The 111,567-nt window shown below is 41.6% G+C and overlaps 1 protein-coding gene across 1 annotated transcript; it reads right to left on the reverse strand.

Annotated features, from left to right (window-relative positions):
- Positions 1-408: 408 nt before the first annotated feature.
- On the reverse strand, positions 409-78,644 carry arhgap31 (Rho GTPase activating protein 31). Its single transcript, XM_036522970.1, has 13 exons — positions 78,412-78,644; positions 64,441-64,543; positions 44,771-44,915; positions 37,590-37,672; positions 35,443-35,550; positions 20,477-20,619; positions 19,726-19,933; positions 19,209-19,333; positions 7,067-7,126; positions 6,197-6,823; positions 2,718-3,004; positions 2,220-2,622; positions 409-2,042 (listed from the first exon to the last, which is right to left on the reverse strand). The coding sequence occupies exons 1-13, from the start codon at positions 78,509-78,511 to the stop codon at positions 451-453; spliced, it is 3,984 nt and encodes a 1,327-aa protein (XP_036378863.1). The 5' UTR covers positions 78,512-78,644; the 3' UTR covers positions 409-450.
- Positions 78,645-111,567: the final 32,923 nt, after the last annotated feature.

Here is a 111,567-nt window from a genome sequence, read left to right on the forward strand (position 1 = left end):
CAAAATATAATCTGAATGTAAAATAAAGAGCAATTTTGAAGCAAAAAACAGCTTTAGCACAGATGCTTTAGTCAGCTTTAGTCACATTAGACAATGGGGTTGATTCTCCAGTTTTTCCTAACACAGGACCTCATAACCAAAAGCAGAGGTTTCCAAACATTTCCAGAACTCAAGACCCCCACAAGAAAAGGAAATGGGAGCCCCCATACATCTGTGCATGCATATGCTATTGTAAATATATTACATAAATTACAATTTACACTGTAGGTTGACATTTTGACATTAGAGTCACCACTATGTAATTCATAGTTCAGTTTTAAACCTTCCTGTTTTACAGTGTTTCATTTCTATATCACTGTTTTTTGGACTAGACTAGACTACAATGAATTTGTGTTTAAGGATCCAGCTTGATACACCGGGGAATGCAGATGGACAGTGAGACACTGTAGTTCAGTCAATCTGCCTGTTACTCCTGCCCTCAAATATCATTGACTCCCTCTGTGGCTGATAGAAGCAACTTGTTGAAGTCTCTAACCTCTGTCCACTCTTAGGCATTGTCATTTTGTTTTGCAGCATCTCTGCCTCTGAGCTCCTGAGTTTGCCATCCACTTCCTTGTTAAAAGAATAAAGTTTTGAGGTCTCATTAGGGTTTCTAGTAGGTGATAGGATTAATCTACCTTCATCTCCCAATGGAGGGTAATCCATAATGGGAAAGGGTGGGCTGAATAGAATGAGACTTTGTGGTCTATTTGGCCGATTCCTGAATGACTGCCTGTGTATTATTGTGGATCTATCAAATCTAAAGGAGTCTCCAGAGGCATCCCCTTTGGAGCTGCGCTTCCTTCTCAACACTGGTTGATCTGAAGGGGGCGTAACTTTACACACCTCAGCAGAGTCACACATACTTGTCTGCTTGGTTATTTTGGTCACTGGCTTGTTGTTTTCAGTCTCTTCTTTTGTACACCTGATATTGGACAAGGCTGGTAGTGTGTCTACATCTACCTTTTGGCTGTTTTCAAGCACCTTTTCTACTTCTTTTTCCAGATATGACTGAGAATTCTTCACTTGTAGCGGCTGAGGTATACGGCTGTACTGAATCTTTGGCGGTATGACTGGCACAGCTTTAGCTTGGCATGTCTTGATCATGTAAGATGTTCTGATGGAGGACACACTGACAGGAGCAGAGTTCCGACGCATAGCAGCTCGATGGTCAGTCAGGAACATTTCCAGCTCAAAAGATGAAGAGCAGTCTTTGGTCTCAGATGGTGTCACTGAGTCTACTTGAGTGAAAGAAATGTCTGGAAGGAAGAAATCCAGGTTTCGCTGAACTGAGGTTTCTTTGATGAACTGTGTGCCTAGATCCAAGGTGAGGGAATATGGCCTGGAGTGCTTCGCAATAGTGTTTTCTTTTATCTTTTCAAAATTGAGTGAGTCTTGAGTTTTGTGTTTGTGAAACTTTTGAGAAGAAAGATTTTTTTTTTGTTCTGAATTATCTTTTACTATACCTGGAATTTTTTTGGTTTCTTCATAGATTTCAGACCTATTGCTTGGCTGGGGCTCTAGACTTGCAGCATTTGCTTGTTTTATTTGATCATGTGGGAGAAAATTATTTCCATGGGATGGTACAGTGCTCACATCTGTGTGCATTTCATCACTAACAATCTCATTGCCTTTCACTGGAAGCGTTATGTTTGGTTTGTTGAAGAAGTAGTTCTCCCCCACTGAAAATGAAGACAATTTTTCTGATTTTAGTAAAAAATCAAGTGTTTTAGGAGAATGGAGAGGGCTAGTCACCCACTGTTTCATGGTGCTGTAGTCTTCCCAGGGCTCTACCAGATCTAAACCCCCTGGGCTGTCCCCCCAAGTGTCCTCCTCATCCTTCTCTGGTATCTCCAGTGATTTTGGTCTCTCATCCTTGGGCTTTGGAGAGTTGCTAATGCCTCCCCCGAATTCAACAGATTGGTCTGTCTTTTTACCAGTGTGACAGGCTCCTGTGTTCTCTTCTTGTTTATTGCGTTTTCCAAATGCTTCTTTATGTCCCTCTGGAATGACAGCATACAGTGATCTTACTACAGTTGACATATCTGTTACATTATCAGAATTTTTCTTTGTAACTTGATCTTGGTGAAAAAAGCCTAGAATTTCTTCTCTGTATTTACAAGGTACAGACTGTGCCTGCTGCACATGGAGAGGTTCTTTGTCTGTCTCTTTACACTCACCTAAAGGAGATAGCTTTAGTTTAATCTCCAAAATACTTGTTGCCTGCGTTAAATCTTGGTTTTCAGAGCCTTGTTTTAGATTTTTCTGGGGACTGACATTCAAGTTTCCATCAAATGAAAACAGCCTTTCTGGAATGTCCCTCAGAGATGAACAATGTGGATTTCCAGTTTGGGGGCCATCCTGGAGATTTTTTGATGTTAGGTTAGAGTGCTCTACACTTAACACTGGGTAAGTGGGGAAACTACTTCTTCTCTTAGCATGTGAGTCTTGCTTAAGTAGAACATTATTAGTGTTCTTGGAAGCAAGATTATCGGCCTCAGACTTGTCCTTTACAATGTCAATATCAGGCTCAATGATTTTCAGCTCAAGGTGAGTAAAGGGCCACAGCTCTTCTGTCTTGTCCTGAGGAAAAAACAATGGTTCTTACTGGAGTTACTCATTTAATAAATACAATGTATATTTCATAGCACATGTGAAAAAATCAACTGGGGACTTACTGGTTGAATCAGTTCTTCAAGCTCAAACTGTTGTTTCAGCAGGTTCTCCAGTCTTGGAGGCTTTGTAAACTCTGCTGCATGCAGAGAGCTGGGCTGTATTGATGTGAGGGTCTCTCTAGTTTCAGTGTTTCTGGATGTTGTTGAGGAGAAGGGCTGCATTGAAGCCTGGGCTGAGGGATTCAGAGGTCCAGAAGGTTCATTCATTTTCTCCTTTGTGTTGACCAGCAAATGCTGAGGTTCAGAAGTAACCACTGTGCCACGGCAGCCTCTCAGCTCTGTGTTATGTCCTATATATAAAAAAGACAGCAAACCAGACATGCATGTCAGTTTTTTAGTATGAGTGTAAATATACTCATTTGGAATAACACTTTCAAATTCCTCTTTTGGAATTGTTGAATGTACATTTGGATCGTTTTACCACAACAACCTCTTCACTTGTGTTAGCATACTGATGACAATACTGCAATTCTGTGTGTCAGTCCGCCTCCTTAGCTGTTGTGTTTTTGTTTTCCTTGCCCATGTGCTTTTGTTTTCCCTTGTATCTTAGTCCTGCCCCGCTCCCCGCCCGGTCTCCGCCCGCCTGATTGCCTGCACACCTGCTTCCCATCCCCTCGTCAGCCCTGCCCTATATCTTCCCTGCTTTTCCCTGTCCTGTTGCTAGTTCGTCACAGTGTGTTTCTCCTGTTTCGTCCCCGCCGTTTGCTTTTTGCTTCTGTCTGTGTGTTCTTTGTTTTTTGACCCTGCTCGTACCCTGACCTCGTTTTTGCCTGCCGCCTTGCCACATTCGCCTGATTGCCTGCCTGTCCGGTTCCCGAACCTGCCTGCTCCGGTTTCCGATCCTCGTTCTGTCCACGGACTGCCTTCCGGTTTTCGACCCTGCCCGTTTCTGTTTAGCGATCTGCCTGACGATTTCATTTAAGACGCTTGGAACCCGAAACTCCCAGGGTCCACGCCTGAGTCCTTGCCTGAGCCCTGACACTGTGATACGCTTGCTTTACCAAGCAGCTGTTTTCTTCACAGCACACCACAGTGAAGTGGGTGCTCACTGGAGGACAGGCATGTGAGACAAGGAAATCCTGTCTGACCTACACCCACACCCATCACTGAGAGAACAAAGTCAGTCTGTTCCACTGCTGTGGGTTCCCAGTCATGTTGTCAGATGACAGAGCTGGTTTTACACCCGGGCTGCAGAACTCAACCTCAGATGAGTCTTGGAATTTGTAATTTTGAAGTAATCACTGACCTAACCCGAGAATTTTACATTTGTATCTTTATTTTTCAGATATGTTCAAAAATTCTGTTGGCACAGCATATATCAGAATATCATTTACTATCCTTTTTAAGATATATTTTATGAGTAATTGGGAGCCATTCAAAGCAATGTATCATAAATACCCATTAAAATCTGTTTTGGTATTACAAGAATAGAAAAGACAGCATTGTATTAACAGCACACATTTGAGTGGGATCTCTTTTTACTTTAGAAATATGACCCATAGTGTGGTGTCATACAAGAAAATACAATCAATATAATATTTGTTAGAGCACCAAAGATTTCTTAAATTCCTGCAAATACAAAAACACACTTTTTGTAATTCCTAACCCATTGGTGAGGAGTCTGCTTGCATCATATCATGTTTATTGTTATTTGTCTATTGCATGGCTGAGATTACATTGTATTTTCCTAACTTATATGTTGTTTACACATGATGAAACCTGGCAAGATCAAATAAATACATATTAAATATATGAAGTTTAAATTTAAAGTTACTAATAAATTAGGCTTAGTCCAGTATTACCGTGTATTGCAATATTTGTTTGATCTCACAATATTTGCAGCCATATTTGTATTCATTCATTTTTGACAAGAAGCTTAATTAGCAGGTCACATGGTCAGCGCAACCAATGCTATTCTATTTTCATTGTTGAAAATACATTGTTATTTCTGTCTTTACATTTCAAAAAACTCCAATTTCATAAGGGTGTGTAGACTTTTTATATCCACTGTATTTCATTGCAATTCTGGTCATTATGACAGGTGGAGTAAATACAGAAAATGGAATACCATTGGTTTTGCTGACCATGTGACCCGCTAATTAAGCTTCTTGTCAAAAATGAACATGGACAGTCTTGCTAACCCTTGTGTGCCTTGTAACTTCATTGTTCCCAGTGAACCACTAATACACACCCATATTTTCTGCATCTATGTAGATAAAAGATCTTATGAAGCTTACAAAGAAAAAAAAATTGCAAATAATAGACACAAAGTAATTGTAAGGATAATATAATGAAATTTTGTCTTAACAATTTTCTTCAAAATCTTTAACTTCAACATTCACAAAGTGTCATGTAAAAGTTGATAATGATCCAAAATTAGTAATAGTAAATACACTATATGACCATAAGTATGTGGACACCCCTCCTAATTATTGAGCTCAGGCATTTCAGCCACACCAATTGTTAACAGGTGCATAAAATCAAGCACACAGCCATGCAATCTCCATAGACAAATCTTGGAAGTGAAATGGGTCATACTGGAGAGCTCAGTGACTTTAAACGTGACACTGTCATAGGATGCCATCTTTGCCACAAGTCAGTTTGCAAAATTTCTGCCCTGCTAGATCTGCCCCGGTCAACTGTGCTATTAAGTGCTATTATTGTCAAGTGGAAGCATCTAGGATCAACAACAGCTCAGCCACGAAGCGGTAGACCACGCAAACTTACAGAGTGGGGCCGCCGAGTGCTGAAGCACGTAGCACATAAAAACCGCTTGTTCTCTGTTGAATCACTCACTACAGAGTTACAAACTGTCTCTGGCTGCAATATCAGCACAAGAACTGTGTGTCTGGAGCTTCATGAAATGGGTTTCCATGGTCGAGCGGCTGCACACAAGCTCAACATCACTATGCACAATGCCAAGCAACGGCTGAAGTGGTGCAAAGCACACCACCACTGGACTCTGGAGCAGTGGAAACGTGTTCTCTGGAGTGATGAATCACGCGTCACTATCTGGCAGTCCAATGGACGAATCTGAGTTTGGTGGATGCCAGGAGAGCGCTACCTACTGGAATGCACAGTGCCTACTATAAAGTTTGGTGGAAGTTTGATGGTCTGGGGCTGTTTTTCAGGGTTTGGGCTAGGCCCCTTAGTTCCAGTGAAGGGTAACATGCTACAGCATACAAAGACATTTTAGACAATTGTATGCTTCCAACTTTGTGGCAACAGTTTGGGGAGGGCCCTCTCCTGTTCCGGCATGACTGTGCCCCTGTGCACAAAGCAAAGTCTTCCCAGAAGAGTTGAGGCTGTTATAGCTGCAAAGGGGGGGGGGCACCTCCATATTAATGCCCATGGTTTGGAATGGGATGTCCAATAAGCTCATATAGGTGTGATGTTCAGGTGTCCACATACTTTTGGCTATATAGTGTAATTTATGTATTTAAAATATTCAGTATCAGTATATTTGCATACATCTACTTTACCTTCTGCTGCCTCTGTGGTAGTGCAGACTGCTTTCCCCTCACTCTCTGTTGCTGCATTCCGGTCCTCCTTTCCCATTGGGACATAACTGTTGCTACTGTCATTGCTGCATTTCATGGCTTGGAGAGGAGGGAAGACTGCCTTGTCCTTGCCTGGTGCTCTGCATGGAGTACTGTTGGAGCTGATGACAGCTGACACACGCAGGGGCACAGACACAGCAAAGGGTTCGGAGATGTTGAGGGCTTTGTGTTGGTGTCGAGGGGAGGACTCTAGTGGAAAAAGGCTGCCTGGAAAAGATGGCTTAGAGGAGCCGTTGCTGGTGCTGCAAGAGTAGAGCATCCTCCTGTTCTTGGGAGAGGTAGGCTGGCAATTGCTGAGGTCATCACCTTTGAAAACTTTAAGTTGTTCTGGTAGGGCTTTCTGCAAGGGGGTTGAGCCACTCTTCTTCCCTGTTCTGCTCACACAGGGGCTTACCCCTGTTGCCCCAAGCAGTATCTCAGGCTCAGATTCATGGCCCTCCTTTGTTAGATCATAGACGCTGCCAGAGCCCAATGTATGGGATTTGAAGGCTGGTGTAAAGAAGCCATTTCCTTCACTTGGCCGCCTGAATTTGCTCTCTCTGTCATTATCTAATGAAAGAGCACGGGAGAGTGTAAGACTGTGAAATCCTATCACAAAGGCATTTCATAACTTCAAACTATTAAGAAGTCCTCTGTCCAGATTAAGTGCCATTCTAATATTCGTTGTGGAGAAAACATCTCCATCTGCATTGTAATGGACAGTAGAAGCGATTATTTCAGCAAATATAAATTTGCACAGATCTATTTGTCTGTGAGATAAATTCAAACCATGAAAATTTTGTTGAGGCTTACCTTCTGTAGACAAAGAGCAGAGGGAGTCCATGCTTTTGGTTGGCCGAATAGGAGCTTTCTCTATAAATGAAATAAGGACTTCATTATGTCTCACAAAATAATGTCCTAAGTAGGTTTATATTAAAGTACTGTCATGTTATCAGAAAAGACATTTTGCAGCATTCAAGACATTTTCTGTAAAGATATGTACAGATGATGTTTACAAATGTAACACAGGGATAAGCTCTGTCTAAAGCATTCCTGCATTCCAGCATTTCATAGTAGCGATGTCTTTGTGAACTTTTTTGACAGCAAAATCATAAAGATACGAGACACAATTCAAAAACTGTCCTCTACTTCTGCCTCCAGCCTGGCCTGTGCAGCCTTAGATAACTTACAGATGTCTACTAGGCCAGCAATATGCCTAGACTCTTTCACACCCATTGAATTTAGTGACTTCTCCTCTGTAATTAATTAATCTAAAAACGCCACCTGCCTGTTAGACCCCATTCCAACAAGATTCTTAAAACAGCGGCTACCTGAAATTGTCACACCGTTACTAAATCTTATCAATACCTCCCTTATGTCTGGACATGTACTTCAGTCCTTCAAATTAGCAGTCATCAAGCCTATTCTGAAGAAGCCCAATCTAGACACGAATGACCTGTCAAACTACAGGCCCATCTCAAATCTCCCATTCCTTTCAAAAAAGTGGTAACAAAGCAACTTTACTCCTTTTTACAGTCCAACAATATTCTGGAAGTCTTTCAGTCTGGGTTTAGACGGCATCAAAGCACAGAAACTGCTCTCCTAAAAGTGCTTAATGACCTACTTCTCATGCGAAAACCTGATTGGCATAATTGGAAAGGCTCTATCTTGGTTCAGGTCTTATCTGTCAGAGCAACATCACTTTGTCTTTATTAACAATGAGTCTTCCAACCGCTCCAGAGCAAGACATGGAATACCACAAGGATCCATGCTTGGACCTTTGTTCTTTTCTATATACATGTTGCCTCTTGGAAATATCATCCATAAACATGGCATTAATTTCCACTGCTATGCAGATGATATCCAGTTATACATATCAACCAAACCTGATGTCTCCTGATGTCAAACATGGAAGTCTGCCTCAAAGATATAAAGACATGGATGGCCCATAATTTCCTCCTAAATTCTGACAAAACAGAAATATTGCTTATTGGCCCAAAGTCTATCAGAAGAAACTCACCAGTATTACAATAAATCTTGATGGTGTCTCACTGGCCTCAAATGCAACCATCAAAGACCTTGGTGCCACTAATAATCCTGAGCTCTCTTTTGAAACATATTTAAAAAAACACTTCCATGACTGCATTATTTCATTTGAGGAATATAGCCAAAACCAGGGAAATTCTATCAATACACAATGCTGAAAAGTTAATCCACACTTTTGTTACATCCAGATTGGACTATTGCAGGGGTGTCCAAACCTCTCCTGGAGGGCCACTTGTCCTACATGTTTTAGATCTCTCCCTGCTCCAACACAGCTGATTCAAACGATCAACTCGTTATGAACTCCTGAAGCTCCTTAATAACAAACTGATCATTTGAATCAGCTGTGTTGGAGCAGGGAGAGATCTAAAACATGCAGGACAAGTGGCCCTCCAGGAGAGGTTTGGACACCCCTGGACTATTGCAATGCCCTCTTGTCAGAATGTGCATATGCCTCCTTAAAGATAAGATAAGATAACACTTTATTGATCCCCAGGTGAGGAAATTTGGGTGCTAACAGCAGCAGAAAGACAGGCAAAGAAGTATAGATAAAAACACAATACAATAAATATACTATACCATAATGTATAATATAGTGTTAAGCAATAAAACACAACACATGAGCAAACGTTCAAAAAGAAAGCAACAGACAAATGAGCGGAACAGGTTCAGATATTTACATTGTCCAAATGTACATGTAGTGCAAAAATGTGATCATGGGGGGGAGGGGGGGTGACAGCTAGGGAAAAGGTATTGGCTGGCGGCACAAAGAAGTGCCTAAATTGCTCCGTCTTGCACTTGGGGAAGGTGAGCCTATGGCTGAAGGTGCTCCCCATCTGCTACAGCTCATCATAGAGGGGACGGGAGGGGTTTCCCAGGATGGTCCTGATTTTATTCCTCATCCTCCTCTTGACCTCTGCCCCCAGACTGTCCAGTTTTAGTCCACCAACAGAGCTGGCCTTCCTCACCAGCTTGTTAAGGATGTTGGTCTCCCTAGTCTTGATGCCGCCTCCCCAGCACACCACAGCAAAGAATAGTGTGCTGGTTACCACAGACTGGTAGAACATCTGCAGCAGTCTGCTGCACATGTCGAAGGACCTGAGCCTCCTAAGACATAACAGTCTGCTCTGTCCTTTCCTATAGAGGGCCTCCGTCCAGTCCAGTTTATTGTTTATGCGCACCCCCAGGAACCTATACAAGTCCACCATCTGTATTTCCTCCCCCTGGATGGAAATCATCCTCCTCGTCCTCCCTGATGCAGCTCACAATGGTGGAATCATCAGAGAACTTCTGGAGGTGGCATGTTCCAGAGTTGAAGCCGAAGTCAGAGGTGTAGATGGTGAAAAGAAATGGTGAAAGTACGGTTCCTTGGGGTGCACCGGTGTTGTCCATCACCACATCTGACAGGCTGCCCTGCAGCTGGACAAACTGTGGCATGTTGGTGAGGTAGTCTGTAATCCAGGCCACCATGTTGTGGTCTACCTGCATGGCTGAGAACTTCTCCGCAAGCAAGAGGGGCTGGATGATGTTGTATGCACTGGAGAAGTCAAAGAACATGACTCTCACTGCGCTTCCCGGACTCTCCAGGTGTGAGTAAGCCCTGTGCAGCAGGTAGATGATGGCGTCGTCCACGTTCAATAGAATGGTTCATAGAATCAATAGAAGAGGAGGAGGCGTAGCTCTCTATGTAAAGGATAATCTTAATACTCAGGAAATACCAGGAATGGAGTCCCTTGGTGTTAGTGAAGACTTATGGATTAAGATATTGGGGGAAAATCAAAAAGGCCTGAATGTTGGAGTATGCTATAGGCCACCAGCCTCAGATAGCAATGTCAGTAGTACTCTCTTTGATAACATTAAACTTGCATGTCAGGAGGGTGAGACAATAGTAATGGGGGACTTCAATTACCCTTCAATTAATTGGGAAGCTGTGTCAGGTCAAGGTAAATGTGAGGAAGAGTTTTTGGATGTTATAAATGACTGTTTTTTGATACAGTCTGTTACTCAACCCACGAGAGAGAACACAATCCTAGATCTGGTTCTGTGTAATAATCCTGATAGAATCGGCAGTATTGAGGTAGGGGAACCACTCAGTACAAGTGACCATAGTTCAATTACATCTGCAGTTTTTCGGAATACATGGAATAGGTTGCCAGGTGCTGTAGTTGAGGCAGGGACCCTTGCTGTGATCAAGTCTAGACTTGATGCAGTTTTGGATACTCTTTAATTAAGAAATGGCAAGCTTAGTTTGGCCGAATGGCCTGTTCTTGTCATAATGTGTTCTTATGTTCTTGTTCGACACGACTCACAAAATGTCTGGACCTTTGTTATGGATCCGTCAAGGGAGCTTATAAATCCCTTCATAGAGCTCCACTCGGTATGTCTGACCACAATGTTGTGTATTTGGTTCTGTCCTACAAACCGGTCCTGAAGAGAAACAAGCCGGAACGACGTTTTGTTCCTGTCTGGAAGGAGGAGTCTATTCAATGTCACCAAGATTGTTATAATTGCACAGACTGGGACTTATTTAAAAATGTCTGTGCTGACCTTGATGAACTCACTGAGACTGTGTCAGCATATATCACCTTCTGTGAGGATTTAGTCATCCCCTGGAAATTTATTTTCTTTTATTTAAATAATAAACCACGGGTCTTCAAGTCTGTCAAAAACATAATTATCCAGCGAAATATCAGTTTTTATCAAGGGGATGTGACTCGGTACAGGGAACTACATGGACAAAGTTGAGAGCATGCTCAGTACTGGTAATTCATGCCCTGCATGGGAGGGTGTGAAATCTATGATGGGGATGCAATCTAAGAAATGTCCAATTTCCCTTAATGGAAAACTTGATCTTGACCTTTCTAATGAACTGAACACTTTCTATAATCTTTTTAATGTCTATGATTTTAGAGAGGAGTGGTCAGTCTTCAAAAATGCTGCTCCAGGGCAGAACAGTGTACAAGTTGATAAGGGCAAGGTCCTGAAATTATTCTGGGGTGTAAAGGTAAGGAAAAGTCCTGGCCCCGATGGTATTGGAGGTCGCATTCTTAAAAATTGTGCCGAACAGTTAGCAGACATGTTCTGTTTTATCTTTAAGTTGTCACTCCACCTCCATAGGGTTCCTTGTGTTTGGAAGGATTCCATTATTGTACCTGTGCCAAAAAATAATGCTCCAAAGTCACCCAAAGACTACAGGCCTGTAGCGCTTACCTCTCTTGTAATGAAATCACTTGAGAAGATTGTGAAGGATGCGCTTCTGAACACAGTGCAGGCAAATTTGGACCCGTTCCAATTTGCATATAGGTCAGGCAGGGGTGTGGTTGATGCGACGGGCACCCTATTAAATCTGATTTTGGCACACTTAGAGAGTGCAAACACTTTTTGTGCGACTGATCTTTATTGATTTCTCCTCAGCTTTTAATTGCACCCAGCCTCATATTTTAGCAGGAAGGTTAGCAAGCATCCACAACATTGATCCTGGTTTGATATGTTGGTTGATGGATTTCTTAATTGGAAGGTCGCAATGTGTGAAGGTTAATGGTGTTTTATCAGACGTTCTTCTCTCCTCCACCGGATCTCCCCAGGGGTGCTTCCTCCCACCTCTTTTATTTGTGCTGTACACAAATGAGTGCCAAAGCCAATATGTGAGGCGCCATATCATTAAGTTCACCGATGATTCAGTGATCGTGTCTCTTCTCGGCAGTAACGACCCTGATCACGGCCCTGTAGTGGCAGATTTCACAGATTGGTGCAAGTCATCCGTCTTAGACATTAATGTGTCTAAAACGAAGGATATGACAATAGATTTTAGGAGAAATCCTACGGTCACCTCCCCAGTAGTGATCAATGACCAGGCTGTTGAGTTTGTGCAGCATTACAAATATCTTGGTACTGTAATTGATAACAAACAGACCTTTGATGCTGTATGTAGGAAAGCCCATCAGCGTATGTATTTTTATTGCAAGCTTTGAAGTTGTAATGTTGACAATACTTTTATGAAAATGTTTTATTCTTGTTTTATTGAATATGTTTTTACATTCTCCTTTGTCAGCTGGTATGGGTCACCTAATCTATAAAATAGAAACAGATTGCAGGGTATCGTCAAAGTGTGCAGCAAAATTGCAGGTACGACCCTCTATGAGTTAACTGAACTGTACAAGGTCAGGACTTTGAAGAAGGCCCAGTCAATTCTGGCTGACCCTAGCCACCCCTTGTTCAAGGAGTTCTGCTTGCTTCCATCTGGCCGCAGATACAAATTGCCAATATGCAGGACAAACAGATTTAGGAATTCATTTGCCCCAGCCACCATTGGCCTTATAAATAACTTGAAAAATGTGATTTTTCATGTTGTAGTAACCGTCCTTACCCAGTGGGATTTTTAATGTTTTTATGTTGTTTTTATTTTGTGTTTTGTTTATTTATTTATTATTGTTTGTCTGATGTTGTGTGGATACTGCTGGCTGCACAACAAATTGCCCCTCGGGGATAATAAAGATATCCTTGATCCTTGATCCTTAACTTCCACTGTTATGCGGATGACACTCAGTTATACATATCAGTCAAACCTGATGTCCCTATGAATATCTCAAACATGGAGGCCTGCCTAACAGATGTAAAGAATTGGATGGCCCAAAATTTTCTTCTCCTTAATTCAGACAAAACCGAAATATTAGTTGTTGGCCAAAATTCAATCAGGAGCAAATTCACTCACTTTACACTGGACCTTGATGGTTTTTCCCTCTCCTTCTTAACTTAAGAACTAAACATTTTGAGCACATTATCCCAATTATAGCTTCTCTCCATTGGTTACCCATTAAATACAGGATCGATTTTAAAATACTCTTACTGACATTTAAGGCTTTAAATGGGCTTGCCCCTCCCTATCTTAAGGACCTTCTTCACCCATACCTTCCACAAAGAGAGCTTCGTTCCCAAAATACCAGGCTTCTCATCATTCCAAGAGTGGGCAAAACTACTGTAAGCGGTAGAGCCTTTTCCTATCAAGCCCTTCTCCTGTGGAACAGTTTAACTACCGAGGTTCGGGGAGCAGACTCTCTCTCCACCTTTAAATCTAGGTTCAAAACATATCTATACAGTAAATCCTTTAGCTGAGGGACATGGCCTGGTGCTGGCATGGATCATAGAGTCTCTGGTGGACTAAGTGGTCATTGCTGTCATGACATGGACTCTGTGCCGTGAACTGGTGTTGACTGCCTTAGGGTCGCCCTCATGACTATGCCGGTTCCTTGCCTCCTGTCCCCTAGTTATGCTATCATAATGTTAGCCCGCTGGGGTTTTTCCTTCTTGCACACTGGCACCTTTTTCCCTGCCCCTCCTCTCCTGCCTCTGTGCTGTACATTCATGTCATTCTTACCATCCACTAATCATTGTTCTCTATTTGTTTCCTATCCCTGCTCCGGGCTCCTGCCTGGAGCTGTAGTCCAAGCATCACACCCCAATCTCCAGTCCTGCTACCTCGCTGCCCTGCCTATCAAGCCAACTGCGTGCCAAGAACCGGACATTCTCTAGGATACATTTTATAATTACTCTGTTATTTACTACTGTCTATCAAAACTCAAATGTCTAAAAGTACATTGTACAATTTTAATTATTCTATGTAATTCTATCTGCCCAGTACCGACCAGAAGCAGATGGGCTCCCCCTTTGAGCCGAGTTCTGCTCAAGGTTTCTTCTTGTAAATTAGGGAGTTTTTCCTTGCCACTGTTGCCTTAGGCTTGCTCTCAGGGGGTCTCTGGCCTGGGAACAATGTAAAGCTGCTTTGTGACAACTTGTGTTGTAAAAAGTGCTATACAAATAAAACTGAATTTAATTGAATTAAATTAACAACAGCTGTGTCCAGCACCAGGCTTTGTTTACAAAGATGCATACACCCCCACCCTTGTTTTTGCCAGAGTCCACATGTCAGTGCTCCGCCTCCTTAGCTGTCGTGCTTTTGTTTTCCTTGTGTTTTTCCTGCCCCGCTCCCCGCCCGGTCTCCGCCCGCCTGATTGCCTGCACACCTGCTTTCCATCCCCTCGTCAGCCTTGCCCTATATGTTCCCTGCTTTTCCCTGTCCTGTTGCTAGTTCGTCACAGTGTTTTTCTCCTGTTTCGTCCCCGGCGTTCGCTTTATGCTTCTGTCTGCCTGTTTCCCGTTTTTCGACCCTGCTTGTACCCTGACCTCGTTTTTGCCTGCCTCCTTGCCTCGTTCGCTTGATTGCCTGCCTGTCCGGTTCCCCGACCTTGCCTGCTCCGATTTCCCGATCCTCGCTCTGTCCACTGTCTCCCGGTTTTCGACCCTGCTTGTTTTCGGATTAGCGATCTGCCTGACGATTCCGTTAAAGACGCTTGGAACCCGAAGCTCCCGTGGTCCGCGCCTGAGTCCCTGCCTGAGCCCCGACACCACAGCTGATCTGTCCATCCTGTTGATATTGTGTACCTCGATTTCAATCACACTGTTTGGAATGTTATTGTTGAGCCAAGTTTCCGTGAAAATCAAACCGTTGCAGTCTGTAAACATTTTCTGTGTTACCTGAGTCTAAGTTCTTCAATCTTGTTCACCAGAGATCATACATTGGTCAGGAAGATACTAGGTAGCGCTGGTCGGTGAGGGTTGAGCTTTAGCCTAGCCTGCAATCCTCCTCGCTTACCTCGTCTTTGTTTACTGTCTCGACGCCAGCACTGGGCACTTCCTGTTGGACTGGTATGTTCACTCGGTTGAGGTATCCTGGCTATCTCAGGTGGTAGCTGATGAGAGTTGAATACCATGTCCAGTGCAATGCCTGTGCATCGAAGTTTTATGTCCAGGAATGATTGTCGTCTGTGTGAGGTGTTTGCAAGGTTGTTTTGAATAACCAAGCTGAAAAATACTAGATATATAATAGCTAATTTGCAAAACCTGGAGAGACACTGAGCCTCATGTTGTACACACTCCACCACCATCTTGTGCCGATTTGTGTGCATTTTCTGAAGAAAGTGCGAAATGTGGATGTCTGTGTGCATTACTGACAATACGCGTGTGTGTGTGTTTGTTCACATGTGTGTATCTGTCTCTGTATGTCTGTTCATGTGTGTGTCTGTGTGTGTGTGTTTGTGTGTCTGTTCATGTGTGTGTATCTGTTCGCATGTGTGTGTATGTGTCTGTTCGCATGTGTGTCTTTCTGTTTCTGTGTGTGTGTTTCTGATTGTGTGTGCCTGTGTGTGTTTGCTTGTGTGTGTGTCTGGTCGTGTGTGTGTGTTTCTGATTGTGTTTGAGTGTGTCTGTGTGCGTGTGTCTGTTCCTGTATATGTGTGTCTGTTCACGTGTGTCTGTTTGTGTGTATGTGTGTGTCTTTTGGTGTGCGTGCGTCTGTCTGTTTCTGTGTGTGTGTCTGTTGGTGTGTGTGTGTGTCTGTTTGTGTATATGTGTGTTTTTGGGTGTCTGTTGGTGTGTGTATCTGTTCACGTGTGTGTATGTGTGTATTTGTCTGTTTGTATGCGTATGTTTGCGTATTTTGTGTTTGTGTGTGTCTGTTGTTGTGCATGCGTCTGTCTGTTCCTGTGTGTTTGTGTGTATTTATGTGTGTCTGTTCGTGTGTGTGTCTGTGTGTATCTGTATGTGTTTGTGTGTGTCTGTTCGTGTGTTTCTTTTGTGTGTGTGTTTATGTCTGTGTGTGTGTGTCTGCTTGTGTATGTGTATCTGTTCGTGTGTGTGTTTTTGTTCACGTGTGTGTGTGTGTTTGTGTCTGGGTGTGTGTATGCTGGTGTGAGTGTGTGACTGTTCGTATGTTTGTGTGTGTATGTGTGTGTTTGCGGGTGTCTGTTCGTGTGTGTGTTTGTCAAAGTTTGTGAAAGAGGAGTTGCTGTCTGTCTCATAATACTACTCCACACAAGAAGTCTAGTTAAGACTAGTTGGAATGTTGCCGAGCAACCAAAATTCAAACCTATTTGACTGTCATTTGACACCAGCTGTCTCTGATTGGCTCCATTGCAGCAATTTAAATGTCAAATGTTAATCTGATTATAGTGAGGGGATACCACACACCGAACAAAGGTTCATAATTAAAAAACCATACTTCACAGCTCTTATATAACATTGTGAGAAGCGTAGCTCTATTTTGATGTATAATTTACGTGTGTAGAGCCAGTATTCACGGAGATACAGCAGTTTAAATAGTTTGTAAGAAAAGAGTGTGGGCCTTCAACTCGCACTCTATCTTTTTTAATGGGGGTAAAATTTGAGCAGTCTTTTAAAAATATCGTTAAAACTATTAGTTTGTAAAAGCAGAAGCACACCAATCGTGAACAAAACGATCAAGCTGGCGTTGGTTGGGTGTCTGTAGAGCGAACGCGTTAGGCGCAGTTAGAGCTAGAAGAAGAATAAATAATAATAATAACTAGATTTGTGGGGATTTTCTGAAGAAAATGCAAAGTGTACTTGTCTGTGTGCATTATAGAGCAGACGCGCTATTCGAGTTGCCGTTGGCCTTCCCTCTCTGTGTGTGTGTGACGTTTTGAGCTCCCTTTGACAAAGGAATGACTTAGAGCGAAGATTGAACTGGGCACATATCTCCGCTCATAATTCAAACAACCGTTCATCACAGCACTAAACCGTAAAAAACGTATCTGGAAGCGAGTTTCGAACCCTAGCCTCCCTGCTCAACTAAAGTGTTACGGCCAGCATCGTTACCAGTTGAACTAAAAGCGTCTTGTTGCTATAGTGTGGAAACAATGATATTTAATGAAGTCTCAGGGTGCGAAATACTGCTGAAAGTGCACAGAGGAGTAAGTTTATGAAGGTAGAATCGTGCGTTACATACGAAGAAGCGCAGAGTATGATTTGCAATTGTAACTTCCGATCTGCAAAACTGCAAAAAAACAAATTGCAGTCGTAAATTCACACTCGCAAAACTGCACCACAGGCTTTGCGTTTTGTAACTTCCGGTCTGAGCGGTCAAGAGCGTAATCTTATCACGTGATTTTTGGCCGCTTTCTCTCGCCAGTCTGAGTGCCAAAAATGAAAGACTCACGATTTGCAACTTACAACTTGCTTTCAAGAAACCGTAAGCTCTGGCTGTTCTAACACAAGCATCCAATAGGTGGCAGTGTACGCGATTGATTGGCCAGGAACCTTGCAAGCGTCGTATACCCACAGAATTTAAATGGAAATCTATTTGCAGTGTTTCTCAGAATGCAGATAACAGAGTAATCTGAAAGGCAATTGCTACATTATATTATTTGAATGCTATTCAGCGATCACTAAAAGGTAAACTGAAAAAAAAAACGACGACATTGGTAGAATCTGTACAACTGTAGCTATATTTTGATGTATTTTTATGTGTGTAGCCAGTATTTGTGGAGAATACTGGCTCTACACAGTTGCCTTTGGGCAACCACGCTAATAATAATAAGGGACACAAGAACAGTAGTGTTCTTGCCCTTCGTGCAAAATATTGTAATATTCGTACTGCCCGAATTGTCTGCGCCTGGGTCCTTTCTCCGCAAACCCTGACACATGTTGTAACAGCCAGAGTCTGGTAAATGTGGTATTACCGCAATGCCAAATAGTGCCACAAGGTGGTGCCTCCCTTTTGCTGTGAGTTGAGAGTTATGCACACAGTGCTGTCATACAAAGGTGACCGACGCCCCCAAGAGAGAACTCTCCTCGGTAACAGGTAGGTGTAGGTTGTGCTGTCTGCATGTTCCACTGTTCATGTATAATTAGTGAACATAGCGCCATGGAGACCTGGCATTGTATGGTCCATGTTATGCACTGTAGAATAAAGTATCACCGTGGAAATCTCAGTTCATTGTCCGTTGACTCTTTGAGCTAGTCGGCTATCCCGGCTACTGCTGACTAGCCACATGCTGTTGGTTCTCTCTCTACCTACACCACCACGTTACAATGTGTGACTACTTTTATCGTACCCATAATACTGTATAATATGTATAACCATAGCACAGATGGACCACAAATGATAATCTTGCTGCAAGGACAATAACATTGTTCTCCAGGGTACATGTATGGTAGGCTATGTAGTCGTTTAGGCATCTTACACTTTGAAGTGACCTTATTCATGACCACAGGAAAAAGTAGAAAGGCTTTTAGGAAAGTTCCAAAACATTATTTTGGAATGGTGCGAATTTAGTTGGTGCCTACAGTGGTTGTTGTAATTTGGCCTCATTTTGTTGAGTAATTTTAATGGCAGAACTAGTTTTTGTATGTCCGAATAACTCAGAGATTGGCTTACATTTAGTTACTTGGCAGAAACTCTTATCCAGAGCAACTTACATGTTGTTACTTATATGTTATCCATTCATATAGCTCGATATTTACTAAGGCAATTTGGTGTTAAGTACCTTGCCCAAGGGTACAACAGCAGTGTCCTAGCTAGCGACCAGCAACTTTTGAGTTACGAGCCCTGCTCCTTAAGACTAAAGCATACTGATGCCCTTATGGGTGTGTAGGCTGAAAGTGCTGTTGTGGAGACTGGAAGTAGTTACAGCAAGGCTCTTTAAGGTCTAATTCAATAAATAATCGAAATTACTTTACAAATGAGTCAAATTTCTATATATTTGTTGTGTAACTCACTGAGCATATTGTCATAATCCAGCAGCAGTATATCTTTATATTACCACCTATTGAACAAAGTGGGGTATAGATTAACTATAACGTCAGAGGGGCATTTAGATTAACATGGGAAATGCTTAAGTTGAATAAAATTATTACCCTATCCATACTGACCTTCAAGTATATCATGTTAAGACACATTTATGCATTTGACAGATGCAGCAAGAACACAGCACATAACACAACGAACAAGTGATGCTGTCACTGAAGATATGATATGTCTATTCTTTGAACATTTAAAAGCCAAAAAGTATTGATTAGGAGAGGGCAATCTAATAATAAAACAAGAGGAGAATTTAATTACCTGATAGTTTCTGTGCCCTCACAAACACGCTGTCATTTCGACTTAGTTTCCCCTTTGAGTCGGTCACAGATCTGCCCAGGTTAAAGATAGATTTCCACTTTTTTGACTTTCCTGAAAACTTCCTTCTGGCAGAGAGAAAGAAAATTGTGTTTAGCTTCTGTGTGGTGTAGTAAGTGTAGAAATATCCTGTACTGGTTTTGTACCTTTTGAAATAGTTTAAATTGTATGTGTAAAAAACATTACCAGAATACATTACAACAATGGCGTGTAATATATTATACTTCCTCGTTTAGTTTCAATGTGTCTTTGTGTGATTACTTCAAGCATAAAGGACATTTAACAATCTTTTTGATTCAATAGATGACTGCATGCTGTATTTCCCAGTTGTATTAACACAAAAAATTGGGCCCCAACTGTGTCTCTGTGACTTATCTATGTCACAGATAAAACTGTTGTATAATACTAATTTACTTACAGATTAATGCAAAGTGTATTATGTGTGCTTAAAAGATCTTACTTGCAATCAGGTAGGTCAATGATTTTATAATCCAGGGCAGCAGCGCTTTTGTCAGGTAAACTGTTCATCCACCGGTGGTCCTTGCGGGCTGGGTGGTTCTGGTCCAGAGACCGGGCCTGGGCCTCTTCCAGACTCATCAGCTTCATGGGGAGACATTGGCTGCTGGCAGGGAGGCTGGCACATTTTGTCTCACACCCCAAACTGTTCCCTGGTAGCCAGTTACATTATAATGGACTGATTAACACTTCTTATTCAGAAAATAAACATATTTTTGTCTTGGGTTGTAGGTCTAGTGTAAGAATTCTCACATTGAATAAATATTTCCATTTCAATCTCATGGAAGAGTCATTTTAGCTACTGTAATCTTTATTCAATTGTGATAATTCACATGATAATTCACTTGATAGCTGCACATGATTAGACATTGAAATATATTGCATTAGGTTAGTTAATACAATTTATTGTCTTTACTGCAATACAGCAAAATGCTGTTACCATGTTTCTTCAAAAACAGTTTTCTGGTTCATCAACACACCTGTCTGTGCACAACTAAGTATGTCTACTAACCTTGGCTTTAACCCATAATAAAAAGAAATGTGTAATACTAATTTATTTAACATGCTGCATGGCTTTTTGTGATGAAAAAATGATTTGGATAATGACTGTGTTTATCAGTACAGCACTATTATTCTGGTCATTGTTTTTTTTTTTAATGAACAAATTTAATTTTTTTAAAAAACATTCAGTTTACCCTCTTCAGATAAGGATGGCCCAGCTCTGTGGTTGAAGATCTGCTCTGTATGGTTCAAGATGAATTCCACCACTGACTGCTGTACTCTCACCTCCAGGAAAGCAATGTCCCCATTGCAAGTGGGCACCTCAATTTCTTTAGATCTGTAAAAAAAGGATGCAGACATTAGCTATTAAACCATGTTTATATTGAGTCTCTGTCTCTGCAATACTATGTAATACTTTGTTGCCAGGTCTCTCTTGAAAAAGAGGTTACTAATCTCAAGAGACTTCCTTGTCAAATACAGGTTGATGATAACAATAATAATTATTACTATAGTAGTAATAATAATAATTATTATAATTATTATAGCTCTAACTGCGTCTAAACTGTGCGTGCGTGGAGTCAAGTGAAAGTTTGTTTTGAAATGTTGCCAAGCAATCAGTCAGGCACAGCTGTGCATAGCTGTTGCTGCAAAATGTAGTGTGGGTGCTTTAAGAGCAATGCATTATGGGTCATGTCATACTGGAGCAGGGATGCGTGTAGAAAAAAGAAAGGACGGCAGAAAGCGAGTTAACAGGGCAGGTGTTTAATGTATGAATGGCGAGCGGGAAAACAGTGCTGGGAGGCAAATACACTATATGGACAAAAGTATTTGGCCACACCTGTTTTTCAGGGTTTGGGCTAGGCCCCTTATCTCCAGTGAAGGGCAATCTTAATGCTTCAGCATACCAAGACATTTTAGACAATGCTATGCTTCCAACTTTGTGGCAACAGTTTGGGGAAGGCCTTTTTCTATTCCAATTTGTGCCCCAGCGCACAAAGCAAGGACTATAAAGACATGGTTTGATGAGTTCGGTGTGGAAGAACTTGACTGGCCCACACAGAGCCCTGACCTCAACCCCATCAAGCACCTTTGGGATGAACTGGAACGGAGATTATGAGCCAGGCCTTCTCGTCCGACATCAGTGCCTGACCTCATAAATGCTCTACAGAATGAATGGACACAAATTCCCACAGAAACACTTCAAAATCTTGTGGAAAGCCTTCCAAGAAGAGTGGAAGCTGTTATAGCTGCAAAAGGGGGTATTTGAATACAATGTCATTACAATGTAATGGTCAGGCGTCCAAATACTTTTGTCCATATAGTGTATTTTGTTTTGAACTACGTTCGTTTCACAGCAATCAAGCCACTTGACCTCAAGGCGATCCATGGAGTCCTGGAATCATTTCTGCTTGCTGGTTGTAGGGAATTAAAGTACAGTTTTGGGAAGTTACCCCGAGTTGGCTACCCGAGCCTGCACACGGAGGCTTCCCTGTATCTCCTGACCACCATCAGGGGGAAGAAGGTGGGAAAGATAACACTGGGGGCTCAGGTCCAGGATATATTCTGCTGCAGTTGGTGAGTGCAAACCCGAATGAAGGAAGTGAATATAAGCTGGCTAACCCGTGAAAATGGTACACAAGAGTACGTTCACCATTAGCATATTTGAGTGGCCCAGTAGCATTTTTGTTTTTAAAAGTAATTGGAACATGAAATGGCATCCACCCCAAAAGAGTAACATTGCTGAAAACCCTCACAGCCCGTTCGGAAAAATGACCAGTTACTCTGTTGACGCTAACTCCAACAAATGCGAACGTGACAGATATTGTTATAAGAGTGGAGGAACAAAATGATATAGAGGCGAGTTTTGGACGTTTTAATCCTTTTGTATCAAACAAAGCACAGTCAGCCGATGCAAGCATAACCATGGCTCCAACAAAGCAAGAGAAGCCCACTAGTTATTATTCATCCAGTCAGCGACCATTAAAAATTACAAATCCTTTTGCTGCATATGTGGAGAATGAAAGCATTCAGGACGGTGGAATTGAAATACAGGATAGACATTCAAACAGCCATGTTTGGCTAATCACAGGGGAGGTGTGTTTACCCCACAGACTGCAACCAATATTGTAACTCCCCACATTAACCCTTTTTCCTCTGTCCAACTTGAGAGTTATTCTGAGGGCACACCAGTTCCAAGCTATCCAGCCAGCTCCCTGTGTCCAGGGCTAACCACTCTATCATTCACTCCGGGAATATCCAGCACAGCTCAATGCTGCACACGGCCATGGAATAAAACCAGCCAAGAGCAGAGAGGCTATGAAGGTAATCAGATTGGAAATTGTGAGCAGTCTTTCCCCAGACATGACAGGCCCAGGTTACACAGCCGTCAGTCTCAGCGTGTGCGCCACCAACCCTCGTTCGAGAGTGAGGATAACTATGATCACCGGGAGAGGGTCCCCACTACAACCGGGTCAGTACGATTGCACTACTTCATAGAAAGAATTTCTTTTTTTTTTTTTTACATGTATTTTTATTATTCTATAAAAGGTTCTTTCACAATGTGTACTACAACATGTATACATTTTACAATTCAAGTAGTTACCTATTAACTCCCATCCCACCCACAACAAACATTTATGCCAAGAAAGAAAACAGAGAAAATGAAATAAATAAATAATTAAAGTAAAATTAAAGTAACAAAAATAAATAAAATAAATAAATAATTACATATAAAATAAAATAAAAAAAAACGGTTGCTCATGGTGAATGACTGTGTAGTTTTACAGTTTCGCTTTACTATGCCCTATCTGCTACTATGAAGGAAGCATTGTTAGTTTGTCAAAGTAGGTCAGTAGAGGATCCCAGGTTTTATAGAATTTTTTGGTGGATCCTTTGAGAAAATATTTGATCTTTTCCAGCTTTAAAAACATCATTAGGTCAGAAAGCCATACAGATGCTTTTGGGGTTACTGATTTCCATTCCATGAGTATTCTGCGACGTGCTATGAGGGTTGCAAAAGCAATAACATTTTCTTTTCTACTGGGCATTACAAAATCTCCTTATACCCCAAATATAGCTGTTGCAAGCCAAAAGCCTCATTCAAAATCTCAAATATTGATGTCCAGAACTCGCTTATCTTAGAACATGTCCAGAACATGTGTGTTAAATCTCCTTTGGTCATTCTACAGCGTCATCTTCGTTAGTGCATATTTTGGCCAGTTTTGCCTTACTGTAATGCATACAATGGAGAATTTTAAACTGAATTAAGTTTAAACGTGCACAAGAGGAGGATCCATTCACCCAGGTCAGAGCTCTGTCCCACACTGCCCCAGAGAGTTCAGTCCCTATTTCTTCTTCCCACTTAGCTTTGATGCTATCCATAGATGTTTTTTTTGCTGAGATTAAGTTGTATATAACAGATATCTGGCCTCTCAGGGTTAGAGGAGTTTGAAGTATCTCATCCATAACTGACTGTTCAGGTAGCTGAGGAAAGGATGGGATGTGTGTTTGAAGAAAATGGCGAATCTGCAGGAATCGGAAGAAACTGGATTTGGAAATATTGAACATGTTGGAAAAGTCAGTGAAGTTGGGAAAGACCTTGGTTATGAAAAAATGTTTGCAGGTAGTGAGGCCCTTATGGTTCCACTGTCTAAAAGTGTTATCCAACTTAGCAGCCGGAAAATGGTAATTATTACAGATAGGACTAAGTATGGAAAGATCAGACAAGGTAAATGTTTGCCTAAACATTCATCCATGTCCTCAGTGTAGAACTTACTACTGGACTGGAGGAAAACCGTGATGGACAGAGGGGGAGTTTTGATGTAATCAGAAAAGCAAGCGATGCTTGTTTACAACATTTTGCTTCTGCATTGCACCAGTCTGTTTCAGGGGCCTGGAAACTATTTTTTGTAAGTTTGCTGCCCAATAATAACTCATCAGATTAGTAAGGGCAAGCCCACCTTCTTTTCTTGGTCTTTCAAGATATGTCCTTCGTAGCCTTGAGGCTTTGCCTCCCCATAAAAAGTTTGAAAGTAGCTCATCTGTCGAGCGAAAAAAAGACTTTGGTAGAAAAACGGGAAGACTTTGAAATAAGTACAAAAATCTAGGTAGCACATTCATTTTTATGCAGTTAATTCTCCCAGCTAAAGATAAATAAAGAGTACTCCAGCGCTGAAGTTCAGACTTCAGTTTTTCAAGCATAGGAGAAGTTTGCTTCAAATAGACCAGAGAAGGAAGGGGTCACATAAATTCCTAAATATTTAAACCCTAACTTTGATATATTGAAGGGCAGGTCTGCATCCTTGATCTTGTGTGCCTTGTTGTTTATAGGAAAGCATGTACTTTTTCAGTAATTTATTTTATAACAAGAAAAACTAGTGAAATCATTTAAAATGTTCAAACTCACATGTGTGCAAGAAAGCAGATCAGTAATGTAAATTAAAAGATCATCTGCGTACAGTGACATTTTATATTCCATATCCATCCTATTAATTCCTAGTATAGATTGTGTAGTCCTAAGCCTTATTGCCAGGGGTTCTATTGCTAGAATAAACAGCAGTGGGCTTAGAGGACAGCCTTGACGCGTTCCTCTGGACAATGGAAAATATTGAGAACATAACTTGTTGGTGACTACCGCAGCTTTTGGAGAGGAGTACAATAAACGGATCCAGGATACAAATTTTGGACCAAACCCAAGCCTATCCAATACAGAAAACAAGTATCCCCACTCGACTCGGTCAAATGCCTTCTCTGCGTTCAGGGACACCACCACCTCTGGTACGTCCCCGGACGAAGGAGAATGCACCACAAAAGCCTATGAATGTTAATGAATGAGTGGCGTCCTCTGACAAAACTTGTTTGGTCGGTTGAGATTATATCAGAAATTACAGTGTTAATTCTAGCTGCTAAAACTTTGGAAAGTATCTTGACGTCTACATTCAATAATGATATGGGCCTATAAGAGGCACATTCCACTGCATCTTTGCCTGGCTTCAGTAGAACTGTTATAAGAGCCTCTGTGAGGCTCTGTGGGAGGGATGACTGGTCAAAAGAGTAATTAAACATTTTTAGAAGTAAAGGTGCCAGTTGTGAAGCAAACTTTTTATAAAACTCTACTGGGAAGCCGTCCGGCCCAGGAGTTTTCCCACTCTGCATGTCTTTGACTGCGCTCTCTATTTCCTGTGTGTCTAGATGTTCTTCCAGGTTTTCACTTTGTTCTTTTGTGATATTTGGGAAACTCTGTCATAAGAGTAGTATCTTGAGGGAATTCTGATGTGTATAATTTTGAGTAATAATCTTTGAAGGTATTGTTAATTTCTTGCGGGTCTACTGTCAGGTCTTGAGTTGTTTTCCTAATAGTTGGAATTAGCCTGGGTGCAGACCTGACCTTTAACTGATGGGCAAGGAGGCGTCCTGCCTTCTCCCCATGCTCATAGATAAATGCTTGTGAACGCAACAGGCTTTGTTCAGTCTTTTCTGTAGATAATAGCTCATATTGTGCTTTTAAATTCAATTTTTCTTTGTATAGTTCAGGGGTTGGAGTATTTGAATATTGTTGATCAGTTATCAGGATAGAGTCTATTAGTTTTTCCTGTGCTTGTTTCCTTTCTTTATTGCGTGAAGCTGAGAATGAAATTATATGTCCTCTGAGTACAACTTTTAAGGTTTCCCAGAGTGTGGATGGAGATACAAAGTCTGTCTGATTAGTTAAAAGAAAATCGTCTATTGCTTTTGCTATGTACTGACAAAAACCTGCATCTGAGAGCAGTGTTGTATTCAGTCTCTAATTTGGTTTTCCAGGGCACTTAAGTGTGATGTTGATGTCAAGGATGAGGGGTGCATGATCACATTCTACAATAGCAGTGTATTCTGTAGCTTTCACTGCAGGGATAAGACGTTTATCAATGAAAAAGTAGTCTAATCTTGAATAAGACTGATGCACATGTGAGTAACAAGAAAATTCTTTTTTACTGGGGTATAGAAATCTCCATGGGTCAATACAACCCATATGATTCATGAGACGGGAGAGTGCTCTAGACATCTTTGATGTAGGTATTATTTTGGGGTTAGAACGGTACATAGTTGTATCCATCATACAGTTCATGTCCCCACCAAATATTAAAAATTAAAATCAGTGTTTAAATCAGGTAACAGTGCCATTATCTTCTTGAAAAAGAATGCATCATCCCAGTTCGGGGCATACACACTAACCAATACCACAGGAGTGTGGAAAAGATGGCCTGATACTATAATGTAACGCCCTTGGGGATCTGAAACTATTTCTGAAGCAGTGAATAAAACTTTTTTGTGGATTATTATTGCTGCTCCCCTAGCTCTACTACTAAAGTTTGAGTGGAACACCTGTCCCACCCAAGTTTTTCTTAGTAGTATTTGATCATGAACCCGCAGGTGTGTTTCCTGTAAAAAGGCAATTTCAGTATGCAATCTTTTTAGATGTGTAAATATTCTAGCTCTCTTCACTGGTCCATTCATACTTCTAATATTCCAACTAATAAAGCGTGCCGCAGACCATCCTGACAAACTTCTACTTTCTATGTTTGTTCTAATAGTTTAATATCAACCTGCGCAGGTAGTAAAGCTTGTGAAGTTGTTTTATAACCATGATAAAAATTGTAAAAGAAAAGAAAAAAATAAGGAAAATGAAAAGAAACCCTTGGAAGGAAACCCCTATCCACTTCAAACAGGAAAAAAACTCTAGGTACGTCCTCTGAATACTGACGAACCGCAGCCCCACTGTGCTTAAACTTCCCGTAGTCCATTGTCACGTTATAACACACATGTATGTCACTGTTCTGACTTAGCATAGGTAAATTAGCCTGCCCATCCAATCCACTTAAAAGCTAGTAACACAATGAAGCTAGGCCAAAAACAAAAATAAAATGGTTGAGTAATTGTCCATTTAACTGAGTTTACTACAAATACACTACAAATAGCCTATGCATCCCACAAGAAGAGAGGAAAAAATGTAAACAATAGGATTTTGCCTCTTGCCACTCCGCGGTTGCACCTCAGTGCGTGGGCCCTATAAGGCTACATCGGCTTGCCCACCTCAACATTTGGGCTAAAAGTTTCACTTCTAATTACATCGCAAGAGTTGTGCAACTTACGGATTTAAGGCAGATCTCCAATCCATTTCACCTATGGGTCTGTTATTAGTAAGTCCATAGTAGCCTATTCACCATCATTTTGGTCCTCTGGTCTATCTTGAGCTTCTTCAGGCGAAGAAAAGATGAGTGACTGCTTGTCAAATTCAACTCGTAGTCGTGCAGGGTAGAGCAAATTAAATCGCACATTCTTCACATATAGGAGCTGCTTGACATCCTTAAATGCTGTGTGTTTTTTCGCTAATGCTGCTGACATATCTGGATAAATCCTCAGCGCAGTGCCGTTGCACTCCACGTTAGTCGCCCAGGCCCACCGTAGTGCCTTTTCCTTCTCCTGAAACCGGTGAAAGCAGACCACAAATGGCCAGGGTGGCTGTTCTCGTTGAGGCTTTTGGCCAAGAGAGCAATGTGCTCGTTCCAGTTCAGGTGGTTTGTCAAACGTGCCTGGCATCACCTCCATTAGCATGTTAGATTCAAACTTCACTGTAGACTGACCTTTCTCGCTGTCCTCCGGAACGTTTAGAATCCTGAGATTAGCCCTTCGAGAGCGATTTTCCAGGTCCTCCAATCGGTCAAACAGGGTCATGTTTTGGTCCTCCAGAAATTTTATCTTTTTTTGTGCGATGTTCAGTGCAGTGAAGTTGTCACTAGTTAGAGATTCGGTCGCAGTAAGCCTTGCCTGAAAACAGGTTACCGTCTCTGTTAATGCGTTCACGGATTGTTGGAGAGGAGTAATCGACTCTCGAATTAAGGCTGAAATATCCTCTTTTAGCGAAGTTCGTTGTTTGATTAGTTCAGCAACTAGTTGACTCATGGAAACTCCGTTTGAACTTGGTGTTTCATTGGAATCATTGTTAGCCATGGTGGCGACTTTGCTAGTAACACTGGTTCTTGGCGTAGCAGCAGATGATTGCCTTTGCTTGCTCATTTTGTCTGTCAATGCTGTCTCTTATCGATGTAAAAGTAATGTTTTCCTCTCGAGTAAAATATATCTACTCAAAAAATGGCTATTAATGGCGTTTTATTAAAGGTTATATTGGAATGTTAAGCAGGGAGCTCTGCTGTCTTGCGACCTATCTCCACATGGTCAAACCGGAAGTTCCATAGAAAGAATTTCTACACCATTTCGAGAGCTGTGCTAAGGCCAATCACTGGTCAGAAAAGACAACGGCTGTCCAGATGAAGTTCTGTTTAGTAGGTGCAGCAGGTGCAGTGGTTCACAGGAACCCCAGGTCTTCGCGGTGGGATTACATGCGCATAGTGGAGGAAATGGAAGCTGCATCCGGCTCTTCTTCAGATTACACTGCTACAGCGAGCATCAAACTGAGACAACTAATCCATAAACCAGGTGAGGCCCTCCATGCTCTAAGGGACGACATATATGACAGTGCCAATCGTGTACAGTGACAGATCAGAAAGTGAACAAGATGTAATCAGTGTTGAAGTGTTTACTAATGCTGTGGGGGATGCTGTTCAGAAGCTGCTGGAGGAACGGCCTTATACACTGGCCCAAGCATATGATATTGCTTGTTGCCATGAAACCACCAGGCGGGTGGCAGAAAATGTAACACAGCTTATACAGGAAGGGGCATGGAACCAGGCTGAGCGGAGAGCCCAAGCCACTGTGGTCTGCGAACATGCTGATGAGGAGAGCGCCAGTGACGGAGTAACAGCTATGGCCACTGAGCGGGGCCCGAAATTGCCCAGCCCCAGCTCTACACAGAACACCCAAAGAATCCGTAAGTAACCAACTGGGATGAAATCCGCTGTCACAACTGCTCTGGCATGGAGCACATGAGTACAAGTTGCCCTTCCCCAAGAAAGCTGCCTAAGGCCTGTGCAGTCACCTTGCCCCCGGTGACTGAAAACTTAAATCCCACTGTGCTGCATTTTAGGACTCAGGGCCAGGAAATGGGTATTCACATGCTGATACACGAGCTAGAGGTTTGTGCTCTCTTGGACAGTGGGGCGCAGAAACAACGCCATCCATCCAGATGTCAGACCCCCACTCCAGGTTTCCAACTGTGCAGGCCCTGAAGGGCATTGCTTCCATCAATGTACCTGTACTCGGTGAAACTCACTTATTTGTCCAAAGCAACAGGATGATGAGTGTGAGCTTTATAGTGGCTGACATAGGTGACACACAGGCTATTCTGGGTCATCCATTCTTAGAGCAGGCACATGTGCTCCTGGACTTTGGCCGCTGATGGATTGTCCTGTTCGGTGAAGAGGTGCTGTATTTCCACCGCAAAAACCGATGCAAATCCTGGTGGAAGCCCAGCCCATGAAGGCCATACCCCTTAGACTCTATATCCCTGGAAATACTGCTGTTACTGTCAAGAGGGGAGCCATTGTAGGGCTCCTGCAACCTGTAGAAGCAGTAAAGCCCATCTGCACAGCCACTCAGTCCAACCCGTCCACCACCAACTTCCCCACTGTGCCTGACCACGTGCACGCCCTCTATGCCCAGAGTTCCACTGAGCTTAGCATGGAGGAGCAGTTCCAACTAGCCCATCTACTGCAGGCTTGTGGCAGCATGTTTTCAACCGGACCCAATGACCTCAGTCGTACTAACTTGGTGCAGTATAATATAGTAACCTTTCCAGGTGCTCCAATGAAACAGCAGCCGCAATGGATGGCGTGGGAGAAACAACAACACACTAACTTGAAACTGAAACTGGCTGCCTCTTCCGTCGGATTTACCTCGTCAGCACCAGTAACTCCCCGCTGTTCCATGGTTGGACCCCTGAACAGCTTCAGGAGGCCCAGAGGGCTGATCCAGACATCGACCCACTTAGGAAATGGATGGAGAACGGAACAGACCGCCCCCAATGGGTGGAAGTCTCACCTTTTAGCCCCGCCACTAAGACCTATTAGAGTCAGTGGAAAAGACTGTACATCAAAGATTCAAGAGGTCACACCACCAAACTTGTCCCACGTAGACACCCGTGGCCCCTACCTATGCCTGTACAACCTGTTTGTGGATGATGCCCAGCAAAGTGATCACCACTGGACCAGTGGACGCTCTTGTCATTCCTGTTCCCCTTTCCCCACCTTCTGTCCCGGTTCCTTTGAGTGCTGGGGAGGTTCATGCTAGTGAGGGTAGTACAGTGCAACAGGAGCAAAATGGGATTTTCCCTGGGCCCACTCAGAACTACACTTCTGCTACAAGGCCAAGCAGAGGCAGAAGGCCTCAAGACTGGTATGGAGACTGGTTGGGTCACTGAATAGAAATGACTAAAAACATTTGTTGCTGTTGTTAATTGAAAAAAAGAGGCACTTTGTTTGAGGAAAGTGATATTGAAATATAAATGAAGTCTGTCCTAAACTACTAGCCCTTGAGATGTAAGGTAATTAATAATCTGTATAGTGGGTGTTACTAATGCCTCTTTTACAGAGTCCCCAGCTGGTTGTTGGAGAAAATACATAGAGAATACAGTTTTAGAGCAGCATGTATTTACAGTATATTTAGATGGAATAAGGAATAGGGAATAGCTGCATGTATTCTGTCAATAAATTATCTTTATAGTCTGTACAAAAAGTGCCAGGTGCAGCGTGAAAGGGATTGCACTGGTGGAGAGAAGTGAACCATTAACCCCTATGGCTCCACTTCCATCCTGTATGCTGACTCATCACCTTTGCTGATGAGACCCACAACTGTAGTATCATCAGCGAACTTGATGAAGTGGTTGTTGCTGAATCGGGCAGTACAGTCGTGGGTCAGCAGGGTGAACAGCAGGGGGCTCAGGACGCAGCCCTGGGGTGAGCCTGTGCTCACTGAGATGGTGCATGATATGTGGCTGCCGACTCTGACTGACTGCTGCCTTTGTGTCAAGAAGTTCAAGATCCAATTACAGGTGCCAGTATCCACCTCCAGCGACCTCAGCTTTTCCACCAGTTGCTGTGGTATGATGGTGTTGAAGGCTGAGCTGAAGTCGATGAAGGGGAGTCTGGCGTAGGCATCCAGATTTTCCAGATGGGACAGGGTGAGGTGGAGGGTGGTGGATATTGCATCATCTATGGACCAATTGGTTCTATAAGCGAACTGTAGGGGTCCAGATTTGTGGGGAGGCGGGCCTTAATGTGCCGCAAGACCAGTCACTCGAAACACTTCATTCCTGTCGGAGTGAGAGCCACGGGACGGAAGTCGTTCATGCAGACTGGGTTGGGTTTCTTGGGCACAGGTATGACGGTTGCACTCTTGAGGCAGGTGGGCACTACTGCTTGGCTGAGTGAGATGTTAAAGATGTCTGTGAAGACATCCTTCAGCTGTTCTGCACAGTCCTTGAGAATGCATCCAGGTATGTTTTCTCGACCAGCAGCCTTTCGGGGATTAACATAGAGAAGGCTCTCTTCACCCTGGCTGGAGACAGGTGTAATACCTGTTCACTGGGGGTTGGTGTCAATTTCTGTGCTGTGGTGTTATTAAAGGCCTCAAAACACGTGTAAAAGTTATTGAGTCTGTCTGGAAGGGAGGGGTCACTGTGGTGTGTTTGAGGGGCTGGCTTGGGGTCTGTTATGATCTGGAAACCCTGCCACAAGTGGCAAGTGTCTTTATTGTCTATAAAGTGATTGTTGAGATTCTGCCCATACTTCCTCTTTGCCTCTCTGATACCCCGGGACAGATTACTTTTTGGCTAGTCTGTGCACTGCAGTGTCTCTGGATCTGAAAGCAGCATTTCGGATCTTCAACAGCGAATGGACTTCCCCAGTCAGCCAGGGTTTCTGGTTGGCGCGCGTCTTGATGGTTTTCACAGCAGTCACATCCTCGATACAGTTGTTAATGTAACCAATGACAGACTCTGTGTATTCCTCCAAGTCAATGCTGTTGTCATATGTGGCAGCCTCTTTGAACACGTCCCACTGAGTGGTTTCAAAACAGTCCTGTAGTGTGGGGATCAGTGAAGTGTCGGTCGCGAACAAGTCAGCTCTATGAGCCGGCTCCTTTACGTGAACGATGGGAGCCAGCTCCTGTCTGAGAGCTGATTTCTTTCTTTCTTTCTTTTTGTTAATTAATAGAAGACAGAATAATAGGATGATCTTTTTGCCACATTGCTCGGCCACGGGCACTCCATGCACTGACTGAATGTTATTTTTACGTGCGTGCCGTGTGACCAATCACGTGTGATGACAGACAAGGATCATACCTTGTGTTTGTACCTGTGTTTTGGATAGTTTATTATTTATTTTATTATTTTATTGCATTTGATATGGACATCACAGTAGCATTAGAATTGTAACAAACATTTATGCACAAGGATCAGATGCAATAAAATAATAAAATAAATAATAAACTATCCAAAACACAGGTACAAACACAAGGTATGATCCTTGTCTGTCATCACACGTGATTGGGCTAATTTACAACGTTCAATATAAATAAAACATTCAATACACGTGTAATAGTGTTTGATGTGTTTACATTAATGTTTTTATACCAAGCATAATGTAAAATAGTGGTATTCTGGAAATTATAAGGTTTAGTATAATTGCATTGAATAATTTAAGTGATATACGTGCACACATACCAATCATAGGTCAAAACATTGCTAAATTTGGCTGAATTATAAAAGCCAGAAGTGGTACTAAATGAAGAGCCGTTTGGGAGCCGAAGGAGCCGGATCTTATTGCTGAGCTGAGTCAAATGATCCGGCTGTTTTTAGTGAGCCGGATTCCCATCACTAGTGGGGATGGCACTCTGTGGCCATCCCAGAGATTACATAATAATCCTATGGAGTAGACCGTGTTTTCAAAAAATGTCCTGAGTGTTTTTTTCTGCAGCTTAGGGCATTTTTTTCAGTTGAAAAAAGTTCAACTTCTCAAGCGAAGTAGTGAGACCTGTCGTTTCCCATAACAGCCACGAAAAATGAAGAAGGTAGCGGTGGAGAAGTTAATTGTGCTAGTTTCTGAGCACAGTGAACTGTACAACATGACAGTTAAATTGTATCATAACGTTCATCATAAAGGGGCCGTTTGGAGTCAAATTGGACGGATCCTAGGAGTTTCTGGTGTTTGTGTTTACTGCTTGTTCTTAGCAAAACTAGCCTGTTAGATAACGTTAGCTCTGAAACAATGTATAGCCAGCTAGATCGCTAGATGTTGCAGTAGCTGTTGTTATGGCAACAAAAGACGCTCTCAGCTGCTTTTTGGAACAAACGCTGCCAGTGTTTTTTTCTACCTGAAAAAAACTGCTCTGGCCAGCGTTTTTCATCCAAAAAGACGCTACGTGTGGACACAGCGTAACAAGGCATGGAAGTTGGTTACTATCTGAACTAATATCCTTCACTAAAACTGGTTTACTACATACAGAATTGCAGCAGATGTATACCCAAACCCGGAAAATGTATGTGCTTGTAGCCTACTTTTATAATTTTACAATTTAAAGTTTACTTTAAGTTTATATGATATTTTTAAAAATCACTCAAAAATTTACCCCCACTCACAAGTATGGGACTGAACAGTGGGAGGACTCCACTTCCACGTTTGAAATGATGGTTTTTGAATTATGAGCCGAAATAGTCTCTGAGTTCAGCCTCTGCTCTAAGTCACATGTACACATTCCTTTGTCTCAGGGAGCTCACAGCGTCAGACAGAGGGAGGGGGAGGGAGATGGCATGGCACACGGCTAGTCGAATAGCGTGTATGCTGAATAATGCAGGCAGGCAACCACACATTTTCTTCAGAAAATGCACACAAATCTAGTTGTTATTATTTATTCTTCTTATAGCTTTAATGCAACCTAAACCGTTCACTCTGCAGACACGAAACCAATGCCAAATCGACCAGTTCATTCACCATTGGTGTTCTTATAGACTTTTATAAATTTATAGTTTTATAGTTTTGACGATTAAAAAATGCTCTAATTTTACTCCCATTGTAAAAGATTTTAGAGTGTGGGCCAAAGGCTGTTACTGTTACAGAAGACTGTTACAAACTATTCAAACTGCCATTTCTTCCTCATTTCTGGGACTATAGGCATAAATCAAATGGGAGGACAATTTGTGCAGATTCTCACAATGTAATCATCTAAGAGCTGTGAGGTATGATTTTTGAGTTATGAGCCTTTGTTCGGTATGTGGTATCCCCTCACTCTGACTAAAATCGACGGTTGACATTTAAATTGCTGCAACTGAGCAAGTCAGAGACAGCTGGTGAGAACATACTCTTCTGTGTCAGGCTCCACCACGAGAGACGGAGGGGGGAAGGAGACAGCAAGCCCAATGTACACAAATTTGCGATTTCATTTCAATATTTGAAAAACTGCCGTATCTCCGTGAATTCTGGCTCTACACACATAAATTATACATCAAAATAGAGGAGAACGTCCAGATTCTCACGATGTCTTCAGTTCAGCGCTGTGATGACACCTTACTTTGTCTCAGGGAGCTCACAGCACCAGACACAGAGGGAGGGGGAGGGAGACGGCACATCACATAGCAATTCGAATAGCGTGTATGCTCAATAATGCACACAGGCAACCACAAATCTAGTTATTTGATACCAAATTGAATTAAACATGGGCTCAATGTGTATAGCGAGCACACACATCCAGCACCATTACAACATTCAAATGAAAATAAGCATTTATTATCATTTTATAATGACTTGGGTGAATTTATTGCTATTGTTATATTTGCATCACTTGGCAGAAGCTCTTATCCAGAGCGAAGATACCATTGTGCACCTAATAGTGACAATAATACACAGAAAAGGACTGAGGGGGCTACCTACCTGTTTAAAAATCATTCACAGTCAAGTTGAGCCCAGTCTAATGTGATATGCGTCCTTTCTCTTCTTAGGTAGAACTGTATGGAGCTGTTGTTAGCTGGCTACCAACTACATGGTATTCTTCCATAATGACTTTATATTAAGGTTACTAGGACTTGAACTAGTTTATTGGGCATCACAAGTAAATAATCAATTGGCACATTTACAAACCACAGATGAGGCTCATATAGGCTTATGATGTTACATGTCTAGTTTCACTTGCTATACCAAAAAAGAGTATATTGTTTAGGAAAATAATAACTACTCACCGGAGAAGGTTTGGAGCCCACACCAATGCCAGGTTCCTGGCATGCATGTTAGTCTTGGAACTGAATGTAGCCAAGCGTGCAAGGTGTTTGGTGAGATATTCCAGAGTCCTGAGAAAAGATACACTGCACATTAATTCTGGGAGTGTGACAGAGTGCTGTCACTACGGCTGAGTATGCACTCTGACTGCCATACCAACGAGCCTGGCTCTTTGGCATTGTGGTCAAGCAGGTTTGGTACCCTGTAGACCTGGGTTTGAGGCGGGGTGGGGTGACCGCTGTCACCCTTCACTACATATGGTGTCAGAGTGGGATGGCTTGCCATGAGGCCATTGGAGGCGTGCCCAGTGTGTGAGCCGTATGAGGCACCCCCAGGTTAGGTTGACCCTGGTGTGAGGGACCCCAGAGATGGGTGAAGCACTAGTGAGTGGGGCACCCTGGGATGGGAGACGTACGGTGGGGGAATGCGCGAAGTAAGCCTTTGTGTGTGAAGCGCATGGGTGCGCTTCCCGAAGGGGAGGGCAATGTGACAGAGTGCTGTCACTACGGCTGAGTATGCACTCTGAATGCCATACCAACGAGCCTGGCTCTTTAGGGTTGCGGTCAAGCTGCAAGTTTGGTAACCCGTAGACCCGGGTTTGAGGCCGAGGTTTGAGTGGGGTGACTGCTCTCGCCCTTGACTACAGGGAGACATACTGTATATTAACCTGTGGATTCAAAAATGTTAAAAATACATGCTCAAAAGAATTGTGAATACAGCTGTATATCAGGTTGTGATACCTGACAAGATGGCAACTGTATACATGACCATAACCAGGCTTTGAAAAATAGTGAGATCGGGGGGGGGGGGGGGGGGGGGGGTTGGTGTTTAGGTTTTGTCAATGTTGTTGTCCGGGGAGGGTGGGGGGGGGGGGGTTAGGTTTTGTCAAAATTACACATATAAACATTACATGTTTACATTACCAATTGCTGCTGTCAGTGGAAGTGCTGAGGATGCAAGGGGCTGCGCTCGCACCCTCTCTCATAACTCTCACACACAGCGGACACAAAATAACAATTCTAAACTGAATTAAGCATGCACTCGTCTCAGAGGAGAAGTTCTCAACCACTCATTTTTTATCCAGTGAAATACAGCTGATACACACACTGTAACATTACACACAGGTACGTTGCAGTATGTAGCATGCACTCTAATAACAACAGGAGCATAGCAGCATACTGTGATTCATCCAGAGGAAGTGATCTAATTAACAGGTTACTTGTAACCACTTAACAATAGCACTAACTATAACAATAGTCTATTGCCTCTGCAATGCAGGAAAAAATATTTGAACACACTGAAAACGTGTAATTGATTAACAATTAAATGTCTAAAGGGAGGGCGATAGCAACTAGCATCACAATGCAGACAACTGCTCTGTGCTATAGTAGGCTTTGATGAAGGTGACATCGCATGGTGGTTGCTTTTCAACTTTTAATTAGTTGCTTTATGTTGAGCAGTCTCAAATGCTAGTTAAAAACTTGATCAGGGGTCTTCTTACCTCAAGGTCACTTTAAGTTTCTTTACTGTACACAGCACACAGCCATCAGGGAAAGAGACCAAATAAAGGGATGCATGCCAGTTTTATTGTGTTTACTGCTGGCTGTGTGTTTCCACCTTTACAGCATTGGTTTATACTTAATAAAGAAGTACCTATGGGAAAATGACTAAATGGCTGCTTAGATAGAGGTTACAGTAACACTTAATTACCTTTAAGATATCTTCAAGGTAGCTCTTATCTGATATCTATTATTTATTTTCTATCATCTAACAAAACTGCACATAGCTCACTGGTTCATCACTGACTAGCTACCTCCTCAGTACTAGTCACAGTACATATTGTTTCGGTGTAGATAGTACTTAAACATGTTATTTAAGTCCTTTATAGGAGTTAGGTCTTTAAATGTGACTTACAACAAATCACTGCGGGTGGTGCCATATTTGGCTGGGGTGCAGTTTCCAGACAGATGAACTTTCAATTTAGGGGTGTGAACATTGATGTTATTATAGGGACTGAATAGCTCTGTGAGATAACCAGGAACAATTTAAAGATTTAAAGTAAGTAACAGTATCTTGAAAATTAATTACGACAGTCTGGATTGTATATTACCTGTAGTGAGATGGAGGAAGTTCTTTGATGACATTCTGAATGCGCTGTAACTGCTCATCTTCTTCCTTAACTGAGACGGCATCCTGGAAAGAACCAAAGAATTTTTAATGTTGTAAAGAAAAATGATACATTCCTACAGCTTAAGGACAGTTGGCTTCAGCCAACATCTGCCCTTAACTTTATATCATTTCCATTTATTTGTAAACCAAATATAAGTATAAATTGCTAAAATCCAGTACATGTATTCAGAATTAAAGTTGCATCTTGTGTTGACCAGTCTACAAGTGATGAGCTGTTCAAGTTTCAAAGTCCAGCTGTTGATTTATACAAAACATTTTTGAAAATGAAATGAAATAATTTTTATTGCATCACACACGTTTCCTCATACTGTGCCATTTTTATGCAGCTGAATAATCAAAATCTAGGTGGAAGATATGACATCTACCAAGATACAGGTTGGCAGGGCATACCTTATATCTATACAGAACACTCTTCAAGATGTCCTGTAGATATAACAACAGTGATGCTCTTTTCTAAGTCCTTACAAACATTTACTTCACATTTGACCTCACATGGCCCCACTTTCCTCCCTTTTCTAACCCTAACCATTTAACTAGCTATCAATACATACGATTTGTAATTTCTGATTGATTTTCTAAATCCAGCACATCATTTCAGGAATACTGATCATATAGCCTATAATATCTTGAAATGAAAATATATTCTCATTATATAGTTGTTATTTACAGTTAAGTACTTTTTGTTATTGTCTAAATATAACTACGTCTGTTCAGTGTTGCTATTTGTAAGATACCTTAAACCATAATAGGTAATTACACAGTCATACAACGTTATCAGGAAACGTTAGCAAGCCTGCTAAGTTGACTATAGCTAGATGTGCTAGTTAATACTTAGGCTAAAGTTAACACCTGTGCTACACTAATGGTTTAATTTTGCCACCACATTTAATTGTTGGTGATCAGCACACTAGCTATTATTGTTGCTGTATTAATTTCGTTGTTATTGTGTGAGTCTAGATCTTATCTTACAAGTCTGAAAATAGGTACTGTTGTAGGATTACAAATTGCTCATTTTTATAGATCATTCCAGAGCCATGGAAGGGCAGTCAAACAGACTTTTTAAATAAGTTATTAACACACACTTGAGCAACTATATTAACAGAAACACAATAACTGGAAAAAACTGAAGGTGGCTGCATATTCCTCATTTACTTTAGATTGTCAGCACATGCCATCTTTTCCAACCCACAGGTCTGACTTACAAACGGGGGTTCTAGCTACCGTTTGAATCCGTTCTGCCCAGGTTCTGATTTTGATAGTTATTGTAAAAACGCGATGTCAGATACTTAGTGCCAGTATTTAGAACTGATACTGTTTCATGGGGATGTAAACTTTAAATATAAACACTACAAAACACTACAAAACACTACAAAATATCTGATACTTTTTTAAAGAAAAACGGGCAATATAATGCATACATAACTTTGCTTTTTGTTTAAAATGTCACAATAAATTACTTAACAATTAGGTGTTACAAACGAGATTTGAATAATATGAGAAACAGACGAGCAGTTTTTTACCAGTTGTGAGTTGAAAGGGAAAGTCTGCGTCTGAACAGTCCCCATGCACAGCAGGGTGCAATGCACTGTGTGTTGTGACACATTCCTCTCGCCACCATCATTAAAATTTTCTGTGACTTGTGCCACAGTAGACCTTCTGTCGGTTCGGACCAGACGAGACAGCCTTCATTGCCCTCATGCATCGATGAGCCTTGGGTGCCCAACACCCTGTTGCCAGTTTGTGGTTTGTTTGCACCACTGTTGGTAGGTACTCACCATTGCTGACCGGGAGCATCCCACAAGCCTTGTCATTTCAGAGATGCTCTGACCCAGTCATCTGGCCATAACAATTTGGCCCTTGTCAAAGTCGCTCAGGTCTTTACTCCTGCATCCAACATGTTGAGTACGAGAACTGATTGTTTGCTTACCATCTAATCTACCCAGACCTTGACATGTGCCCTTGTTTGGAGATGATCAACATTATTCGGTTACCTGTGAGTGGTCATAATGTTTTGGCTCATTGGTGTACATTTCGACCCCACGCCCTCGGTAATAATGCAGCGTTTCAAGTTCAACTCATGAGTCTGCCAGCCTGTTGGATCTATCGCAACTTTTATGGCCCAAATAAAACACCAGTTGGAACAATGTGAAATCGCCACTGATTATGTTGAGAGACAGATTATTTTGTGTGGTTAGTGATGGAGTAATTCAGTGCCGGTTGTTCCAAGGGAGCAAAATTGACGTTAAACGCATCCCTGAGCCCTTAGCTATGGAATCAGCAGCTGAAGATTCTTGTGATTTGCAAAATGTCACCTCAAACATTGTATTCCAGCTCAAACTAAAATCTACTAACATGTATCTGGATGGTATCTTATGCACTTATTTGGAAGTCGCTCTGGGTCTGCTAAATGACGTAATGTAATAAAATCTGGAAGAAATTAATATGTTACCTGTGACAGGAGGTTCAAGAGATGTCTAATAAGTGAGATGCAAAGTTACTGTCATTGTGGAGGAAGTCATAATCCTTACACTTGCATAGAGACTCAAAGAGTATGAGTACAATGTGTGTTGTAGAAAGGACATTTGGCTGTAGATCAAAGGCTTAATTTGTCAAGCATAACACATTTAAGTCGTCACATTTCTTCCCCCCAAAAGCGAACAAGGTTGCAAATCAAGCAAGGTGGGAGGTGTAGTTAGCTAGCAAGTTAATATTGATTGTTTGACCATTTCGGTTGTAAATAATAAAGATATTTTAAGAATTGCAGCATGTTAACATGAGTTGCATAATCACAAACATCAGTAATGTTAACTACTTTAACAATATCTGTTGTCTCTTATGTGTAGCATTAACTGGCATTCCGCTTGTCATCTTCCACAACTTGCTAACAGCCAGCCGATTCTGAGTGACTGAAATGACCACAATGACTGCTCAAAAGAAAATGCGAGCCCACTTGAATTGAAAACTTAAAATCCTACCTTCCATCTGATCATTCCAGAACCAGATCATACTTACTGCATGTGACAGTCTGAAATTAAATGAATGATCATATAACCCTATCAGCTGTTATGTGTGATGAAAAACAAAACATAAAGCTTTGAGCTTGTGAAATGAAATCATGCACATAGCTCTTTTTTTCAAATTGAAGATTCTAATTTTTAACACAAATGGTGGTTCTGTTGGTGGTCATGTAAAATGTTGTCTGAGGCACTGCTCTAGAATCTCCCATTGGTTTTAAATTGGGTTGAGATCTGGTGGCTGAGTTGGCTTGGCATAATGGTTTATTGTTATCAAACCATTCAGTGACCAGCCCTGCCCTGTGGATGGGGGCATTGTCATGCTTAAAGAGACCACTCCCATTAAGTTATAACCATATCACCATCGGATGAAGATGATTACTCAAAACTCAGACTGAACAAGCTCGTCAGGAAAGCCAGCTCTGTCATAGGTGGTGGAATTGAGCTGGACTTACTAGGGGCGCTGGCGGAGAGAAGGATGCTTAACAAGCTGGTGAGCATCCTAAACAACACCTCCCATCCTCTCCATGACGGGCTTGTGAAGATGAAGAGCACCTTCAGTGGCAGGCTGATCTCCCCAAAATGCTCCCCTGAGAGGCACAGAAGGTCGTTTCTGCCTGCATCCATCAAACTATACAACTCCTCCCCTCTCCGCTGCAACATGGGATTGACTGGCACCCCCCCACACACACACACATAATCGTTGCACATGGGACAATAACTATTCTCTAGCCATCTGGTCAGGATTTGCACTATACAGTTATCATTGTTTTGCATATTGTACAACAATAACTGTTTTCTACTGCACTTCATACTGTATAATAGCAATAACCTTACCCTTGTTACTATATGTAATATACTATGTATATAATCATAGCACATGCACGATAACTTGCATAACGCATAATTTTACAAACTTCTTTCTATTTGCTGTATTTTATATCTCTTATTTATTTTATTCAATTTATTCTTTGTTGTTTTGATGTGTGCCAGACGGTGCAGTTGTGACTCTCAAATTTCCTTCGGGATTAATAAAGTATTTCTTATTCTTATTCTTATTCTTAAAACAGCTTTGTATTTTTTGGTATTTACCTTGCCCTCTAAGAGACTCATTTGACCTAAATCATGCCAGGATTATGCACCCCACATCATAACAGACCCACTAGAATTCTCCACCATGGGTAACAAGCATTCAGGCCTCTAGGTTTCTTTTGGCATATGCCACACATGTGTCTGCATTTTATGGCACTGCTTATGTTTAAGCTTGACATATATGTAGTGGGGGGCAGTGCGGTGGTGCAAATAGGTAGCAGTACTGCCTAACATTATAGAGGTTTCAAGTTCGGGGTGCGTCTGCATTCAGTTTGTACCTTGTCCCTGTGTTCATGTGGCTTTCCTCTGGGTATTCTGGTTTTTCTACCACAGTCCAAACACATTCAGGTAATGTCAGCTGGACATGCTATATTGCCCATAGGTGTGAGTGTAAGAGTGGGTGTCAATGTGTCTGTTCAGCCTGTGATGGATTGGTGTCTTGGTCAGGGGTTGTTCTCATTAGTTGTCTACCTGGTGGCCCTGAGGTGCTTGGCCCCTTCATTGCTGCTTGCAGCTATATTTATTATTATTATTATTATTATTATTATTTGAAGCTCTTGATTTCACTTTCACATTAGATAAACACGTATTTTGTGCTGTAGCTCCACGAATTCTGGCCCTACACTCATTTTTTAGCAGAGCTGAAATTAGTAGCTCGTGTGAGCCCTGCATAAAGCCAGTAGGGTTGCAGCTAGCTGAGCAGTTTCAGTGATTATGTCATTCCCTGAGACTTGATTAAATACCATTGTTTCCAAAAGAACTAGTGGCAAATTGTCTTTAGCTCAACTGGTAATGTGGCTGGCGTAAGACTTGGAATTGGAATTGGAAATTCATTTTGACAATATATGGCCTGAAGTTTTTTGTGGCTGGTTAGGCAACATGTCTGATGTGGTCCTTCATAAAATGTGACTCTATTTCATTAGTTTGAGACTTCTAGAGCTGAAAATGCCTATGGCTCATAATTTTGTCCTCAAGTAGCAGAAAACAACACAGATACATGCACTGAAATTATTGTCACAGGCTTAAAACACACTCATAGTAACAGATTCATACTTGTACATACTTCATACTGCTTAGGCTTTTCAACATATTGATTTGTTACATGATGTGATACATTATCTGTATTGGGTTACTTCACATCACCACTGGGCAGACTCCTGAAGATTCAAACTTTATCTCTAAAAGAAAGTATATAGTCCTCAGAGGAATAAAGGAAGTAACCAAAAATATGGTGAAATGGCTGAGATGCCTGATGTTTCAAACTAAATAATTTCTAAACACAAAGCTGGTTCAAAACTAAATTTAAGTGTGACAGTTGTCACACTATTGTAACATGTGTTCATATGTTCCCTAATAATGTTAGTTTATGCAATTGTCACAGTTTTTGGACTCTTCATCCCCAAATTGGTCGGTTCTACTCAGCAACTAATCAGTAATCAGCTATTATATTACATTATCATTTAGCAGATGCTCTTATCCAGAGTGACTTACATAGTTTACAATGTTTAGATATTATCCATTAGCAGCTATGTAACTAGCTAATATTCTACTTATTTGTCTACATACTAAAAAAATGTATAATGTTAGTCTTAACAAGCAACATGACATAAAATGTTCTTCTTGGGTTTTTTAATATGCTAACAACACACACAATCACTACAACTGCCAGCATGCACTGTGACTGTCGGGGCTCAGGCAGGGACTCAGGCGCGGACCACGGGAGCTTCGGGTTCCAAGCGTCTTTACCGGAATCGTCAGGCAGATCGCTAATCCGAAAACAAGCAGGGTCGAAAACCGGGAGACAGTGGACAGAGCGAGGATCGGGAAATCGGAGCAGGCAAGGTCGGGGAACCGGACAGGCAGGCAATCAAGCGAACGAGGCAAGGAGGCAGGCAAAAACGAGGTCAGGGTACAAGCAGGGTCGAAAAACGGGAAACAGGCAGACAGAAGCATAAAGCGAACGCCGGGGACGAAACAGGAGAAAAACACTGTGACGAACTAGCAACAGGACAGGGAAAAGCAGGGAAGATATAGGGCAAGGCTGACGAGGGGATGGAAGGCAGGTGTGCAGGCAATCAGGCGGGCGGAGACCGGGCGGGGAGCGGGGCAGGAAAAACACAAGGAAAACAAAAGCACGACAGCTAAGGAGGCGGAGCACTGACAGTGACACTGCAGCTCAATTCCTTTGGACAGTTGAGTAATAACTTAATTATTATCAGTGCTATTGTGTTTTAAATATTCATGAAACATTTGGGCCTTGGAAGCCTTTGAGGGAGTTTACAACCTCTATTGTTTTGGTTCTTTCTTTACTGAGTGCATTTCTAAAGTCAGCTCACACTGTATTTAAAATAATTTCACAAATTTGAGTTTTTTGTATGCTCTTTGGTGTTTCAACCAAAACGTGTTTGAACTCCCCCGAATCGTCCAATAGCTCTCTGGCTGAAAATGTAGTGTATCACAGACATTTATTAATCATTTCATTTAGCCTCAGAGAATCCCAGTAATATTTTTCATTCTACAAGACACAAAATTCAGCTATTTTATTTTATAACTCTTACTTACTTTTTATACAACAAAATACAATGTGGCTTCTACAAGAATACCACAAGAGAGTAAATAGTAAACTAAAACCTGAAAAAATACAGATCATGTTTTTTGTTTCTGACTCTGATTTTGTCCATCCCAAATTTTAACAAGCTGTAGACTATGCCATGCTTTTCTGGTCTGGATAGCAGAAAAGTACATGATAAAATGGTTAACACTACCAATATAGGAAAACAGGGCATTTTGCTCATAAACTGGACTACAGGAAAATCAGGCAAAAAAGTCTGAAAAAAGTTTGTTTCAGCTTACTCACAGTAGCCAGCAGTAACTTCTGTCAGGGCTCTTGCATCAATGGCTTCATTGTAGCCTCACAGCTACAAGTGCCATGGTTCCACAAAGCCCACATGGGGCTACTCATCAACTCCCATACAGATGTTGAACACATACTCACCATAAATTTCTTGTAGAGTTCATAGGTCAGCAGGGGGTTAGGAAGTTCCCTGAAGTAGAGCTTGCATAATGACCCCACACAGTGAATGTCTTGCAGATAAAGCTCCCTTGTAAGGTCAGGGCTCAGCTTAGAAATAAATTCTTGCCTGCAAATACAAACACACACGGACATACACAAAGTTAATGTATAATAGCTGTGTGAAAATGTGATATGGCACAAACTGAGGATTGAACTGAGGACTATTGGCTCATTATACCAAATTGTTATTGTCTGTTTTAGTGTGAATTTCCCAGAATGACAACTTTGTATACTTTAAATTTTATCACATCATTGCACATTTAGCCTGCACTTTAAATGAAGTCTTTCCTTACCAATGAATATGCTTAAATATAGCTGCCCCTTTCCTTTTCTACCCCTTTTCCTTTTCTTTATGTAATAATTCAGTCACTTGTGACGCCTGTTTTATTGCATCATATGCAAATTTGGAAACATGGGTATGGTTCAGATTAGATTGATGCAACAATTCATGCAATGGTGAATGACATTATTACGACTCGACCCAAATAGTCAACTATTTGGATATTCGTTTGTTGGGTAGGTATGCAGTTTTCAATTTTGGGATTCGGATATGCGTTTTTTTTTTTTTTGCTAAATGTAGGCTATCAATAAAGGCAAATTGCAGTTGGGGCCCATGGGCGTGGGCTACTTATCAGTGCAGAGTCAGAGTACTTATCAGTACTATATCGTGCAGAGTCATCTGCTTGATGGTGTGTCATTCTTAATGTCATTGACCGAATAAATAACACAATAGGATATAACAGTTATACATACATATATATTTGTAAGAACTCATGGCTACATACACTATATGGACAAAACTATTCGGACGCCTGACCGTTACACCAACAGGGACTGTAATGACATTGTATTCAAATACATATACTTTAATATGGAGTTGGTCCCCCTTTTGCAGCTATAACAGCTTCCACTCTTCTTGGAAGGCTTTCCACAAGATTTTGGAGTGTTTCTGTGGGAATTTGTGCCCATTCATTCTGTAGAGCATTTATGAGGTCAGGCACTGATGTTGGACGAGAAGGCCTGGCTCGCAATCTCCGTTCCAGTTCATTCCAAAGGTGCTCGATGGGGTTGAGGTCAGGGCTCTGTGCGGGCCAGTCAAGTTCTTCCACACCGAACTCATCAAACCATGTCTTAATAGTCCTTGCTTTGTGCACTGGGGCAAAAGTTGGAATAGAAAAGGGCCTTCCCCAAACTGTTGCCACAAAGTTGGAAGCATAGCATTGTCCAAAATGTCTTGGTATGCTGAAGCATTAAGATTGCCCTTCACTGGAGATAAGGGGCCTAGCCCAAACCCTGAAAAACAGGTGTGGCCTAATACTTTACATATTGCATACATATGATAAAGTTTAATTTATCATATGTATGTACACTATTTAACCAGGCACAATAAGAGATTAACAACAATAACTAAAAAATAAAATAGAACAATTATAACAATATATAGGGTTACTTGAACACAAGCACTGCGATACCGCGACAGTCGATCTGATAACCGAGACGGCTACTAAGTGACTAACAGGCAGGTAGCGTACAGTGTGAATACACTGGACAAAGGGATGAATCACATCCCTGGCAGATCAGCGCAAGATTTCACGACGCTACTCAGGACAGTGCACAATTTAAAACTTATGAATTTTTCATTTCTGGAATTTTCCATTAAATATTTTTGGACCACAGTTTACGCGGATAAGGGGGGACAATATATCTAGCGTAGGCTATAGGCTAGGCTTAATCCTTTTTTTTCCTTAAAGGAGAAAAGGCGTGTAGCTTACCTTGTGTTGTTATTGCGCATCACCTTCTGTGTTCTGCATTTAACAGTAAACAAGTATTTACTTTGTTTGAAAACTGTGTCATCTTTGTCATTTAAAAAGCAACAATATTCCTAAAAATGGCCTAACAATAAAGCTTATTTACGTTACACTAAAATCAGGATAAATGAAGTAATTTGTAAAAAAAGGTGATGCGCTGTTGAGCCACCCTAAATCACCGCAGGGGAAATTCCTTCACCATGACAGTCCTAATCTCAACATGTCAGCAATGGTTTTCTTTCTCCTACCCAAGCTAATTATGGCCAATGAAGGTAATTATCTAGAAAGTATTTATATGATGTATCTGAGATACGTCAATTAAATAAATCTACCATTAGAATGTTTAATATTAATATGTTACTATATTTTATTCTGTAAAAATACAGGATTGCTCCCATATTTAAGTGTAAGGCACTTATGGCATCATTAGAAATCTGTTTCTACTGCTTTCCCCATAGATCAAGTTCCTGGCGAGCCTGTCCCTAGCCTGAACCAATCAAATCAGGTGTTTCTTTTGGCACAATGAGTGGAGGGAATGTTGAAACAAAGTTAACTCTGTGTCATGTGGATAAAATTAACTCTACAAGCAATGTTTTGGATATAAAGGAAATTATAAGTAGGGACAATTTCAGTTCCTAATTATTGGTTGGGTCACATATGTCTGGTCCCAACCAAAATCGATCACAATAGTAACGACACACAGAAGAGACAGAATTATAGAAATATACGAGTTGTTCCGGAATGACTGCCTTAAACAATTACAGGTATCTAAAATATTTTTTACTTTAGATCTTAACTTCAGACAATGACACCATTTCATCCTATCCAATTGTTTTTTTGTAAAGTGTTCTACAATCAAGGAGCACAGGCTAAGGAGCTAAGCTTTCCCATCACTGTTCAGACCCTAAAAAGAATGCCTGTGGATGCAAGACCATAAGTCTGATAATTTTTCAAAAAGGAAGAATGGTATAAAGAGAGCAACCCATTTTGCCATGTTGTACAGATCACAGTTATGGATTAATGGTCTGGCACTTGTTACAAGTTTGATGATACACTGTGTCTAGAACCTTTAGTGCATTGGGTTCTGCTTGTATGTAAATAATAACCATAATGTAATACGGATAAGAAAATGCCTTGCACAATGACCTTACTGACATTGAAAAACATTGTTTATTCCTAAAGTAAAAACTTAGCTTCAGTTTCTTAGACAACTATCAATATGTTGTTTAAAATTCCAGTTCATTCATCCAAACCAAAAGCTGAAATGCACATAGAACACATTTTCAATAAGTTGGCCATAAAAATGTGCTTCAATTTGTGTGTAGTAAGAGTACAGAAAACATGAATCGAGATTTCCTTGGAGTTAGCACCAGTTTCAGATGGAAAAAGTTGATATTGAAATAAATAAATGCTAGTTGCAGATCCTAAAAAGCCACTTGAATCTTCGATACTCTCAAATAAATGAATGTCATAAGCATATAAGTGAAGTTTGGCAGATGCCAGGGGTAGGACTACACGCACTCCTCACACATGCACACTTTTTGTTTTATTTGGCCCATGCCACAACATAGCAGCCGGAGGCAGAGGCAGGTAGCAGCCTTTAGATTATTGTCATTTAGCAAACACTCTTAACCACAGTGACTTACAGTTTTATCCATTTATACAGATATTTATTTATATTGATATAGATGTTTACTGCGGCAATTGTGGGGTAAGTACCTTGGGGTGTACCTCCAAGGGTACAGGAGCAGTGCCCCAGTGTGGAATTGAACCAGCAACCTTTTGGTTAAGAGCCCTGCCCCTAAGAGCTGCTCCTTGCCACTACACAATACTGCTGACCATAAAATGCATGAAAATGTGAACTACTGACTGGCAGAGGAGGGAGAGAAAACTTGGTGGGCATCTTTGAATATTACAGAGACATTGGGACTAGTGTGGATGTAGTCTGAATGGGGAGATCAGTGTTCAGCATTTGTTGGGGGCTTACAACAATTTAGTTGTTTCTGCCAATTGTTTTTAGTTTTGTTGTTTCTCTCAGGATGCCATTATACAGTTCTTATTGGAGACCTACCATGACTGGAGCATGAGGTCATTTTTATGTGGTGTTTTGGCTCACTGGGACTCACAAGACTGCTTATTTTCAAAGCCATTGAGTTGGGCCAATGAAGCCGGGCATTGGGTTGTAGTGTGATCTCTCAGTGTAGCTGTGAGCTGTTTACACACAACCTTCTTCATTTCCTGAAGATGGCCATAAGAGCCACAGGTCACAAGTCACTCATGTCCATGGCCTTGGGGTTCATGGGGACAGAAATGATGTTATTCAGGTTAGTGGGACAAAGGTTGTGTCTAAGCACAACTGGAAAAGTCTGGCAAACACATTCTCAAGTTTTTTCCACCAATCCTTTAAAACTTAAGGATCTTAAAGCCACCCAGATGCCTTATGGGGATTCACCTTGTAGAAGACAGCCACCACCCCCATCTCTGAAACTGCGATAGCTGGTCCATCAGTTAGGGTGATAGAGTATTTCTCCCTTGGGTCACGGGCTTGGTCAACTCCATCATAAAAATATTTAGTTTGTTTGCAACCTGGGTGGGATTGGGGCACTGAATGACCTGTTTACTCAATGACCTCTCCATCATTGTTGCAACCCCTCCATGCATCTTTAACATTGCCTGAGATCAACTTCTCCTCAATTCTGTCCTTTTAGGCAAATTGAGCTTTTCTCAACTTGCTTTGGAGAGCCCTGTTCACTGTTCACTACTTTGACTTTTTCTGTTTTCATCTGTTGGAAGGCATATGTTTTTGAATCAGACAGTTTTTAGATTGTTATTGATCCATGGGCTGTTTGGGTACACCTTTGCAGATTAAGTAGTAATGACTAATTCAGTACAAAATTGCTAATAACATGTTATCATCATGCCCACTAAAGAAAACATCCCAGTCAGTAATGTCAAAAAAGCCTTTAAATTTCTCCACTGCATCATTACATTATGAGTAATCCGAATGGGATGAACCCCCACTCTTTTCCTATACCTTGGGTATGGGTGCACAGTGTTATGATCTTCAACAGCCCAATGGTGGGCAGTACTTAGAGATAAATACATTGGGTATATAACCATAGCATGATTCCAGCATTATGTTCATCCCAGTTTGGGAGGACACGTATTGCTCCATATTAGGCAGGAGGGATGTAACCAGCATAAATACAGGTTTATCACCCATCAATGTGTATAGCTGTGTAGCCCTCCAAGTTGATATCCTTGATGTCCATCGTTAACTATGCCTCTGTAAGGCAGAAAAGTTAATCCTCATGGTGCCTTGTCAGTGCTGTTACCTTGTTTATTTTGTTAGGCAGGAAACACACATTAGAGAGTATGGTAGCAGGTAGTGGAAGTCTGCTGTTTCCTCTTTTCAATATGTTGCATATCCCTCCCCTTGATCTTTGCTTTCTCTTGTTCTTATGTTTGGATGTAGCTCTATTTTACAAAATACATGCAGGTTTCTTGCCCCTCCTGCTCCAGTCCCTGAACTGGTGCATACCACAAACACAGCAGTTAGATCATGGTGTATAGGACCTGGGTTTCCATGGCATGTGGCTTTGCGATAACTGCACATAACAGGTCTGTGAAAAAAAAAGACCATATATCACATATTGATCATAATTTAGAATTAGTGTTATCGCTATACACTTACAGACAGCATAAAGAAACAAACAATTGAGCCAAAAGTACAAAGCAAGAGTTGATGGGCAGAATCACACCCCTCCCCCTTTACTACAATCAACACAATTTGTAGAAATAGACCTAATGTAAATGACTAAAATTCTCTGAACCCTGTTAATATTGAGACAAAATCACATTATGATTAATATCAGTATCACATGGAAAAGCAGCTGCCCTGATATTACTGTTAGATAAGAGCAAACAAAAACAGGAAAATTTACACAGTATGGAGGATAACAAGGCAGCTAGGTCCACCACACTGAGGCATTTGGAAATAGACTAATGTGTACCAGTGTACCAATCCATGTGTCTTTGCAAGCCTCAAGATTCAAGATTTTCAAGATTCTCCTATTCAAGATAACAGTTTCCCAGTGCTTTGGTAGGATAAACCAGTTGGAACATTTGCACATCTCCAGTATGTTTTATTCACCTTTTTAGAGCTTCTTCTAAACAAAAGTTGAAGAAAAAGCAATATGAGCAGCTTTTATGATTGCATGTGTAGGTGGTGCATGGGTTTGCACTGTTTTTGCAACACATGGACAGAATCAGCAATCATTTGGTAATCCCTTCTTGCCCCCTGCCCTTACTCCTCTTGCCATTCTAGTTTATAATTGATGCCTTTGTATTGCATGTCTGCCAGTTTTGTTGTCAGACTGCAAGTGTAAGGAAGCGTCCATTTTTGCTGAACTCCACATCTGGCAAAATGTATGGACTCCATAACATTAATGGTGATATTGCACTGGTGGGGGTCACTGCTGCCAATGTGGTGGAGTACACCTGAAGTTTACCTGAAGAATACTTTTACCTGAGTTTTCAATGCTCTTATTGTGTTTCTGTTAAAGTGGCTGATTATTGTCATTTTATAGACAATCTAAACAACAATGTGTAGATCAAGAATTAGAAAAGCAAAACCATTTATAACAACTATTAATAAAAAGTACTAGGTGGTTATTACTTCCTCCAACTTGTGTTATGTTACTTCTCTGCAATCTCTCAATAGAGGGTATGCATTGACGTCACTTTCCCGCCGGAATACGCCCGCTCAGTTGGACTGAGTGGCAAAACATCCTGCAACATCACTGCGTTTAGTACAGGAAACTGTGAAACCAGGAGTAAAACAAATGATTATCTGCTTAAATTAAAGGCAGTTGGACTCGACAGTGATCCTTACAATTTACCAAAAAACCAGTGGTCCATGGACATTGACATGTGGCGAGGAATCGGGTTTCCTGACACTTATATGTAGGCTACCTGATCTCGATGCCGGGGAAATAGGCTACACAAAGCAAAGCCTGAAGGCGTACAAAAGCTCGGACATTCTAAAACGCTTAACGTGGCTTAATGTACCAAAACTGAGATCAATGATCACCAAATTTCTCTCGGACATCTCTTGTCAGAAACGTTATCTCACATTAAGCGTTTTCCCCTCCATTGATGTCCATTATAAGGAAAAAGCTTAACGTGGCTTAATGTCTCAAAACAGCGATCAATGACCACCAAATTTGTCTGACATCTCACATGTCATAAACACTATCTCCTATCAAAAAAGCAAAACTCTCCATTGACGCCCATAATAAGGAAAACGCTTCGTAGCTTAATTTCCCAAAAAGCGATCAACTAACAAAAAAGCAAAACTGGGAGGACAGCGCTTAACATAACGTCGGCCTAACTACCATATTCCTTGGATTATAGTTTTGCTTTTTTGTTAGAGTTGCACAAATATTTTTATTTTATTCCAACTTTTATTTGGAAAACTGTAAGCCAGGCTACACGCCTGGATTCCAGTTGTTTCTGCAAATTGCAGCAATCCATTTGTTTCGGCAGTCTGTAAAAAGATAGCTCCGATTTCTTGTTGAATCTACTTGTACAGTCAATCGCACAACAGCTCTTTCCTATTTTAGATGTGTTTTTGTGTTTTCGCGGCATTCAAGCTGAACGCTAATGCTGCCACTCAGTGGATGTAACCGGCAGTGGCTTCACCCGCTGTGATGTCACGTGCATAACCTCTATTTCAAACACTGCTTGACATTATAGGGAGAGATCAGGGCGGTAGAATATGTAATTTATTAATGTGAAGCATTAAAAACCAACTCCCCTTCAGTTTTTTTTATAACTGTATCAACCAATATTGTGAATATTATCATGTAAATGTGATATCCATACATTACTGCTTCTGGCAAGTCACTGAAACAATGACAGTGGAGTGTGTCCAAAATGCGGTACCAAAAACACCCTTCCCCCAATCTGCAAATACAGTGTATATAGGACAGTACTGTATTTGCAACATGCATGGACTTCCTCACTTGCTTGCTTGGATTGGGAGCTCCTTCATTATCAGTACTTTGTCATGTGCTTTACTCTGTCTTTTGGAAAAAAGAAAACTGTAACATCAATGAATATTTATTAGTTCATTTCATCTATGCCGCCACAGTGGCAGCAGTGGGAGATGTGACAAATTAAACTGTTGCACTGTGCCCAGGGTCTCTCTCGTCCTAAATCAGGCTTTATGTAATAAAAAAGACTAATGGAGGCTAATTTTGGCTGCATCCCAATTTTTTTCTCACTTGCTCTTAGCATTTCCCCTCAAAATTCCACATGGTCAAGGATGCCCCAGATGAGAAACAGGAACTTGCACTTGATTGCTTACTTCAACCAAATATGTTTGACCAGGAGTTCTTCCGTCTGTTAGCCCAGGGCGTGCATTTGGGCTCACAGTTCTTTGTTAATTTTTCAAAAGTTTCCTTCATTGGCAGCAGTCCTGAAAAGTTCCATATTGTTAAATAAAGGTTAACCAAAGATGGTATTGAATTACTGTATGAATTAATGCTTCTCACACAAAATAACAAAAACAATGGTTACATTTGGCCAAGTGGTTCTCATGTATTTTAATTAGAAGTGAACAGACATTGTAATAAATGACTTTTCAGCTGGATTTCACATTTGAAACTAATATGAATGCTCTTGATATTCATCAAACCTGGAAGGTTGCACCTACCTACCTGAACTCACTACTACAAGCCTGTGTTCCCTCTTGACTACTACACTCTGCTACCGAAAGGTGGTTAGTGATCCTGTCGCATAGCGACACAAAGGCACCGTCCAAAACTTTCTCAGCTGTTGTCCCCCAATGGTGGAATGAAATACCACACTTTATCTGTTCTGGCGAGTCCCTCTCTGTTTTCAGAAAACATCTGAAGACACAGCTCTTCTGCTCTCAACTGAGAACCTGAAACACTACCTATCTCTACCACCTAGCTTGTACCTTGTCTGGCCAACCACTGAAACCTGGTCATGCAGTGCTTCTAATATTGTTGACTCTTTACAGTTTTTGGCTTGTGTTGTACTCCACCTCACTGGTAGGTCACTTTGGATAAAAGTGTCTGGCAAATGAATACATTTAAATGAATGTAAATGTAAATGCACCTGTTGATGTAGTGTGTGAAGGAGAGCCTTCACCACCTCTCCCTAAGGATTATGTGCAATAATTATGTGCACCTGTTGGCAATTTGTAAGGGAACTAGCTGATTGGATAAGGAGCCACACCTGACTGATTGAGGCCTGACTAAATGCAGGTGTGGCTGGGGAGCAGGGAGGGGTTCACTTTATCCCTGCTGCTGTTTGTATGTGGGCTGGTTTCCTTGGTTTCTTTCATCATCATCATCATCATCATCATCATCATCACCTTTATTTGTCAGACTCATGTCCACACAAACACAAGACAGACATAACATACAACATACATAAAAAAGGAGTATTGCACTTCTTATAAAAGACACTTGTACCAGTATTTCCACATAGATGACTGGTAGTGTAGCGCACTAAATCTAGGATTTGACAGCATCAAAACAAGGTTGTTCTGGGAGTTGTTCAAGCGACAAATAAATTTGTACATCAAATTTCTCATCAATGCCTGAAAGGTACTGACATGTGCATTACAAAACATGTCACTTGCACTACAGGACCTGGGTTTCTTGAGCAATATCCTCAGAGAATCATTATGAGCAACCTGAAGCTTCTGCATACTAGCTCTTTTAAATTTACACCATAGGGGAGCAGTATACAGAGGGGTACAGTAAGCTTTAAAGAGATTAATCTTTACATCAACTGAGCACATGTGGATTTTCCTTGTCAGAATGTTAGCTTGGGCATATAATATATATATTATATATAACTATATGTATCATCAATATATCATCATCATCGCAGAACTGATCTGTGATGTAGTGACCCAAATATTTTTGTTTTATTACAGACACTTAACATTTGTCCTGACAGATAAAAGTCTGGAAAACAAAGTTCTTTGTCCCCTTTTGTCCTACATATTAAGACAACACTCTTTCTAGCATTATATTGCACATCATATGTCAGCCCACAGTCAGAACATATTCAGCAGTTGCTGAAAGCCAGCACTGCTAGGAGAGAGAATGGCCAGATCATCAGCATACATGAAATGATTTACCAGGGTGTTACCAATCATACAGCCAGTTTTACAGTTGCTTAGTTGGTTGGACAACTCGTCCATGTACAGGTTAAAGAGGGCTGGTGAAAGTAGCCCCCCCGGCGCACCCCATTACTAACACATTTACATTTACATTTACATTTATTTAGCAGACGCTTTTATCCAAAACGACGTACAAAAGTGCATACAGTAAGTATAGCGACAGTACGGGGACAGTATGTGTACAGTTCCACAATGTGACAGTTCTCAGCTGAGAGCAAGGTCTGTTTGAGGACACAGTACTATCAGATTTGTACAACTACAGTGTATAGGGCAACTAATACGATACACCTTCAAACAGCAAAGGAAGCAGAGATTGTATTATCCCATTTAACCTGCATTCTCTGGTTAGAGTACCAATAGGCCAGGATTCTTATAATGCTGTCAGGGACACCCCTTTGATTCAATTTCTTAAATAACTTAAAGTGATTGACTCGATCAAATGCCTTAGAGGCATCAATAAACCCTACTAACACAGAGGAGTTTTGTCTTAGGTACATCTGTGCTGCCTCCTTCAGGGCATAAATACACAAATCGGTTCCAAGCTTGGTTTTAAAACCAAACTGATTATCCGTTGTACAAATACACAGACAATCAAGCAATATCTTTTCCAGGACCTTAGATATTACACTAGCCTGTGGTTATCGGGCGCCATAAGATAGCCACACCTCCTGCTATCCGTCCTCTCGCTATACCCATAGTAAGATCTACTGTGGATTCCCCAGCTCCATGGAAACTGTCATTAAGAGAGTTCAAATTTCCCAAATCCTGTTTGGATAAGAAGGTTTCTTGAAGACATAAAATGTCGCATTTTAGCAGCAAATTATCTACAACCATATGTCGTGCTCTGTCTCCTGCGCTATTTCCAACACGCAGTCCCCAACAATTATAGGATATAACCCGCATTGATCACAGAGACAGTGCAGCTACCGCTCCAACAGACCCCGTTGCTCAGCCCTCAAACGTCGGCCTTGTTTTACTACCAAGCTCCATTTCGGTGAATTTAAAAGCAGCAGTACCTTTAGGATTCTCATTCACTGTGACAGCCTCCACATTCATCCCAGCACAGTCCTCATGGGCCGCCTTCGTAGACAATGCTGAAGCCGGGACATTGGTGGGGGAATTACCGAGGTCCATAGAAACAGGGGAGCCTGCAGGCGCAGTCAACTCACTGGATGTATCCACAGTTGAGGCGCCAATCGGTGCACTGGCGCTAGAGATCCCAGCTGCATTAGACATGTCCATGCTGTGCCTTTCACCACTACAGGACACCAGATGACGTTCCATTACGGCAACTCTGCAATCAATGGTGGAGGTAACAGTACGCAAATCCTCCCTGACATCAGCTTGGAGTTTAACTGCCTGCGCGCAAATCTCACTATGCAGACGCTCCATCTGGCAGAGTAGGTTGGAGACAACCATGCTGTTGAACGTCACAGGCGGCAACTCATCCAGGTAGTGGGAAACAAAGTGTGGGATGTTTTCCCCGCACTCATTTAATACTTTTAAGCAACTTTTGATGTTATTGACATCTATCTGGTTGCCTTTAAAGGCCACATACCGTTAATTTGTGTTAGTTACTACTGTTTTTTACTGTTTTTGGTAAGTTTTACTCCTTCTGTTAATTTATGTGTAGAACATTGACCAGCTCTGTCACATTTGGTGTAAGAAGTGGGACAGTACTTCCTGCTACAAAGGAGTGACCCACCATTTTGATTTTTGATACTGACAAGAGAAAGCAGAAGGGGGAAAGCTAACCAGGAGAACCAGAAGACAAGACGAGGCAAGGTAGCCATTGGGGCATTGGAAGAGGACAGAGAGGAACTATTCCGGGGACTGCTGACCTGTGGGGCCCGGTTTGGCGCATTGCTCGGGGAGCCCTCGGGTACTGGCGAGGCCAGGGGGGGAGCTGGTGCAGGGGAAGCAGGAGGGGAACAGTTCAGGAGACCGGAAGGGGAACGGCCAGGGACCAGCCAGAGACCACCCTGTAGTCCTTGGTTGGGGTAGCTTGGGAGCCCCAGAGAAGGCTGGATAGAACCAGTGGAGAGAGCTACATTGCCCAGGATGGAAAGGGGGGAGTGCTTGTCTGCAAGGCTGGTAGGAAGTTATCTGCTGTCCAGTGGTCCTGTCAGGAGGGACCCACAATGGAGGTGTCAAGGCCTACTGTGTATGGACAGTCCTGGGACATTTTATGGGAGCTGAGTTCTGGCTGTCTCATTTTTTGTTTTACTCCTTCTGTTAATTTATGTGTAGAGCATTGGCCAGCTCTGTCACACAGTGCAATGCAAGCAGGTCAAGGACATTGGGCAGTGCCCATGGCCCAATTTGGACCCTGATATGTAACTTAAGGTCTCTGGTTTGGAACCAGACATTTACTCTGTCATGTCTCATCAACTGGGAGAGAACGGGCTGAGTGTAGTGACAATGGTTTAGCCACTTTTTAAGGAAAATAATAAGATTGATAATTTTGAGAAGAGCATTCTCTTTTCTCCATGTGGAGCATCGGACATCCACAGTTCTCTTCCAACTGTTTGTCTTTTGCAGCTCTTTGTGCCTCGACATAGCCACGACAAATTCATGATGTTATGTAGCTGTGCAAATGTAGAGCACACCTTTTGAAGTCTTCTGTGGATGTCTTTTTGAGCTCCATTGTCTTTGCTTATCAGGCTTCCCAAATATACAAAGTCAGCAGTGATGTCAAGTGGCTCACCATTAATGGTGGGTGTACTAATGGCGGAATTGATGTACATCACTTTTGTTTTTGTGACATTTACGTTGAGACCAGTTTGGTGTGAAAACTTGGTTAGTCTGTTTGTCCTCTCTTGCAGGTGTTGCTGAGTAGCAGACAGGACAGCTAAATCATCAGTGAAGTCAAGGTTCTCAAGCTGAGAGAATGGGGTCCATTGGATGTTGTTTTCCTCATAATTGAGTGTATAAGCACCAAGAGGAGAATGAGGGATAGGAGACAGTCTTGGCACACTCTAGATGTCACAGAAACCCAAGGTGACAAGCTGGTGTCAGTAACAACACTGTATTGGAAGTGTTCCTAGAAGAGCCCTATTATACTTTACGTTTCTAGATGTCACAGAAACCCAAGGTGACAAGCTGGTGTCAGTAACAACACTGTATTGGAAGTGTTCCTAGAAGAGCCCTATTATACTTATCATTTTAGGGGGAATGTCATAAAATTGCAAGATCTGCCATAGGGTTTCCCAACATAAACTGTTGAAGGCTTTTTTGAAGTCATTGTAGTTGACAAAGAGGGGGACATTCCATTCAATACATTGTTCAATGATGTTTCTCAATGCAAAGATTTAGTCTATACACTCTCTGCCTTCAAAGAATGCAGCTTGTTCTTGATGGAGTTTGTTGTCAATAGCTTAATCTATTTGACCCAATAGAACTCTGCAAAAGACTTTGCTTGGTAAAGACAGCAATGTGATCCCACGCCGTCATTATCGCATTCCTGGAGTTTGCCTTTTTTAGGGATCTTGATAATTAGACCTTTGCACCAGTCTTCAGGGATGGTACTTTTGATGGGGACTGAGGGTTTCTTTTTTCCATTGAGGCTTTTTGTGATTTTATAAAGAATACTTAATACTTAATACTCCCTAAGCAGAGGCTTCCTCAGCTAAGGCATCAATGTAGGATATTTTGTTTTGCCTATCACTTTTATATATTTCTTTGTGATTTAGCAGTTAGAATATTTTCTTTCAGCTCTTTCTGCTCATTGACTTTTTGCTAGATGTTATCCATTCTTTTTGATACTTCTTCTTCTTAGTGCCCAAGATTTTCACAGCTGACTCAACATATGTTGTTTTTATGGAGGCTCAGTGCTGTTCCACATCTGGGTTTTCAGTCTTAACCACTTCAGAGAGTACCGAAAAGAGATTATTCAGCTTGATTACAAATTCCTTAAGTACTGAGGGACACTTTAGCCTTGACATGCCAAGATGTTTATGATGGTCTAGTTGTTTTGGAGTTTTATGCAACTTTAGCTTCACAAGTGCACACAACAGATGGTGATCACTTGCAACATCAGCACCATGGCAGACCCGGACATCTTGAAGAGAGCCTTGCCGTCAACCATTGATATGATCAATCTGGTTGTTCGTCTTCATAGCTGGTGAAATCCAGATCAGTTTGTGAATATCTTTGTGTGGGAAGATGGCACTTCCAATTACAAGTTTGTTGTGGTAGCAAAATCTGACCAATCATTCTCCATTGTCATTTGCTTCTCCACACTGATAGTTTCTCTTTGTTCTTGGGGTTAGGCTATTGTCACTCCCAACTTTAGCATTGATGTCCCCCATCATGATTAGCATATCATGAATAGGGATAACGTGAGACCACAGACTGTAATTGGTCATACCAGTCATCTTTGATGTCTGGCTCAATGTCGTTAGTTGGAGCATAACATTGTAAGATGGTTAGTTTACAACGTCTTGCATAGAAGCTTGCAAGCAACAATTGAGGACTAATAGGCTCCCATTCAATCAAGGTGTTTGGCCTCTTGTTTTGAATAATTAAGGCTACACCACGGGTATGGGATGATTCATGGTCTGTGAACAGAATTTCAGATCCCTCGTCATGGGTAATTCACCCAGAACAAGCCCATCTACACTCGTCTATTCCAAGTAAATCTAGCTGGTATATTTTCATCTCCTTGATGACCTGTGCAGTCTTTGACATTTTGTTCCTTGTTCTGACATTCCATGTTCCAATCTTCGTAGTGTATTTTCATCAAATTAAACTCTTTGCGCATCTGGTTTCCCGACGGCTTTGGCCAGATGCGGTCATACCGCCATTGGATTGGCTCAAGTCTACATTGGACCTTTCAGTAGTTTGTAGAAATATTGTATCAATATCTGTAACAGTTACTTTTACTATGATAGGGTTGTTAACCCTATGCAAAATCCCCAACCTGGAGCACCAGTTGCTATGCATTTATGGGACAGGGATGCAAAACTCCCTGAGGGTCAAAGGCACACTTTTTTGCATACCCCACATTTTCATCAAGCAGAAACTAAAAAGCCATGACAACTCTGGGCTAGGTCCAATGTATCATTGCATTGGGAGGATAAAGCCTGAATCAAACACACAGGTCATAAAACTTTCTCAGTAATCATTTTTTTCACTCCTTATAGTACAGTGAAAGAATGCCATGTCCGGGCGAGTAGAAATCTGAGAGTGTTTTTGAAGCCCATTTATTCCAATAGATGAAATGTGATGTGTATGTTTGAAGTTGAAGATGATATAATTTATGAAATACAATCTTTACTTGATTGAAACAACCACTACTTGTGCAAGGAAACTTTCTCTGTGTGTCTCACTGATATCTATATGGATGCTTGAGAGAAGGCTTGAATTAACAGCAACTTGTCAGGGTACAGTACAGGTACAGATGAGTACAGGCAGTTTGAAGTAGTGTGTTTGAAAACCTTGCCTATGTACAGGTCAAGTTAAAAACTGAGATGTATGTGAAAATTTCCAGTTTTTTGGGCTTTTTCTCACTCTTAACTTTGGATTAAGTCAGAATGTTTGATTTGGAATTAGTGTTAATGTCAGCGGTGCTTGGTTTAATATAGTTCTGGAGAGGTATTATTTGTCAAATGTCTATGTATTAGTTAATCCATACTAATAATTTATATTATGCTCTATATATAGGATTATTAATATTCTAAGATGTATCTCATCTGACCTCTCTATGCACTTTTACCAGCTGACTGGGAAGAGGCTGTACAAACCCAAGAGTTGTAGTTCATCTGGCACTGTTTGTCTTCCCATGGTTTTTCATATTATTATGCTGGTGATTCCAACTGTCACTCTCCTTTCCCAAATCTGACACAGCTGTCATCATGCATCTTGGCTTGCCTTTTGGAAATTTTTGCAAATTTTTGAAAAATAAAAAACTGAAATATCACATTGACATAAGTATTCAGACCCTTTGCTATGACACTTGAAATTTAGCTCAGGTGCATCCCATTTCTCTTGATCATGTTTGAGATGTTTCTACACCTTGATTGGAGTCTACCTGTGGTAAATTCCATTGATTGGAAATGATTTGGAAAGGCACACACCTGTCTTTCTAAGGTCTCTCAACTGAAAATGCATATTACAGCAAAACCCAAGCCATGAGGTCAGAGCAACTGCCTGTAGAGCTCAAAGACAGGATTGTGTCGAGGCACAGATCTGGGGAAGGCTACAAAAAAAACCTGTTGCATTGAAGGTTCCCAAGAGCACAGTGGCCTCCATAATTCTTAAATGGAAGAAGTTTGGAACAATTAGGACTCTTTCTAGAGCTGGCCGCCAAACTGAGCGATCGGGGAGATGGGCCTTGGTAAGAGAGGTGACCAAGATCCTGATGGTCACTCTGGCTGAGATCCAGAGATCTTGTGTGGAGATGGGAGAAACTTCCAGAAGGACAACCATCACTGTAACACTCCACCGATCTGGGCCGATCTCCACCGATTATGGTAGAGTGGCCAGACGGAGGCCTCTCCTCAGTGAAAGACACATGAAAGCCCACTTGGAGTTTGCAAAAAAGCACCTCAAGGACTCTTAGACTGTTAGACACAAGATTCTCTGGTCTGATGAAACCAAGATTGAACTGTCTGGCCTCAATTCTAAGTGTCATATCTGGAAGAAACCAGGCACCACTCATCACATGTGCAATACTATCCCAACGGTGAAGCATGGTGGTGGCAGCATCATGCTATGGGGGTGTTTTTCAGTGGCAGGGACTGGGAGACTGGTCAGGGTTGAGGGAAGGCTGAATGGAGCAAAGTACAGAGATGTCCTTCATGAAAACCTGCTCCAGAGCGCTCAGGACCTCAGACTGGGCCGAAGGTGGACCTTCCAACAGGACATTGACCGTAAGCACACAGCCAAGACAACGCAGGAGCGGCTTAGGGACAACTTTGTGAATGTCCTTGAGTGGCCCAGCGAGAGCCCCGACTTGAACCCAATTGAACATCTTTGGAGAGACCTGAAATGGCAGGCCACTGAGGGTCCCCATCCAACCTGACAGAACTTGAGAGGATCTACAGAGAAGAATGGCAGAAAATCCCGAAATCCAGGTGTGTAAAGTTTATCGCATCATATCGAAGACTCGAGGCTGTAATCACTGCCAAAGGTGCTTCAACTAAATACTGAGTTAAGGGTTTGAATACTTAGTCACTTACTTAGTCACTTAGTCATACTTAGTGTGATATTTCAGTTTTTTATTTTTAATAAATTTGCAAAAATTTCTAAATTCCTGTTTACGCTTTGTCATTATGGGGTATTGAGTGTAGATTGATGAGGGAAAAATGACTTTAAATGATTTTAGCATAAGACTGCAATATAACAAAATGTGAAAAAGTGAAGGGATCTGAATACTTTCTGAATGCACTGTATAATCACAAAATGACAATAACCAATATGCCAACAACAATGGAACACTGCCAGAAAACAGAGGCAGCAAAACTGAGTGTGAGTTAACAAAGGTTTCTAGCCAGTGTACACTGTGTATGTGAGTGAATAAAACATATCAACTTTAGCAATACAATTTAAAAGTTAAAAAAAAACTTCTTAATGTTTTTTTTTTTTAATTTAATATCTCTGTGTCATTTAAAAGCACAATGTGCCATGCTGAGCTCACACATTACAATAAATACACTAGACTAGTAAAATTTTAACCAGACTGGTAGAAATTTAAGTCTACTGACCCAGCTGGCTGGTAAGTTCCACACCTGCCTATTGACAGTAGTTAACCTATCTATTAGTTATTATATTAATTGTGGTTGATCTAGCTGTGGATTTTAATGGGCATGAAAAAGAGTGGTGCAGAGTGTTCTCTTGTGTTGTCTTTGCTGGCTAAACTAACTAGCTAGCCTGCCAGTCTGCTTGCTCTTTCTCAACTCTGCTGTCTATATCTGCTACCTCAACCACTGCTTCATCTCTCTTGAGAAATTTGATGGTTCCCTCCCTTGGACTATCATTCTGCTTCTCTTTCACTATCCCTTCTCCTTTCTTTTTTGGAAACCTGACACCTGAAGTTTGGCATTTTGACTGTGATTATATCTCTGACAGCATCATCAAAGAAAATGTGTGTGTGTTTATGTGTCATTCATGCAGACATTTTCACAGTAAAAATCGGGGAAACAGAGTCAGTCAGTTCTGCACTATATGCTTTAATGACTGTAAGAGAATTAAATATTGGACATACATGTAGACTCTACTAAATTAGAGTCTAAAAACTAAATTTGTCAGCATGATAAATCAATTTAAAAAGTGTCACTTATTTGAGTCTGCCATAAAGCCTACCCCTGTGCCCCATCCCAGGTCATGGGAAAACAATCCTGGTTGTCCACTCAACAATGGACTTGGCTGTGTATATAGACAGGAAACTGCCCGTAACATCTTTTTCTGAAACAATATGTTATCCTGTAATAAGCTTTCTGCTTGAGAAGTGATGGACAGGAACATGCTGGTGTTCCAATATCATCATACCTCTTTCAACATACCTGAAATTTTAATTTAAACATATCTTGTCAAGTTGTTTCTCTTTGCATTCTTCATTATTCCACTGACATTTTTACCTGACTAACATTACAGTGGTTTGGGTATGAAAAGTTTTGTTTTCCTGGTTAATATATTTGAAGAATGTTATTACATGTATTTCTAAGTTTTTCATTAATTTAGTTCTTGCCCTGGTGGAAAATATTGTGTCACGGTGCCTACCCAGTATGCCCTATGATTTAATATTAACATCCTAAAGCTAAGGGGTGGTGGATCTGATAATTTGTCAGATAGTTGTCTTACAGCAAAGATGGAAATTGCTGAAATAACAAAACATATCTTTGGTAATCCATTTATAAAACCCCTTTGCAGTACAGCCATGCATTGCTTAACATCCACGATACGTTCTGTGAAATAGGACGCTATGTGATTTGGACGTTGTGCGAACACCATACTATTTACAGTATATGGCAGGGGTGTCCAAACCTCTCCTGGAGGGCCACTTGTCCTGCATGTTTTAGATGTCTCCCTGCTCCAACACAGCTGATTCAAATGATCAGTTTGTTATTAAGCAGCTTCAGGAGTTCATAACGAGTTGATCGTTTGAATCAGCTGTGTTGGAGCAGGGAGAGATCTAAAACATGCAGGACAAGTGGCCCTCCAGGAGAGGTTTGGACACCCCTGGTATATGGTATACTATATAATGTACCATTATATGCCTAGCAGTGCAATCGCTTTATTTCCATGAGACATGAGACAGACGTGTTGTGTGCGGGAAGCGTTGCCTTCACTACGTCCGGTTATGTCCGCTACGTCCCGTTCTGCGATCAGGATTTTTAAACTTTATTATAACCTTATGGGACTACGGATGTATATGCGAACAGACGTTGTCTGAATGGACGTTAAGCGGCGCATGACTGTATAAAAAAGTTGAAAATTGATTCGACATTTTCAGTGGCTGCTGGACAGATATAAATGGAATATTGCAACAATCTTACCCGAATGTACCTTTAGAAGTGGTTTTTCAAAAGTCTAAACATGCTGTTCTTACAGTTCCATACCTGAGACGCTGGATGTTCGAGGTTATCCCTGAGAGTCTGTATATCCCATCCACAATGCCATGTTTCTCAATGAACTCTGCACAGGTCTTTAGAACTTGAGGAACTGCAAAAATAAAGTTAAAGTTATTAGACTCACACTGTCCATTTAAATTACTTCTTAAAAGATTCTTAGATTCCATTCACCCTTTAATGCACTTTATTATATGACTAACAGGGATGGAGATTACTTTATGACCATATACAGACAGAACATTTCAAGGATAGGCAAGCATATAGCACTTTTATAAGATTTTATCACAGCTTTATCAACAAAAATACCATTTACATATAGCCCACAGATTATGTATATTTTCATCAGGGCATTGTTTCATGGTATCAATGACTTACATAATTTTAACAATTTAAGATTCTCAGTTTAGCTAAACTTAGAACAAACCCATGCTACCACACTAAACTGCATATGGCTCTCAGCATATGTGAATTTATCCAAGTATACAATGCAAATTAATTTGACAAATTTATGAATCTGAGAACACCTAGAATTACCAATAGAATTCTTGTCATGCAGCATAATGGTTACAAACATTTACATTCTGATAGTTTGATATCAGATGCTGTGGGTATGTATTTCAGACCCAGCAAAGATCTGCAAAGGAAACAGAGGTAATATCTGAATTAGAAAGTGCATTAGTGCTGACATAGTATCAAGGCAACTTTCAGGAATCAAGCATGCCTTGCCTTGAGATGCAATTTAAGCATCTCAAGGCAAAATCACTGTAAAATGGTTAGTCATGGTGATTTCTGGGTGGCAGATTTGACCTAATTTCATAATTAATTAGGCAACAAATGCAATATAATACAAGCTCATTGCTTACAATTCAAATCACATCTAATTGATTTGCATATTAATTTTCTTAAACATCATGAAACAGTCAACACATAGGAGAAAAACAAGAATGTCCATGTAAACAAAACTAAGATGACAGTGGAACAGAAAAACTCCCTTTTACCCACGAAGAAGGATGGCAGCAGCATTTTGTCCAAAAACTCGTTATTTGAAACCAAAATATCTTACACTCAGCATCTGAAATTAGCTGGTCCATCATCCGAGGTGGCCGGTAAATAAATATATTCAAATGGGTTCATATTCACTGTTCAGGTAATGACTTAATTCAAAATGAGCACTTCTTTATTTTTTGTCATACCACTTGTCATTAAATAGTAAATTAAAGAAAACCAGAGATGTATTAACAAGAGGGGATCAATTCTCCATGACATTCTGGCGGTACAGCTGACATTTATCTTCCTCTATGGACTATTCTTTTCATTCCTGTAAGTGCTCCACATTGCCATTCTTTACATCACTGGTCCCCAACCTTTTTTTTGCACCACGGACCGGTTTCATATAGACAATATTTTCCAGGACCGGCCGTCGGGTCGGTCGTTTTTGTTGCGGTCATTGCGGAAAACCCCGCTTCGCAGAGATAGGATGTTGGAAAGGGAAGCAACGTTTTCAGTGCTTTTGTGCTTTTCTCAGGATATTCAGCGTTGATTTTAACGACTTTTTTTAAAATCATGTCAGCTAGCTAGCTAGTACAAAGTTGACAACACAGCTCCAGCAGACCGTATAGTAAGTGATGAACTCGCGGCACGCGTGAGAGATATTAGAGTGGTGCGAAAAATACCGGTAGACAGCACCAAGTTCAATGTAATTACTGCACGAATAGCCTATAATTGTATATAATTATTATTTTAATATTATTTTATTTTACCGATTAAGAAATTTAAAAATAAATTATTTATCCTTTCCGTGTGGCCTTACAACTTATTTACTGAGGCAATTGTGGGTTAAGTACCTTTCCCAGATTTGCATATGTGGTATGAGGGGTCTGGACAAGTCGTGAAATTTGTTCATAGATAGGAATAAACTCCAGCTGAGAGCAAATTGATGAATCCCAAAATGGTAATCGTTTTGATCGTATGCAAAAAAAAACCTTTTGTACACATGAATAGTGAATCTGACCCATTTTGTTACGGCAGAAACTCCCAAAAAGGCTTTCATTGCTGTATACAACAACAAAAATTAATTAATTAATTAATTTGTGTAGCACAGCATCATACAACAAGCAGCCAAAAGTGATTCACATAAAAGGAGGAAAGAAAAGTTTAAAAGGCAAATTAAAAGTCACAGTATTTTATTACTTACTTTATTATCATTAGTAAATAAAGGCTTTATTACTTTATGTATAGACATAAAAAGACATAAAAACAAGATTCACTGAAAGCAGTTTTTAATGATGCGTGCATAATATATGTCAATAGGAAAAAAACTTATTTCACTATTTCGTTGTGGAACAATTCTGTTGCAGAGTAGAAATCTGTTTATGTATTATATATGATTTCAGCTGGAGCAATCATTAATATGAATGTTATATCTGTAGCAGGGTTTTATTAACTAATCACTTTCTGATAGGTATAACTACCTGTAATATTGTTTTTTTTTTTAATTTAAGAATTTAATTACAATTACAATTACAATTTATTGCATTTTTATTTTGCCTATATATTATATATTGCAGACTTGTTGCTTTTTAAACACTTGGACAATTTTATGTCTCATGCCTGCAATGCAGCTTGTTCAGGTACAAGAAGAGATACGTATATTCTCACATCAAATTGAAGGTTTATAAATCAGAACATTGGTGTGGATTTCAGCATACGCATAGGTTATTATGACATTTGTGCATACACATATTTTTGAAATGAGGTCCTGTGACGGAGTGCTGTCACCACGATTGAGTATGCCCTCTGACTGACATGCCCTCTGACTGACATACCAACGAGCCTGGCTCTTTGGCGTCGCAGTCAAAGTGGCATGGTTGGTACCCTGTAGACCTGGGTTCGAGACATGTTTGTGGCTAAGAAACTGATAAATAATTTACTTCTTTTCATAGTGTAAGGAGAAAATGTGTAAAATAGTAATAGCAGGGAGTTGTTTTCTATTGATCCATGAAAAGCATGTAAAAAATCATGTTAAAGCTCCTTAGTAAACATTAACAGACATAGGCCTAACCTAAATCTATTATTCACTGTCTTGGAAATTTTTCCACTTCACGACAGACTGCTTTCCTTCATGACAAAAAACATCAACAAATGGAGACATTAAATAAGAAAAATAGCACAAAAATAAGAAATTGATCAAAATTGTTGGTACGAAAATATAAACTAATGCACAATGTGGATAGGAGTGTAGACATTTAGAATAGTTAGGTAGCCACAACCACGATTTGTGAAATACATTGCCAGAGCATATATAATTACTGTTGAAACAAGTCAAATAAACAGCAGACTATACACAGATGCTCTACACATTCTGCTGTGTTTGCCAGTAGGGTAAATAAAAACATCTATACACGTGGGTTCAGGATATTAATTGCAGGATATTAATTTCTGAATTTTTTGATAGTCGATGGTGTCCTGCACTGCCCATTATCAATTTGTCAATTTCAGCAAACAAAGGATGGGAGTTCTTGACTATACTCAGTGCTTTGTACTCAGGGTGCTGGTCTTGTATTTAATGCTAAGATGTTCTTGCTTTTGTCCAGTAATCTTTCCTGCAGTGCTCACTATTCTTGTTAATGTATTCCTATCTTTGGCACTCAAATTGCCATAATGTGTAGTCCATTTTGAAAGCCAAGATTAAAAAAAAAAAAAAATTGTAAATCATCTCTAAAATATTAAGGCTCACACCATAATCCTAAAATTTTATTAGATTTTCTTAGGTACAAATTCTGCATACTTTTCATATAAATGTGGTCAGCATTTTCTGAGAAATTTAATTTGATGTTGAAAATTTACCCATATATTTGAATGTGTCAATTATTTTGGTAATGTCATTAATTGGTACAGGATTAAACATGCTTGGGAAGTCTTGTTACCCACAATCAACTTACCAACATTAATAGCTTATGCACTAGAGGCAACAGTTTTCATGTTCTTAACATAATCAAAGAAAAAATCCTCATATTAGGATATACTGTTGACCATAAGGCTACATAACTACCATTTATTTCTGGAACAATATTCTCTATTTATGAACAGTATGACTTTGGTCTGTGCAATGCTATTAAGGTTAAAGTGGAATATTTCTTTACTGAAGTTTAAAAAAATAAACTTTTCATTTCGTCTGATCGTAAGACATGCTTCCAATTCTCATTCAGATGTAGTCTGGGAAAGTCAAGCTTCTGCCTTGCAACAGGCCATGACAGCCACAATTATGCAAGTGGAAAGCTTCTTTAGGAGTTCTCAGACTGTTGCTTTTAGGCTTGTTTCACTCTGCCACACTGATTTCTTTGATAGGTATTTCAAAATTTGTGGAGGTCCATGACCATTTTCCTGCAGTCTTTGGAGAGCCTCTGACGTTAAACATTTACATAACATTATTTACATAAACATGATGATACATGGTAGTTGTCTGTATGCTATCTCCTTTTATAGCCCAGGGAAACAAGAAACTTTCCAAGACATGTGTATAGTTCCACAAATTCTAAAAACTAAGCTTGTGTTGATTTGTTTTGTTGGCTATTTAAAACTTTAAAATCTTTATTTATAAAGAGGTGAATAAATGTGATACTCATGTTTAATGGAATAAAATGCTAAATTTATGAGCAATATGACTTTGAACAGTGCAGTGCATTTTAAGCAGAACAAATCATCCAATACCCTTTTTTTCCAAAAATGTATTTGATCAAAGGTAAACTGGGCAACAAAACATTTAGGTAACATTTAGGTAGTTTGGAATATGTTGATATGTATATATCTGACATCTTAATTCCTATGATGCTTTCTGTTTTGTGCTCTAGCCACTCAAGGTGACAAATCAAGATAGGAGAATAATAATGTTATATTTTCTAACTCAATTGGTGTGAGACATTCACATGCATTCTATGACAGAACAGAAAGGATAAGGTTTTCAACAATACATTTTGCACCCATTTGGTTGGGCCTAAATACTATTGTGATTCACCATGTTTTTTATAACCTTGGGCCTCTGTGAATTTCAATGTGCAGGAAGTTAGAAGTTCACAGGAAGTTAAAAATGGCTTGTTTGTTTTAGAGGAAGGTTGACACACCCAAACCTTGCAGCTGGTATTGCTTAGAGACTCCTGTACTGACACTTCCTCTTATAGAACATGGCTTTTGGAAGGTTACCACCCATGCATGCCATTTGAAACACATTCTTTGATAAAAGCACTTTGTTCTTAATTTATGTGCTTGGAAACTGAGATTCTTTTATTTTAAACGTCAAGTTTGAGAGGGCTTGAGTATCAATGGCTGAATGTGGTAATCAAGGTAAAACTTGGGTGCATTGTAGTATTCAATATAATTAATTAGGATTTATTTATTCTTCACATAGAAATTCCTTTGTCCTTTTACCTGAATAGGATGCACTCAAACAAACATACATGTATATGTCATTGATTTACTTATACCCCTGATTAAATAGCAACAAAAGTATGATATAATAGAAAACAATGCACATACTAAATTGTTTCTGTTTTTATTATCATTATTTTCATATTTTAATGTATATTGTCTATATCATTGTATAATCTGTATCATTGCACAAAGCAAGGTAGCACACAGAAAAAAATCATCATTAGCATCCATCAGAAAGCTTCCTGAAGACTGCAGGCAAGAGATTGCTATAGAATAATTCACAAAAGGTTGAATTTATCACTTTAAGAAACTTAACTTTCTTTGTACAGTTACTACCCATTCAAGAGGTGGATTAAATTCAAGTGTTCCAACCTCAACCTGTGAGACAAGTGGTTCAGAAAGCATGGATGTATCTGAAACGAACTGGCATTTTCAAAGTGTCCACTCAACATCCCATCCATATGGCATTCATGGACATGTGTCAAGAAAAAAGCTTCCTCTGAAGGCAAACTATGAAAAGAGGTAACTTAAATTTGTCAAACCTGTCTGTGTCTAATATGATTGTGTTCTGTGTTTTTCATTGTACAATAAACTGGACAGGCTGTTCCCCTGTGCTTGCTAGTGAGCTAGTTTTAGTGAGCTACCCTGGTGTTGTAATAACTGAATTGTCATTTTGGGAAGCTTTTGGCACATGCTGTTATAGCATGACCACCTTTTAATGTTTATTAGTAGTTGCAATCTGAGTGTCAGTGCAGCTGATATAGGTTTAGACCCTTTCCAGTGATGAAACAACAACTCTGTAGTACAGCATGACTTTCCTCCCCCTTCTGTGTGTGTGCGTGTGTGTGTGTGTGTGTGTGTGCGTGTGTGTATGTGTTTCTGTGCGTGTGTGTATGTGTATGTGTATGCATATACATCCTTCCCCATGGCTCAGTTATATCTACTGTACATGGATTGACTGGGGAAAGGTAGAGAGAGTGCATTTTCCTCCTAACCTTGCATCCTTTGTTATTTTTCCATTTCAGTGCCTGGCCAGATAAAGTGTAATGAAAAGGGGCAATAAAATTCCACTGTTGTCTGTTTGAAAATATGACTGACCTGTGGATGATCTACATGATCTACAGTATTTTCATGACGTCACTGGCCAGCCATAACTAAGTTCAGCAATGTTAGGTAATGTTCACACAGTCAACAATGCCCAGCCAGAGAACTAAGTAACATGTGGTAACAGTTTCCAGTGAAGTGGCTAAGTAAAAGTAATAGTAAAAGTGAATGGTAATAGGTTCATGAATGCAAAATTATATTGGATTTTTTCTTCAGTTTCCCATTTATCTGAAAATGGGAGGAGAAGTGCGCAGAGATGCTAAGTAAGCAAAGGCAATGCCTATGGCTGGCCAGGGTAGACAGGAAAAAATTTTAGCTGTTAAAACATAGCAAAGTGTGTTCCAACTAAAATTAATACAATGTAATTACATTGGCTTGGTCTTGACTTAGAACATGATGAACATGGCTATGAAATCTTATGAAATTAATTACATGCATTGTGCCAGTCAGAGAGGCCAGTAAGTGACAGATTGACACTAGACCAGTAAAATAACAAGCTTGACGGAAACATGATTGCATAATGAGCATATGACTGTCTGAATTCACTACCCAGCAGGCCTAGCTCCATGGGGTGGCATTTGGAGGCTATGCCAGCCTGAGCTACTTTCATGCCCCCTTCATGAGAGTCTCATTAATTTTACAATTTGTAGAGATGGATGAATGTATATAAAACCCAGTTATTTATAATTGTCAGAATCCACTTTTCAGTCAATTTGTCAGTGTCATCAATGTGTAAAAGCTGGTTATTAACTGCTTATTGTACGCTTGCAGAGTTTTGGACCTTTGTCGTTTAATTATCAATAGTAGCTTCAGATTGAAGTTACCTAGCAAGTAAGCCATTTAGTAATGTTAGGGGCTGTGGGTTTGAATAAACACTATTGAGAATGGACATCAGAAGATTGTACAAGGTGGCACACAGAGACAAAACCAAGTCTGGAGAAGATGGCAAAAGTGTCACAACTACAATAAGTGAAGCCTGTGAGCCTTCTAATTCTACCCCAAGATATAGCTGCAGTCCAACAATGAACAGTGAGGCCTGTTGTGCTACCTCCTCAAGAGCACAGGATGGCTAAAGAGCAGACAAGTCTGTACAGATCATTCTAAGTCTGTAGTGTACATTATAAATGCATTTCCCATTTGTCTTTTAAAGGTGAAAATGTCATTTTTGTCAGCACTTGATGGACCATATGATTTTCATATCTTTTTCTTTTTGTTAATATCTGATTGCAGATAGGTTGTGCAGCGCCTGTTTACATAAGTGCAAGTCATGATTCTGGAATAAAACAATGTAACTGTTATACCACAATGAATGGTGTATGTAGCTAGGTAGATACCGCATATCCATAATGCAATATGGCAGACATTGTGTGGCTGCCCCCTGATGGAAAACAATTCGACCCGAGTTTGGCACAGCCACAGTCTGAAAAGTCCTTGAAAGACCCAGGGTTTACAAAAGAATTTATGAAATGTGTTTGGTATGTTTGGTCTGTAATTGTGCTTGTTCAGTTTGAATGAAGTAATGTGGCACATATTGTTAGTGTAACTTTATTGTGATATCAGTCATCTTGGAGAGACCACTAAATGAGGCATCTAAGGTTTTGTCTTAGTTTGGCTCATCAATGCGGTAAGTAACGTGGTACTTATTTAATTCACCCCACTGCCTGTTGTCACACTACTTGGATCTGCATTGAGAATCCGACCAGAGTTAGCTGGAGAGCCAAGAGACTAAAAACGAAAGAAACTTGCCAACTAGTTACCTGGGTGGCCTGTAGTTTTAAGAGCTAGCAAGAGTTCTGTATGTTTGAGCTACCTAAGGGTTCTGTATGTAACATTATATATTTTGTGCTCAGACAGAAATAGTGTTTAACTATATATTTTTTATTGAAGTAGGCTAATTGTACAATAAAACTGATTTTTTTGAAAATGTGTCAAAGTTGCATCAAGCTGAAATATAATGTATACATTACATTACATTACAAGCATTTAGTAGACACTCTTATCCAGAGCAACTTCCATCACAATAGAGCATAAGTGTATCTGTTCAATTTAAACAAGCAATGGTGTCAGACCAGGCTCACAACACTCCCAGACCAGTGAGTGTGAGCATAACACTATTCAAACCCTACCACAAGTTAACTTGTGCACTCTAGCAAAAGCCAAGTAAACTACGATACAAAAGTCCCTAGAACACAGATTCATAATACTACATATAAAATTAACATTGAATGGAAAAAGTAGCAGGTTAAATTATTAAAAATTGTTCCTTTAGTTTGTCATGTCATTTATTTTATTATTTACAAAACTCATTTTGATACTTGAATAAATATTATAGGGATATTAAATAGAAACACTGATCTGAAAAGTCTGAGATAGCATCATTTGTGCTGTTGTGCATCTGATAGGAATCACCTTAACAAATGTGCCTTGCTATGCAAAGTTTAATGTATTGAATCTATCACAGGCGCATTGACAATCATAATATTGTTTTAAGATGATAAAGTCATTGTTCTACATTCAGCTGTAAAGTTTTTGTAACATGTTGGTCTGTGTTGTTGATTATTTGTGATAGTGATTGACATTGCTAACTGTAGATTTCAGAGAGATGCTCTGAGGCATCCTCAGTGGCGAGTGCCATTCTGTGACTGTAAATGGTTGCTGTGACACAATATACAAAAGGGAGAACTTCAACAGAAGACCAATATGAAACCTTTCAAGGGGCTGAGTAACACAACATTCTCTATAAATCACATTAAGTTTTTATGTCTGTGAAAATGATAGATGGAATACATAATGTACAAACATAATGCAATATGCATAAAATAATTGAGTGTCTACAGCAACACCTCAAGGAGTAAGGTCAGGTGGGTCAGGTCGATAAAAGAACAGAGGGCCCTAGTGTTATGGTTTTGCTGCAAAATGGATGATGTGTACAATTTGCAGGGCTCTAACCGACCCAAACAAATTTGAACAGACTTGAACATTCAAATGTGCATTTGTTTCCTCAACAACGATAAATTAAATGAGGGTAGCAAGCTTAAGTCACCTATTGGGTGGACATCTTGAATTAAGTGTAAAATAGTTAAACATCAACTCATCATGATCCATTTCGCCGGTTGGCATGAAATGAAGTATTTTTAGTTTTTGTATAAAGCTATGTCTAAATTGCCATGGGAAAGGTAGAAGGTGCAAAAAACATGATCTGTAATTTTTTGTAAATATGCCAATGAGCTGCAGTAATTTCTAGGGCTGTCCCGAATACCATTTTTTGGGCTCCAGAGCTTCAGTAGTAATGAACAGCGAATATTCAAAGCTCTGGGGGGATGTGGGGGGAGGGGGGGGTGCTGAGCATGACTCGGGAAGGACTTAGCCAGACATTTCTCCGTTCTCAGCTGAGATGGACAGCATAGCGCTTTCAGTTTAATTAAAGGCATTAATTTTTAAGGATTCTGTTATTCCACAGTATTGTTGCTTTTATTGTTATTTGTTAATAAAAACATTCCAAAAGGTTTGATGTGTTTTATGCATGTTTGTAATCGCGAGGGGTTTGGTTGAACGAGGTCCTATCTGTGCACTTTTTGTTATATAATAGATTGTGACAATTTTTCTTATCACGGATAAATTATAGACTTACATAAATGCTCATAATAATAGGCTCTGAATCCGAGACAACGCCTGACAAAGCGCTGTGAAACAGAAGTACAGAAACAGCATACTAGCTCCAACAAATTTAAGATTTAAGATTTATATTTATAAGATTTATATTTATTTATAATTTCTTTATTGTTATTTCTCAGTACTCGAATACATTGAAATTTGTCCTCTGCATTTAACCCATCCTATACACCCATTGCCATCACTGCTTACGGAGCTGCAGTATCTAAAAATGGTCTCACACCCCACTGGAAGCATGGTATCACTGCAGCTAGCATCCTCTCCCAGGGTGACAAACTTAGTTAGGGGTCGGTCGAAACAATTAGACGCTCCCAGGGGCGTAACGAGCCAACACCGGGCCCCAATGCAGGATGGTCAAGGCAGGCCCCCAGCCCATCTCACTTAACCAGAATGCGTGGTGACATAATGTCAACAGAGAACGGGAGAAGTATTTTGAAGCATGCAGCTTTAAAATGACCGGCAACAGCAAAATGCACTGCACAGTTGATTATTTAGTATATTATTATATAGTTGACAATTATATTATTAGGCCACTAGTGATAGGCAATATATTACATACATTATAGGAAAGGAGAGAAAATAGCAAGGCCTGTGCATGTGCCTAATATATATTATCGATGGAAGATGGAATGCATTAGAATTTCTCAAGTCAAATCAAGATAGTGATGGGCTACTTGACAAAATCTGATGTTGGCACACCACAACAGATGAAAAACATTATTGGTGACGGCGCACCTCAGGAAAATGTCCCACGTCAGTGGGATATTCATGCAGAGATGCAACGGCAGTTGTAGCGATTGGCTCCGGCATGTCCTCAACCTCTTCCTCCTCCACATTCTCACCTTCTCCAGTGCTGTTGGATGGCCTGCAGGAGCTAGCATTAGCCGCCGAGCTTCTGCTGCGAACAGTCGCTGCAGGTGCCTCATTCACCTCTTGCTCCAGCTCGAGCTAACAACTACTGCTTGCTATCTCCTGCTCTTTTTCATTTTTGAAACCCGCTTTTACCCGCTTTTACTCCATTGCTTCTTGACTCTCTTACTGTGTGGAAATTTAGCTAGCTCAAGATCAACCTACCGTTTTTGCCAGGCAGTACTCATGTTTGTAATTACCATGTCCCAGAATTCCGAGTTCCCACTTTTTTGAACATCAAATCAAGTCTATTAATCCTCACAAAAACTTCATTTAGAACTATAATACACTATATGGACAAACGTATTTTGCCACACCTGTTAATTATTGAATTCGGGTGTTTCAATCAGATCTGTTGCCACAGGTGTATAAAATCAAGCACCTAGCCATGCAGTCTCCATTTGCAAACATTTGTGATACAAAATGGGTCGTTCTGAAGAGCTCAGTGACTTCAAGCGTGGTACTGTGATAGGATGCCACCTTTGCAATAAGACGGTTCGTCAAATTTCATCCCTGCTGGATATTCCACGGTCAACTGTGAGTGATATTATTAGAAAGTAGAAGCGTTTAGGAACAACAGCAGCTCAGCCATGAAGCGGAAGACCACGTAAAATCACAGAGCGGGGTCAACGACTGCTAAGGCGCATGGTGCGTAAAAGTCGCAAATGCTCTGCTGATTCCATAGCTGAAGAGTTCTGAACTTCCACTGGCATTAATGCAAGCATAAAAAACTGTGCGGCGGGAGCTTCATGGAACTGACACTGGACTGTGGAGCAGTGGAAACGTGTTCTGTGGAGTGACGAATCACGCTTCTCTGTTTGGCAGTCAGATGGGCGAGTCTGGGTTTGGCGGATGCCAGGAGAACGATACCTGCCTGACTGCATTGTGCCAACTGTGAAGTTTGGTGGAAAAGGGATAATGGTATGGGGCTGTTTTTCAGGGTTTGAGCTAGGCCCCTTATCTCCAGTGAAGGGCAATCTTAATGATTCAGCATACCAAGACATTTTGGACAATGCTATGCTTCCAACTTTGTGGCAACAGTTTGGGGAAGGCCCTTTTCTATTCAGTGCCTGACCTCATAAATGCTCTACAGAGTGAAAGGGCACAAATTCCCACAGAAACACTCCAAAATCTTGTGGAAATTTGAATACATTTACATTTATTCATTTAGCAGATGCTTTTATCCAAAGCAACTTACATAGGTTACAGTTCTTTACAACGTTATCCATTTATACAGCTGGATATTTCCTGAGGCAATTGTGGGTTAAGTACCTTGCCCAAGGGTACAGCAGCGTCCCAGCGGGGATCGAACTGGCAACCTTTCGGTTACGAGTCCTGCTCCTTAACCACTATGCTACACTGCCACCCTGGCATGAATACAATGAATACAATGTCATTACAGTCCCTGTTGGTGTAACGGTCAGGTCAATACTTTTGTCCATATAGTGTATGTAGCCATGAGTTCTTACAAATATATATGTATGTATAACTGTTATATCCTATTGTGTTATTTATTCGGTCAATGACATTAAGAATGACGCACCATCAAGCAGATGACTCTGCACGATATAGTACTGATAAGTACTCTGACTCTGCACTGATAAGTAGCCCACACTCATGGGCCCCAACTGCAGTTTGCCTTTATTGATAGCCTACATTTATGAAGAAGAAGAAAAAAAAAAAAATGCATTTCCGAATCCCAAAATTGAAAACCGCATACCTACCCAACGAACGAATATCCAAATAGTTGACTATTTGGGTCGAGCCGTAGTAATGTCATTCACCATTGCATGAATTGTTGCATCAATCTAATCTGAACCATACCCATGTTTCCAAATTTATCTATTTTTTATTTAAAATAAAGATTTATAATGGTCCTCTCATGAAGCAAAGCTGAAATGAATGTGAAATCGTGCATGTAGAAACGTAGGATCTTTGGGGTCTACTCCACTTCTACTGTACTGTCTGTCCAGCAGGGGCTTTCTTGTGTCTGCTCTTTGCTCTATATTAAATTTTGGATTTACTTCTGAAGTGGTTAGTGGGAAACTGAGACCCAAAGTCTGTTAATGTTGATGGTTTGCTCCCATGGCAGGTGGGGTGGGGGCACAGTTACTGAAAACTGAACGTTTAAGCGGCACCTTGGCTAAAAGTTTTTGAATACCACTGTTCAAATGGCCAGCACTCATCATTAACATCTTATTTGTGTTAATTTCTAACTGTTTCTGTCATGTTATTATGTTACTGTTACTGTCATGTGCCTAACCAGTAAGCTAAAGAAATATAACTGCCAAACTGCATTTTAGTTCAGGTGTGGGCAGGATAGTGAGCCAGCTAGCTACATTAGGCTTTAAGATTAGTATGACCCAAATAGCTAGCCTGAATGCTTTCAATGCATCAACAATGGAATAATAATGGTATACATTGGTAACTGGTAAGATATTGTAGCTGACATTATGGAATAAATTCACACACTGGCCTTGCAAGTTGAGGAAAAAGTAATATACCTTCCCAAACTTTAAACATCTAAAAAGTCACTTTTCTGAGCTTAGCAAGGTTTCAAAAATAACCATTCAGAAAATTAATGTGCAAATAAAATATGTGGTATTTATTTTAGTTTGTATAACTAAAATAGGTTTGTTGACTGAATTTACTGAAACTTGACCAAAAGTCCAGTTGACTCTTTTCTTTGCAATATACATTATAATATATGGTTGTTCATATGTCACTGATGTAGAAAAATTCAGACTGCTGCTCATAGTTGAAAATTCAAGTAAAAACTGAATCAAAATGAGAGGAAAATACTAGTGAAGAGAGTGAGAGACAAATATAGTTTAAAAACATATTTACCATCTTGTCCTGAGCTTTGTAGATATTCTGTCAAGTCACAGCCGAACGCATTCTCACTTCCTTTTCTCTTGGATTTCTGCTTGGCAGCCTTGTTCTTCATTAGGAATTCCTGAATTTGCCAGATTTTCAGACTGAACAAATCCTCAACTTCAAAACTACTGGTCCAAAAGTTCTATAGGGAAGGGATGAATGTTTTATTGAAACGATAAACTAAAATAAAAATAAAAACGCTAGTAAATTCCAACAAAAGGGATCCAGTTCACATCCTGTCAGACACACACTGCCTGCTGGAGGAAGTGTGAAAAAATTCCTGCGCAAGTGCCCAAACACTATTGACGTCACAACTCTGAGAGGTTTCAGTGTTCCCTTTTTCCATTAAAAAGTCTTTGAAACATGTAAGGCAATATGTTGTCTGTCATTATTCCAGTAACATTGCAGAATGCCTCAGATGGTGGATTGGGAAGGGCACCAACATCCTGGAAAGATTTACGTAGTAGCAATACCAGCAGCGGGAGCAGAATGACTTAGTTTCCTGTTTTTTATATTGGCTTCTTTGGCTTTTTCCCCCTTCCTCTCTTTCTCCTCTTTTTGCAGCTTCCTTGTGCTGTGGCTGTGTGTTTGAGGAAATGTAGGAAGTGAGGCAAAGGATTTTTGTAGACCTTTTTTTCTTTACTCCTGTTTTTTTCAGGGTTCAGCAGATGTTAAAACTGTGACTGTGTGTGTGTGTGTGTGTGTGTGTGTGTGTGTTGGGGGGGGCGGGGGTTGCAGGGGGAGGGGGATTTGGGTAGAGGATGTGAATGCCTGACTGTTGCTTCTCTGGTTAAGAGGTAGCTCACCATTTTTTTTTAGCATAGCCCAAACAGGAAATCAGCTCTCAGCCTAACTTGATGCCCTCAAACTACTACATTTCCTGTACAAAATGTCTTGTTTAAAACAACAATCTAGGATGACAGGAGAAAGGGAAAAATACTGGTGGGAAACAAACAGGGGTTTGAGGGCTAAAGCCGGGAAAAGGGAAAGAGGACAAGTGGTTCTTTTAAAATACATTAATGCCTTTTCTTTACATTTTAAATGTGAGAATAAAGTCTTATTAATATGGTGTTAACTGCACACATTAATAGTCTTAATAATTAATATGCTTGTTCCTAAATATAAATGGCAATTAGCTCAAAAAGAACCAAAAGATCACCTGACCACCCTGTATTGATGTGTTAGTGTGACACACCCAGGAAATAAATCAAATACGTTTTTTAAATGTTGCCATTTTTTTGTATTTTTGATACTCACTGGCATTTACAGGTTTACAGGTAAACATTGAGTAATATTAGCAGAATAAAGTTTAGCTGTGAAGATAAAGAGGTAAATAATTAATTGAATGAGTTCATTAAAGTATTTTTATGAATGTATTTGCTGTGTTAGCAATAATGATACATAGAAGAGTCATTTTTCATTCAGCAACAAGACAAGCCAATTTGAAATTATTTAGTGGTTCAGTAACAGCACAATTATCACACAAGCTTTGGAATACAATTAACATGACAATGTGCCTGCCTTTTCAGTATCATTTAAAAATTCAACATATTCAAAATTCAATATATAGCATACCTTATTGGTATATAATTATATAATTATGAACTCAAATATCTCTGAGCACACTACAGATATGATGAATTTGTGTGGAAGTTACTAAAATCACATTAAATATGTTCATGCTTGGCTGCATTATGTGATTATGGTCATCAGTATACCTGTGGTTTCCCACAATTTACTCCATATTGCAGCAGGGTGGGTGGGAGAATGAGGTGACAGACTGAATGTCTGTTTGACAATAGTGCTGTTGCTTTATGGCAAAGTAACGTCAGCGAGCACAAAACCAGACTACCATTGAGACACACATGTGATGTAGAATGAAGCTAGCTTTTTTGCTAGCTGTTTTGTCATTTTCCTTTTAATACACCAAATGACAAGGGTCTTCCATATTTACTAGTTACATTAATCTACAAAAAATCCAGAATTCTTGTAACCAAAGGAAATCAGAAATAAAGAAAGTGACCTATTCATCAAAATGATTGGTCATAGTCTCCCAAGTGGCTCAAGTGGTAATAGTGCTTGCTGTCGCAAGTGCAAGGTTGGGCCTTACATCAGCTGAGAATGACTAGAAGCCCATAGCAGTGAAATGTATTGCTTTATTCCAAAGCAATGGAGCAATGCCAGCTGCCTTGCATAGTTACCCTAACTGTAAGTACCCCAAGGAGGGCTAGCTAAGCATCATCATAAACCTTAATATTTTTTTGTACATGTTATTCAACATGCCCTGCATAACTACCCCCAACTTGTGCAATTACCACAACCATACATACTTCAGGATATTTACTCCCAATCTTCAACCAGCTCTACCAAAATGGTGAATTTTTCATTTCCTTCCCTGCAGAATTAGCCCCAACCTGCAAAGTTACCCCCAACATATTAACCCCTATCTTGATAACCTTTTTTATATAATTATCCCACCTTTAATAAATACAGTACCAGTCAGACGTTTGGACACAACTTTCATTCTTTATTTTTCACATTTTAGAATCATAGAAAAGACACCAAAATTATGAAATAACAAACAAATCAAAAAATCTTACATTTTAGATTATTCACAGTAGCCAAAAATATTTTTACTTTTTTTTTTTTTCAAAAGAAATTCATACATAGGCATCAACTGTTAAACTATTCCACTATTCAACGTGCACTATTTATATTTGTCTAACAAACAAGTTTCAAGTATTTAAGCACTGATTTAAGTCTTTAAATCAAAATGTGTCTTTGAATACATGTTTCCCAGTAAGGTGTGTCCAAACTTTTGACTGGTACTGTAGATGGGTAAGCATTTGTTCCATGTGGGCTTTTATTGAGCCCCATCACCCTTACAGCACACAGATACCTCTATCCACTTCCACTGCAATCTTCCCAAGGTTACTGGAGTAGTCCACTGGTTATTTGTGAAAGAGAGTGAGTATTTCAGGAGGATAATCCTTCAGGTGATCTTGAGACAGAGTGGATTCAGGGTCTGGCAACACCACAGTAGTAGTTGGAGGTGATGCCTGTGTTTTATGAACGACCATATATAAAGATTGACAGTAGGTGTATGATTCACTGATACCCATGTTAATATACTGTATCTTGGTTATTGTTAAGAAAGGGATAGTGGCTATATGCCTCCTACATTTTTGGTCTGTACACATTTTTCTATGTATTGATGTGCGTTCCAGTCTTTGTGAGGAGGCTGAGGCCTAAAACAAATGGATAGATATTGCATTGTCTGTATCTCTTTAAAGATCAGTAAATGCCATACCACATGAAGATTGTTTTTTTCTCAAGTATCTATGGATTTTTCCATCAGCTAATACAAACAACAGATCATTGAATGGTTTGAGCTCTTCTCCACTTCTGGTAAGTTTCTCCTAGTAAAAGTGTATCCTCATGAGCATAGCATCCCCACATAATCCATAGATTTCAGTGGTGACCACAAGGAGAAAAAGAAGTACTTCTTTATTTCATTATGTTGTAGCACACTGATCTCAGCATGGAACTTTTAAGGGGATGGGGGTGGAGTTCTTGGAGGTATAAATAAAAAGGAGGATGGAGAAGAAGAATGTGTATTGATATGAAAGTCTTTAATTCAGTTGAAAACAGTATCAAAGCACGCAAAAACACTGACTTCGGGTTCACCGGTGTCGGGGTGAAACCTGATCGTTCAAACCAATTCCAATACATACAGTTTAGGTTGTTCTTCATGTAAATGAACCGGACCTGTTGCCTGTATGATAATGAAATCAGAATGCCGACTTTGAGTAATTCAGGATACCCTTTGTCTGAGAAGGTTCTCGATTACCCACTCCCTGTCCCATTCTATAATTGTTTGCTGTTTCGCTTGACCCAATTGTTAGGGTGTTGGCAGAGGTGTCAGGGTCTCTATGATCTCAAGCCCTTTGGGATGATATGGTTACTCAAATTAGATCATGCCTGGTTGGAATACACATTCTGGGGCAGAATGCTGTAATTTCTTACAGAGGCATTTTTATTTCCTTTTTCAGAATTTGAGTGGATTGTGACTCTAGTCCAATAATCCTTTGAGGAGGCCAAGTCTCTCTCCACCATGCAACCAACCTTTACTGACCTTACTGACCAACTGACCTTTACTGACTGTTCCTACTTTCAAGCTTTGGATTGCAGTCGTTTAAGCTTGATTTCACTAGGTCACTTTTATTCATGTTTATCTTACATTTTAAACAGCGCTCTATAGTCAAACGTCTAAGTCATGGTTCAGGACATGGCACCATGTTCTTCCTCAGTTTCTGACTGGTAGTCAATGGGTAGTTATGCAGCCAGGAAGCTTGCTTGAATGTATCTCAGTTGCATATTCTCCTCTTCTCTAAGGCCCACCAACTTTTGCTGGGCCTATGAAAACTGTACTGAGTGTTCCAGTGAGTTCATTGTGACATGGTCCTTAATGTAAGAAAATTCTTATGTTGCTCTACAAAGGTCAGCATATCTGCTGTGTCTCTAGATTCACCAGATTTAGTTACCTCAATGGCTACAATGGCTTCCTTCTTTTGACATGCTATGAGGTGCTTGTGGAGTGGCAGTGAAGCTAAGAAAGGAACTCTGGTGTTTTATGCAACAAATTTCATGATCCCACATTTTGTCTCTCCTTTTGTTACATTCCACCACACCCTGTTCCAACTACTTGACAGAATTGGTTATTAAGGTTTCAAAGCTTGTTCTTGCATCATCTACAGACATAAACACTTTTTTCATGATCAACCACACTTTCAAATCCTGTTCAAATGCATTAATATAATCAATAAGCAATACATTGTCCTGATCACCATCCTCTGAGGCATCTTTGTTATCTTCTATGTATAATGAATCCAATAAATTGGACGCATGAGCAACATGAACTTGTAGTAACAAATCTCCTACGAACTCATGACATTTCACGTTCTTCTCCAACCCACTTTGCTGTGAGGTCTTCAACACTCATGATTACAGTATTCCCATAAGTATAAAAAGGGAGAGTCAATAACACCTTATACATACCACCATTCTGTAACAATCATCAAAAAAGTGGTGGTGACTAGTGAGTTTACTTTAGTTCACTATGTAACTAATTTGCATCTGGAGTCTGCAATCTGGAGCTGGTGCTGTGGGTGACTGTGGGGTGGGGTGCTGCAGCCCAGCAAGATGGCGTATGAAGCTTGGGGTCAGTTTCTGACAGAGAGGATGGCTATTTACAGCTGATGCTGTGTGGCCTCAGAATGCGAAATGTTAGTGTGTTGCAGTACAAATCCCATGAATTCCAATGGGAAAGTACTGATATTTCAATCATGTTAATAAAATCTACCACTCCTATAATTATTCAGTTAGGAAAAGGCTGGTACTACTCACACTATAAATCATTTGAATTTTTAACTGTAAACTGTTCTGTAAATTGGTATTTGAGGGCAAGGTTTGGACTGATAACATATTTCTGTTGCCTTATTTACTAAAACTACTGCACAGATTTTTTTTTAAAGACAAGTTGTTTAACAATTATTTATTTCAATTCAATTTTATTTGTATAGCGTTTTTTACAACAAAAGTTTTCACAAACCAGCTTTACATTGTTACCAGGCCTGAAACCCCCTCAGAGCAAGCCTAAAGCAACAGTGGCAAGGAAAAACTCCCCAATTAACAGGAAGAAACCTTCAGTATAACCCAGCTCAGAGGGGGAGCCCATCTGCTTCTGGCTGGCACTGGGCAGATAGAATTACAGAGAATACTTAAAGTTGTATAATGTACTTAATTACTACTGTTTAATTCAAATGTCTTAACAGAGTAATTATAAAATGTAATCCTAGAATGTCCAGTTCTTGGCACACAGTTGGCTTGACAGGCAAGGTAGTGAGGTAGCTGAACTGAAAATAGGGATGTTGTGCTTGAGCTACAGCTCCAGGCAGAAGCCCGGAGCAGGTACAGGAAACAAAGGGAAGAGCAGAGGAGGGAAGAGAGGTGTGTGTAATAAGGAAAAATCCCAGCAGATAAGCCCCATGGCAGCATACCTAAGAGACGAGAGGCAAGGGGCCAGCACGATCATGAGGGCAACCCTAAGACAGTCAGCACCAGACCACAGACAGATCAGCTGAACACAGAGTAACCAGGCCATGATGTAGTGACAGCAATGACCACTTAATCCACCAGAGACTCTACAATCAATGCCAGCACCGTACCGTGCCCCTCAACTAAAAGATTTGAATTAGAGGTAAGTTCTTAGCCTAGACTTAAAGGCGGAGAGAGTCTGCTTCCCCGAACCTCAGTAGGCATTTGTGAGTAATTGTTCCACAAAAGAGGGGCTTGATACGAACAGGCTCTACCGCCTATAGTACTTTTACCCACTCTTGGAACAATGAGAAGTCCCGCGCTTTGGGAACATAGAGTTCGTTTGGGAGGTTAGGGGCGAAGAAGGTCCTTAAGATAGGGAGGGGGTAAGCCCATTTAAAGCTTTAAAAGCAAGTAGTAGTATTTTGAAATCAATGCAGTATTTGATAGGTAGCCAGTGGAGAGGCAAATACTGGGGTGATGTGCTCAAAGCACTTTGTTCTGGTTAGAATACAAGCAGCTGCATTTTGAAACAACTGAAGGGGCTTTAGGGAGGCATGTGCACATCCTGACAAGAGGGAACTACAGTAGTCCAATCTGGATGCAACCAGAGGTGGACACCCTGGCTTCAGAAAGTAAAAGTCCTACCATATATTTGTTCTAGCCATTCACTAAACAAGGTGATTTCACCAATTAGCTCCTCTACCTGGCTGAAGAGTTGTGCTAATTAAATTCAGCTGGTGTAGTGCATGGGTGGAACAAATACATGGGAGGACTTTCTGAAGCCGGGGTGTCTTGATTGCTCTTGCTCGATTGCTCTAGCCTGGACAAGTTCCTGCTGTGTTTGTGGAGTTGTGTCTGTGCCATTACATTCAATAGGATAAAAATAAAAATTGGGGCCATTTACCTAGCTATTAAATAAGGTAGGTCTGATCTACTAACTAAAGTTGAATCTTTTGTTGCCATTAGGTGACAGAGGGAATTTCCCCTTTTTCCTCCGTCGAAGCATTATTCAACGAGTTAGCTCGCAAACGCAGCTAATTCAGCTCTAGCCGACGAGAGGTTGTGTGGTTTTTCGCCCTCTCAGGAGCATATCTAAATATTTAAGCAGCAGCACACTTTAGCTAGCTAGTCAGGTAGTTTAGCTAGCTGGTTCACTTGTTTAATTTTGTCTACTATTCTTTAGCATCAGATTTTAGGATATTCTGATTCTGGTTGTGTTAGTGTCAGGAGCCACAAATGCCAATGTTGGCCCCCGGCACCCAACTCAGGTTCTCCCAATAGATCCGCCTGCCACAGACGAGCAGGACACAGGAGTAGGCTACAGGTACAAAAGATTTAATATAAAAGGCAATTCATGCAGGGACGGCTCACGCTCTGCTGACCTCCCCTCCTCCACTCTGCTAGGCTGGGCAGACTGCAACAGCGCACCCACACACACACAAAAGGCAACACTGCCGGTCACGTTCCTTACTGCACAGGGGCACCGCCCCGATTTGCCTCCTGCCCAGCCTGGGGTGCCACCGCTCCGCCGTTCCAGCCTCACTTCTCTTCTCCCGGCGGCTTCCGCTGCTTTGTCTGCCCTGAGCGTCACTCCTGGAAGCGGTCCGGATCTGCAGCGCTCCGCTGTCATATGCTCTTCACTCCCGCAACTGTTAAGAGAGATCCCCTCCCTGGATCTCTCCCCGCAATAACCCCAAAGAAAAAAAAATAACGAAAATATTCCCAAAACAAAAGAAAAACCCGGCCGCAAATGATAACCAAAATCAAAACCGAAAATAACCAAACTGAAAATTTGAAAAAATTCTATCCTGAATTGTTAGAGTTCCAGGAACTGATTAGTACGCCCTATAAGGAGATAGTGTGCTCACCAGAGCCGGGTAGGGGGGAAGATACAGACCAGATAGGGCGAGAGAGCTGGGTTACAGTAGGGCGTAAGTGTAGAAAGGGGCGCAAAATTCCAAGAGGGGCAGTATCTCCAGAGATCGCGGTGACCAACTGTTTCGCACCACTGCAGGACGAGTTGACCCATGATCCTGAGAGTGGGAGGACTGAAGAGCCCCAGGGCACCCAGGTGGCCTCATCCTCCAAGAAAAGGGAGTTAGGGATAGTGGGGGACTCAATCATTAGAGGGGTAGATAGCATAGTGTGTTCGCGCGACAAGGAGTCTCGCATGGTCTGTTGCCTGCCTGGTGCCTAGGTTGGAGACCTCCTGGAGAGTGTGGACAAGCTCCTGGCCAGAGCAGGGGAGGATCCAGTGGTCATGGTCCATGTTGGAGCCAATGACATAGGAAAGGGTAGGTTCAGGGTTCTGCAATAAAAATTTATTGAGCGAGCAGGGAAGATTAGGAGCACAACCTCCACGGTAGTCTTCTCTGGAATTCTACCAGTACCACGTGCAAGCAAAGGGAAGAAAGCCTTTATATGGAGGTTTAACATGTGGCTACAAACCCGGTGTAGGAAATAGGGGTACAGGTTTATGGGGCACTGGGACTCCTTTTGGAACAGTACAAGCGGGACGGGTTGCACCTGAACCGGAGAGGTACAGCTGCACTGGGCCAGTGTATGCTTAGGGTAGCAGAGGTTTAGTTTAGCAGCAGTTTAGTTATTTAAACTAGGGTCTGGGGGGGCAGGGAGGTTATACAGTGAGATGGGTAGGGATAGACAGACTGCCGGAATAGAACACACCATGGCTAAATATTTTATTAGTAGTGAGGAAACAATGCTTGTAAATCAGTCAAAGCAGCCCTGTAATAGAGGTGGTTTTGGGCAGCTGGGGGCGGGGGTGAAGGGCAGGAGAGGCACACGTGGTACCCTGAAATTCCTCTGTTTAAATGCTAGAAGCATAAAAAAGAAAATTTTGGATCTAGAAACCGTCATGACTAATAGTAATTATGATGTTGTTGGGATTACAGAGACGTGGCTTGGTGCAGGGAATAGGGATGAGTACAACGTAGAGGGATACAAGCTGCTAAGAAATGATAGAATCAATAGAAGAGGAGGAGGCATAGCTCTCTATGTAAAGGATAATCTTAATATTCAGGAAATACCAGGAATGGTGTTAGTGAAGACATACTGATTAAAATATTGGGGGAAATGAAAAAGGTCTGAATGTTGGAGTATGCTATAGGCCACCAGCTTCAGACAGCAGTGTCAACAGTATGCTCTTTGATAACATTAAACTAGCATGGGTGGATGAGACAATAGTAATGGGGGACTTCAATTACCCTTCAATTAATTGGGAAACTGTGTCAGGTCAGGGTAAATGCGAGGAAGAGTTTTTAGATGTTGTAAATGACTGTTTGATACAGTCTGTTACTCAACCCACGAGAGAGAACACAATCCTAGATCTGGTTCTGTGTAATAATCCTGATAGAATCGGCAATATTGAGGTAGGGGAACCACTCGGAACAAGTGACCATAGTTCAATTACATTTGCAGTTTTTTGGCAAGTTAAGTCTGCATTCTCCAATGCTAGAGTATTCAACTTTAGACTTTATGAAGATGCGTGATTATACAAGGAATATAAACTGGGTACCTCTTCTAGACGGTAAAACTGTGAAAGAAATGTGGTGCATATTTAAAACGATTATTCTGGATGTACAGTGTAAATTCATTCCGCAAGTGAGAAAAGGGAAGCTGAAAAAGAAGCATCCACAGTGGATGAATAAGTCGCTACGGGACAGTTTGAAACAAAAAAGGAAATTATTTAGAAAATACAAATTGGAGAGCTCAGATAGTAATAAGATTGAATACAGTAATATGCAAGCTCAAGTTAAGAAAAAAATAAGGGAAGCTAAAAGGTGTTTTGAAAGAAAGACTGCACTAGATGCAAAGAGCAATTCTAAACTCTTTTTCAATATTATGGTCAAAAAAGGATAGTTAAGGATGAAATAAGAGGTATAAAAAATAAGGATGGAGTTATGGTTTATAATAACAAAGCTATTGCTGATACACTAAACAGTTACTCTGTGGAGAGTTTCTAGTGAAGTGTTTTGCATATGCCCTCAGGTGCAGTCAGTTCTCAGACACTTATGGAGGAAATTGATTTAAATGATGCAGAAGTACTAGATAAACTAAAACAAAACCTAAAACAAATAAGGCAGCAGGCCCTGATGGAATATATCCAAGAGTTCTCACAGTACTAGCAGAGGTGGTTTACAAGCCTCTGACAGTTATTTTTAAGCAATCCCTTAAAACTGGAGAAATGCCAGATGACTGGAAACATGGCAGTGTAGTACCTATCTACAAGAAAGGAGACCGGACTGATCCAGGAAATTATAAGCTTAACTTGTATCACATTCAAAATACTGGAATCCATCATTAGGGATAATTTGGAATTATTCCTGGAACAAACAAATGCATCAAGTTCAGACAAGGAACAAACCAATTTAAGGAAGGGGGGAGGACAGATAGGAAAGGTTAAGACAAAAACTCAGATCATGAATGTTTATTTGACAGGTGAATGATAGCCAACATAGTTTTCGCAGAGGGAGGTCGTGCTTAACAAACCTCCTGGACTTCTTTGAGGAAGCTACAGCATGTTTGGACTGAAACCAAGCTTATGATATTATCTATGTGGACTTTCAAAAGGCATTTGACAAAGTTCCTCACGAGACGCTCATATTGAAGATGAAATCTGCAGGAATTACAGGAGCTATCACTGAGTGGGTTCAAAGTTGGTTGTCTAACAGAAAGCAGACTGTAATTGTGGGAGGAATTGTATCAGAGCAGAGTCCTGTACGAAGTGGAGTCCCGCAGGGATCGATGTTGGGGCTATTTCTTATATACATAAATTATCTTGTTGCAGAGGTTAGTAGTAAAATAGTAAAAATTGCAGATGATACAAAACTAGGGGGTCTAGCCAACAGTGTAGAATCAACTAAGGTAATACAGGAAGACCTAAACAGCATCCAAAAGTGGGCAGATACCTGGCAGATGACATTTAATTTAGGTAAATGTAAAGTCTTGCATGTGGGAAATAAGAACCTTAGACAAGACTACTTCATGGGTGGAAAAAAAACTAGAATGTGCTCAATTTGAAAAAGACTTGGGAGTAATAGTTGACCCAAGCTTAACAGGATCTAGGCAGTGTGCTGTAGCAGTAAAAAAGGCCAACAGGATGCTGGGATATATAGCCAAAAATATTGAGTATAAATCTAAGGAGGTTATATTGAAATTGTACAATGCCTTTGTCAGACCTCACTTGGAATACTGTGTGCAGTTCTGGGCACCGCACTACAAAAAAGATATCGAAGTTTTTGAAAAGGTTCAAAGAAGGGCAACTAAATTAGTTCCTGGTATGAAATATAAAAGCTACAAGGAAAGACTCAAGTTACTTAACCTATTTAGACTAAGCGAGAGGAGACTTAGGGGTGATTTAATTGAGGTTTTTAAATTTATAAAAGGACTCAATAAGGTTAACTATAATAGATTGTTTAGGGTGAGTTCAGTCTGTAAAACAAGAGGACATAAATGGAAAACTAGTTAAGAGTAAGTTCCGCACTGACATAAGGAAATATTATTTTACACAAAGAGTTATCAATACATGGAATAGGTTGCCAGGTCATGTAGTTGAGGCAGAGACCCTTGCTGTGTTCATGTCTAGACTTGATGCAGTTTTGGATACTCTTTAATTAAGAAATGGCGAGCTTAGTTGGGCCGAATGGCCTGTTCTCGTCATAATATGTTCTTATGTTCTTATGTCCACCTCTGGATGTAACAAAAGCGTGGATTAACTTTTCAGCGTTGTGTATTGATTTTCCTGATTTTGGCTATATTCCTCAAATGAAAGAAAGCAGTCCTGGAGGTGATTTTTTTTATATGTGTTTCAGAAGAGAGCTCAGGATCAACCGTGACACCAAGGTCTTTGATGGTTGCACTTGAGGCCAGTGAGACACCATCAAGACTTAATGTAATATTGATGAGTTTGCTCCTGATAGACTTTGGGCCAATAACCAATATTTCTGTTTTGTCCAAATTTAGGAGGAAATTATGGGTCTTCCATGTCTTTATGTCTTTGAGGCAGGCTTCCATGTTTGATAAATTTCAAGGAGATATCAGGTTTGGCCGATATGTATAATTGGGTGTATCTGCATAGCAGTTGAAATTAATAACATGTTTATGAATGATATTGCCAAGAGACACCAAGTATAAAGAAAAGAGCAACGGTCCAAGGATGGATCCTTGTGGTATTCCATGTCTTACTCTGGAGTGGTTGGAAGACTCATTGTTAGTAAAGACAAAGTGATGTCGCTCTGACAGATAAGACCTGAAACGGGATAGAGCTTTTCCACTTATGCCAATCAAGTTTTCAAGTCGGTCTAAGAGAATAAGATGCAAAAGCTGCACTTAGGTCTAGGAGCACAATTAGGGAGATACAGCCATTGTTAGAGGAGAGAAGCAGGTCATTAAGCACTTTTAGGAGAGTGGTTTCCATACTGTGATGCAAGACTTCTAGAATATGTTTGGACTGTAAAAAGGAGCAAGTTGCTTTATTACCACTTTTTCTAAGATTTGTGAAAGGAATGAGAGATTTGAGATGGGCCTGTAGTTTGACAGGTCATTCAGGTCTAGATTGGGCTTCTTCAGAATAGGCTTGATGACTGCTAATTTGAAGGACTGAGGTACATGTCCAGATATAAGGGAGGTATTGATAAGATTTAATAATGGTACACCATTTTCAGATAGCAGCTGTTTAAAGAATCTTGTTGGAATGGGGTCTAACAGGCATTAATCAGGGAAGAGAAGTCGCTAAATTCAATGGGTGTGAAAGAGTCGAGGCATGTGGCTGGCCCAGTGGACATCTTTATGTTATTTGAGACTTGGACAGGCCAGGCTGGAGGCAGAAATAGAGGAGAGTTTTTGAATTGTGTCACGTATCTTTATGATTTTGCTGTCAAAAAAGCTCCAAGCTCCTGGTGTGTCAAACCACCACCGGTGGATCCACCTCCCGGGCATGCACTTTCACGGGGTTGGGGCTCACCGCCATACTCTCCCGGTCGCCGCTTCTTCCTGGAACCACCTAAAAACACACACACAGACAACTTCTCACTCCTGCACACCAAAAGAAAAGGGAAATTAACTAAACCAAAATAACTCAAACAAAAAACAAAATCTGCCTGGGTCGCGACTCCCGGGGCTCAAAGCAAAAGCAAACAAACCAAAAACAACCAACTCAAATTTCACCGTGCCATCACGTCCAACGAAAATAACCAAACAACAATTTCCCAAAGTAAAACCCTGTGCACTCAGCCTCCCAGCGTCTCTCTCGTGCTGTTCCTACTCACCTACCTAAATAGTCCTGGCGTCTGATAGGCAGCAGGTGCGGAGCACACACCAGGCAGCAAATCCTGTCAACAACCCGATCATTCAATTATTGAATTATGCCCTGCTGCACGCCCAAGCCCCCTTGCTCTCCCAAGGAGTGCAGCGTGTCTGCTTACCATTGTCAGGAGAAACTCCTGACATTGACTCAATATTTTTGGGGAGTTGATTTATTTTAGCTGAACTAGGGTTTGTGCATAAGTTTAAATATTCTTCATTATGCAGACTGTACGATGCAGGAAGCTCATCAATAAAGGCTTTAGTAGTAGCAGAAGAGATGGAGCGCCTGAGGGTGTACTCACACTAGGCGATCCGTACTGTGCCCGTACACATTTGACCCCCAAAGTCCAGTTCATTTGACTGCTTGAACCGCTTGAAGAAGTGGGCTTGGGCACGGTTCAGTTGGTACGCATCAGTGTGATCGCTAACTGTGCCCGAGCACGGAACTCGAGCATGACATCAATGATGCGACTGTCCCATTTAACCAATATATCCGTTATAGCAACAGTTAGCTGGATATCTGTTAGTTAGCTCAGTCATAATAAATCCTTTAAACCATCATTTGATTAGCTAGCTGACGTCCTTAAATATAACAAGCTGGCTACCTCCAAAATGATATTTGATTGGTTGGTTCTGTAAATCTATACCTAAAAATAACTCTGTAAATCCCCACATTAGCTTGATTACTAGCAAGCGAAATAAAACTAACCATACTTTACGTGGTGATGTAAGCATGGCTGTTGTCAAGGGCTCAGTCAGAGTATCACAAATGAAGCAGCCAACCTGTTTAAGTAGCTAGTCTTCAACAATCGTTCAGATAGGTAGCCTGTAGCTAACTAGCTATGTTTGTCAAATCTATTGCTAGATAGCTAACGTTAGCTCCCGAGCCAGTTAGCATTGATTATGCAATGCAGCGATTTTCAGTCGTGGTGCACATATAAGAAGATTTTTACGGAGGCAGCTGACATTGAGGGAGGACTTTGGAGCTTTACTCGCCTACTACAATTCACATTCATCAATAAGGTGAGAACCAGACCCGTTATTAACCCAAATATATTCTCAAATGAATTGATGACAGTAGTGCACACACAAATAGTAGCCCTAACTCATTAACATTAGCTAACGTTATTGTGATTAGGCTACTGTAATCTCACACAAAATATTGGCCCATCCCTTAGCATAATGCCTGAAACGTCAGATGCCTCCGTATAAATCTTCTTATACATACAGCACAATTAACTGAAAATCACTGCGTTGCATAATCGATAAATCTATAGGGCATGTGAGAGCACCGTGTGTCACTGCGCCCAAAACGACTCCAAATAAGCCACAAAGTAAGTACGATCCTTTGTGCTGCGCAAGAACACTTTTCTTCAACACAAAAAGTCGCATTGTGATGACGTAACGTTCCGGGCTCGAGCACGCTTAAGTGCAATGTGAGCGCAGGCCAGCGGGGGAGTTGGGAGGGGGGACAGTCGTGCTCGGGCACGGTATAAGGAAACCGGGCCTACCGCCCTACATTCACGTTGTAGAAAAGGGCCACATGTTTCTGTTTCTGTCTTTGTCTTTGTTTGCGCACCACCCCCACCTCTCACAGGCACTTGTTTACAACTCAGTTGAAACCTGGCCAAACCGGTCCTGCTGCTCCCCTTATCAGCAGGACCCCCACAGGGAACTCGAGGCACAGGCGCACCCCCAAGGACGGCCCCCAGGTCACCATTTGCCCTCGGACCTGCCCGTACCCTTTGGCCACCAATCAGGGCCTCAATAGGGCCAGGGATACGGGACAATATAAAGGTGGTAGTGACCTCCCCCACCTCAGTACCGCAACAATATCTGGGAGGTGAAGAACTGGGGAGACCAAGCCTTTGGGGACCAAACATTGTGCTGTTGTTGTGTGCGTCTGTGCCAAAGTAAGTAGTATGCCTAAGTTCAACTGGTTGTAATACAATTGCCTGTAGAGAGAGAGGGGTGTGCATATTAATTAAGGTAGTGTGTCCTTGACGTATAAATGTTTCCATAGCCACTCATGCAGTCAAAGCCTGTATGTACCCTACCTGTTATCCTGGTACTGATTACTGATACAATGTACTGATTCATTCTCCCTGCTACTCCTTGCAGGAAACCACACACACATACAACACAAACCCTCACATCCACCCATCCAAAATCCCCAATAAACAACTGAACCCGGAACCTGACTCCTGTGTCCTGACCGACACCCCACTGTGACAGCAAATTAGCCTGAACATAGTACGGGTGAAACTGCCCCCTCAGTTTCAGTGGTCCTTCGAGCCGGATTGGTGCTGTTGCAGTGGAAATGTCAGGCACACCAGGTTCAGCTCCCCCATCCGCAAGCCGCTCTCGCCGTGAGACCTGACGCCCGGTCCACCACGAGAGCTACGAGGTCCAGTATGTGGGGAAAAGCACCCACAGACCTGCGGACGTCCACGCCAGTGAGCAGGAGGGACCAGCCGAGATGACCCCCCTCAGGACGCCAGAGAGGAGTTCCTCAGTCCAGCAGAGCCCATCGTCCACGACCCCACAGAGTCGTGATAAAGTGGTGCAACAGCTCCTGGACACCATGAGGCAGCAGAGTGAGCTCATGGGGGACACCGTGAGGCAACGGAGCAAGCTCATGGAGCGCATGCTGCAGCACTCTGCCACCTCCACTCCCTTCAGCGCCAGGTCCTCACGCCGGAGCTCAAGGCAGCCATCACCCCAGACGGCCCGCACCCAGCCTGTGCAGTCAGGAACACACCCAGCCCTCATTCAGGAGCTGACAGATCACCTCCATCGGATGCAGCTGCCACCATCGCCCCCGATGCCGCCACGAGTCAGCCGCTCCACGGCGTCCATCTCCAGTGCCCTGTACCACCTGCCACCGGGGCAGGAGGGCACCCTGACAGACAGTGCCACGCCCAGCCAAGTGTTGCCACAGCAACCAGTCCCTCCACAGCAGCATCCCCTGCTGCCACTGCAGGTGCACCCAACCCACCAGGGGGAGCACCCACAGGGCCAGCTCCCTCAGCTGCCCTACAGCCTGTCTCAGCCTCAGCCAAGTTTTCCCCCTGCCATGCAGGCTGTGACTGCAGACCAGAACCCAGTCCTCCTGCAGCCCACTCAGTATCTGCCACAGGGACCAGTAATGGGAGTGCCTTCATACCTGACGCCCTACCCACAACCGGTTGCCACCCTGCCCTCCCACTGGCCAACGCAGCACTCTGGAGCAGTGACGACGTCTCCACCACAGACAGCAGGAACAGCGCCCCCTGCGGTGCGAAGACGGTCCTACAGGAGGGTAGAAGGTCCGACCTTCCCGGACCTGACCAAGGAGGATGAGACCGAGTACACCATGCTCCGGATGGCCCTTGACAACCTGCTCGATCCAGAAGAGACCGAGCAGTACAAGTACCACATCCTCCTGGACCACCTGAAGGTCGACCAGGCCCGGCGGCTGGCACTCGCATTCTCCAAGGCCCCAGACCCCTTCACGAGAGCAGTGAAGGCGCTGGATGACCGATACGGGCAACCACGCCAGCTGGCATCCCGGGAGATTAAGGCTATCATGGCCTTACCTCCAATCCGGCCAGGGGATGGGCAGGCCTTTGACAACTTCGCCCTCCGCATCCACGCCCTGGTGGGACTCCTTCAGACTCTGGGGGGGCAGGGCCAAGCTGAGCTAGCCTGCGGCTCGCACGTGGAGCGCCTCCTGGAGAAGCTCCCATCTGAGCAGTTCAGCAGGTTCAAAAGGTACATCAGCCGACTCAGGCCCGAGTCCATGATGTACACCCTGCTGGACTTTGCAACCTGGCTCCAGCTAGAGGCCCGCTGCCAGCCAAGGAGAGAGCGCCCCCCAGCTGGACAGAAGGAGCAGCGGCCTGCACCAGAGCCCACCAGGCGGAGGGCCAACATCCTGCACGGAGCCGACCAGGCCACCAGCACCGCAGCCCCAAAGTCATCACCAGCAGCGCCACCTGCTGGGAACCTCAGGGGGAGGAAAGACGCATACTGCCCGTATTGCGACAACGCCGAGCACTACCTCAGCCAGTGCACCACCTTCCAGCGGTTCTCCAGGGACGAGAAGGTGGCCTGGATCAAAGAGAACCAGAGGTGCTGGCGGTGTGCTCGCGCTCATCAGGCTGCGCAGTGCACCCTGAAGCGGCCCTGCAGTACCTGCAACGGCAAGCACCTGCAGGTACTGCACGAAGTGAATGAGAGGTCCGGGGAGAGGACACGCCCAGCCGTCCAGACTCTGTACCTGGACCGGCCGAGTGGCCACAGCCCTGTGATACTCAAAGTTATCCAAGTCACCCTGCATCACAAGGGCTGGTCCACAGAGACCTACGCGATACTGGACGATGGTTCTGAGCAGACAATCCTCCTCCCAGCCGTAGCCAAACAGCTCCACCTGCAGGGCAAAGCCGAGGATCTGGCCCTCCGCACCATTCGGCATGAGGTCAATATCCTCCACGCGGCGGCCGTGTCATTCCAGATCTCCCCTGCGTCCGGACGAAAGAGGACCTACTGGATACGGAATGCCTTCACCGCTGACCACCTGGCCTTGTCAGAGCACTCCTATCCAGTGGCAAAGCTGCAGAAGAGGTATGCACACCTCAGAGGCCTCCCGCTGCAGTCCCTCAACCAGGTGCGCCCACTCCTGCTGATCGGGGCAGATTACACCCACCTGATCACCCCCATCGAGCCAGTGCGTCTGGGCCCACCAGGGGGCCCAGCAGCAATCAAGACCCGGTTGGGCTGGACACTCCAAGGGCCGGCACAGTGGCTTCAGCGCCACACCTCTCCCCCCAAATGTCTGCTGACCTCAGTCAGCAAACCCAAACAGGACAGTACACATGGCAAGCCCCGGTTGGGGTTGGCTGAACCCAGCCAACGGGGCCAGCATGCTGCATTCCCCCACCAAGGAGCAAATAAGGGACCCACGAGACCAGGTGGAGCAGAAATGGAGGATGCTGCAAACCGGCAGGAACCCAGCTTCTGTGGGCTAGTGTCAGAGAACACAAGCCCCTCCCTCCTAGAAGGCAGCCCAGTCAGTGGCTCCCAAGAGCTACCGGAAGGAACTGCACTGTCCCTTTACGGGGCGGCTGATCAGGCCAGTGAGCCCTCAGCCACCAAGCACCTAAAGGCAGAGGCCCAGCTCCTCAAGAGAGCTCAACGAGGCAGCTTTCCGGAAGAGCCCACTGGTTTGGAAGCAGGCAAGCCAGTGCCCTTCAGCAGCCACCTGACAACCCTGTCGCCCAGTTCGGGTGGCTTCAGCTCGGTACGTAAGTACTGGACTCTGCGAGGAAGGGGGACCAGTCGACGGCACCAACACAGCAGTGTGAAATGGAAGAGACAGCAAGCTAAGCCTGTGGTCCCGAAGGAGACGGACCGCCCCCCCCCGCTCGCCTGCAACCCTCTGACTCCACCAACATGGCCTGCCAGCTCCCCCATGAGAGGCCGTGTCGTCGCCGGTGGAGCTGGCAGAGACGGATAGGTTCGGACAGCAAAAGTACAGGTCGAGGACCAGACCTACACCCGCCCAGTTGCCCGACTGGTTGTGCTCCCAGCCATACCCGAGGACACAACCGAGCACCCTTCGAGTGTATGATGTGGCCCTTTGTAATGAGCAAATTTCCACAAGAAATTTGGGGGCGGCTATAGAAAAGGGCCACATGTTTCTGTTTCTGTCTTTGTCTTTGTCTTTGTTTGCGCACCACCCCACCTCTCACAGACACTTGTTTACAACTCTGGTAGCTGGTAGAGACTTTTTAATTTTGTGTGTAAGGTGTTATGATGCTGCCTTCAATCTTTTACCTTGATTTGCCCAATCACCAAGAAATCACAGAGTATCCTGTCTTCAACCTTCTCTAACCACTCCATTGGGGAGTCATGATATTTTTTTCAGCTCGTTCTTTACCAAGACCAGATAAGAAATTTGGGTCCAATAGATGGGTTGCATTTATCCTGCAGCAATTTGAACCAATGAACTTTCCTGGAGCACTGTTATATTTCTTAGTTCAGCTGCAGTTTTTATTCCTGTAGGAAAAATTACAACCCACAGAGACTATGACCTACATGTTGCACAGAAGCATGGGTTGCTGTACTCTCTGAAGGCATGTGTAACAGTCACAAATTATGCGTACGTTATTAGGACCAGAGTCTAGGTTCAGGTGATTAATTGTTAGGATTGTTAAGGAATAACAGACCACAGACCAGTGAATAAGTTTTAACTGGCGGCTTATTTATGTAGAAAATTAGTAGAAGAATAAGAACAGTATATTGGTACCAAAATTTACACATACACACATGCAACCAATGAATACTTCAAATCCCCTTCAACCATTCAAAGAAACCAAAATCCCAGGAAAATCAGGTTAATTTTTATCCCTGTTATCTAAATTAGATTTAATCCAACCTATTTGAGTTGAGATATAATTTTATGCCTAGGTTTATTATTGGTTGTTTAGTTTCTAGTATCTCTTTTGAGTTTACTCAGTTCTTATTTTATCTCAGTTAGGCCTATTTATGAGTTTAGTTCTATTTAGTTCTATTTAGCACTATTTTTCTAATTTGTCCTTGGTTCAGTTAACCAACTCTTTTCACTCAAGTTACACAACCCACCCACTGAAAACCAACTTGGCAAACAATTAGGGAAGTGAGTAAATAAACAAAGAAATAAAATAAAACCACAGTTAAATAAAAATACCAAAAGCAAAAACAAATTCTCAGATCTCACAGATCGATATAAACAATAACCCAAATTTCCACAGTTTGGTGTTTTACCAGTCTCTAGGTTGAGTCTTTATCAATCCAAATAAAGTTCAGTGTGTTGCTGCAGAAACCCGTCAGTTCTACCACGATCCCAGAGTCTGAGTCAGTGTCTCTGTCCGTGATGTGCAGGGGAGGTTTTTGCAGAACCCATCCTTTCCTCGTCTCTCTCCTACGGGTGGCTCGCCATCTACTGTCCACAGCTCCAGGTGTTTCTCCCACACTGGTGATCCCAACTAAAAACCTGGCCAAATCCGTGTTCAGAAAAGAAATAAACAGAATCCAATGGCATGAACAGCAGGTGAATAAAATATTTTCCCAAAAATATAACAGAAAAACAAGGTGACAACTCTCAAAATCCGTCTCTTTTACTCTTGTTTACGCTCTTTCTCTCGTTCGCGACTTTTCCGTCTGCTTCCTCCGGCTTCTGCTCTTACTCTAATTATTCACTCTCCCTCCAGTGGGCGGCGCTACGCGCTCGGCTGTTACCGCTGCACTGGTTAAGGGGCAGTACACCAAAATAACAATAATTTGAGCAGTAAGCTACTTTCATGACATTTTGTTACCGTAAACACAGTTATTATTCATTTGTTTATGTTTAGAATTAATCTAAACCTTTTTTATATTAGTATTATGTTCATCTAGGTTACACCCTCCCTCCTTAACTCTATGCAAGTCCCTTTGCATAGTATTAATAGATTATACTATTTCAGGTTCAGGTAGTGGTGTAAGACTAGGTTCCATAAGCGACTCAGTGATAACTGCTTAAGCTTTGAAATAGGGATTGGACAATAGTCACTAAGGGATTTCCAAGCTCGGGATATGTCAACCTTTTTGACTGTTCTCTATGCCTCGATGATCTTCTCACAGCACTTATTGTTTCACTTTCACTTTCGTTGTTTCCTGCTTCGTTGACATTTGGTTCAGTTTGATGTGTGACTTCATTTCCCACATGTTTAGATTCACTACATCTTTCATTATTTTCTCCATCCAGAATTTCCAGCATGTCTCCAGCTTTGGCTGTGACTGCTTCAGGTTCTGTTCCATCCATAGACTCGTCCGATGTTTGTCCAGGTAAGTTTTCCTCTCCAGGTTTGTCATTTCCGGTTTCAAGTTCCAGTTCAGGTAGGTTTTCCTTGTTAGATTGATCAGTTCCAGGTTGAAGTTCCAGTTCAGGTAGTTTGTCTCTTTCCAGTAATGTGTCACATTCAGGTAAAGCTCCATCTAATTCCTCTGGAGTACTGTCAGGAATGGCCTCATCTGAACAGGTTTGCTCAACAGAGGAAAGAGACTTCTGTCTTTGAGGCATGGTCATTTTAAGTTCCTGAGTAAACCTGGTGGTTCTCAAGGATTGGTCTTGAAAGAACGGTGTCGGATTGTCATCCTCATCATCAGAGTTAAACTCTTGTTCATCAGGATCAAGACCTGGATGCTGACGTGTGCTTGAACGTGTGCGAGGTTTGTTTGACACTGCAGGTGGGTCAGCTTCAGGAGACAAGAACCCACATGGTAACAAGAGGTCTCTGTGCAATGTTCTAAGGGGACCATCTTGGCTTTCTAGCCTGACTGTGTACACTGGAAGATCGACTTTGCGATCAACAACAACATGCACATTTCTTCCCACTTGTCTGCCAGTTTTTGTTTTCCCCTCAGGCGAACATTTTTCACAAGCACACGATCGCCAACATCCAAGGTCGATTCAATGACATGTTTGTCAAACCTGATTTTGTTTCTTTCAGCAGTTTTAGCTGCATTTTTGGTTGCGAGTTGATAACTCTCTTCAAGATGATTTTTCAGGTTTTGGACATATTGCGAATGAGATTTGTTTTGGTGACGGTTCAAAGGGACATTAAAGGCGAGATCAATGGGCAACCGAGGTTGCCGCCCAAACATTAATTCATAAGGCGTGAACCCGGTCGTGTCATGTTTCGTACAATTATAGGCATGTACCAATGGTTTCACAAAATCTCGCCAGTGCTGTTTCTCGTCAGTTTTGAGTGTACCAAGCATGTTTAAAAGAGTTCAATTGAACCTTTCCACAGGGTTCCCCCTGGGGTGGTAAGGTGTGGTTCGCACTTTATGGATCCCAGCAAGATCACAGAGCTCTTTAATCGTTTTCAATTCAAAATCTGGCCCTTGATCGCTATGCAACTTTTCAGGGAACCCATAATGAACAACAAAATTCTCCCACAAATGCTTAGCAACAGTTCTAGCTTTTTGGTTAGGGGTCGGTATTGCCACTGCGTATTTCGTGAAGAAATCAGTGATCACAAGGACATCTTTCGTGTTGCTGCGGTCTGGCTCTATCGACAGAAAGTCCATACAGACTAACTCGAGAGGTCTAGTGACCTGAATATTTACTAGAGGTGCTGCCTTCTCAGGCAGTGCTTTCCGACAGACACAGCGACTGCAACTCTTAATCTTTCTTTCAATGTCGGTAGCCATTCTAGACCAAAAGAATCTGGTTCGTGCGAGGTCAAGGGTTCTGTCAATACCCAAATGACCCATTTCGTCATGAAGGCTACACATAACCATGTCTCGTAACTCTTCTGGAAGGACTAGCTGATAGTGAGTTTCCTCACTTACTTGCCTCTTTCTGTAGAGAATCCCATTTTGGAGCTCAAGTTTACTTAGCTCTCGCAGAAGGATGGAAAGTTCTGGAAGCTCTCGTCTCAAAGTCGGAGGAGGAGTGTCTACTGTTTCCAACTAGTGAATGATTTCACCTATAGCAGGATCAGCCCTCTGCTTTTGTTTCAATTCCTCCTCTGACATGCTTGGAATGGTAGGAACTCCATCGCATTGCTGAAAGCTGTCTGGAACAGCTTCAGCTGACGTGGCAAGAGATGTTACAAGAGGAACAATGGAACCATCTCCATCAAAGTTCACGGAAGGACAAACAAGGTGTTTCTCACAAACAGCACTAACAGCGTTACAAGAGACATGAGCGACATCGTTGGACTCAGGCAAGTGATGCTTTAAAAATTGATGAATTCGCTCTTCCTCTTTCTGAGACACTAAATCATTGACAGGTGCAGGATGGGGACGCCGTGAAAGGCCATCAGCGTCAAGATTGCGTCTCCCTGCTCGGTACTGAAGCTGAAAGTTGTACGTGGAGAGGGCAGACAACCATCGATAGCTTGTTGCGTCTAACTTAGCCGTGGTCAGAAGGTAAGTAAGTGGGTTGCTGTCTGTGACCACTGTAAAAGAACCTCCATACAAATAGTCACAAAACTTATCGGTCACAGCCCACTTAAGCGCCAGAAACTGAAGTTTGTGGGCCGGATACCAAGATTCGCTCTTTGACAACCCACGGCTCGCAAACGCAATGACACGCATCACCCCGTCTTGCTCTTGATAGAGCGCTGTGCCTAACCCAACTGTACTCGCGTCGGTGTGTAACATATACGGCAGTTTCGGGTTGGCAAAGCCCAATACAGGGGCTTTTGTAAGTCTGTCAATGATTGTTTCAAAAGCTTGTTGACAGCTGTTTGTCCATCTGCCACCAAAAGGTTCACTTGGCTGGAAGTACTGATCACGATCCTCCTTCAATCTGCTACTCTTTCTAAGAGGCGGATACCCAGCAGTGAGGTCATTTAGTGGCTTCACTATTTTTGAATAATCCTGAATAAATCGTCGGTAATAACCGGCGAACCCCAAGAATGAACGCAACTCTCTGAGGTTTGTTGGACTTGGCCAGGTTTTAAGGGCCTCGATCTTCTGGGGGTCTGTCTCAACACCATCACGTGACACAACGTGTCCTAAGTACCTCACTGATGTTTGGAAAAATTTACATTTCTCCAAGGACAGTTTCAAACCATATTCTTTAAGACGAGCGAGCACATGGAGAAGACGGGTTTCGTGCTCCTCAAGAGTGTCTGAGAACACTATCAAATCGTCTAAGAACACAAGGACTTCTTTTAAGTTGATGTCACCCATACAGCGCTCCATCAACCTTTGAAATGTGCTGGGAGCATTATTCACGCCCTGGGGCATTCTATTAAATTCCCAAAACCCCAAGGGACATACAAAGGCAGTTTTATGCTTATCAGCCTCATCTACCTCGATCTGATAATAACCGTACTTGAGGTCTAGCACCGAAAACCATTTTGAGCCCGAGAGCGCGGAGAACGCTTCCTCCAGATTAGGCAGAGCGTAGGCATCTTTGATCGTTTGCAGATTTAATTTGCGATAATCGACGCAGAGTCTTATGTCTCCATTTTTTTCTTAACAACCACTATGGGTGAAGAGAAACATGACTCAGACTCACGGATTACTCCTGCCTCGCTCAGCTCTTGTAGGTGCCTTCGAACCGCATCAAGGTCTTGTGGGCGTATGGGCCTTGGTCTGTGCTTAAAGGGGGTTTCGTTGCTTAACTTAATCTGATGTTTAACTTTGTTTGTTCGACCAAAATCGGAATCATGTTGAGCGAAAACCTCTGGCATAGCGGACAGTTTTTGCTCCACTCGCTCTCGCCATTCAGGGGGGAGTGGAGAGTCATCAAAGTTAAAGTTCAACCCTACATTTTCAGGTGACACTGAGACATTAGTTGGTGGCACTGCGTCAGTTGTATTTTGTTTACCGGAGATCACTTCCTGCAAAGCATGGATTTCAGCTATGACACTTTTTGCTGGAATAGTGATGTCATGCTTGCTTTCATTTCGCAACACAACTGGCAATCTTTGGGACGGACTGTCTGGCAGACTGATTAAACAGTTTGTGACCATCACCCCTCCTGGCAAGGATGATGATGAAGGGGGTTCAATTACAATCCACCGATGTGATGTTTGGCTGTTCACATGAACTGTCCCTTCCAAGACACAGCTTTGACCTGCGGGGACAACTTTAGGCTCCCTCCCTGATAGTCTCACTAGGCCTAAGCTGCTGTTCTCTTTTTGTTTGTTTCTCTGCTGCATTATTTTCAAAACAACCCTGTAACCATATGGGATGGCTTGGAGAGCTGTGCTGGTCATGGAATGAGCCTCATATACTAGATCCAATGTGTTAGTGCCAATCAAAAGTGCATTAGTCTGTATGTCTGGGACAACTAACGCAAAGGTGGACACAGTTATCTCAGAACCAAAACAATCTTTAGGGAAAGTGATGTCTACCTCTATGAAGCCTGAATAGGGTACGGTTTGACCATTGGCAGCCTCTATTTCTAGCAATTCATTCAAGGGATGGATGTCAATTTTGGAAAGATTGCTCTCATAGAAAGACTGCGACACGGTGGTCACCTGTGACCCGGTGTCAAGAAGGCAGGTGGAAACCTGTCCATCAATGAGCACATTAGCAGTATACTTAGCTCCAATTAATCCTTTAGGTATTTTCATAGGGGTGGACCTTGTGGGTGAAAAGGGTTTCTTTTGTTTTCTGACTTTGGGTTTGGTGTCAAAAGTGGGACCATTATCACTGCCTTCAGCTCTCATCTGTCCCGCAATGAGGGCTGGATCTAGTTTAAAGGCTTGGTAGCTACTGAGGCATTTTGATTTTCCCACAGAGACTGTTTCTCCTTCAGTTGCTTCCTTTTAGCAGCCACCAATGCTGGATTTGGATCATTAGGACATGAGGACGCAATATGGCCGTCCTCGCCGCAATGAAAACAGTACCATGGCTTTGGTCTGGTACTAGGCTTTGGTTCTGCAGTGAAAGGGGGCTCTTTGGACTTAGTCAGCTGCTTTGCATTCAATTTTGTTACATTAGTCTTTGGGGATTTCTGTGCTTTTAGGCTTGTGAGCTGGCTTTGAAGCTCAGTAACCTGTTTCTTTAGCTCTGCAACAACATTGTCTTGAGGAGACGGACTGGACTCTGCTTTTGATGTCTTTAAACGGCTAAGTTGACTTTGCAACTCAATGACTTGCTTCCTCATATCAGTGAGGTCACTGTCTATTGAAGTATCATTAGCAAGGGGGCTTGCAGTCAAGAGGTGAGCACTAACCTTTTGCTTTGCTGAGCCAAGGTGTTTTCTCATCCGGGTTTCGTTTGCAGAGTGTCTATCCTCCTCCACACGTAGCTGTAACAGTAACTCAGAGAAAGGAGGTGGGTCGTTCCTTTTACGCTCAAGCTGCAGGTCAGTTATCAATGCATCATCCCAACACCCTCTACAAAATTGACGCAAAAGATGTCTGTCAGTTTCACTTGCAGATATCCACCTCTTTTTAATGCTTTGGCAAGAACTGTTTGTTATCTGTATAGGTAATGGGAAGGCTTCTCCCCAGCATCTTGCAGAGTGTTAAGGAACTTGGCGAAAAGCTCGTTGCCGTCCTCTACCGTTCCGAAGGCTGAATCAAGCAGTTCAAGTAAGTTGTGGGCGAAGCTTGTGGACCTAGGTGCTTTACAACATCAACCGCTGGTGATACAAGGCTGTCTAAAATTTTCCTTGAACGCTGCAAGTCTGAAAGGGCTGTGTCTTGCAGAATGAGTTCAACACTGTTGCGCCAAGTATCAAAGTCAGCCTCATGACTGGGGCAAGGAGTTTTGCCTGAAAAACTTCTGAGTCTGAATGACACATTCATCTGTGAGACTGAAGCTTCACTTCTCACTATGTGTTCTACAACCATTCGTTGCACTTCTGGAGGATTAACGTAACTCATGGCTCCCTTAGGTGTTTCATCTCCTTTAGTCTGGCTGGGTTTGTTACTCAAGGGAGTTTCTCTCAGCTCTGTTATCCTCTCTGGATGAGTTTGATGAGTTACCTGAGGCTCAGAAGCTGATGACTGGGCTGGCTGGCTTTGGAGCACTGCAACGGCAGGCTCACTCACAGGCTCTCTCACGGACTCTGGTTCAATAGTTACAGATTTATTGCATTCAGAGAGCTGCTCTTGCAATATTTCTTCAAATGATCTGCCACTGAGTTTAGCAATCTTTTGCAGTTCACTCAAAAAGGACTGGGTGGCGCTACCAGTAACAATCGGCACATATTCACTTGAAAGGGCTCTTATTTGGTAGCTGACTTGACTGGGCTCACATAGCTGTATGGGAGCCCAGGCTCAAGAGTGTTCACTGCTGATCCACTCTCATACTCTACAATGGCATTTTTGTGGTATGGAGACTGGGGGCTATCAACTCTTGCAATGCGGCCATATTTGATCAAGAAATCAAGTAATTCCTCATCTGACTCAGTTTCAGTAAGCCCACTTACAATAAGTGAGTTTGGCACTTTAACATCCTCTCTTTCTACTACTTCCATATTGCCGGACTTTAACTAGTTAAGGTCTGTGTGGTCTGGAAACACCATAGGTTAAATTAGTGGTTTTTACTTTGTTTTATAGTTTATAGTTATAAATAGCAACCACTCCTGGCTGGCTCGCCACTTTGTAACAGTCACAAATTATGCGTACGTTATTAGGACCAGAGTCTAGGTTCAGGTGATTAATTGTTAGGATTGCTAAGGAATAACAGACCACAGACCAGTGAATAAGTTTTAACTGGCGGCTTATTTATGTAGAAAATTAGTAGAAGAACAAGAACAGTATATTGGTACCAAAATTTACACATACACACATGCAACCGATGAATACTTCAAATCCCCTTCAACCATTCAAAGAAACCAAAATCCCAGGAAAATCAGGCTAATTTTTATCTCTGTTATCTAAATTAGATTTAATCCAACCTATTTGAGTTGAGATATAATTTTATGCCTAGGTTTATTATTGGTTGTTTAGTTTCTAGTATCTCTTTTGAGTTTACTCAGTTTCAAGTTCTTATTTTATCTCAGTTAGGCCTATTTATGAGTTTAGTTCTATTTAGCACTATTTTTCTAATTTGTCCTTGGTTCAGTTAACCAACTCTTTTCACTCAAGTTACACAACCCACCCACTGAAAACCAACTTGGCAAACAATTAGGGAAGTGAGTAAATAAACAAAGAAATAAAATGAAACCACAGTTAAATAAAAATACCAAAAGCAAAAATAAATTCTCAGATCTCACAGATCGATATAAACAATAACAGTCTCTAGGTTGAGTCTTTATCAGTCCAAATAAAGTTCAGTGTGTTGCTGCAGAAACCCGTCAGTTCTACCACGATCCCAGAGTCTGAGTCAGTGTCTCTGTCCGTGATGTGCAGGGGAGGTTTTTGCAGAACCCATCCTTTCCTCGTCTCTCTCCTACGGGTGGCTCGCCATCTACTGTCCACAGCTCCAGGTGTTTCTCCCACACTGGTGATCCCAACTAAAAACCTGGCCAAATCCGCGTTCAGAAAAGAAATAAACAGAATCCAATGGCATGAACAGCAGGTGAATAAAATATTTTCCCAAAAATATAACAGAAAAACAAGGTGACAACTCTCAAAATCCGTCTCTTTTACTCTTGTTTACGCTCTTTCTCTCGTTCGCGACTTTTCCGTCTGCTTCCTCCGGCTTCTGCTCTTACTCTAATTATTCACTCTCCCTCCAGTGGGCGGCGCTACGCGCTCGGCTGTTACCGCTGCACTGGTTAAGGGGCAGTACACCAAAATAACAATAATTTGAGCAGTAAGCTACTTTCATGACATTTTGTTACCGTAAACACAGTTATTATTCATTTGTTTATGTTTAGAATTAATCTAAACCTTTTTTATATTAGTATTATGTTCATCTAGGTTACACATGTTAGTGGGGTCATACATGTTTATAACCCATTGAGGTTTACACTACATTTACACATAGTGTTCACCCATATACAACTGTTTTTACATAGTTCACCTGGAGAAGGCTTTCTCTGGCTGTATTCCATTGCATGGCCTACACATCCTAGTTCAAGCCCTGGTATTCTCACATCTGGACTACTGTAACTCCCACTTTGCTTGTCTTCCTGCATGTGCCATCAAGTCCCTACAACTAATCCAGAATGCAGCTGCACAACTCGACTACAATCTCCATGAACATAGTCAAGTTACTCCCCTCCTCACCTCACTTCATCGGCTTCCTGTTATCACTTGCATCAAGTTCAAAACCTTGGTGCTGGCATACAGGAAAGTGAATGGGACAGCCCCTCATACCTACAATCGGTCTTCAAATCCTGTGTTCCACCAAGATCTCTATGTTCTGCAACCAAGGGGCAACTGACTGTCCCATCCCGATGTAGTTGCTCCTCTCAAACACAATCCCTGTCTATATATATCTATATATGTCTATAAAATGAACTCCCCACAGGGGTCCAATGCAGACTAAAGACCCACCTCTTCAGACTCCATCTCATTTCTACCTCAATCCCTGTCCCCAACACCAACTACTTATATTACTTGCTGTTTATTTTATGTGTAGTACTGTGATTCTGTGATCTAGTGCCTGATGTGTGGTAGTAAACTTGGCTTCTGTTGTCTAGTCAGATTGCACAAGTTAACTTGTGGTAGGGCTTGAATAGTGTTATGCTCACAGTGACTGGTCTGGGAGTGTTGTTAACCTGGTCTCTTACTGTCACTCATTCAACTTGAATGGATACAGTTATGTTCTATTGTGCTGGAAGTACGCTATATGGACAAAAGTATTCGGACGCCTGACCATTACATTGTAATGACATTGTATTCAAATACATATACTTTAATATGAAGTTGCTCCCCCTTTTGCAGCTATAACAGCTTCCACTCTTCTTGGAAGGCTTTTCACAAGATTTTGGAGTGTTTCTGTGGGAATCTGTGCCCTTTCATTCTGTAGAGCATTTATGAGGTCAGGCACTGATGTTGGACGAGAAGGCCTGGCTCGCAATCTCCGTTCCAGTTCATCCCAAAGGTGCTCGATGGGGTTGAGGTCAGGGCTCTGTGCGGGCCAGTCAAGTTCCTCCACACTGAACTCATCAAACCATGTCTTTATAGTCCTTTCCTTTGTGCACTGGGGCACAGTCATGTTGGAATAGAAAAGGGCCTTCCCCAAACTGTTTTGCAAAAAAAGTTGGAAGCATAGCATTGTCCAAAATGTCTTGGTATGCTGAAGCATTAAGTTTGCCCTTCACTGGAGATAAGGGGCCTAGCCCAAACCCTGAAAAACAGGTGTGGCCTAATACTTTTGTCCATATAGTCCATATTTAGTGTTGAAAACAGGCCTATTAGTGTTGCCATGCCTACATACAGTATAAAAAAATACAAGAAAGATACAAGACTTTCTTTGATCATTGATAATCATATCATAAATTGATGATTGTAACATACGTAAGTAGCTCTGGGTAACTGTATCTGCTAAATTACAACAATGTAATGATCAATTAAAAAGGAAGAAAAGAAAACAAGGTGGCTATTTTTAAGCACATCCATTAGTAATTAAAATGACTTCATTTGAACTGTATTATGTAATAATGCAATAAAATTTGATATATAAGGCTGTCCTGTCTTTCTGATAAATTCCAACTGAAATGGATAATAATAATAGGTTATAGTAAGCCAATGTTACTAATGAAAAACAAACTTATCCAAGTTGTTCATTTCTTGCAAGCAGAGCATCCCTTTACATATTTGTTTTTGTTGTTAACTATAATGCCAAAATGCTTCCATTGGATGTTAATTTCAAACTATTTTGCATAATGGGGAATTCAAAACTGGCAATACTGCCTTTCAACTTGTCATTAGGTGTCTGTGCCAGCAATTTCCAAAGAGTAATATTCTGCCTCACAACTAATTATTAATTTGCTCAAAATTATCTTACAGTATGCCATTAAGAATTATACTATTAAAACTAAACAGCGTTACCACCTTCTAACTGATCAAACACCCAATCCAACCCATTAAGTGTTTTAGACTGCAACTTGAACTACAGACTTAGAACATATGTAACACTGTTAAAATGCATTCTTTTCAGAATAGTGTATTTCATCAAATTGTACCAGACAACTAGTTAGTAAAAAGGAGATTTCAGCTGGCTAAGCATTGGGGCTGGCTATCTGTGCATTTTAGCATTTTCCATTTCCTGTCTCCAGCAGAGGACCTTTTTTACTGTGCTGGATGTAGGTGGAAAAGAAAGGAAAAAGTTTTCCCTTTTTGCAAAATAGTATGTCAAACATTGAAAATGATGGTGATTTGGAATAACTAAGTTTACATACAATACATTCCATACAAGTTTGTCAGAAATTGGCAATATTATGAAAGGACGACAGCAATGTCTGTAAGAGAAATTAACACATTTTTTATTTATTTGCACATACTGCCTTTTGCCTAACTTATCCTGCCTGAAATACTGTGTTGTATATCCCATTACCAGGCATGTTATGCTGGTATATATTGCAACTACTGCATTGCATAGCTTGATAGCTAGTTAAGACCTGATGTTAAAGCTAGTGACTGTAATGTGAAGATGTAATCTTAACTGCTGTTGGACATTTTTGTTCCTTCATGTTTTTATTCATGTATGTGTATATGAATGTGCATTTGTATGTAAGGCCCTGTGTTTCCACATATATAAAAGCTTGCAGAAAGAAGATTTTTGTTATCAAGTTCACCATCAGTACAAAAGCATGAGAATGTGTATACGTGTAAGTGGTAGGGCACAGGCTATTTGGGTAAATTACTTACCTGGTTAACCCCCCATCTGATTAAAAAATGCATTGTGAGCTGCATTGCTTCCCCCATTTCTCGGACTCCTTACAAATTTTGCCGGCTGGCCAACAAGACCAAACACTTTCCTGCAACCATTTCAAAAGACACAACTCGGTCGAGTTGCCGTCCAGTTGACTGATGAGTCACGCCTACCATCGTCTGGAAGCCAGTCATTTAATTTTAGTCAATTAGCATCACTCATGCATGCAACAGAGTGAGAAATAAAGAGCATCATGCCAGAAAAACATACATACCAATAAAAATATGCAATCAAGAAAAAAATATATGTACCGGTTACCACCCCTAACACCCAGTGCAGTAGAGATATGGGGGAAGCACACCTGTGTGGGAAGACAACAGCTGGGGTGATGTGTTTCAGTTAAACAGTAGGGAAATTACAGAGTAAACCACCTTTGCCAATCCCACCTCCATAAGCAAGCAAGGAGGTTAGGGAGGGTCAAGAGTCTTCAAGACTTCAGGAAACACCTGGGGCCTCATTTATAAAAAAGTTGTGTAGAAACCATCCAACATTTGATCTAAGATCATTTCTGAAATGTGCGTACGTGTGATTCAGAGAAAATGATCGTATGCACAAAGAAACATGCGTACGCCACTCTCCCAGATGTGAAATCTATAAATCACAAATGATGTTGAAAATGCGCGCAGCTGATTGGTTGTAGATCTCTGCCCTCGGCCTTTTTCGAGGTCCTGTTGGTACCTGCTTATCAGCCACTCGTCATCATGCGCAAAGACGTCTGCCCGATCGGTAAAAACTCGTTTCCTTATTGCACAGTTGGCGATATCTTCGAGAAGTGCTAACGCTGCCATTCTTCCTCTTGCAAACCACTGCATTATTGGACATTTTATAGTCTATAGATTGACCGAAATGTTTTACACGTTTGGAACCATAACAGCATCTACTACTACTACTACTACTAATAATAATAATAATAATAATAATAATGAGGAAACAATCAGGCAGCAGACGACATGATGGCGCCAGGGTTTCCGTTTCCATATCTCCTGGTAAAATTTATTTAAAAAAAAAAAAATAATAATAAAAAAAACTCATAAATTAAAAACTCATACAAAACGTAGCCTACATTTCAGCGGCTAATGTTGAGGTTTTACTTAATCGTTACTGTTCATTAAACAGTCAAACTGATTTGAGGTCGTTGTCATTCTTTCGTCAACCTAGGTGTAGGCTACATTATATTTGCGTCTGTAACACAGACTGTTATTGAAACGTTACCGGTAAGTTTAAAATTTGTCCGGTAAAATAAGTTCTTTCCGGACACCGGACTGGCAAGAAAAAATCCTAGCGGAAACCCTGGTTGGCGGTCTTAGATTTCTGAATACCTGCAGTATTCCAACATTGCCACAAGGAAAAGTGTGTACGCCAAGTTGGAACCTGACGTGGAGCGAAGTACTTTTC

The sequence above is a fragment of the Megalops cyprinoides genome, chromosome 3 (genome assembly GCF_013368585.1).
Source record: "Megalops cyprinoides isolate fMegCyp1 chromosome 3, fMegCyp1.pri, whole genome shotgun sequence".
NCBI lineage: Eukaryota > Metazoa > Chordata > Actinopteri > Elopiformes > Megalopidae > Megalops > Megalops cyprinoides.

Bases quoted from the DNA above. Each gene is read 5' to 3' on its own strand.
- arhgap31 (XM_036522970.1), bottom strand. From the start codon at position 78,511: ATGAAGAACAAGGCTGCCAAGCAGAAATCCAAGAGAAAAGGAAGTGAG. The intron at 44,916-64,440 runs GTATGGAACTGT...TTGTATTTGCAG, and splicing joins TCGAACATCCAGCGTCTCAG to GCAAGAATTTATTTCTAAGC. The intron at 3,005-6,196 runs GTAAAGTAGATG...TTTTATATATAG, and splicing joins TACCACAGAGGCAGCAGAAG to GACATAACACAGAGCTGAGA.